This window comes from Atractosteus spatula, chromosome 13 (assembly GCF_055471065.1).
Source record: "Atractosteus spatula isolate fAtrSpa1 chromosome 13, fAtrSpa1.hap1, whole genome shotgun sequence".
Taxonomy (NCBI): domain Eukaryota; kingdom Metazoa; phylum Chordata; class Actinopteri; order Semionotiformes; family Lepisosteidae; genus Atractosteus; species Atractosteus spatula.
In genome coordinates this window covers 14,725,528-14,869,706 of record NC_142718.1, presented here as the reverse complement: position 1 = coordinate 14,869,706, position 144,179 = coordinate 14,725,528, and positions in this window count along the sequence as shown.

Here is a 144,179-nt window from a genome sequence, read left to right as displayed (position 1 = left end):
GCCTGGCTCAGAAGAGCACATTGAGTCAGCCCTTCACCCCAGTGTACAGAAATTGTCAAAACGTGTTTTTCAGCAGAAATAAACATGTTTTGGCAACTTTGGTAACCCCCATGTAACTTATAGGGCAGGAACAGCACAGTTTTCAAAACGTGTTTTTCAGCCCGAAATAAACGCTTTTTCTCAGCTCTTAGATTCGCAGTGTAACTGCTTGGCTCAGAAGAGCACACTGAGTCAGCCCTTAACCCCAGTGCTCAGAAATTGTCAAAACGTGTTTTTCAGCAGAAATAAACACGTTTTGGCAACTTTGGTAACCCCCATGTAACTTATAGGGCAGGAACAACACAGTTTTCAAAACGTGTTTTTCAGCCCGAAATAAACGCGTTTTGTCAGCCCTTAGAATCGCTGTGTAACTGCCTGGCACAGAAGAGCACATTGAGTCAGCCCTTAACCCCAGTGTACAGAAATTGTCAAAACGTGTTTTTCAGCAGAAATAAACATGTTTTGGCAACTTTGGTAACCCCCATGTAACTTATAGGGCAGGAACAGCACAGTTTTCAAAACGTGTTTTTCAGCCCGAAATATACGCTTTTTCTCAGCTCTTAGATTCGCAGTGTAACTGCCTGGCTCAGAAGAGCACACTGAGTCAGCCCTTAACCCCAGTGCTCAGAAATTGTCAAAACGTGTTTTTCAGCAGAAATAAACACGTTTTGGCAACTTTGGAAACCCCCATGTAACTTATAGGGCAGGAACAACACTGTTTTCAAAACGTGTTTTTCAGCCCGAAATAAACGCTTTTTCTCAGCTCTTAGATTCGCAGTGTAACTGCTTGGCTCAGAAGAGCACACTGAGTCAGCCCTTAACCCCAGTGCTCAGAAATTGTCAAAACGTGTTTTTCAGCAGAAATAAACACGTTTTGGCAACTTTGGTAACCCCCATGTAACTTATAGGGCAGGAACAACACAGTTTTCAAAACGTGTTTTTCAGCCCGAAATAAACGCGTTTTGTCAGCCCTTAGAATCGCTGTGTAACTGCCTGGCTCAGAAGAGCACATTGAGTCAGCCCTTAACCCCAGTGTACAGAAATTGTCAAAACGTGTTTTTCAGCAGAAATAAACATGTTTTGGCAACTTTGGTAACCCCCATGTAACTTATAGGGCAGGAACAGCACAGTTTTCAAAACGTGTTTTTCAGCCAGAAATAAACGCTTTTTCTCAGCTCTTAGATTCGCAGTGTAACTGCCTGGCTCAGAAGAGCACATTGAGTCAGCCCTTCACCCCAGTGTACAGAAATTGTCAAAACGTGTTTTTCAGCAGAAATAAACATGTTTTGGCAACTTTGGTAACCCCCATGTAACTTATAGGGCAGGAACAGCACAGTTTTCAAAACGTGTTTTTCAGCCCGAAATAAACGCTTTTTCTCAGCTCTTAGATTCGCAGTGTAACTGCTTGGCTCAGAAGAGCACACTGAGTCAGCCCTTAACCCCAGTGCTCAGAAATTGTCAAAACGTGTTTTTCAGCAGAAATAAACACGTTTTGGCAACTTTGGTAACCCCCATGTAACTTATAGGGCAGGAACAACACAGTTTTCAAAACATGTTTTTCAGCCCGAAATAAACGCGTTTTGTCAGCCCTTAGAATCGCTGTGTAACTGCCTGGCACAGAAGAGCACATTGAGTCAGCCCTTAACCCCAGTGTACAGAAATTGTCAAAACGTGTTTTTCAGCAGAAATAAACATGTTTTGGCAACTTTGGTAACCCCCATGTAACTTATAGGGCAGGAACAGCACAGTTTTCAAAACGTGTTTTTCAGCCCGAAATAAACGCTTTTTCTCAGCTCTTAGATTCGCAGTGTAAATGCCTGGCTCAGAAGAGCACACTGAGTCAGCCCTTAACCCCAGTGCTCAGAAATTGTCAAAACGTGTTTTTCAGCAGAAATAAACACGTTTTGGCAACTTTGGAAACCCCCATGTAACTTATAGGGCAGGAACAGCACAGTTTTCAAAACGTGTTTTTCAGCCCGAAATAAACGCTTTTTCTCAGCTCTTAGATTCGCAGTGTAACTGCCTGGCTCAGAAGAGCACATTGAGTCAGCCCTTCACCCCAGTGTACAGAAATTGTCAAAACGTGTTTTTCAGCAGAAATAAACATGTTTTGGCAACTTTGGTAACCCCCATGTAACTTATAGGGCAGGAACAGCACAGTTTTCAAAACGTGTTTTTCAGCCCGAAATAAACGCTTTTTCTCAGCTCTTAGATTCGCAGTGTAACTGCTTGGCTCAGAAGAGCACACTGAGTCAGCCCTTAACCCCAGTGCTCAGAAATTGTCAAAACGTGTTTTTCAGCAGAAATAAACACGTTTTGGCCACTTTGGTAACCCCCATGTAACTTATAGGGCAGGAACAACACAGTTTTCAAAACGTGTTTTTCAGCCCGAAATAAACGCGTTTTGTAAGCCCTTAGAATCGCTGTGTAACTGCCTGGCACAGAAGAGCACATTGAGTCAGCCCTTAACCCCAGTGTACAGAAATTGTCAAAACGTGTTTTTCAGCAGAAATAAACATGTTTTGGCAACTTTGGTAACCCCCATGTAACTTATAGGGCAGGAACAACACAGTTTTCAAAACGTGTTTTTCAGCCCGAAATAAACGCGTTTTGTCAGCCCTTAGAATCGCTGTGTAACTGCCTGGCTCAGAAGAGCACATTGAGTCAGCCCTTAACCCCAGTGTACAGAAATTGTCAAAACGTGTTTTTCAGCAGAAATAAACATGTTTTGGCAACTTTGGTAACCCCCATGTAACTTATAGGGCAGGAACAGCACAGTTTTCAAAACGTGTTTTTCAGCCCGAAATAAACGCTTTTTCTCAGCTCTTAGATTCGCAGTGTAACTGCCTGGCTCAGAAGAGCACATTGAGTCAGCCCTTCACCCCAGTGTACAGAAATTGTCAAAACGTGTTTTTCAGCAGAAATAAACATGTTTTGGCAACTTTGGTAACCCCCATGTAACTTATAGGGCAGGAACAGCACAGTTTTCAAAACGTGTTTTTCAGCCCGAAATAAACGCTTTTTCTCAGCTCTTAGATTCGCAGTGTAACTGCTTGGCTCAGAAGAGCACACTGAGTCAGCCCTTAACCCCAGTGCTCAGAAATTGTCAAAACGTGTTTTTCAGCAGAAATAAACACGTTTTGGCAACTTTGGTAACCCCCATGTAACTTATAGGGCAGGAACAACACAGTTTTCAAAACGTGTTTTTCAGCCCGAAATAAACGCGTTTTGTCAGCCCTTAGAATCGCTGTGTAACTGCCTGGCACAGAAGAGCACATTGAGTCAGCCCTTAACCCCAGTGTACAGAAATTGTCAAAACGTGTTTTTCAGCAGAAATAAACATGTTTTGGCAACTTTGGTAACCCCCATGTAACTTATAGGGCAGGAACAGCACAGTTTTCAAAACGTGTTTTTCAGCCCGAAATAAACGCTTTTTCTCAGCTCTTAGATTCGCAGTGTAAATGCCTGGCTCAGAAGAGCACACTGAGTCAGCCCTTAACCCCAGTGCTCAGAAATTGTCAAAACGTGTTTTTCAGCAGAAATAAACACGTTTTGGCAACTTTGGAAACCCCCATGTAACTTATAGGGCAGGAACAGCACAGTTTTCAAAACGTGTTTTTCAGCCCGAAATAAACGCTTTTTCTCAGCTCTTAGATTCGCAGTGTAACTGCCTGGCTCAGAAGAGCACATTGAGTCAGCCCTTCACCCCAGTGTACAGAAATTGTCAAAACGTGTTTTTCAGCAGAAATAAACATGTTTTGGCAACTTTGGTAACCCCCATGTAACTTATAGGGCAGGAACAGCACAGTTTTCAAAACGTGTTTTTCAGCCCGAAATAAACGCTTTTTCTCAGCTCTTAGATTCGCAGTGTAACTGCTTGGCTCAGAAGAGCACACTGAGTCAGCCCTTAACCCCAGTGCTCAGAAATTGTCAAAACGTGTTTTTCAGCAGAAATAAACACGTTTTGGCCACTTTGGTAACCCCCATGTAACTTATAGGGCAGGAACAACACAGTTTTCAAAACGTGTTTTTCAGCCCGAAATAAACGCGTTTTGTAAGCCCTTAGAATCGCTGTGTAACTGCCTGGCACAGAAGAGCACATTGAGTCAGCCCTTAACCCCAGTGTACAGAAATTGTCAAAACGTGTTTTTCAGCAGAAATAAACATGTTTTGGCAACTTTGGTAACCCCCATGTAACTTATAGGGCAGGAACAACACAGTTTTCAAAACGTGTTTTTCAGCCCGAAATAAACGCGTTTTGTCAGCCCTTAGAATCGCTGTGTAACTGCCTGGCTCAGAAGAGCACATTGAGTCAGCCCTTAACCCCAGTGTACAGAAATTGTCAAAACGTGTTTTTCAGCAGAAATAAACATGTTTTGGCAACTTTGGTAACCCCCATGTAACTTATAGGGCAGGAACAGCACAGTTTTCAAAACGTGTTTTTCAGCCCGAAATAAACGCTTTTTCTCAGCTCTTAGATTCGCAGTGTAACTGCCTGGCTCAGAAGAGCACATTGAGTCAGCCCTTCACCCCAGTGTACAGAAATTGTCAAAACGTGTTTTTCAGCAGAAATAAACATGTTTTGGCAACTTTGGTAACCCCCATGTAACTTATAGGGCAGGAACAGCACAGTTTTCAAAACGTGTTTTTCAGCCCGAAATAAACGCTTTTTCTCAGCTCTTAGATTCGCAGTGTAACTGCTTGGCTCAGAAGAGCACACTGAGTCAGCCCTTAACCCCAGTGCTCAGAAATTGTCAAAACGTGTTTTTCAGCAGAAATAAACACGTTTTGGTAACTTTGGTAACCCCCATGTAACTTATAGGGCAGGAACAAAACAGTTTTCAAAACGTGTTTTTCAGCCCGAAATAAACGCGTTTTGTCAGCCCTTAGAATCGCTGTGTAACTGCCTGGCACAGAAGAGCACATTGAGTCAGCCCTTAACCCCAGTGTACAGAAATTGTCAAAACGTGTTTTTCAGCAGAAATAAACATGTTTTGGCAACTTTGGTAACCCCCATGTAACTTATAGGGCAGGAACAGCACAGTTTTCAAAACGTGTTTTTCAGCCCGAAATATACGCTTTTTCTCAGCTCTTAGATTCGCAGTGTAACTGCCTGGCTCAGAAGAGCACACTGAGTCAGCCCTTAACCCCAGTGCTCAGAAATTGTCAAAACGTGTTTTTCAGCAGAAATAAACACGTTTTGGCAACTTTGGAAACCCCCATGTAACTTATAGGGCAGGAACAACACTGTTTTCAAAACGTGTTTTTCAGCCCGAAATAAACGCTTTTTCTCAGCTCTTAGATTCGCAGTGTAACTGCTTGGCTCAGAAGAGCACATTGAGTCAGCCCTTAACCCCAGTGTACAGAAATTGTCAAAACGTGTTTTTCAGCAGAAATAAACATGTTTTGGCAACTTTGGTAACCCCCATGTAACTTATAGGGCAGGAACAACACAGTTTTCAAAACGTGTTTTTCAGCCCGAAATAAACGCGTTTTGTCAGCCCTTAGAATCGCTGTGTAACTGCCTGGCTCAGAAGAGCACATTGAGTCAGCCCTTAACCCCAGAGTACAGAAATTGTCAAAACGTGTTTTTCAGCAGAAATAAACATGTTTTGGCAACTTTGGTAACCCCCATGTAACTTATAGGGCAGGAACAGCACAGTTTTCAAAACGTGTTTTTCAGCCCGAAATAAACGCTTTTTCTCAGCTCTTAGATTCGCAGTGTAACTGCCTGGCTCAGAAGAGCACATTGAGTCAGCCCTTCACCCCAGTGTACAGAAAGTGTCAAAACGTGTTTTTCAGCAGAAATAAACATGTTTTGGCAACTTTGGTAACCCCCATGTAACTTATAGGGCAGGAACAGCACAGTTTTCAAAACGTGTTTTTCAGCCCGAAATAAACGCTTTTTCTCAGCTCTTAGATTCGCAGTGTAACTGCTTGGCTCAGAAGAGCACACTGAGTCAGCCCTTAACCCCAGTGCTCAGAAATTGTCAAAACGTGTTTTTCAGCAGAAATAAACACGTTTTGGCAACTTTGGTAACCCCCATGTAACTTATAGGGCAGGAACAACACAGTTTTCAAAACGTGTTTTTCAGCCCGAAATAAACGCGTTTTGTCAGCCCTTAGAATCGCTGTGTAACTGCCTGGCACAGAAGAGCACATTGAGTCAGCCCTTAACCCCAGTGTACAGAAATTGTCAAAACGTGTTTTTCAGCAGAAATAAACATGTTTTGGCAACTTTGGTAACCCCCATGTAACTTATAGGGCAGGAACAGCACAGTTTTCAAAACGTGTTTTTCAGCCCGAAATAAACGCTTTTTCTCAGCTCTTAGATTCGCAGTGTAACTGCCTGGCTCAGAAGAGCACACTGAGTCAGCCCTTAACCCCAGTGCTCAGAAATTGTCAAAACGTGTTTTTCAGCAGAAATAAACACGTTTTGGCAACTTTGGTAACCCCCATGTAACTTATAAGGCAGGAACAACACTGTTTTCAAAACGTGTTTTTCAGCCCGAAATAAACGCTTTTTCTCAGCTCTTAGATTCGCAGTGTAACTGCTTGGCTCAGAAGAGCACACTGAGTCAGCCCTTAACCCCAGTGCTCAGAAATTGTCAAAACGTGTTTTTCAGCAGAAATAAACACGTTTTGGCAACTTTGGTAACCCCCATGTAACTTATAGGGCAGGAACAACACAGTTTTCAAAACGTGTTTTTCAGCCCGAAATAAACGCGTTTTGTCAGCCCTTAGAATCGCTGTGTAACTGCCTGGCTCAGAAGAGCACATTGAGTCAGCCCTTAACCCCAGTGTACAGAAATTGTCAAAACGTGTTTTTCAGCAGAAATAAACATGTTTTGGCAACTTTGGTAACCCCCATGTAACTTATAGGGCAGGAACAGCACAGTTTTCAAAACGTGTTTTTCAGCCAGAAATAAACTCTTTTTCTCAGCTCTTAGATTCGCTGTGTAACTGCCTGGCTCAGAAGAGCACATTGAGTCAGCCCTTAACCCCAGTGTACAGAAATTGTCAAAACGTGTTTTTCAGCAGAAATAAACATGTTTTGGCAACTTTGGTAACCCCCATGTAACTTATAGGGCAGGAACAGCACAGTTTTCAAAACGTGTTTTTCAGCCCGAAATAAACGCTTTTTCTCAGCTCTTAGATTCGCAGTGTAACTGCCTGGCTCAGAAGAGCACACTGAGTCAGCCCTTAACCCCAGTGCTCAGAAATTGTCAAAACGTGTTTTTCAGCAGAAATAAACACGTTTTGGCAACTTTGGAAACCCCCATGTAACTTATAGGGCAGGAACAGCACAGTTTTCAAAACGTGTTTTTCAGCCCGAAATAAACGCTTTTTCTCAGCTCTTAGATTCGCAGTGTAACTGCTTGGCTCAGAAGAGCACACTGAGTCAGCCCTTAACCCCAGTGCTCAGAAATTGTCAAAACGTGTTTTTCAGCAGAAATAAACACGTTTTGGCAACTTTGGTAACCCCCATGTAACTTATAGGGCAGGAACAACACAGTTTTCAAAACGTGTTTTTCAGCCCGAAATAAACGCGTTTTGTCAGCCCTTAGAATCGCTGTGTAACTGCCTGGCACAGAAGAGCACATTGAGTCAGCCCTTAACCCCAGTGTACAGAAATTGTCAAAACGTGTTTTTCAGCAGAAATAAACATGTTTTGGCAACTTTGGTAACCCCCATGTAACTTATAGGGCAGGAACAACACAGTTTTCAAAACGTGTTTTTCAGCCCGAAATAAACGCGTTTTGTCAGCCCTTAGAATCGCTGTGTAACTGCCTGGCTCAGAAGAGCACATTGAGTCAGCCCTTAACCCCAGTGTACAGAAATTGTCAAAACGTGTTTTTCAGCAGAAATAAACATGTTTTGGCAACTTTGGTAACCCCCATGTAACTTATAGGGCAGGAACAGCACAGTTTTCAAAACGTGTTTTTCAGCCCGAAATAAACGCTTTTTCTCAGCTCTTAGATTCGCAGTGTAACTGCTTGGCTCAGAAGAGCACACTGAGTCAGCACTTAACCCCAGTGCTCAGAAATTGTCAAAACGTGTTTTTCAGCAGAAATAAACACGTTTTGGCAACTTTGGTAACCCCCATGTAACTTATAGGGCAGGAACAACACAGTTTTCAAAACGTGTTTTTCAGCCCGAAATAAACGCGTTTTGTCAGCCCTTAGAATCGCTGTGTAACTGCCTGGCTCAGAAGAGCACATTGAGTCAGCCCTTAACCCCAGTGTACAGAAATTGTCAAAACGTGTTTTTCAGCAGAAATAAACATGTTTTGGCAACTTTGGTAACCCCCATGTAACTTATAGGGCAGGAACAGCACAGTTTTCAAAACGTGTTTTTCAGCCAGAAATAAACGCTTTTTCTCAGCTCTTAGATTCGCAGTGTAACTGCCTGGCTCAGAAGAGCACATTGAGTCAGCCCTTCACCCCAGTGTACAGAAATTGTCAAAACGTGTTTTTCAGCAGAAATAAACATGTTTTGGCAACTTTGGTAACCCCCATGTAACTTATAGGGCAGGAACAGCACAGTTTTCAAAACGTGTTTTTCAGCCCGAAATAAACGCTTTTTCTCAGCTCTTAGATTCGCAGTGTAACTGCTTGGCTCAGAAGAGCACACTGAGTCAGCCCTTAACCCCAGTGCTCAGAAATTGTCAAAACGTGTTTTTCAGCAGAAATAAACACGTTTTGGCAACTTTGGTAACCCCCATGTAACTTATAGGGCAGGAACAACACAGTTTTCAAAACGTGTTTTTCAGCCCGAAATAAACGCGTTTTGTCAGCCCTTAGAATCGCTGTGTAACTGCCTGGCACAGAAGAGCACATTGAGTCAGCCCTTAACCCCAGTGTACAGAAATTGTCAAAACGTGTTTTTCAGCAGAAATAAACATGTTTTGGCAACTTTGGTAACCCCCATGTAACTTATAGGGCAGGAACAGCACAGTTTTCAAAACGTGTTTTTCAGCCCGAAATAAACGCTTTTTCTCAGCTCTTAGATTCGCAGTGTAACTGCCTGGCTCAGAAGAGCACACTGAGTCAGCCCTTAACCCCAGTGCTCAGAAATTGTCAAAACGTGTTTTTCAGCAGAAATAAACAAGTTTTGGCAACTTTGGAAACCCCCATGTAACTTATAGGGCAGGAACAGCACAGTTTTCAAAACGTGTTTTTCAGCCCGAAATAAACGCTTTTTCTCAGCTCTTAGATTCGCAGTGTAACTGCCTGGCTCAGAAGAGCACATTGAGTCAGCCCTTCACCCCAGTGTACAGAAATTGTCAAAACGTGTTTTTCAGCAGAAATAAACATGTTTTGGCAACTTTGGTAACCCCCATGTAACTTATAGGGCAGGAACAGCACAGTTTTCAAAACGTGTTTTTCAGCCCGAAATAAACGCTTTTTCTCAGCTCTTAGATTCGCAGTGTAACTGCTTGGCTCAGAAGAGCACACTGAGTCAGCCCTTAACCCCAGTGCTCAGAAATTGTCAAAACGTGTTTTTCAGCAGAAATAAACACGTTTTGGCAACTTTGGTAACCCCCATGTAACTTATAGGGCAGGAACAACACAGTTTTCAAAACGTGTTTTTCAGCCCGAAATAAACGCGTTTTGTCAGCCCTTAGAATCGCTGTGTAACTGCCTGGCACAGAAGAGCACATTGAGTCAGCCCTTAACCCCAGTGTACAGAAATTGTCAAAACGTGTTTTTCAGCAGAAATAAACATGTTTTGGCAACTTTGGTAACCCCCATGTAACTTATAGGGCAGGAACAACACAGTTTTCAAAACGTGTTTTTCAGCCCGAAATAAACGCGTTTTGTCAGCCCTTAGAATCGCTGTGTAACTGCCTGGCTCAGAAGAGCACATTGAGTCAGCCCTTAACCCCAGTGTACAGAAATTGTCAAAACGTGTTTTTCAGCAGAAATAAACATGTTTTGGCAACTTTGGTAACCCCCATGTAACTTATAGGGCAGGAACAGCACAGTTTTCAAAACGTGTTTTTCAGCCCGAAATAAACGCTTCTTCTCAGCTCTTAGATTCGCAGTGTAACTGCCTGGCTCAGAAGAGCACATTGAGTCAGCCCTTCACCCCAGTGTACAGAAATTGTCAAAACGTGTTTTTCAGCAGAAATAAACATGTTTTGGCAACTTTGGTAACCCCCATGTAACTTATAGGGCAGGAACAGCACAGTTTTCAAAACGTGTTTTTCAGCCCGAAATAAACGCTTTTTCTCAGCTCTTAGATTCGCAGTGTAACTGCTTGGCTCAGAAGAGCACACTGAGTCAGCCCTTAACCCCAGTGCTCAGAAATTGTCAAAACGTGTTTTTCAGCAGAAATAAACACGTTTTGGCAACTTTGGTAACCCCCATGTAACTTATAGGGCAGGAACAACACAGTTTTCAAAACGTGTTTTTCAGCCCGAAATAAACGCGTTTTGTCAGCCCTTAGAATCGCTGTGTAACTGCCTGGCACAGAAGAGCACATTGAGTCAGCCCTTAACCCCAGTGTACAGAAATTGTCAAAACGTGTTTTTCAGCAGAAATAAACATGTTTTGGCAACTTTGGTAACCCCCATGTAACTTATAGGGCAGGAACAGCACAGTTTTCAAAACGTGTTTTTCAGCCCGAAATATACGCTTTTTCTCAGCTCTTAGATTCGCAGTGTAACTGCCTGGCTCAGAAGAGCACACTGAGTCAGCCCTTAACCCCAGTGCTCAGAAATTGTCAAAACGTGTTTTTCAGCAGAAATAAACACGTTTTGGCAACTTTGGAAACCCCCATGTAACTTATAGGGCAGGAACAACACTGTTTTCAAAACGTGTTTTTCAGCCCGAAATAAACGCTTTTTCTCAGCTCTTAGATTCGCAGTGTAACTGCTTGGCTCAGAAGAGCACACTGAGTCAGCCCTTAACCCCAGTGCTCAGAAATTGTCAAAACGTGTTTTTCAGCAGAAATAAACACGTTTTGGCAACTTTGGTAACCCCCATGTAACTTATAGGGCAGGAACAACACAGTTTTCAAAACGTGTTTTTCAGCCCGAAATAAACGCGTTTTGTCAGCCCTTAGAATCGCTGTGTAACTGCCTGGCTCAGAAGAGCACATTGAGTCAGCCCTTAACCCCAGTGTACAGAAATTGTCAAAACGTGTTTTTCAGCAGAAATAAACATGTTTTGGCAACTTTGGTAACCCCCATGTAACTTATAGGGCAGGAACAGCACAGTTTTCAAAACGTGTTTTTCAGCCCGAAATAAACGCTTTTTCTCAGCTCTTAGATTCGCAGTGTAACTGCCTGGCTCAGAAGAGCACATTGAGTCAGCCCTTCACCCCAGTGTACAGAAATTGTCAAAACGTGTTTTTCAGCAGAAATAAACATGTTTTGGCAACTTTGGTAACCCCCATGTAACTTATAGGGCAGGAACAGCACAGTTTTCAAAACGTGTTTTTCAGCCCGAAATAAACGCTTTTTCTCAGCTCTTAGATTCGCAGTGTAACTGCTTGGCTCAGAAGAGCACACTGAGTCAGCCCTTAACCCCAGTGCTCAGAAATTGTCAAAACGTGTTTTTCAGCAGAAATAAACACGTTTTGGCAACTTTGGTAACCCCCATGTAACTTATAGGGCAGGAACAACACAGTTTTCAAAACGTGTTTTTCAGCCCGAAATAAACGCGTTTTGTCAGCCCTTAGAATCGCTGTGTAACTGCTTGGCACAGAAGAGCACATTGAGTCAGCCCTTAACCCCAGTGTACAGAAATTGTCAAAACGTGTTTTTCAGCAGAAATAAAGATGTTTTGGCAACTTTGGTAACCCCCATGTAACTTATAGGGCAGGAACAACACAGTTTTCAAAACGTGTTTTTCAGCCCGAAATAAACGCGTTTTGTCAGCCCTTAGAATCGCTGTGTAACTGCCTGGCTCAGAAGAGCACATTGAGTCAGCCCTTAACCCCAGAGTACAGAAATTGTCAAAACGTGTTTTTCAGCAGAAATAAACATGTTTTGGCAACTTTGGTAACCCCCATGTAACTTATAGGGCAGGAACAGCACAGTTTTCAAAACGTGTTTTTCAGCCCGAAATAAACGCTTTTTCTCAGCTCTTAGATTCGCAGTGTAACTGCCTGGCTCAGAAGAGCACATTGAGTCAGCCCTTCACCCCAGTGTACAGAAAGTGTCAAAACGTGTTTTTCAGCAGAAATAAACATGTTTTGGCAACTTTGGTAACCCCCATGTAACTTATAGGGCAGGAACAGCACAGTTTTCAAAACGTGTTTTTCAGCCCGAAATAAACGCTTTTTCTCAGCTCTTAGATTCGCAGTGTAACTGCTTGGCTCAGAAGAGCACACTGAGTCAGCCCTTAACCCCAGTGCTCAGAAATTGTCAAAACGTGTTTTTCAGCAGAAATAAACACGTTTTGGCAACTTTGGTAACCCCCATGTAACTTATAGGGCAGGAACAACACAGTTTTCAAAACGTGTTTTTCAGCCCGAAATAAACGCGTTTTGTCAGCCCTTAGAATCGCTGTGTAACTGCCTGGCACAGAAGAGCACATTGAGTCAGCCCTTAACCCCAGTGTACAGAAATTGTCAAAACGTGTTTTTCAGCAGAAATAAACATGTTTTGGCAACTTTGGTAACCCCCATGTAACTTATAGGGCAGGAACAGCACAGTTTTCAAAACGTGTTTTTCAGCCCGAAATAAACGCTTTTTCTCAGCTCTTAGATTCGCAGTGTAACTGCCTGGCTCAGAAGAGCACACTGAGTCAGCCCTTAACCCCAGTGCTCAGAAATTGTCAAAACGTGTTTTTCAGCAGAAATAAACACGTTTTGGCAACTTTGGTAACCCCCATGTAACTTATAAGGCAGGAACAACACTGTTTTCAAAACGTGTTTTTCAGCCCGAAATAAACGCTTTTTCTCAGCTCTTAGATTCGCAGTGTAACTGCTTGGCTCAGAAGAGCACACTGAGTCAGCCCTTAACCCCAGTGCTCAGAAATTGTCAAAACGTGTTTTTCAGCAGAAATAAACACGTTTTGGCAACTTTGGTAACCCCCATGTAACTTATAGGGCAGGAACAACACAGTTTTCAAAACGTGTTTTTCAGCCCGAAATAAACGCGTTTTGTCAGCCCTTAGAATCGCTGTGTAACTGCCTGGCTCAGAAGAGCACATTGAGTCAGCCCTTAACCCCAGTGTACAGAAATTGTCAAAACGTGTTTTTCAGCAGAAATAAACATGTTTTGGCAACTTTGGTAACCCCCATGTAACTTATAGGGCAGGAACAGCACAGTTTTCAAAACGTGTTTTTCAGCCCGAAATAAACGCTTTTTCTCAGCTCTTAGATTCGCAGTGTAACTGCCTGGCTCAGAAGAGCACACTGAGTCAGCCCTTAACCCCAGTGCTCAGAAATTGTCAAAACGTGTTTTTCAGCAGAAATAAACACGTTTTGGCAACTTTGGAAACCCCCATGTAACTTATAGGGCAGGAACAGCACAGTTTTCAAAACGTGTTTTTCAGCCCGAAATAAACGCTTTTTCTCAGCTCTTAGATTCGCAGTGTAACTGCTTGGCTCAGAAGAGCACACTGAGTCAGCCCTTAACCCCAGTGCTCAGAAATTGTCCAAACGTGTTTTTCAGCAGAAATAAACACGTTTTGGCAACTTTGGTAACCCCCATGTAACTTATAGGGCAGGAACAACACAGTTTTCAAAACGTGTTTTTCAGCCCGAAATAAACGCGTTTTGTCAGCCCTTAGAATCGCTGTGTAACTGCCTGGCACAGAAGAGCACATTGAGTCAGCCCTTAACCCCAGTGTACAGAAATTGTCAAAACGTGTTTTTCAGCAGAAATAAACGTTTTGGCAACTTTGGTAACCCCCATGTAACTTATAGGGCAGGAACAACACAGTTTTCAAAACGTGTTTTTCAGCCCGAAATAAACGCGTTTTGTCAGCCCTTAGAATCGCTGTGTAACTGCCTGGCTCAGAAGAGCACATTGAGTCAGCCCTTAACCCCAGTGTACAGAAATTGTCAAAACGTGTTTTTCAGCAGAAATAAACATGTTTTGGCAACTTTGGTAACCCCCATGTAACTTATAGGGCAGGAACAGCACAGTTTTCAAAACGTGTTTTTCAGCCCGAAATAAACGCTTTTTCTCAGCTCTTAGATTCGCAGTGTAACTGCTTGGCTCAGAAGAGCACACTGAGTCAGCCCTTAACCCCAGTGCTCAGAAATTGTCAAAACGTGTTTTTCAGCAGAAATAAACACGTTTTGGCAACTTTGGTAACCCCCATGTAACTTATAGGGCAGGAACAACACAGTTTTCAAAACGTGTTTTTCAGCCCGAAATAAACGCGTTTTGTCAGCCCTTAGAATCGCTGTGTAACTGCCTGGCTCAGAAGAGCACATTGAGTCAGCCCTTAACCCCAGTGTACAGAAATTGTCAAAACGTGTTTTTCAGCAGAAATAAACATGTTTTGGCAACTTTGGTAACCCCCATGTAACTTATAGGGCAGGAACAGCACAGTTTTCAAAACGTGTTTTTCAGCCCGAAATAAACGCTTTTTCTCAGCTCTTAGATTCGCAGTGTAACTGCTTGGCTCAGAAGAGCACACTGAGTCAGCCCTTAACCCCAGTGCTCAGAAATTGTCAAAACGTGTTTTTCAGCAGAAATAAACACGTTTTGGCAACTTTGGTAACCCCCATGTAACTTATAGGGCAGGAACAACACAGTTTTCAAAACGTGTTTTTCAGCCCGAAATAAACGCGTTTTGTCAGCCCTTAGAATCGCTGTGTAACTGCCTGGCACAGAAGAGCACATTGAGTCAGCCCTTAACCCCAGTGTACAGAAATTGTCAAAACGTGTTTTTCAGCAGAAATAAACATGTTTTGGCAACTTTGGTAACCCCCATGTAACTTATAGGGCAGGAACAGCACAGTTTTCAAAACGTGTTTTTCAGCCCGAAATAAACGCTTTTTCTCAGCTCTTAGATTCGCAGTGTAACTGCCTGGCTCAGAAGAGCACACTGAGTCAGCCCTTAACCCCAGTGCTCAGAAATTGTCAAAACGTGTTTTTCAGCAGAAATAAACACGTTTTGGCAACTTTGGAAACCCCCATGTAACTTATAGGGCAGGAACAGCACAGTTTTCAAAACGTGTTTTTCAGCCCGAAATAAACGCTTTTTCTCAGCTCTTAGATTCGCAGTGTAACTGCCTGGCTCAGAAGAGCACATTGAGTCAGCCCTTCACCCCAGTGTACAGAAATTGTCAAAACGTGTTTTTCAGCAGAAATAAACATGTTTTGGCAACTTTGGTAACCCCCATGTAACTTATAGGGCAGGAACAGCACAGTTTTCAAAACGTGTTTTTCAGCCCGAAATAAACGCTTTTTCTCAGCTCTTAGATTCGCAGTGTAACTGCTTGGCTCAGAAGAGCACACTGAGTCAGCCCTTAACCCCAGTGCTCAGAAATTGTCAAAACGTGTTTTTCAGCAGAAATAAACACGTTTTGGCAACTTTGGTAACCCCCATGTAACTTATAGGGCAGGAACAACACAGTTTTCAAAACGTGTTTTTCAGCCCGAAATAAACGCGTTTTGTCAGCCCTTAGAATCGCTGTGTAACTGCCTGGCACAGAAGAGCACATTGAGTCAGCCCTTAACCCCAGTGTACAGAAATTGTCAAAACGTGTTTTTCAGCAGAAATAAACATGTTTTGGCAACTTTGGTAACCCCCATGTAACTTATAGGGCAGGAACAACACAGTTTTCAAAACGTGTTTTTCAGCCCGAAATAAACGCGTTTTGTCAGCCCTTAGAATCGCTGTGTAACTGCCTGGCTCAGAAGAGCACATTGAGTCAGCCCTTAACCCCAGTGTACAGAAATTGTCAAAACGTGTTTTTCAGCAGAAATAAACATGTTTTGGCAACTTTGGTAACCCCCATGTAACTTATAGGGCAGGAACAGCACAGTTTTCAAAACGTGTTTTTCAGCCCGAAATAAACGCTTTTTCTCAGCTCTTAGATTCGCAGTGTAACTGCCTGGCTCAGAAGAGCACATTGAGTCAGCCCTTCACCCCAGTGTACAGAAATTGTCAAAACGTGTTTTTCAGCAGAAATAAACATGTTTTGGCAACTTTGGTAACCCCCATGTAACTTATAGGGCAGGAACAGCACAGTTTTCAAAACGTGTTTTTCAGCCCGAAATAAACGCTTTTTCTCAGCTCTTAGATTCGCAGTGTAACTGCTTGGCTCAGAAGAGCACACTGAGTCAGCCCTTAACCCCAGTGCTCAGAAATTGTCAAAACGTGTTTTTCAGCAGAAATAAACACGTTTTGGCAACTTTGGTAACCCCCATGTAACTTATAGGGCAGGAACAACACAGTTTTCAAAACGTGTTTTTCAGCCCGAAATAAACGCGTTTTGTCAGCCCTTAGAATCGCTGTGTAACTGCCTGGCACAGAAGAGCACATTGAGTCAGCCCTTAACCCCAGTGTACAGAAATTGTCAAAACGTGTTTTTCAGCAGAAATAAACATGTTTTGGCAACTTTGGTAACCCCCATGTAACTTATAGGGCAGGAACAACACAGTTTTCAAAACGTGTTTTTCAGCCCGAAATAAACGCGTTTTGTCAGCCCTTAGAATCGCTGTGTAACTGCCTGGCTCAGAAGAGCACATTGAGTCAGCCCTTAACCCCAGTGTACAGAAATTGTCAAAACGTGTTTTTCAGCAGAAATAAACATGTTTTGGCAACTTTGGTAACCCCCATGTAACTTATAGGGCAGGAACAGCACAGTTTTCAAAACGTGTTTTTCAGCCCGAAATAAACGCTTTTTCTCAGCTCTTAGATTCGCAGTGTAACTGCCTGGCTCAGAAGAGCACATTGAGTCAGCCCTTCACCCCAGTGTACAGAAATTGTCAAAACGTGTTTTTCAGCAGAAATAAACATGTTTTGGCAACTTTGGTAACCCCCATGTAACTTATAGGGCAGGAACAGCACAGTTTTCAAAACGTGTTTTTCAGCCCGAAATAAACGCTTTTTCTCAGCTCTTAGATTCGCAGTGTAACTGCTTGGCTCAGAAGAGCACACTGAGTCAGCCCTTAACCCCAGTGCTCAGAAATTGTCAAAACGTGTTTTTCAGCAGAAATAAACACGTTTTGGCAACTTTGGTAACCCCCATGTAACTTATAGGGCAGGAACAACACAGTTTTCAAAACGTGTTTTTCAGCCCGAAATAAACGCGTTTTGTCAGCCCTTAGAATCGCTGTGTAACTGCTTGGCACAGAAGAGCACATTGAGTCAGCCCTTAACCCCAGTGTACAGAAATTGTCAAAACGTGTTTTTCAGCAGAAATAAAGATGTTTTGGCAACTTTGGTAACCCCCATGTAACTTATAGGGCAGGAACAACACAGTTTTCAAAACGTGTTTTTCAGCCCGAAATAAACGCGTTTTGTCAGCCCTTAGAATCGCAGTGTAACTGCCTGGCTCAGAAGAGCACATTGAGTCAGCCCTTCACCCCAGTGTACAGAAAGTGTCAAAACGTGTTTTTCAGCAGAAATAAACATGTTTTGGCAACTTTGGTAACCCCCATGTAACTTATAGGGCAGGAACAGCACAGTTTTCAAAACGTGTTTTTCAGCCCGAAATAAACGCTTTTTCTCAGCTCTTAGATTCGCAGTGTAACTGCTTGGCTCAGAAGAGCACACTGAGTCAGCCCTTAACCCCAGTGCTCAGAAATTGTCAAAACGTGTTTTTCAGCAGAAATAAACACGTTTTGGCAACTTTGGTAACCCCCATGTAACTTATAGGGCAGGAACAACACTGTTTTCAAAACGTGTTTTTCAGCCCGAAATAAACGCTTTTTCTCAGCTCTTAGATTCGCAGTGTAACTGCTTGGCTCAGAAGAGCACACTGAGTCAGCCCTTAACCCCAGTGCTCAGAAATTGTCAAAACGTGTTTTTCAGCAGAAATAAACACGTTTTGGCAACTTTGGTAACCCCCATGTAACTTATAGGGCAGGAACAACACAGTTTTCAAAACGTGTTTTTCAGCCCGAAATAAACGCGTTTTGTCAGCCCTTAGAATCGCTGTGTAACTGCCTGGCTCAGAAGAGCACATTGAGTCAGCCCTTAACCCCAGTGTACAGAAATTGTCAAAACGTGTTTTTCAGCAGAAATAAACATGTTTTGGCAACTTTGGTAACCCCCATGTAACTTATAGGGCAGGAACAGCACAGTTTTCAAAACGTGTTTTTCAGCCAGAAATAAACGCTTTTTCTCAACTCTTAGATTCGCTGTGTAACTGCCTGGCTCAGAAGAGCACATTGAGTCAGCCCTTAACCCCAGTGTACAGAAATTGTCAAAACGTGTTTTTCAGCAGAAATAAACATGTTTTGGCAACTTTGGTAACCCCCATGTAACTTATAGGGCAGGAACAGCACAGTTTTCAAAACGTGTTTTTCAGCCCGAAATAAACGCTTTTTCTCAGCTCTTAGATTCGCAGTGTAACTGCCTGGCTCAGAAGAGCACACTGAGTCAGCCCTTAACCCCAGTGCTCAGAAATTGTCAAAACGTGTTTTTCAGCAGAAATAAACACGTTTTGGCAACTTTGGAAACCCCCATGTAACTTATAGGGCAGGAACAGCACAGTTTTCAAAACGTGTTTTTCAGCCCGAAATAAACGCTTTTTCTCAGCTCTTAGATTCGCAGTGTAACTGCTTGGCTCAGAAGAGCACACTGAGTCAGCCCTTAACCCCAGTGCTCAGAAATTGTCAAAACGTGTTTTTCAGCAGAAATAAACACGTTTTGGCAACTTTGGTAACCCCCATGTAACTTATAGGGCAGGAACAACACAGTTTTCAAAACGTGTTTTTCAGCCCGAAATAAACGCGTTTTGTCAGCCCTTAGAATCGCTGTGTAACTGCCTGGCACAGAAGAGCACATTGAGTCAGCCCTTAACCCCAGTGTACAGAAATTGTCAAAACGTGTTTTTCAGCAGAAATAAACATGTTTTGGCAACTTTGGTAACCCCCATGTAACTTATAGGGCAGGAACAACACAGTTTTCAAAACGTGTTTTTCAGCCCGAAATAAACGCGTTTTGTCAGCCCTTAGAATCGCTGTGTAACTGCCTGGCTCAGAAGAGCACATTGAGTCAGCCCTTAACCCCAGTGTACAGAAATTGTCAAAACGTGTTTTTCAGCAGAAATAAACATGTTTTGGCAACTTTGGTAACCCCCATGTAACTTATAGGGCAGGAACAGCACAGTTTTCAAAACGTGTTTTTCAGCCCGAAATAAACGCTTTTTCTCAGCTCTTAGATTCGCAGTGTAACTGCTTGGCTCAGAAGAGCACACTGAGTCAGCCCTTAACCCCAGTGCTCAGAAATTGTCAAAACGTGTTTTTCAGCAGAAATAAACACGTTTTGGCAACTTTGGTAACCCCCATGTAACTTATAGGGCAGGAACAACACAGTTTTCAAAACGTGTTTTTCAGCCCGAAATAAACGCGTTTTGTCAGCCCTTAGAATCGCTGTGTAACTGCCTGGCTCAGAAGAGCACATTGAGTCAGCCCTTAACCCCAGTGTACAGAAATTGTCAAAACGTGTTTTTCAGCAGAAATAAACATGTTTTGGCAACTTTGGTAACCCCCATGTAACTTATAGGGCAGGAACAACACAGTTTTCAAAACGTGTTTTTCAGCCCGAAATAAACGCGTTTTGTCAGCCCTTAGAATCGCTGTGTAACTGCCTGGCACAGAAGAGCACATTGAGTCAGCCCTTAACCCCAGTGTACAGAAATTGTCAAAACGTGTTTTTCAGCAGAAATAAACATGTTTTGGCAACTTTGGTAACCCCCATGTAACTTATAGGGCAGGAACAGCACAGTTTTCAAAACGTGTTTTTCAGCCCGAAATAAACGCTTTTTCTCAGCTCTTAGATTCGCAGTGTAAATGCCTGGCTCAGAAGAGCACACTGAGTCAGCCCTTAACCCCAGTGCTCAGAAATTGTCAAAACGTGTTTTTCAGCAGAAATAAACACGTTTTGGCAACTTTGGAAACCCCCATGTAACTTATAGGGCAGGAACAGCACAGTTTTCAAAACGTGTTTTTCAGCCCGAAATAAACGCTTTTTCTCAGCTCTTAGATTCGCAGTGTAACTGCCTGGCTCAGAAGAGCACATTGAGTCAGCCCTTCACCCCAGTGTACAGAAATTGTCAAAACGTGTTTTTCAGCAGAAATAAACATGTTTTGGCAACTTTGGTAACCCCCATGTAACTTATAGGGCAGGAACAACACAGTTTTCAAAACGTGTTTTTCAGCCCGAAATAAACGCGTTTTGTCAGCCCTTAGAATCGCTGTGTAACTGCCTGGCTCAGAAGAGCACATTGAGTCAGCCCTTAACCCCAGTGTACAGAAATTGTCAAAACGTGTTTTTCAGCAGAAATAAACATGTTTTGGCAACTTTGGTAACCCCCATGTAACTTATAGGGCAGGAACAGCACAGTTTTCAAAACGTGTTTTTCAGCCCGAAATAAACGCTTTTTCTCAGCTCTTAGATTCGCAGTGTAACTGCCTGGCTCAGAAGAGCACATTGAGTCAGCCCTTCACCCCAGTGTACAGAAATTGTCAAAACGTGTTTTTCAGCAGAAATAAACATGTTTTGGCAACTTTGGTAACCCCCATGTAACTTATAGGGCAGGAACAGCACAGTTTTCAAAACGTGTTTTTCAGCCCGAAATAAACGCTTTTTCTCAGCTCTTAGATTCGCAGTGTAACTGCTTGGCTCAGAAGAGCACACTGAGTCAGCCCTTAACCCCAGTGCTCAGAAATTGTCAAAACGTGTTTTTCAGCAGAAATAAACACGTTTTGGCAACTTTGGTAACCCCCATGTAACTTATAGGGCAGGAACAACACAGTTTTCAAAACGTGTTTTTCAGCCCGAAATAAACGCGTTTTGTCAGCCCTTAGAATCGCTGTGTAACTGCTTGGCACAGAAGAGCACACTGAGTCAGCCCTTAACCCCAGTGCTCAGAAATTGTCAAAACGTGTTTTTCAGCAGAAATAAACACGTTTTGGCAACTTTGGTAACCCCCATGTAACTTATAGGGCAGGAACAACACAGTTTTCAAAACGTGTTTTTCAGCCCGAAATAAACGCGTTTTGTCAGCCCTTAGAATCGCTGTGTACCTGCCTGGCTCAGAAGAGCACATTGAGTCAGCCCTTAACCCCAGTGTACAGAAATTGTCAAAACGTGTTTTTCAGCAGAAATAAACACGTTTTGGCAACTTTGGAAACCCCCATGTAACTTATAGGGCAGGAACAACACTGTTTTCAAAACGTGTTTTTCAGCCCGAAATAAACGCTTTTTCTCAGCTCTTAGATTCGCAGTGTCACTGCTTGGCTCAGAAGAGCACACTGAGTCAGCCCTTAACCCCAGTGCTCAGAAATTGTCAAAACGTGTTTTTCAGCAGAAATAAACACGTTTTGGCAACTTTGGTAACCCCCATGTAACTTATAGGGCAGGAACAACACAGTTTTCAAAACGTGTTTTTCAGCCCGAAATAAACGCGTTTTGTCAGCCCTTAGAATCGCTGTGTAACTGCCTGGCTCAGAAGAGCACATTGAGTCAGCCCTTAACCCCAGTGTACAGAAATTGTCAAAACGTGTTTTTCAGCAGAAATAAACATGTTTTGGCAACTTTGGTAACCCCCACGTAACTTATAGGGCAGGAACAGCACAGTTTTCAAAACGTGTTTTTCAGCCCGAAATAAACGCTTTTTCTCAGCTCTTAGATTCGCAGTGTAACTGCCTGGCTCAGAAGAGCACATTGAGTCAGCCCTTCACCCCAGTGTACAGAAATTGTCAAAACGTGTTTTTCAGCAGAAATAAACATGTTTTGGCAACTTTGGTAACCCCCATGTAACTTATAGGGCAGGAACAGCACAGTTTTCAAAACGTGTTTTTCAGCCCGAAATAAACGCTTTTTCTCAGCTCTTAGATTCGCAGTGTAACTGCTTGGCTCAGAAGAGCACACTGAGTCAGCCCTTAACCCCAGTGCTCAGAAATTGTCAAAACGTGTTTTTCAGCAGAAATAAACACGTTTTGGCAACTTTGGTAACCCCCATGTAACTTATAGGGCAAGGAACAACACAGTTTTCAAAACGTGTTTTTCAGCCCGAAATAAACGCGTTTTGTCAGCCCTTAGAATCGCTGTGTAACTGCCTGGCACAGAAGAGCACATTGAGTCAGCCCTTAACCCCAGTGTACAGAAATTGTCAAAACGTGTTTTTCAGCAGAAATAAACATGTTTTGGCAACTTTGGTAACCCCCATGTAACTTATAGGGCAGGAACAACACAGTTTTCAAAACGTGTTTTTCAGCCCGAAATAAACGCGTTTTGTCAGCCCTTAGAATCGCTGTGTAACTGCCTGGCTCAGAAGAGCACATTGAGTCAGCCCTTAACCCCAGTGTACAGAAATTGTCAAAACGTGTTTTTCAGCAGAAATAAACATGTTTTGGCAACTTTGGTAACCCCCATGTAACTTATAGGGCAGGAACAGCACAGTTCTCAAAACGTGTTTTTCAGCCAGAAATAAACGCTTTTTCTCAGCTCTTAGATTCGCAGTGTAACTGCCTGGCTCAGAAGAGCACATTGAGTCAGCCCTTCACCCCAGTGTACAGAAATGGTCAAAACGTGTTTTTCAGCAGAAATAAACATGTTTTGGCAACTTTGGTAACCCCCATGTAACTTATAGGGCAGGAACAGCACAGTTTTCAAAACGTGTTTTTCAGCCCGAAATAAACGCTTTTTCTCAGCTCTTAGATTCGCAGTGTAACTGCTTGGCTCAGAAGAGCACACTGAGTCAGCCCTTAACCCCAGTGCTCAGAAATTGTCAAAACGTGTTTTTCAGCAGAAATAAACACGTTTTGGCAACTTTGGTAACCCCCATGTAACTTATAGGGCAGGAACAACACAGTTTTCAAAACGTGTTTTTCAGCCCGAAATAAACGCGTTTTGTCAGCTCTTAGATTCGCAGTGTAACTGCTTGGCTCAGAAGAGCACACTGAGTCAGCCCTTAACCCCAGTGCTCAGAAATTGTCAAAACGTGTTTTTCAGCAGAAATAAACACGTTTTGGCAACTTTGGTAACCCCCATGTAACTTATAGGGCAGGAACAACACAGTTTTCAAAACGTGTTTTTCAGCCCGAAATAAACGCGTTTTGTCAGCCCTTAGAATCGCTGTGTAACTGCCTGGCTCAGAAGAGCACATTGAGTCAGCCCTTAACCCCAGTGTACAGAAATTGTCAAAACGTGTTTTTCAGCAGAAATAAACATGTTTTGGCAACTTTGGTAACCCCCATGTAACTTATAGGGCAGGAACAGCACAGTTTTCAAAACGTGTTTTTCAGCCCGAAATAAACGCTTTTTCTCAGCTCTTAGATTCGCAGTGTAACTGCCTGGCTCAGAAGAGCACATTGAGTCAGCCCTTCACCCCAGTGTACAGAAATTGTCAAAACGTGTTTTTCAGCAGAAATAAACATGTTTTGGCAACTTTGGTAACCCCCATGTAACTTATAGGGCAGGAACAGCACAGTTTTCAAAACGTGTTTTTCAGCCCGAAATAAACGCTTTTTCTCAGCTCTTAGATTCGCAGTGTAACTGCTTGGCTCAGAAGAGCACACTGAGTCAGCCCTTAACCCCAGTGCTCAGAAATTGTCAAAACGTGTTTTTCAGCAGAAATAAACACGTTTTGGCAACTTTGGTAACCCCCATGTAACTTATAGGGCAGGAACAACACAGTTTTCAAAACGTGTTTTTCAGCCCGAAATAAACGCGTTTTGTCAGCCCTTAGAATCGCTGTGTAACTGCTTGGCACAGAAGAGCACATTGAGTCAGCCCTTAACCCCAGTGTACAGAAATTGTCAAAACGTGTTTTTCAGCAGAAATAAACATGTTTTGGCAACTTTGGTAACCCCCATGTAACTTATAGGGCAGGAACAACACAGTTTTCAAAACGTGTTTTTCAGCCCGAAATAAACGCGTTTTGTCAGCCCTTAGAATCGCTGTGTAACTGCCTGGCTCAGAAGAGCACATTGAGTCAGCCCTTAACCCCAGAGTACAGAAATTGTCAAAACGTGTTTTTCAGCAGAAATAAACATGTTTTGGCAACTTTGGTAACCCCCATGTAACTTATAGGGCAGGAACAGCACAGTTTTCAAAACGTGTTTTTCAGCCCGAAATAAACGCTTTTTCTCAGCTCTTAGATTCGCAGTGTAACTGCCTGGCTCAGAAGAGCACATTGAGTCAGCCCTTCACCCCAGTGTACAGAAATTGTCAAAACGTGTTTTTCAGCAGAAATAAACATGTTTTGGCAACTTTGGTAACCCCCATGTAACTTATAGGGCAGGAACAGCACAGTTTTCAAAACGTGTTTTTCAGCCCGAAATAAACGCTTTTTCTCAGCTCTTAGATTCGCAGTGTAACTGCTTGGCTCAGAAGAGCACACTGAGTCAGCCCTTAACCCCAGTGCTCAGAAATTGTCAAAACGTGTTTTTCAGCAGAAATAAACACGTTTTGGCAACTTTGGTAACCCCCATGTAACTTATAGGGCAGGAACAACACAGTTTTCAAAACGTGTTTTTCAGCCCGAAATAAACGCGTTTTCTCAGCCCTTAGAATCGCTGTGTAACTGCCTGGCACAGAAGAGCACATTGAGTCAGCCCTTAACCCCAGTGTACAGAAATTGTCAAAACGTGTTTTTCAGCAGAAATAAACATGTTTTGGCAACTTTGGTAACCCCCATGTAACTTATAGGGCAGGAACAGCACAGTTTTCAAAACGTGTTTTTCAGCCCGAAATAAACGCTTTTTCTCAGCTCTTAGATTCGCAGTGTAACTGCCTGGCTCAGAAGAGCACACTGAGTCAGCCCTTAACCCCAGTGCTCAGAAATTGTCAAAACGTGTTTTTCAGCAGAAATAAACACGTTTTGGCAACTTTGGTAACCCCCATGTAACTTATAAGGCAGGAACAACACTGTTTTCAAAACGTGTTTTTCAGCCCGAAATAAACGCTTTTTCTCAGCTCTTAGATTCGCAGTGTAACTGCTTGGCTCAGAAGAGCACACTGAGTCAGCCCTTAACCCCAGTGCTCAGAAATTGTCAAAACGTGTTTTTCAGCAGAAATAAACACGTTTTGGCAACTTTGGTAACCCCCATGTAACTTATAGGGCAGGAACAACACAGTTTTCAAAACGTGTTTTTCAGCCCGAAATAAACGCGTTTTGTCAGCCCTTAGAATCGCTGTGTAACTGCCTGGCACAGAAGAGCACATTGAGTCAGCCCTTAACCCCAGTGTACAGAAATTGTCAAAACGTGTTTTTCAGCAGAAATAAACATGTTTTGGCAACTTTGGTAACCCCCATGTAACTTATAGGGCAGGAACAGCACAGTTTTCAAAACGTGTTTTTCAGCCCGAAATAAACGCTTTTTCTCAGCTCTTAGATTCGCAGTGTAACTGCCTGGCTCAGAAGAGCACATTGAGTCAGCCCTTCACCCCAGTGTACAGAAATTGTCAAAACGTGTTTTTCAGCAGAAATAAACATGTTTTGGCAACTTTGGTAACCCCCATGTAACTTATAAGGCAGGAACAGCACAGTTTTCAAAACGTGTTTTTCAGCCCGAAATAAACGCGTTTTGTCAGCCCTTAGAATCGCTGTGTAACTGCCTGGCTCAGAAGAGCACATTGAGTCAGCCCTTAACCCCAGTGTACAGAAATTGTCAAAACGTGTTTTTCAGCAGAAATAAACATGTTTTGGCAACTTTGGTAACCCCCATGTAACTTATAGGGCAGGAACAGCACAGTTTTCAAAACGTGTTTTTCAGCCAGAAATAAACGCTTTTTCTCAGCTCTTAGATTCGCTGTGTAACTGCCTGGCTCAGAAGAGCACATTGAGTCAGCCCTTAACCCCAGTGTACAGAAATTGTCAAAACGTGTTTTTCAGCAGAAATAAACATGTTTTGGCAACTTTGGTAACCCCCATGTAACTTATAGGGCAGGAACAGCACAGTTTTCAAAACGTGTTTTTCAGCCCGAAATAAACGCTTTTTCTCAGCTCTTAGATTCGCAGTGTAACTGTCTGGCTCTGAAGAGCACACTGAGTCAGCCCTTAACCCCAGTGCTCAGAAATTGTCAAAACGTGTTTTTCAGCAGAAATAAACACGTTTTGGCAACTTTGGAAACCCCCATGTAACTTATAGGGCAGGAACAGCACAGTTTTCAAAACGTGTTTTTCAGCCCGAAATAAACGCTTTTTCTCAGCTCTTAGATTCGCAGTGTAACTGCCTGGCTCAGAAGAGCACATTGAGTCAGCCCTTCACCCCAGTGTACAGAAATTGTCAAAACGTGTTTTTCAGCAGAAATAAACATGTTTTGGCAACTTTGGTAACCCCCATGTAACTTATAGGGCAGGAACAGCACAGTTTTCAAAACGTGTTTTTCAGCCCGAAATAAACGCTTTTTCTCAGCTCTTAGATTCGCAGTGTAACTGCTTGGCTCAGAAGAGCACACTGAGTCAGCCCTTAACCCCAGTGCTCAGAAATTGTCAAAACGTGTTTTTCAGCAGAAATAAACACGTTTTGGCAACTTTGGTAACCCCCATGTAACTTATAGGGCAGGAACAACACAGTTTTCAAAACGTGTTTTTCAGCCCGAAATAAACGCGTTTTGTCAGCCCTTAGAATCGCTGTGTAACTGCCTGGCACAGAAGAGCACATTGAGTCAGCCCTTAACCCCAGTGTACAGAAATTGTCAAAACGTGTTTTTCAGCAGAAATAAACATGTTTTGGCAACTTTGGTAACCCCCATGTAACTTATAGGGCAGGAACAGCACAGTTTTCAAAACGTGTTTTTCAGCCCGAAATAAACGCGTTTTGTCAGCCCTTAGAATCGCTGTGTAACTGCCTGGCTCAGAAGAGCACATTGAGTCAGCCCTTAACCCCAGTGTACAGAAATTGTCAAAACGTGTTTTTCAGCAGAAATAAACATGTTTTGGCAACTTTGGTAACCCCCATGTAACTTATAGGGCAGGAACAGCACAGTTTTCAAAACGTGTTTTTCAGCCCGAAATAAACGCTTTTTCTCAGCTCTTAGATTCGCAGTGTAACTGCTTGGCTCAGAAGAGCACACTGAGTCAGCCCTTAACCCCAGTGCTCAGAAATTGTCAAAACGTGTTTTTCAGCAGAAATAAACACGTTTTGGCAACTTTGGTAAACCCCATGTAACTTATAGGGCAGGAACAACACAGTTTTCAAAACGTGTTTTTCAGCCCGAAATAAACGCGTTTTGTCAGCCCTTAGAATCGCTGTGTAACTGCCTGGCTCAGAAGAGCACATTGAGTCAGCCCTTAACCCCAGTGTACAGAAATTGTCAAAACGTGTTTTTCAGCAGAAATAAACATGTTTTGGCAACTTTGGTAACCCCCATGTAACTTATAGGGCAGGAACAGCACAGTTTTCAAAACGTGTTTTTCAGCCAGAAATAAACGCTTTTTCTCAGCTCTTAGATTCGCAGTGTAACTGCCTGGCTCAGAAGAGCACATTGAGTCAGCCCTTCACCCCAGTGTACAGAAATTGTCAAAACGTGTTTTTCAGCAGAAATAAACATGTTTTGGCAACTTTGGTAACCCCCATGTAACTTATAGGGCAGGAACAGCACAGTTTTCAAAACGTGTTTTTCAGCCCGAAATAAACGCGTTTTGTCAGCCCTTAGAATCGCTGTGTAACTGCCTGGCACAGAAGAGCACATTGAGTCAGCCCTTAACCCCAGTGTACAGAAATTGTCAAAACGTGTTTTTCAGCAGAAATAAACATGTTTTGGCAACTTTGGTAACCCCCATGTAACTTATAGGGCAGGAACAGCACAGTTTTCAAAATGTGTTTTTCAGCCCGAAATAAACGCTTTTTCTCAGCTCTTAGATTCGCAGTGTAAATGCCTGGCTCAGAAGAGCACACTGAGTCAGCCCTTAACCCCAGTGCTCAGAAATTGTCAAAACGTGTTTTTCAGCAGAAATAAACACGTTTTGGCAACTTTGGAAACCCCCATGTAACTTATAGGGCAGGAACAGCACAGTTTTCAAAACGTGTTTTTCAGCCCGAAATAAACGCTTTTTCTCAGCTCTTAGATTCGCAGTGTAACTGCCTGGCTCAGAAGAGCACATTGAGTCAGCCCTTCACCCCAGTGTACAGAAATTGTCAAAACGTGTTTTTCAGCAGAAATAAACATGTTTTGGCAACTTTGGTAACCCCCATGTAACTTATAGGGCAGGAACAGCACAGTTTTCAAAACGTGTTTTTCAGCCCGAAATAAACGCTTTTTCTCAGCTCTTAGATTCGCAGTGTAACTGCTTGGCTCAGAAGAGCACACTGAGTCAGCCCTTAACCCCAGTGCTCAGAAATTGTCAAAACGTGTTTTTCAGCAGAAATAAACACGTTTTGGCCACTTTGGTAACCCCCATGTAACTTATAGGGCAGGAACAACACAGTTTTCAAAACGTGTTTTTCAGCCCGAAATAAACGCGTTTTGTAAGCCCTTAGAATCGCTGTGTAACTGCCTGGCACAGAAGAGCACATTGAGTCAGCCCTTAACCCCAGTGTACAGAAATTGTCAAAACGTGTTTTTCAGCAGAAATAAACATGTTTTGGCAACTTTGGTAACCCCCATGTAACTTATAGGGCAGGAACAGCACAGTTTTCAAAACGTGTTTTTCAGCCCGAAATAAACGCTTTTTCTCAGCTCTTAGATTCGCAGTGTAACTGCCTGGCTCAGAAGAGCACATTGAGTCAGCCCTTCACCCCAGTGTACAGAAATTGTCAAAACGTGTTTTTCAGCAGAAATAAACATGTTTTGGCAACTTTGGTAACCCCCATGTAACTTATAGGGCAGGAACAGCACAGTTTTCAAAACGTGTTTTTCAGCCCGAAATAAACGCTTTTTCTCAGCTCTTAGATTCGCAGTGTAACTGCTTGGCTCAGAAGAGCACACTGAGTCAGCCCTTAACCCCAGTGCTCAGAAATTGTCAAAACGTGTTTTTCAGCAGAAATAAACACGTTTTGGTAACTTTTGTAACCCCCATGTAACTTATAGGGCAGGAACAAAACAGTTTTCAAAACGTGTTTTTCAGCCCGAAATAAACGCGTTTTGTCAGCCCTTAGAATCGCTGTGTAACTGCCTGGCACAGAAGAGCACATTGAGTCAGCCCTTAACCCCAGTGTACAGAAATTGTCAAAACGTGTTTTTCAGCAGAAATAAACATGTTTTGGCAACTTTGGTAACCCCCATGTAACTTATAGGGCAGGAACAGCACAGTTTTCAAAACGTGTTTTTCAGCCCGAAATATACGCTTTTTCTCAGCTCTTAGATTCGCAGTGTAACTGCCTGGCTCAGAAGAGCACACTGAGTCAGCCCTTAACCCCAGTGCTCAGAAATTGTCAAAACGTGTTTTTCAGCAGAAATAAACACGTTTTGGCAACTTTGGAAACCCCCATGTAACTTATAGGGCAGGAACAACACTGTTTTCAAAACGTGTTTTTCAGCCCGAAATAAACGCTTTTTCTCAGCTCTTAGATTCGCAGTGTAACTGCTTGGCTCAGAAGAGCACACTGAGTCAGCCCTTAACCCCAGTGCTCAGAAATTGTCAAAACGTGTTTTTCAGCAGAAATAAACACGTTTTGGCAACTTTGGTAACCCCCATGTAACTTATAGGGCAGGAACAACACAGTTTTCAAAACGTGTTTTTCAGCCCGAAATAAACGCGTTTTGTCAGCCCTTAGAATCGCTGTGTAACTGCCTGGCTCAGAAGAGCACATTGAGTCAGCCCTTAACCCCAGTGTACAGAAATTGTCAAAACGTGTTTTTCAGCAGAAATAAACATGTTTTGGCAACTTTGGTAACCCCCATGTAACTTATAGGGCAGGAACAGCACAGTTTTCAAAACGTGTTTTTCAGCCCGAAATAAACGCTTTTTCTCAGCTCTTAGATTCGCAGTGTAAATGCCTGGCTCAGAAGAGCACACTGAGTCAGCCCTTAACCCCAGTGCTCAGAAATTGTCAAAACGTGTTTTTCAGCAGAAATAAACACGTTTTGGCAACTTTGGAAACCCCCATGTAACTTATAGGGCAGGAACAGCACAGTTTTCAAAACGTGTTTTTCAGCCCGAAATAAACGCGTTTTGTCAGCCCTTAGAATCGCTGTGTAACTGCCTGGCTCAGAAGAGCACATTGAGTCAGCCCTTAACCCCAGTGTACAGAAATTGTCAAAACGTGTTTTTCAGCAGAAATAAACATGTTTTGGCAACTTTGGTAACCCCCATGTAACTTATAGGGCAGGAACAGCACAGTTTTCAAAACGTGTTTTTCAGCCCGAAATAAACGCTTTTTCTCAGCTCTTAGATTCGCAGTGTAACTGCTTGGCTCAGAAGAGCACACTGAGTCAGCCCTTAACCCCAGTGCTCAGAAATTGTCAAAACGTGTTTTTCAGCAGAAATAAACACGTTTTGGCAACTTTGGTAACCCCCATGTAACTTATAGGGCAGGAACAACACAGTTTTCAAAACGTGTTTTTCAGCCCGAAATAATCGCGTTTTGTCAGCCCTTAGAATCGCTGTGTAACTGCCTGGCACAGAAGAGCACATTGAGTCAGCCCTTAACCCCAGTGTACAGAAATTGTCAAAACGTGTTTTTCAGCAGAAATAAACATGTTTTGGCAACTTTGGTAACCCCCATGTAACTTATAGGGCAGGAACAACACAGTTTTCAAAACGTGTTTTTCAGCCCGAAATAAACGCGTTTTGTCAGCCCTTAGAATCGCTGTGTAACTGCCTGGCTCAGAAGAGCACATTGAGTCAGCCCTTAACCCCAGTGTACAGAAATTGTCAAAACGTGTTTTTCAGCAGAAATAAACATGTTTTGGCAACTTTGGTAACCCCCATGTAACTTATAGGGCAGGAACAGCACAGTTTTCAAAACGTGTTTTTCAGCCAGAAATAAACGCTTTTTCTCAGCTCTTAGATTCGCAGTGTAACTGCCTGGCTCAGAAGAGCACATTGAGTCAGCCCTTCACCCCAGTGTACAGAAATTGTCAAAACGTGTTTTTCAGCAGAAATAAACATGTTTTGGCAACTTTGGTAACCCCCATGTAACTTATAGGGCAGGAACAGCACAGTTTTCAAAACGTGTTTTTCAGCCCGAAATAAACGCTTTTTCTCAGCTCTTAGATTCGCAGTGTAACTGCTTGGCTCAGAAGAGCACACTGAGTCAGCCCTTAACCCCAGTGCTCAGAAATTGTCAAAACGTGTTTTTCAGCAGAAATAAACACGTTTTGGCAACTTTGGTAACCCCCATGTAACTTATAGGGCAGGAACAACACAGTTTTCAAAACGTGTTTTTCAGCCCGAAATAAACGCGTTTTGTCAGCCCTTAGAATCGCTGTGTAACTGCCTGGCACAGAAGAGCACATTGAGTCAGCCCTTAACCCCAGTGTACAGAAATTGTCAAAACGTGTTTTTCAGCAGAAATAAACATGTTTTGGCAACTTTGGTAACCCCCATGTAACTTATAGGGCAGGAACAGCACAGTTTTCAAAACGTGTTTTTCAGCCCGAAATATACGCTTTTTCTCAGCTCTTAGATTCGCAGTGTAACTGCCTGGCTCAGAAGAGCACACTGAGTCAGCCCTTAACCCCAGTGCTCAGAAATTGTCAAAACGTGTTTTTCAGCAGAAATAAACACGTTTTGGCAACTTTGGAAACCCCCATGTAACTTATAGGGCAGGAACAACACTGTTTTCAAAACGTGTTTTTCAGCCCGAAATAAACGCTTTTTCTCAGCTCTTAGATTCGCAGTGTAACTGCTTGGCTCAGAAGAGCACACTGAGTCAGCCCTTAACCCCAGTGCTCAGAAATTGTCAAAACGTGTTTTTCAGCAGAAATAAACACGTTTTGGCAACTTTGGTAACCCCCATGTAACTTATAGGGCAGGAACAACACAGTTTTCAAAACGTGTTTTTCAGCCCGAAATAAACGCGTTTTGTCAGCCCTTAGAATCGCTGTGTAACTGCCTGGCTCAGAAGAGCACATTGAGTCAGCCCTTAACCCCTGTGTACAGAAATTGTCAAAACGTGTTTTTCAGCAGAAATAAACATGTTTTGGCAACTTTGGTAACCCCCATGTAACTTATAGGGCAGGAACAGCACAGTTTTCAAAACGTGTTTTTCAGCCAGAAATAAACGCTTTTTCTCAGCTCTTAGATTCGCAGTGTAACTGCCTGGCTCAGAAGAGCACATTGAGTCAGCCCTTCACCCCAGTGTACAGAAATTGTCAAAACGTGTTTTTCAGCAGAAATAAACATGTTTTGGCAACTTTGGTAACCCCCATGTAACTTATAGGGCAGGAACAGCACAGTTTTCAAAACGTGTTTTTCAGCCCGAAATAAACGCTTTTTCTCAGCTCTTAGATTCGCAGTGTAAATGCCTGGCTCAGAAGAGCACACTGAGTCAGCCCTTAACCCCAGTGCTCAGAAATTGTCAAAACGTGTTTTTCAGCAGAAATAAACACGTTTTGGCAACTTTGGAAACCCCCATGTAACTTATAGGGCAGGAACAGCACAGTTTTCAAAACGTGTTTTTCAGCCCGAAATAAACGCTTTTTCTCAGCTCTTAGATTCGCAGTGTAACTGCCTGGCTCAGAAGAGCACATTGAGTCAGCCCTTCACCCCAGTGTACAGAAATTGTCAAAACGTGTTTTTCAGCAGAAATAAACATGTTTTGGCAACTTTGGTAACCCCCATGTAACTTATAGGGCAGGAACAGCACAGTTTTCAAAACGTGTTTTTCAGCCCGAAATAAACGCTTTTTCTCAGCTCTTAGATTCGCAGTGTAACTGCTTGGCTCAGAAGAGCACACTGAGTCAGCCCTTAACCCCAGTGCTCAGAAATTGTCAAAACGTGTTTTTCAGCAGAAATAAACACGTTTTGGCCACTTTGGTAACCCCCATGTAACTTATAGGGCAGGAACAACACAGTTTTCAAAACGTGTTTTTCAGCCCGAAATAAACGCGTTTTGTAAGCCCTTAGAATCGCTGTGTAACTGCCTGGCACAGAAGAGCACATTGAGTCAGCCCTTAACCCCAGTGTACAGAAATTGTCAAAACGTGTTTTTCAGCAGAAATAAACATGTTTTGGCAACTTTGGTAACCCCCATGTAACTTATAGGGCAGGAACAACACAGTTTTCAAAACGTGTTTTTCAGCCCGAAATAAACGCGTTTTGTCAGCCCTTAGAATCGCTGTGTAACTGCCTGGCTCAGAAGAGCACATTGAGTCAGCCCTTAACCCCAGTGTACAGAAATTGTCAAAACGTGTTTTTCAGCAGAAATAAACATGTTTTGGCAACTTTGGTAACCCCCATGTAACTTATAGGGCAGGAACAGCACAGTTTTCAAAACGTGTTTTTCAGCCCGAAATAAACGCTTTTTCTCAGCTCTTAGATTCGCAGTGTAACTGCCTGGCTCAGAAGAGCACATTGAGTCAGCCCTTCACCCCAGTGTACAGAAATTGTCAAAACGTGTTTTTCAGCAGAAATAAACATGTTTTGGCAACTTTGGTAACCCCCATGTAACTTATAGGGCAGGAACAGCACAGTTTTCAAAACGTGTTTTTCAGCCCGAAATAAACGCTTTTTCTCAGCTCTTAGATTCGCAGTGTAACTGCTTGGCTCAGAAGAGCACACTGAGTCAGCCCTTAACCCCAGTGCTCAGAAATTGTCAAAACGTGTTTTTCAGCAGAAATAAACACGTTTTGGCAACTTTGGTAACCCCCATGTAACTTATAGGGCAGGAACAACACAGTTTTCAAAACGTGTTTTTCAGCCCGAAATAAACGCGTTTTGTCAGCCCTTAGAATCGCTGTGTAACTGCCTGGCACAGAAGAGCACATTGAGTCAGCCCTTAACCCCAGTGTACAGAAATTGTCAAAACGTGTTTTTCAGCAGAAATAAACATGTTTTGGCAACTTTGGTAACCCCCATGTAACTTATAGGGCAGGAACAGCACAGTTTTCAAAACGTGTTTTTCAGCCCGAAATAAACGCTTTTTCTCAGCTCTTAGATTCGCAGTGTAAATGCCTGGCTCAGAAGAGCACACTGAGTCAGCCCTTAACCCCAGTGCTCAGAAATTGTCAAAACGTGTTTTTCAGCAGAAATAAACACGTTTTGGCAACTTTGGAAACCCCCATGTAACTTATAGGGCAGGAACAGCACAGTTTTCAAAACGTGTTTTTCAGCCCGAAATAAACGCTTTTTCTCAGCTCTTAGATTCGCTGTGTAACTGCCTGGCTCAGAAGAGCACATTGAGTCAGCCCTTAACCCCAGTGTACAGAAATTGTCAAAACGTGTTTTTCAGCAGAAATAAACATGTTTTGGCAACTTTGGTAACCCCCATGTAACTTATAGGGCAGGAACAGCACAGTTTTCAAAACGTGTTTTTCAGCCCGAAATAAACGCTTTTTCTCAGCTCTTAGATTCGCAGTGTAACTGCCTGGCTCAGAAGAGCACATTGAGTCAGCCCTTCACCCCAGTGTACAGAAATTGTCAAAACGTGTTTTTCAGCAGAAATAAACATGTTTTGGCAACTTTGGTAACCCCCATGTAACTTATAGGGCAGGAACAGCACAGTTTTCAAAACGTGTTTTTCAGCCCGAAATAAACGCTTTTTCTCAGCTCTTAGATTCGCAGTGTAACTGCTTGGCTCAGAAGAGCACACTGAGTCAGCCCTTAACCCCAGTGCTCAGAAATTGTCAAAACGTGTTTTTCAGCAGAAATAAACACGTTTTGGTAACTTTGGTAACCCCCATGTAACTTATAGGGCAGGAACAAAACAGTTTTCAAAACGTGTTTTTCAGCCCGAAATAAACGCGTTTTGTCAGCCCTTAGAATCGCTGTGTAACTGCCTGGCACAGAAGAGCACATTGAGTCAGCCCTTAACCCCAGTGTACAGAAATTGTCAAAACGTGTTTTTCAGCAGAAATAAACATGTTTTGGCAACTTTGGTAACCCCCATGTAACTTATAGGGCAGGAACAGCACAGTTTTCAAAACGTGTTTTTCAGCCCGAAATATACGCTTTTTCTCAGCTCTTAGATTCGCAGTGTAACTGCCTGGCTCAGAAGAGCACACTGAGTCAGCCCTTAACCCCAGTGCTCAGAAATTGTCAAAACGTGTTTTTCAGCAGAAATAAACACGTTTTGGCAACTTTGGAAACCCCCATGTAACTTATAGGGCAGGAACAACACTGTTTTCAAAACGTGTTTTTCAGCCCGAAATAAACGCTTTTTCTCAGCTCTTAGATTCGCAGTGTAACTGCTTGGCTCAGAAGAGCACACTGAGTCAGCCCTTAACCCCAGTGCTCAGAAATTGTCAAAACGTGTTTTTCAGCAGAAATAAACACGTTTTGGCAACTTTGGTAACCCCCATGTAACTTATAGTGCAGGAACAACACAGTTTTCAAAACGTGTTTTTCAGCCCGAAATAAACGCGTTTTGTCAGCCCTTAGAATCGCTGTGTAACTGCCTGGCTCAGAAGAGCACATTGAGTCAGCCCTTAACCCCAGTGTACAGAAATTGTCAAAACGTGTTTTTCAGCAGAAATAAACATGTTTTGGCAACTTTGGTAACCCCCATGTAACTTATAGGGCAGGAACAGCACAGTTTTCAAAACGTGTTTTTCAGCCCGAAATAAACGCTTTTTCTCAGCTCTTAGATTCGCAGTGTAACTGCCTGGCTCAGAAGAGCACATTGAGTCAGCCCTTCACCCCAGTGTACAGAAATGGTCAAAACGTGTTTTTCAGCAGAAATAAACATGTTTTGGCAACTTTGGTAACCCCCATGTAACTTATAGGGCAGGAACAGCACAGTTTTCAAAACGTGTTTTTCAGCCCGAAATAAACGCTTTTTCTCAGCTCTTAGATTCGCAGTGTAACTGCTTGGCTCAGAAGAGCACACTGAGTCAGCCCTTAACCCCAGTGCTCAGAAATTGTCAAAACGTGTTTTTCAGCAGAAATAAACACGTTTTGGCAACTTTGGTAACCCCCATGTAACTTATAGGGCAGGAACAACACAGTTTTCAAAACGTGTTTTTCAGCCCGAAATAAACGCGTTTTGTCAGCCCTTAGAATCGCTGTGTAACTGCTTGGCACAGAAGAGCACACTGAGTCAGCCCTTAACCCCAGTGCTCAGAAATTGTCAAAACGTGTTTTTCAGCAGAAATAAACACGTTTTGGCAACTTTGGTAACCCCCATGTAACTTATAGGGCAGGAACAACACAGTTTTCAAAACGTGTTTTTCAGCCCGAAATAAACGCGTTTTGTCAGCCCTTAGAATCGCTGTGTACCTGCCTGGCTCAGAAGAGCACATTGAGTCAGCCCTTAACCCCAGTGTACAGAAATTGTCAAAACGTGTTTTTCAGCAGAAATAAACACGTTTTGGCAACTTTGGAAACCCCCATGTAACTTATAGGGCAGGAACAACACTGTTTTCAAAACGTGTTTTTCAGCCCGAAATAAACGCTTTTTCTCAGCTCTTAGATTCGCAGTGTCACTGCTTGGCTCAGAAGAGCACACTGAGTCAGCCCTTAACCCCAGTGCTCAGAAATTGTCAAAACGTGTTTTTCAGCAGAAATAAACACGTTTTGGCAACTTTGGTAACCCCCATGTAACTTATAGGGCAGGAACAACACAGTTTTCAAAACGTGTTTTTCAGCCCGAAATAAACGCGTTTTGTCAGCCCTTAGAATCGCTGTGTAACTGCCTGGCTCAGAAGAGCACATTGAGTCAGCCCTTAACCCCAGTGTACAGAAATTGTCAAAACGTGTTTTTCAGCAGAAATAAACATGTTTTGGCAACTTTGGTAACCCCCATGTAACTTATAGGGCAGGAACAGCACAGTTTTCAAAACGTGTTTTTCAGCCCGAAATAAACGCTTTTTCTCAGCTCTTAGATTCGCAGTGTAACTGCCTGGCTCAGAAGAGCACATTGAGTCAGCCCTTCACCCCAGTGTACAGAAATTGTCAAAACGTGTTTTTCAGCAGAAATAAACATGTTTTGGCAACTTTGGTAACCCCCATGTAACTTATAGGGCAGGAACAGCACAGTTTTCAAAACGTGTTTTTCAGCCCGAAATAAACGCTTTTTCTCAGCTCTTAGATTCGCAGTGTAACTGCTTGGCTCAGAAGAGCACACTGAGTCAGCCCTTAACCCCAGTGCTCAGAAATTGTCAAAACGTGTTTTTCAGCAGAAATAAACACGTTTTGGCAACTTTGGTAACCCCCATGTAACTTATAGGGCAGGAACAACACAGTTTTCAAAACGTGTTTTTCAGCCCGAAATAATCGCGTTTTGTCAGCCCTTAGAATCGCTGTGTAACTGCCTGGCACAGAAGAGCACATTGAGTCAGCCCTTAACCCCAGTGTACAGAAATTGTCAAAACGTGTTTTTCAGCAGAAATAAACATGTTTTGGCAACTTTGGTAACCCCCATGTAACTTATAGGGCAGGAACAACACAGTTTTCAAAACGTGTTTTTCAGCCCGAAATAAACGCGTTTTGTCAGCCCTTAGAATCGCTGTGTAACTGCCTGGCTCAGAAGAGCACATTGAGTCAGCCCTTAACCCCAGTGTACAGAAATTGTCAAAACGTGTTTTTCAGCAGAAATAAACATGTTTTGGCAACTTTGGTAACCCCCATGTAACTTATAGGGCAGGAACAGCACAGTTTTCAAAACGTGTTTTTCAGCCAGAAATAAACGCTTTTTCTCAGCTCTTAGATTCGCAGTGTAACTGCCTGGCTCAGAAGAGCACATTGAGTCAGCCCTTCACCCCAGTGTACAGAAATTGTCAAAACGTGTTTTTCAGCAGAAATAAACATGTTTTGGCAACTTTGGTAACCCCCATGTAACTTATAGGGCAGGAACAGCACAGTTTTCAAAACGTGTTTTTCAGCCCGAAATAAACGCTTTTTCTCAGCTCTTAGATTCGCAGTGTAACTGCTTGGCTCAGAAGAGCACACTGAGTCAGCCCTTAACCCCAGTGCTCAGAAATTGTCAAAACGTGTTTTTCAGCAGAAATAAACACGTTTTGGCAACTTTGGTAACCCCCATGTAACTTATAGGGCAGGAACAACACAGTTTTCAAAACGTGTTTTTCAGCCCGAAATAAACGCGTTTTGTCAGCCCTTAGAATCGCTGTGTAACTGCCTGGCACAGAAGAGCACATTGAGTCAGCCCTTAACCCCAGTGTACAGAAATTGTCAAAACGTGTTTTTCAGCAGAAATAAACATGTTTTGGCAACTTTGGTAACCCCCATGTAACTTATAGGGCAGGAACAGCACAGTTTTCAAAACGTGTTTTTCAGCCCGAAATATACGCTTTTTCTCAGCTCTTAGATTCGCAGTGTAACTGCCTGGCTCAGAAGAGCACACTGAGTCAGCCCTTAACCCCAGTGCTCAGAAATTGTCAAAACGTGTTTTTCAGCAGAAATAAACACGTTTTGGCAACTTTGGAAACCCCCATGTAACTTATAGGGCAGGAACAACACTGTTTTCAAAACGTGTTTTTCAGCCCGAAATAAACGCTTTTTCTCAGCTCTTAGATTCGCAGTGTAACTGCTTGGCTCAGAAGAGCACACTGAGTCAGCCCTTAACCCCAGTGCTCAGAAATTGTCAAAACGTGTTTTTCAGCAGAAATAAACACGTTTTGGCAACTTTGGTAACCCCCATGTAACTTATAGGGCAGGAACAACACAGTTTTCAAAACGTGTTTTTCAGCCCGAAATAAACGCGTTTTGTCAGCCCTTAGAATCGCTGTGTAACTGCCTGGCTCAGAAGAGCACATTGAGTCAGCCCTTAACCCCAGTGTACAGAAATTGTCAAAACGTGTTTTTCAGCAGAAATAAACATGTTTTGGCAACTTTGGTAACCCCCATGTAACTTATAGGGCAGGAACAGCACAGTTTTCAAAACGTGTTTTTCAGCCCGAAATAAACGCTTTTTCTCAGCTCTTAGATTCGCAGTGTAACTGCCTGGCTCAGAAGAGCACATTGAGTCAGCCCTTCACCCCAGTGTACAGAAATTGTCAAAACGTGTTTTTCAGCAGAAATAAACATGTTTTGGCAACTTTGGTAACCCCCATGTAACTTATAGGGCAGGAACAGCACAGTTTTCAAAACGTGTTTTTCAGCCCGAAATAAACGCTTTTTCTCAGCTCTTAGATTCGCAGTGTAACTGCTTGGCTCAGAAGAGCACACTGAGTCAGCCCTTAACCCCAGTGCTCAGAAATTGTCAAAACGTGTTTTTCAGCAGAAATAAACACGTTTTGGCAACTTTGGTAACCCCCATGTAACATATAGGGCAGGAACAACACAGTTTTCAAAACGTGTTTTTCAGCCCGAAATAAACGCGTTTTGTCAGCCCTTAGAATCGCTGTGTAACTGCTTGGCACAGAAGAGCACATTGAGTCAGCCCTTAACCCCAGTGTACAGAAATTGTCAAAACGTGTTTTTCAGCAGAAATAAAGATGTTTTGGCAACTTTGGTAATCCCCATGTAACTTATAGGGCAGGAACAACACAGTTTTCAAAACGTGTTTTTCAGCCCGAAATAAACGCGTTTTGTCAGCCCTTAGAATCGCTGTGTAACTGCCTGGCACAGAAGAGCACATTGAGTCAGCCCTTAACCCCAGTGTACAGAAATTGTCAAAACGTGTTTTTCAGCAGAAATAAACATGTTTTGGCAACTTTGGTAACCCCCATGTAACTTATAGGGCAGGAACAGCACAGTTTTCAAAACGTGTTTTTCAGCCCGAAATATACGCTTTTTCTCAGCTCTTAGATTCGCAGTGTAACTGCCTGGCTCAGAAGAGCACACTGAGTCAGCCCTTAACCCCAGTGCTCAGAAATTGTCAAAACGTGTTTTTCAGCAGAAATAAACACGTTTTGGCAACTTTGGAAACCCCCATGTAACTTATAGGGCAGGAACAACACTGTTTTCAAAACGTGTTTTTCAGCCCGAAATAAACGCTTTTTCTCAGCTCTTAGATTCGCAGTGTAACTGCTTGGCTCAGAAGAGCACACTGAGTCAGCCCTTAACCCCAGTGCTCAGAAATTGTCAAAACGTGTTTTTCAGCAGAAATAAACACGTTTTGGCAACTTTGGTAACCCCCATGTAACTTATAGGGCAGGAACAACACAGTTTTCAAAACGTGTTTTTCAGCCCGAAATAAACGCGTTTTGTCAGCCCTTAGAATCGCTGTGTAACTGCTTGGCACAGAAGAGCACACTGAGTCAGCCCTTAACCCCAGTGCTCAGAAATTGTCAAAACGTGTTTTTCAGCAGAAATAAACACGTTTTGGCAACTTTGGTAACCCCCATGTAACTTATAGGGCAGGAACAACACAGTTTTCAAAACGTGTTTTTCAGCCCGAAATAAACGCGTTTTGTCAGCCCTTAGAATCGCTGTGTACCTGCCTGGCTCAGAAGAGCACATTGAGTCAGCCCTTAACCCCAGTGTACAGAAATTGTCAAAACGTGTTTTTCAGCAGAAATAAACACGTTTTGGCAACTTTGGAAACCCCCATGTAACTTATAGGGCAGGAACAACACTGTTTTCAAAACGTGTTTTTCAGCCCGAAATAAACGCTTTTTCTCAGCTCTTAGATTCGCAGTGTCACTGCTTGGCTCAGAAGAGCACACTGAGTCAGCCCTTAACCCCAGTGCTCAGAAATTGTCAAAACGTGTTTTTCAGCAGAAATAAACACGTTTTGGCAACTTTGGTAACCCCCATGTAACTTATAGGGCAGGAACAACACAGTTTTCAAAACGTGTTTTTCAGCCCGAAATAAACGCGTTTTGTCAGCCCTTAGAATCGCTGTGTAACTGCCTGGCTCAGAAGAGCACATTGAGTCAGCCCTTAACCCCAGTGTACAGAAATTGTCAAAACGTGTTTTTCAGCAGAAATAAACATGTTTTGGCAACTTTGGTAACCCCCATGTAACTTATAGGGCAGGAACAGCACAGTTTTCAAAACGTGTTTTTCAGCCCGAAATAAACGCTTTTTCTCAGCTCTTAGATTCGCAGTGTAACTGCCTGGCTCAGAAGAGCACATTGAGTCAGCCCTTCACCCCAGTGTACAGAAATTGTCAAAACGTGTTTTTCAGCAGAAATAAACATGTTTTGGCAACTTTGGTAACCCCCATGTAACTTATAGGGCAGGAACAGCACAGTTTTCAAAACGTGTTTTTCAGCCCGAAATAAACGCTTTTTCTCAGCTCTTAGATTCGCAGTGTAACTGCTTGGCTCAGAAGAGCACACTGAGTCAGCCCTTAACCCCAGTGCTCAGAAATTGTCAAAACGTGTTTTTCAGCAGAAATAAACACGTTTTGGCAACTTTGGTAACCCCCATGTAACTTATAGGGCAGGAACAACACAGTTTTCAAAACGTGTTTTTCAGCCCGAAATAATCGCGTTTTGTCAGCCCTTAGAATCGCTGTGTAACTGCCTGGCACAGAAGAGCACATTGAGTCAGCCCTTAACCCCAGTGTACAGAAATTGTCAAAACGTGTTTTTCAGCAGAAATAAACATGTTTTGGCAACTTTGGTAACCCCCATGTAACTTATAGGGCAGGAACAGCACAGTTTTCAAAACGTGTTTTTCAGCCCGAAATAAACGCTTTTTCTCAGCTCTTAGATTCGCAGTGTAACTGCCTGGCTCAGAAGAGCACATTGAGTCAGCCCTTCACCCCAGTGTACAGAAATTGTCAAAACGTGTTTTTCAGCAGAAATAAACATGTTTTGGCAACTTTGGTAACCCCCATGTAACTTATAGGGCAGGAACAGCACAGTTTTCAAAACGTGTTTTTCAGCCCGAAATAAACGCTTTTTCTCAGCTCTTAGATTCGCAGTGTAACTGCTTGGCTCAGAAGAGCACACTGAGTCAGCCCTTAACCCCAGTGCTCAGAAATTGTCAAAACGTGTTTTTCAGCAGAAATAAACACGTTTTGGCAACTTTGGTAACCCCCATGTAACATATAGGGCAGGAACAACACAGTTTTCAAAACGTGTTTTTCAGCCCGAAATAAACGCGTTTTGTCAGCCCTTAGAATCGCTGTGTAACTGCTTGGCACAGAAGAGCACATTGAGTCAGCCCTTAACCCCAGTGTACAGAAATTGTCAAAACGTGTTTTTCAGCAGAAATAAAGATGTTTTGGCAACTTTGGTAATCCCCATGTAACTTATAGGGCAGGAACAACACAGTTTTCAAAACGTGTTTTTCAGCCCGAAATAAACGCGTTTTGTCAGCCCTTAGAATCGCTGTGTAACTGCCTGGCACAGAAGAGCACATTGAGTCAGCCCTTAACCCCAGTGTACAGAAATTGTCAAAACGTGTTTTTCAGCAGAAATAAACATGTTTTGGCAACTTTGGTAACCCCCATGTAACTTATAGGGCAGGAACAGCACAGTTTTCAAAACGTGTTTTTCAGCCCGAAATATACGCTTTTTCTCAGCTCTTAGATTCGCAGTGTAACTGCCTGGCTCAGAAGAGCACACTGAGTCAGCCCTTAACCCCAGTGCTCAGAAATTGTCAAAACGTGTTTTTCAGCAGAAATAAACACGTTTTGGCAACTTTGGAAACCCCCATGTAACTTATAGGGCAGGAACAACACTGTTTTCAAAACGTGTTTTTCAGCCCGAAATAAACGCTTTTTCTCAGCTCTTAGATTCGCAGTGTAACTGCTTGGCTCAGAAGAGCACACTGAGTCAGCCCTTAACCCCAGTGCTCAGAAATTGTCAAAACGTGTTTTTCAGCAGAAATAAACACGTTTTGGCAACTTTGGTAACCCCCATGTAACTTATAGGGCAGGAACAACACAGTTTTCAAAACGTGTTTTTCAGCCCGAAATAAACGCGTTTTGTCAGCCCTTAGAATCGCTGTGTAACTGCTTGGCACAGAAGAGCACACTGAGTCAGCCCTTAACCCCAGTGCTCAGAAATTGTCAAAACGTGTTTTTCAGCAGAAATAAACACGTTTTGGCAACTTTGGTAACCCCCATGTAACTTATAGGGCAGGAACAACACAGTTTTCAAAACGTGTTTTTCAGCCCGAAATAAACGCGTTTTGTCAGCCCTTAGAATCGCTGTGTACCTGCCTGGCTCAGAAGAGCACATTGAGTCAGCCCTTAACCCCAGTGTACAGAAATTGTCAAAACGTGTTTTTCAGCAGAAATAAACACGTTTTGGCAACTTTGGAAACCCCCATGTAACTTATAGGGCAGGAACAACACTGTTTTCAAAACGTGTTTTTCAGCCCGAAATAAACGCTTTTTCTCAGCTCTTAGATTCGCAGTGTCACTGCTTGGCTCAGAAGAGCACACTGAGTCAGCCCTTAACCCCAGTGCTCAGAAATTGTCAAAACGTGTTTTTCAGCAGAAATAAACACGTTTTGGCAACTTTGGTAACCCCCATGTAACTTATAGGGCAGGAACAACACAGTTTTCAAAACGTGTTTTTCAGCCCGAAATAAACGCGTTTTGTCAGCCCTTAGAATCGCTGTGTAACTGCCTGGCTCAGAAGAGCACATTGAGTCAGCCCTTAACCCCAGTGTACAGAAATTGTCAAAACGTGTTTTTCAGCAGAAATAAACATGTTTTGGCAACTTTGGTAACCCCCATGTAACTTATAGGGCAGGAACAGCACAGTTTTCAAAACGTGTTTTTCAGCCCGAAATAAACGCTTTTTCTCAGCTCTTAGATTCGCAGTGTAACTGCCTGGCTCAGAAGAGCACATTGAGTCAGCCCTTCACCCCAGTGTACAGAAATTGTCAAAACGTGTTTTTCAGCAGAAATAAACATGTTTTGGCAACTTTGGTAACCCCCATGTAACTTATAGGGCAGGAACAGCACAGTTTTCAAAACGTGTTTTTCAGCCCGAAATAAACGCTTTTTCTCAGCTCTTAGATTCGCAGTGTAACTGCTTGGCTCAGAAGAGCACACTGAGTCAGCCCTTAACCCCAGTGCTCAGAAATTGTCAAAACGTGTTTTTCAGCAGAAATAAACACGTTTTGGCAACTTTGGTAACCCCCATGTAACTTATAGGGCAGGAACAACACAGTTTTCAAAACGTGTTTTTCAGCCCGAAATAATCGCGTTTTGTCAGCCCTTAGAATCGCTGTGTAACTGCCTGGCACAGAAGAGCACATTGAGTCAGCCCTTAACCCCAGTGTACAGAAATTGTCAAAACGTGTTTTTCAGCAGAAATAAACATGTTTTGGCAACTTTGGTAACCCCCATGTAACTTATAGGGCAGGAACAACACAGTTTTCAAAACGTGTTTTTCAGCCCGAAATAAACGCGTTTTGTCAGCCCTTAGAATCGCTGTGTAACTGCCTGGCTCAGAAGAGCACATTGAGTCAGCCCTTAACCCCAGTGTACAGAAATTGTCAAAACGTGTTTTTCAGCAGAAATAAACATGTTTTGGCAACTTTGGTAACCCCCATGTAACTTATAGGGCAGGAACAGCACAGTTTTCAAAACGTGTTTTTCAGCCAGAAATAAACGCTTTTTCTCAGCTCTTAGATTCGCAGTGTAACTGCCTGGCTCAGAAGAGCACATTGAGTCAGCCCTTCACCCCAGTGTACAGAAATTGTCAAAACGTGTTTTTCAGCAGAAATAAACATGTTTTGGCAACTTTGGTAACCCCCATGTAACTTATAGGGCAGGAACAGCACAGTTTTCAAAACGTGTTTTTCAGCCCGAAATAAACGCTTTTTCTCAGCTCTTAGATTCGCAGTGTAACTGCTTGGCTCAGAAGAGCACACTGAGTCAGCCCTTAACCCCAGTGCTCAGAAATTGTCAAAACGTGTTTTTCAGCAGAAATAAACACGTTTTGGCAACTTTGGTAACCCCCATGTAACTTATAGGGCAGGAACAACACAGTTTTCAAAACGTGTTTTTCAGCCCGAAATAAACGCGTTTTGTCAGCCCTTAGAATCGCTGTGTAACTGCCTGGCACAGAAGAGCACATTGAGTCAGCCCTTAACCCCAGTGTACAGAAATTGTCAAAACGTGTTTTTCAGCAGAAATAAACATGTTTTGGCAACTTTGGTAACCCCCATGTAACTTATAGGGCAGGAACAGCACAGTTTTCAAAACGTGTTTTTCAGCCCGAAATATACGCTTTTTCTCAGCTCTTAGATTCGCAGTGTAACTGCCTGGCTCAGAAGAGCACACTGAGTCAGCCCTTAACCCCAGTGCTCAGAAATTGTCAAAACGTGTTTTTCAGCAGAAATAAACACGTTTTGGCAACTTTGGAAACCCCCATGTAACTTATAGGGCAGGAACAACACTGTTTTCAAAACGTGTTTTTCAGCCCGAAATAAACGCTTTTTCTCAGCTCTTAGATTCGCAGTGTAACTGCTTGGCTCAGAAGAGCACACTGAGTCAGCCCTTAACCCCAGTGCTCAGAAATTGTCAAAACGTGTTTTTCAGCAGAAATAAACACGTTTTGGCAACTTTGGTAACCCCCATGTAACTTATAGGGCAGGAACAACACAGTTTTCAAAACGTGTTTTTCAGCCCGAAATAAACGCGTTTTGTCAGCCCTTAGAATCGCTGTGTAACTGCCTGGCTCAGAAGAGCACATTGAGTCAGCCCTTAACCCCAGTGTACAGAAATTGTCAAAACGTGTTTTTCAGCAGAAATAAACATGTTTTGGCAACTTTGGTAACCCCCATGTAACTTATAGGGCAGGAACAGCACAGTTTTCAAAACGTGTTTTTCAGCCCGAAATAAACGCTTTTTCTCAGCTCTTAGATTCGCAGTGTAACTGCCTGGCTCAGAAGAGCACATTGAGTCAGCCCTTCACCCCAGTGTACAGAAATTGTCAAAACGTGTTTTTCAGCAGAAATAAACATGTTTTGGCAACTTTGGTAACCCCCATGTAACTTATAGGGCAGGAACAGCACAGTTTTCAAAACGTGTTTTTCAGCCCGAAATAAACGCTTTTTCTCAGCTCTTAGATTCGCAGTGTAACTGCTTGGCTCAGAAGAGCACACTGAGTCAGCCCTTAACCCCAGTGCTCAGAAATTGTCAAAACGTGTTTTTCAGCAGAAATAAACACGTTTTGGCAACTTTGGTAACCCCCATGTAACATATAGGGCAGGAACAACACAGTTTTCAAAACGTGTTTTTCAGCCCGAAATAAACGCGTTTTGTCAGCCCTTAGAATCGCTGTGTAACTGCTTGGCACAGAAGAGCACATTGAGTCAGCCCTTAACCCCAGTGTACAGAAATTGTCAAAACGTGTTTTTCAGCAGAAATAAAGATGTTTTGGCAACTTTGGTAATCCCCATGTAACTTATAGGGCAGGAACAACACAGTTTTCAAAACGTGTTTTTCAGCCCGAAATAAACGCGTTTTGTCAGCCCTTAGAATCGCTGTGTAACTGCCTGGCTCAGAAGAGCACATTGAGTCAGCCCTTAACCCCAGTGTACAGAAATTGTCAAAACGTGTTTTTCAGCAGAAATAAACATGTTTTGGCAACTTTGGTAACCCCCATGTAACTTATAGGGCAGGAACAGCACAGTTTTCAAAACGTGTTTTTCAGCCCGAAATAAACGCTTTTTCTCAGCTCTTAGATTCGCAGTGTAACTGCCTGGCTCAGAAGAGCACATTGAGTCAGCCCTTCACCCCAGTGTACAGAAATTGTCAAAACGTGTTTTTCAGCAGAAATAAACATGTTTTGGCAACTTTGGTAACCCCCATGTAACTTATAGGGCAGGAACAGCACAGTTTTCAAAACGTGTTTTTCAGCCCGAAATAAACGCTTTTTCTCAGCTCTTAGATTCGCAGTGTAACTGCTTGGCTCAGAAGAGCACACTGAGTCAGCCCTTAACCCCAGTGCTCAGAAATTGTCAAAACGTGTTTTTCAGCAGAAATAAACACGTTTTGGCAACTTTGGTAACCCCCATGTAACTTATAGGGCAGGAACAACACAGTTTTCAAAACGTGTTTTTCAGCCCGAAATAAACGCGTTTTGTCAGCCCTTAGAATCGCTGTGTAACTGCTTGGCACAGAAGAGCACATTGAGTCAGCCCTTAACCCCAGTGTACAGAAATTGTCAAAACGTGTTTTTCAGCAGAAATAAACATGTTTTGGCAACTTTGGTAACCCCCATGTAACTTATAGGGCAGGAACAGCACAGTTTTCAAAACGTGTTTTTCAGCCCGAAATAAACGCTTTTTCTCAGCTCTTAGATTCGCAGTGTAACTGCTTGGCTCAGAAGAGCACACTGAGTCAGCCCTTAACCCCAGTGCTCAGAAATTGTCAAAACGTGTTTTTCAGCAGAAATAAACACGTTTTGGCAACTTTGGTAACCCCCATGTAACTTATAGGGCAGGAACAACACAGTTTTCAAAACGTGTTTTTCAGCCCGAAATAAACGCGTTTTCTCAGCCCTTAGAATCGCTGTGTAACTGCCTGGCACAGAAGAGCACATTGAGTCAGCCCTTAACCCCAGTGTACAGAAATTGTCAAAACGTGTTTTTCAGCAGAAATAAACATGTTTTGGCAACTTTGGTAACCCCCATGTAACTTATAGGGCAGGAACAGCACAGTTTTCAAAACGTGTTTTTCAGCCCGAAATAAACGCTTTTTCTCAGCTCTTAGATTCGCAGTGTAACTGCCTGGCTCAGAAGAGCACACTGAGTCAGCCCTTAACCCCAGTGCTCAGAAATTGTCAAAACGTGTTTTTCAGCAGAAATAAACACGTTTTGGCAACTTTGGTAACCCCCATGTAACTTATAAGGCAGGAACAACACTGTTTTCAAAACGTGTTTTTCAGCCCGAAATAAACGCTTTTTCTCAGCTCTTAGATTCGCAGTGTAACTGCTTGGCTCAGAAGAGCACACTGAGTCAGCCCTTAACCCCAGTGCTCAGAAATTGTCAAAACGTGTTTTTCAGCAGAAATAAACACGTTTTGGCAACTTTGGTAACCCCCATGTAACTTATAGGGCAGGAACAACACAGTTTTCAAAACGTGTTTTTCAGCCCGAAATAAACGCGTTTTGTCAGCCCTTAGAATCGCTGTGTAACTGCCTGGCACAGAAGAGCACATTGAGTCAGCCCTTAACCCCAGTGTACAGAAATTGTCAAAACGTGTTTTTCAGCAGAAATAAACATGTTTTGGCAACTTTGGTAACCCCCATGTAACTTATAGGGCAGGAACAGCACAGTTTTCAAAACGTGTTTTTCAGCCCGAAATAAACGCTTTTTCTCAGCTCTTAGATTCGCAGTGTAACTGCTTGGCTCAGAAGAGCACACTGAGTCAGCCCTTAACCCCAGTGCTCAGAAATTGTCAAAACGTGTTTTTCAGCAGAAATAAACACGTTTTGGCAACTTTGGTAACCCCCATGTAACTTATAGGGCAGGAACAGCACAGTTTTCAAAACGTGTTTTTCAGCCCGAAATAAACGCTTTTTCTCAGCTCTTAGATTCGCAGTGTAACTGCTTGGCTCAGAAGAGCACACTGAGTCAGCCCTTAACCCCAGTGCTCAGAAATTGTCAAAACGTGTTTTTCAGCAGAAATAAACACGTTTTGGCAACTTTGGTAACCCCCATGTAACTTATAGGGCAGGAACAACACAGTTTTCAAAACGTGTTTTTCAGCCCGAAATAAACGCGTTTTGTCAGCCCTTAGAATCGCTGTGTAACTGCCTGGCTCAGAAGAGCACATTGAGTCAGCCCTTAACCCCAGTGTACAGAAATTGTCAAAACGTGTTTTTCAGCAGAAATAAACATGTTTTGGCAACTTTGGTAACCCCCATGTAACTTATAGGGCAGGAACAGCACAGTTTTCAAAACGTGTTTTTCAGCCCGAAATAAACGCTTTTTCTCAGCTCTTAGATTCGCAGTGTAACTGCCTAGCTCAGAAGAGCACATTGAGTCAGCCCTTCACCCCAGTGTACAGAAATTGTCAAAACGTGTTTTTCAGCAGAAATAAACATGTTTTGGCAACTTTGGTAACCCCCATGTAACTTATAGGGCAGGAACAGCACAGTTTTCAAAACGTGTTTTTCAGCCCGAAATAAACGCTTTTTCTCAGCTCTTAGATTCGCAGTGTAACTGCTTGGCTCAGAAGAGCACACTGAGTCAGCCCTTAACCCCAGTGCTCAGAAATTGTCAAAACGTGTTTTTCAGCGGAAATAAACACGTTTTGGCAACTTTGGTAACCCCCATGTAACTTATAGGGCAGGAACAACACAGTTTTCAAAACGTGTTTTTCAGCCCGAAATAAACGCGTTTTGTCAGCCCTTAGAATCGCTGAGTAACTGCTTGGCACAGAAGAGCACACTGAGTCAGCCCTTAACCCCAGTGCTCAGAAATTGTCAAAACGTGTTTTTCAGCAGAAATAAACACGTTTTGGCAACTTTGGTAACCCCCATGTAACTTATAGGGCAGGAACAACACAGTTTTCAAAACGTGTTTTTCAGCCCGAAATAAACGCGTTTTGTCAGCCCTTAGAATCGCTGTGTACCTGCCTGGCTCAGAAGAGCACATTGAGTCAGCCCTTAACCCCAGTGTACAGAAATTGTCAAAACGTGTTTTTCAGCAGAAATAAACATGTTTTGGCAACTTTGGTAACCCCCATGTAACTTATAGGGCAGGAACAGCACAGTTTTCAAAACGTGTTTTTCAGCCCGAAATAAACGCTTTTTCTCAGCTCTTAGATTCGCAGTGTAACTGCCTGGCTCAGAAGAGCACATTGAGTCAGTCCTTCACCCCAGTGTACAGAAATTGTCAAAACGTGTTTTTCAGCAGAAATAAACATGTTTTGGCAACTTTGGTAACCCCCATGTAACTTATAGGGCAGGAACAGCACAGTTTTCAAAACGTGTTTTTCAGCCCGAAATAAACGCTTTTTCTCAGCTCTTAGATTCGCAGTGTAACTGCTTGGCTCAGAAGAGCACACTGAGTCAGCCCTTAACCCCAGTGCTCAGAAATTGTCAAAACGTGTTTTTCAGCAGAAATAAACACGTTTTGGCAACTTTGGTAACCCCCATGTAACTTATAGGGCAGGAACAACACAGTTTTCAAAACGTGTTTTTCAGCCCGAAATAAACGCGTTTTGTCAGCCCTTAGAATCGCTGTGTAACTGCCTGGCTCAGAAGAGCACATTGAGTCAGCCCTTAACCCCAGTGTACAGAAATTGTCAAAACGTGTTTTTCAGCAGAAATAAACATGTTTTGGCAACTTTGGTAACCCCCATGTAACTTATAGGGCAGGAACAGCACAGTTTTCAAAACGTGTTTTTCAGCCCGAAATAAACGCTTTTTCTCAGCTCTTAGATTCGCAGTGTAACTGCTTGGCTCAGAAGAGCACACTGAGTCAGCCCTTAACCCCAGTGCTCAGAAATTGTCAAAACGTGTTTTTCAGCAGAAATAAACACGTTTTGGCAACTTTGGAAACCCCCATGTAACTTATAGGGCAGGAACAGCACAGTTTTCAAAACGTGTTTTTCAGCCCGAAATAAACGCTTTTTCTCAGCTCTTAGATTCGCAGTGTAACTGCCTGGCTCAGAAGAGCACATTGAGTCAGCCCTTCACCCCAGTGTACAGAAATTGTCAAAACGTGTTTTTCAGCAGAAATAAACATGTTTTGGCAACTTTGGTAACCCCCATGTAACTTATAGGGCAGGAACAGCACAGTTTTCAAAACGTGTTTTTCAGCCCGAAATAAACGCTTTTTCTCAGCTCTTAGATTCGCAGTGTAACTGCTTGGCTCAGAAAAGCACACTGAGTCAGCCCTTAACCCCAGTGCTCAGAAATTGTCAAAACGTGTTTTTCAGCAGAAATAAACACGTTTTGGCCACTTTGGTAACCCCCATGTAACTTATAGGGCAGGAACAACACAGTTTTCAAAACGTGTTTTTCAGCCCGAAATAAACGCGTTTTGTAAGCCCTTAGAATCGCTGTGTAACTGCCTGGCACAGAAGAGCACATTGAGTCAGCCCTTAACCCCAGTGTACAGAAATTGTCAAAACGTGTTTTTCAGCAGAAATAAACATGTTTTGGCAACTTTGGTAACCCCCATGTAACTTATAGGGCAGGAACAGCACAGTTTTCAAAACGTGTTTTTCAGCCCGAAATATACGCTTTTTCTCAGCTCTTAGATTCGCAGTGTAACTGCCTGGCTCAGAAGAGCACACTGAGTCAGCCCTTAACCCCAGTGCTCAGAAATTGTCAAAACGTGTTTTTCAGCAGAAATAAACACGTTTTGGCAACTTTGGAAACCCCCATGTAACTTATAGGGCAGGAACAACACTGTTTTCAAAACGTGTTTTTCAGCCCGAAATAAACGCTTTTTCTCAGCTCTTAGATTCGCAGTGTAACTGCTTGGCTCAGAAGAGCACACTGAGTCAGCCCTTAACCCCAGTGCTCAGAAATTGTCAAAACGTGTTTTTCAGCAGAAATAAACACGTTTTGGCAACTTTGGTAACCCCCATGTAACTTATAGGGCAGGAACAACACAGTTTTCAAAACGTGTTTTTCAGCCCGAAATAAACGCGTTTTGTCAGCCCTTATAATCGCTGTGTAACTGCCTGGCTCAGAAGAGCACATTGAGTCAGCCCTTAACCCCAGTGTACAGAAATTGTCAAAACGTGTTTTTCAGCAGAAATAAACATGTTTTGGCAACTTTGGTAACCCCCATGTAACTTATAGGGCAGGAACAGCACAGTTTTCAAAACGTGTTTTTCAGCCCGAAATAAACGCTTTTTCTCAGCTCTTAGATTCGCAGTGTAACTGCCTGGCTCAGAAGAGCACATTGAGTCAGCCCTTCACCCCAGTGTACAGAAATTGTCAAAACGTGTTTTTCAGCAGAAATAAACATGTTTTGGCAACTTTGGTAACCCCCATGTAACTTATAGGGCAGGAACAGCACAGTTTTCAAAACGTGTTTTTCAGCCCGAAATAAACGCTTTTTCTCAGCTCTTAGATTCGCAGTGTAACTGCTTGGCTCAGAAGAGCACACTGAGTCAGCCCTTAACCCCAGTGCTCAGAAATTGTCAAAACGTGTTTTTCAGCAGAAATAAACACGTTTTGGCAACTTTGGTAACCCCCATGTAACTTATAGGGCAGGAACAACACAGTTTTCAAAACGTGTTTTTCAGCCCGAAATAAACGCGTTTTGTCAGCCCTTAGAATCGCTGTGTAACTGCTTGGCACAGAAGAGCACATTGAGTCAGCCCTTAACCCCAGTGTACAGAAATTGTCAAAACGTGTTTTTCAGCAGAAATAAACACGTTTTGGCAACTTTGGTAACCCCCATGTAACTTATACGGCAGGAACAACACAGTTTTCAAAACGTGTTTTTCAGCCCGAAATAAACGCGTTTTGTCAGCCCTTAGAATCGCTGTGTAACTGCCTGGCTCAGAAGAGCACATTGAGTCAGCCCTTAACCCCAGTGTACAGAAATTGTCAAAACGTGTTTTTCAGCAGAAATAAACATGTTTTGGCAACTTTGGTAACCCCCATGTAACTTATAGGGCAGGAACAGCACAGTTTTCAAAACGTGTTTTTCAGCCCGAAATAAACGCTTTTTCTCAGCTCTTAGATTCGCAGTGTAACTGCCTGGCTCAGAAGAGCACATTGAGTCAGCCCTTCACCCCAGTGTACAGAAATTGTCAAAACGTGTTTTTCAGCAGAAATAAACATGTTTTGGCAACTTTGGTAACCCCCATGTAACTTATAGGGCAGGAACAGCACAGTTTTCAAAACGTGTTTTTCAGCCCGAAATAAACGCTTTTTCTCTGCTCTTAGATTCGCAGTGTAACTGCTTGGCTCAGAAGAGCACACTGAGTCAGCCCTTAACCCCAGTGCTCAGAAATTGTCAAAACGTGTTTTTCAGCAGAAATAAACACGTTTTGGCAACTTTGGTAACCCCCATGTAACTTATAGGGCAGGAACAACACAGTTTTCAAAACGTGTTTTTCAGCCCGAAATAAACGCGTTTTGTCAGCCCTTAGAATCGCTGTGTAACTGCCTGGCTCAGAAGAGCACATTGAGTCAGCCCTTAACCCCAGTGTACAGAAATTGTCAAAACGTGTTTTTCAGCAGAAATAAACATGTTTTGGCAACTTTGGTAACCCCCATGTAACTTATAGGGCAGGAACAGCACAGTTTTCAAAACGTGTTTTTCAGCCCGAAATAAACGCTTTTTCTCAGCTCTTAGATTCGCAGTGTAACTGCTTGGCTCAGAAGAGCACACTGAGTCAGCCCTTAACCCCAGTGCTCAGAAATTGTCAAAACGTGTTTTTCAGCAGAAATAAACACGTTTTGGCAACTTTGGAAACCCCCATGTAACTTATAGGGCAGGAACAGCACAGTTTTCAAAACGTGTTTTTCAGCCCGAAATAAACGCTTTTTCTCAGCTCTTAGATTCGCAGTGTAACTGCCTGGCTCAGAAGAGCACATTGAGTCAGCCCTTCACCCCAGTGTACAGAAATTGTCAAAACGTGTTTTTCAGCAGAAATAAACATGTTTTGGCAACTTTGGTAACCCCCATGTAACTTATAGGGCAGGAACAGCACAGTTTTCAAAACGTGTTTTTCAGCCCGAAATAAACGCTTTTTCTCAGCTCTTAGATTCGCAGTGTAACTGCTTGGCTCAGAAGAGCACACTGAGTCAGCCCTTAACCCCAGTGCTCAGAAATTGTCAAAACGTGTTTTTCAGCAGAAATAAACACGTTTTGGCCACTTTGGTAACCCCCATGTAACTTATAGGGCAGGAACAACACAGTTTTCAAAACGTGTTTTTCAGCCCGAAATAAACGCGTTTTGTAAGCCCTTAGAATCGCTGTGTAACTGCCTGGCACAGAAGAGCACATTGAGTCAGCCCTTAACCCCAGTGTACAGAAATTGTCAAAACGTGTTTTTCAGCAGAAATAAACATGTTTTGGCAACTTTGGTAACCCCCATGTAACTTATAGGGCAGGAACAGCACAGTTTTCAAAACGTGTTTTTCAGCCCGAAATATACGCTTTTTCTCAGCTCTTAGATTCGCAGTGTAACTGCCTGGCTCAGAAGAGCACACTGAGTCAGCCCTTAACCCCAGTGCTCAGAAATTGTCAAAACGTGTTTTTCAGCAGAAATAAACACGTTTTGGCAACTTTGGAAACCCCCATGTAACTTATAGGGCAGGAACAACACTGTTTTCAAAACGTGTTTTTCAGCCCGAAATAAACGCTTTTTCTCAGCTCTTAGATTCGCAGTGTAACTGCTTGGCTCAGAAGAGCACACTGAGTCAGCCCTTAACCCCAGTGCTCAGAAATTGTCAAAACGTGTTTTTCAGCAGAAATAAACACGTTTTGGCAACTTTGGTAACCCCCATGTAACTTATAGGGCAGGAACAACACAGTTTTCAAAACGTGTTTTTCAGCCCGAAATAAACGCGTTTTGTCAGCCCTTAGAATCGCTGTGTAACTGCCTGGCTCAGAAGAGCACATTGAGTCAGCCCTTAACCCCAGTGTACAGAAATTGTCAAAACGTGTTTTTCAGCAGAAATAAACATGTTTTGGCAACTTTGGTAACCCCCATGTAACTTATAGGGCAGGAACAGCACAGTTTTCAAAACGTGTTTTTCAGCCCGAAATAAACGCTTTTTCTCAGCTCTTAGATTCGCAGTGTAACTGCCTGGCTCAGAAGAGCACATTGAGTCAGCCCTTCACCCCAGTGTACAGAAATTGTCAAAACGTGTTTTTCAGCAGAAATAAACATGTTTTGGCAACTTTGGTAACCCCCATGTAACTTATAGGGCAGGAACAGCACAGTTTTCAAAACGTGTTTTTCAGCCCGAAATAAACGCTTTTTCTCAGCTCTTAGATTCGCAGTGTAACTGCTTGGCTCAGAAGAGCACACTGAGTCAGCCCTTAACCCCAGTGCTCAGAAATTGTCAAAACGTGTTTTTCAGCAGAAATAAACACGTTTTGGCAACTTTGGTAACCCCCATGTAACTTATAGGGCAGGAACAACACAGTTTTCAAAACGTGTTTTTCAGCCCGAAATAAACGCGTTTTGTCAGCCCTTAGAATCGCTGTGTAACTGCTTGGCACAGAAGAGCACATTGAGTCAGCCCTTAACCCCAGTGTACAGAAATTGTCAAAACGTGTTTTTCAGCAGAAATAAAGATGTTTTGGCAACTTTGGTAATCCCCATGTAACTTATAGGGCAGGAACAACACAGTTTTCAAAACGTGTTTTTCAGCCCGAAATAAACGCGTTTTGTCAGCCCTTAGAATCGCTGTGTAACTGCCTGGCTCAGAAGAGCACATTGAGTCAGCCCTTAACCCCAGTGTACAGAAATTGTCAAAACGTGTTTTTCAGCAGAAATAAACATGTTTTGGCAACTTTGGTAACCCCCATGTAACTTATAGGGCAGGAACAGCACAGTTTTCAAAACGTGTTTTTCAGCCCGAAATAAACGCTTTTTCTCAGCTCTTAGATTCGCAGTGTAACTGCCTGGCTCAGAAGAGCACATTGAGTCAGCCCTTCACCCCAGTGTACAGAAATTGTCAAAACGTGTTTTTCAGCAGAAATAAACATGTTTTGGCAACTTTGGTAACCCCCATGTAACTTATAGGGCAGGAACAGCACAGTTTTCAAAACGTGTTTTTCAGCCCGAAATAAACGCTTTTTCTCAGCTCTTAGATTCGCAGTGTAACTGCTTGGCTCAGAAGAGCACACTGAGTCAGCCCTTAACCCCAGTGCTCAGAAATTGTCAAAACGTGTTTTTCAGCAGAAATAAACACGTTTTGGCAACTTTGGTAACCCCCATGTAACTTATAGGGCAGGAACAACACAGTTTTCAAAACGTGTTTTTCAGCCCGAAATAAACGCGTTTTGTCAGCCCTTAGAATCGCTGTGTAACTGCTTGGCACAGAAGAGCACATTGAGTCAGCCCTTAACCCCAGTGTACAGAAATTGTCAAAACGTGTTTTTCAGCAGAAATAAACATGTTTTGGCAACTTTGGTAACCCCCATGTAACTTATAGGGCAGGAACAACACAGTTTTCAAAACGTGTTTTTCAGCCCGAAATAAACGCGTTTTGTCAGCCCTTAGAATCGCTGTGTAACTGCCTGGCTCAGAAGAGCACATTGAGTCAGCCCTTAACCCCAGAGTACAGAAATTGTCAAAACGTGTTTTTCAGCAGAAATAAACATGTTTTGGCAACTTTGGTAACCCCCATGTAACTTATAGGGCAGGAACAGCACAGTTTTCAAAACGTGTTTTTCAGCCCGAAATAAACGCTTTTTCTCAGCTCTTAGATTCGCAGTGTAACTGCCTGGCTCAGAAGAGCACATTGAGTCAGCCCTTCACCCCAGTGTACAGAAATTGTCAAAACGTGTTTTTCAGCAGAAATAAACATGTTTTGGCAACTTTGGTAACCCCCATGTAACTTATAGGGCAGGAACAGCACAGAATTCAAAACGTGTTTTTCAGCCCGAAATAAACGCTTTTTCTCAGCTCTTAGATTCGCAGTGTAACTGCTTGGCTCAGAAGAGCACACTGAGTCAGCCCTTAACCCCAGTGCTCAGAAATTGTCAAAACGTGTTTTTCAGCAGAAATAAACACGTTTTGGCAACTTTGGTAACCCCCATGTAACTTATAGGGCAGGAACAACACAGTTTTCAAAACGTGTTTTTCAGCCCGAAATAAACGCGTTTTCTCAGCCCTTAGAATCGCTGTGTAACTGCCTGGCACAGAAGAGCACATTGAGTCAGCCCTTAACCCCAGTGTACAGAAATTGTCAAAACGTGTTTTTCAGCAGAAATAAACATGTTTTGGCAACTTTGGTAACCCCCATGTAACTTATAGGGCAGGAACAGCACAGTTTTCAAAACGTGTTTTTCAGCCCGAAATAAACGCTTTTTCTCAGCTCTTAGATTCGCAGTGTAACTGCCTGGCTCAGAAGAGCACACTGAGTCAGCCCTTAACCCCAGTGCTCAGAAATTGTCAAAACGTGTTTTTCAGCAGAAATAAACACGTTTTGGCAACTTTGGTAACCCCCATGTAACTTATAAGGCAGGAACAACACTGTTTTCAAAACGTGTTTTTCAGCCCGAAATAAACGCTTTTTCTCAGCTCTTAGATTCGCAGTGTAACTGCTTGGCTCAGAAGAGCACACTGAGTCAGCCCTTAACCCCAGTGCTCAGAAATTGTCAAAACGTGTTTTTCAGCAGAAATAAACACGTTTTGGCAACTTTGGTAACCCCCATGTAACTTATAGGGCAGGAACAACACAGTTTTCAAAACGTGTTTTTCAGCCCGAAATAAACGCGTTTTGTCAGCCCTTAGAATCGCTGTGTAACTGCCTGGCACAGAAGAGCACATTGAGTCAGCCCTTAACCCCAGTGTACAGAAATTGTCAAAACGTGTTTTTCAGCAGAAATAAACATGTTTTGGCAACTTTGGTAACCCCCATGTAACTTATAGGGCAGGAACAGCACAGTTTTCAAAACGTGTTTTTCAGCCCGAAATAAACGCTTTTTCTCAGCTCTTAGATTCGCAGTGTAACTGCCTGGCTCAGAAGAGCACATTGAGTCAGCCCTTCACCCCAGTGTACAGAAATTGTCAAAACGTGTTTTTCAGCAGAAATAAACATGTTTTGGCAACTTTGGTAACCCCCATGTAACTTATAGGGCAGGAACAGCACAGTTTTCAAAACGTGTTTTTCAGCCCGAAATAAACGCTTTTTCTCAGCTCTTAGATTCGCAGTGTAACTGCTTGGCTCAGAAGAGCACACTGAGTCAGCCCTTAACCCCAGTGCTCAGAAATTGTCAAAACGTGTTTTTCAGCAGAAATAAACACGTTTTGGCAACTTTGGTAACCCCCATGTAACTTATAGGGCAGGAACAGCACAGTTTTCAAAACGTGTTTTTCAGCCCGAAATAAACGCTTTTTCTCAGCTCTTAGATTCGCAGTGTAACTGCTTGGCTCAGAAGAGCACACTGAGTCAGCCCTTAACCCCAGTGCTCAGAAATTGTCAAAACGTGTTTTTCAGCAGAAATAAACACGTTTTGGCAACTTTGGTAACCCCCATGTAACTTATAGGGCAGGAACAACACAGTTTTCAAAACGTGTTTTTCAGCCCGAAATAAACGCGTTTTGTCAGCCCTTAGAATCGCTGTGTAACTGCCTGGCTCAGAAGAGCACATTGAGTCAGCCCTTAACCCCAGTGTACAGAAATTGTCAAAACGTGTTTTTCAGCAGAAATAAACATGTTTTGGCAACTTTGGTAACCCCCATGTAACTTATAGGGCAGGAACAGCACAGTTTTCAAAACGTGTTTTTCAGCCCGAAATAAACGCTTTTTCTCAGCTCTTAGATTCGCAGTGTAACTGCCTGGCTCAGAAGAGCACATTGAGTCAGCCCTTCACCCCAGTGTACAGAAATTGTCAAAACGTGTTTTTCAGCAGAAATAAACATGTTTTGGCAACTTTGGTAACCCCCATGTAACTTATAGGGCAGGAACAGCACAGTTTTCAAAACGTGTTTTTCAGCCCGAAATAAACGCGTTTTGTCAGCCCTTAGAATCGCTGTGTAACTGCTTGGCACAGAAGAGCACACTGAGTCAGCCCTTAACCCCAGTGCTCAGAAATTGTCAAAACGTGTTTTTCAGCAGAAATAAACACGTTTTGGCAACTTTGGTAACCCCCATGTAACTTATAGGGCAGGAACAACACAGTTTTCAAAACGTGTTTTTCAGCCCGAAATAAACGCGTTTTGTCAGCCCTTAGAATCGCTGTGTACCTGCCTGGCTCAGAAGAGCACATTGAGTCAGCCCTTAACCCCAGTGTACAGAAATTGTCAAAACGTGTTTTTCAGCAGAAATAAACACGTTTTGGCAACTTTGGAAACCCCCATGTAACTTATAGGGCAGGAACAACACTGTTTTCAAAACGTGTTTTTCAGCCCGAAATAAACGCTTTTTCTCAGCTTAGATTCGCAGTGTCACTGCTTGGCTCAGAAGAGCACACTGAGTCAGCCCTTAACCACAGTGCTCAGAAATTGTCAAAACGTGTTTTTCAGCAGAAATAAACACGTTTTGGCAACTTTGGTAACCCCCATGTAACTTATAGGGCAGGAACAACACAGTTTTCAAAACGTGTTTTTCAGCCCGAAATAAACGCGTTTTGTCAGCCCTTAGAATCGCTGTGTAACTGCCTGGCTCAGAAGAGCACATTGAGTCAGCCCTTAACCCCAGTGTACAGAAATTGTCAAAACGTGTTTTTCAGCAGAAATAAACATGTTTTGGCAACTTTGGTAACCCCCATGTAACTTATAGGGCAGGAACAGCACAGTTTTCAAAACGTGTTTTTCAGCCCGAAATAAACGCTTTTTCTCAGCTCTTAGATTCGCAGTGTAACTGCCTGGCTCAGAAGAGCACATTGAGTCAGCCCTTCACCCCAGTGTACAGAAATTGTCAAAACGTGTTTTTCAGCAGAAATAAACATGTTTTGGCAACTTTGGTAACCCCCATGTAACTTATAGGGCAGGAACAGCACAGTTTTCAAAACGTGTTTTTCAGCCCGAAATAAACGCTTTTTCTCAGCTCTTAGATTCGCAGTGTAACTGCTTGGCTCAGAAGAGCACACTGAGTCAGCCCTTAACCCCAGTGCTCAGAAATTGTCAAAACGTGTTTTTCAGCAGAAATAAACACGTTTTGGCAACTTTGGTAACCCCCATGTAACTTATAGGGCAGGAACAACACAGTTTTCAAAACGTGTTTTTCAGCCCGAAATAAACGCGTTTTGTTAGCCCTTAGAATCGCTGTGTAACTGCCTGGCTCAGAAGAGCACATTGAGTCAGCCCTTAACCCCAGTGTACAGAAATTGTCAAAACGTGTTTTTCAGCAGAAATAAACATGTTTTGGCAACTTTGGTAACCCCCATGTAACTTATAGGGCAGGAACAGCACAGTTTTCAAAACGTGTTTTTCAGCCCGAAATAAACGCTTTTTCTCAGCTCTTAGATTCGCAGTGTAACTGCTTGGCTCAGAAGAGCACACTGAGTCAGCCCTTAACCCCAGTGCTCAGAAATTGTCAAAACGTGTTTTTCAGCAGAAATAAACACGTTTTGGCAACTTTGGAAACCCCCATGTAACTTATAGGGCAGGAACAACACAGTTTTCAAAACGTGTTTTTCAGCCCGAAATAAACGCTTTTTCTCAGCTCTTAGATTCGCAGTGTAACTGCCTGGCTCAGAAGAGCACATTGAGTCAGCCCTTCACCCCAGTGTACAGAAATTGTCAAAACGTGTTTTTCAGCAGAAATAAACATGTTTTGGCAACTTTGGTAACCCCCATGTAACTTATAGGGCAGGAACAGCACAGTTTTCAAAACGTGTTTTTCAGCCCGAAATAAACGCTTTTTCTCAGCTCTTAGATTCGCAGTGTAACTGCTTGGCTCAGAAGAGCACACTGAGTCAGCCCTTAACCCCAGTGCTCAGAAATTGTCAAAACGTGTTTTTCAGCAGAAATAAACACGTTTTGGCCACTTTGGTAACCCCCATGTAACTTATAGGGCAGGAACAACACAGTTTTCAAAACGTGTTTTTCAGCCCGAAATAAACGCGTTTTGTAAGCCCTTAGAATCGCTGTGTAACTGCCTGGCACAGAAGAGCACATTGAGTCAGCCCTTAACCCCAGTGTACAGAAATTGTCAAAACGTGTTTTTCAGCAGAAATAAACATGTTTTGGCAACTTTGGTAACCCCCATGTAACTTATAGGGCAGGAACAACACAGTTTTCAAAACGTGTTTTTCAGCCCGAAATAAACGCGTTTTGTCAGCCCTTAGAATCGCTGTGTAACTGCCTGGCTCAGAAGAGCACATTGAGTCAGCCCTTAACCCCAGTGTACAGAAATTGTCAAAACGTGTTTTTCAGCAGAAATAAACATGTTTTGGCAACTTTGGTAACCCCCATGTAACTTATAGGGCAGGAACAGCACAGTTTTCAAAACGTGTTTTTCAGCCCGAAATAAACGCTTTTTCTCAGCTCTTAGATTCGCAGTGTAACTGCCTGGCTCAGAAGAGCACATTGAGTCAGCCCTTCACCCCAGTGTACAGAAATTGTCAAAACGTGTTTTTCAGCAGAAATAAACATGTTTTGGCAACTTTGGTAACCCCCATGTAACTTATAGGGCAGGAACAGCACAGTTTTCAAAACGTGTTTTTCAGCCCGAAATAAACGCTTTTTCTCAGCTCTTAGATTCGCAGTGTAACTGCTTGGCTCAGAAGAGCACACTGAGTCAGCCCTTAACCCCAGTGCTCAGAAATTGTCAAAACGTGTTTTTCAGCAGAAATAAACACGTTTTGGTAACTTTGGTAACCCCCATGTAACTTATAGGGCAGGAACAAAACAGTTTTCAAAACGTGTTTTTCAGCCCGAAATAAACGCGTTTTGTCAGCCCTTAGAATCGCTGTGTAACTGCCTGGCACAGAAGAGCACATTGAGTCAGCCCTTAACCCCAGTGTACAGAAATTGTCAAAACGTGTTTTTCAGCAGAAATAAACATGTTTTGGCAACTTTGGTAACCCCCATGTAACTTATAGGGCAGGAACAGCACAGTTTTCAAAACGTGTTTTTCAGCCCGAAATATACGCTTTTTCTCAGCTCTTAGATTCGCAGTGTAACTGCCTGGCTCAGAAGAGCACACTGAGTCAGCCCTTAACCCCAGTGCTCAGAAATTGTCAAAACGTGTTTTTCAGCAGAAATAAACACGTTTTGGCAACTTTGGAAACCCCCATGTAACTTATAGGGCAGGAACAACACTGTTTTCAAAACTTGTTTTTCAGCCCGAAATAAACGCTTTTTCTCAGCTCTTAGATTCGCAGTGTAACTGCTTGGCTCAGAAGAGCACACTGAGTCAGCCCTTAACCCCAGTGCTCAGAAATTGTCAAAACGTGTTTTTCAGCAGAAATAAACACGTTTTGGCAACTTTGGTAACCCCCATGTAACTTATAGGGCAGGAACAACACAGTTTTCAAAACGTGTTTTTCAGCCCGAAATAAACGCGTTTTGTCAGCCCTTAGAATCGCTGTGTAACTGCCTGGCTCAGAAGAGCACATTGAGTCAGCCCTTAACCCCAGTGTACAGAAATTGTCAAAACGTGTTTTTCAGCAGAAATAAACATGTTTTGGCAACTTTGGTAACCCCCATGTAACTTATAGGGCAGGAACAGCACAGTTTTCAAAACGTGTTTTTCAGCCCGAAATAAACGCTTTTTCTCAGCTCTTAGATTCGCAGTGTAACTGCCTGGCTCAGAAGAGCACATTGAGTCAGCCCTTCACCCCAGTGTACAGAAATTGTCAAAACGTGTTTTTCAGCAGAAATAAACATGTTTTGGCAACTTTGGTAACCCCCATGTAACTTATAGGGCAGGAACAGCACAGTTTTCAAAACGTGTTTTTCAGCCCGAAATAAACGCTTTTTCTCAGCTCTTAGATTCGCAGTGTAACTGCTTGGCTCAGAAGAGCACACTGAGTCAGCCCTTAACCCCAGTGCTCAGAAATTGTCAAAACGTGTTTTTCAGCAGAAATAAACACGTTTTGGCAACTTTGGTAACCCCCATGTAACTTATAGGGCAGGAACAACACAGTTTTCAAAACGTGTTTTTCAGCCCGAAATAAACGCGTTTTGTCAGCCCTTAGAATCGCTGTGTAACTGCTTGGCACAGAAGAGCACACTGAGTCAGCCCTTAACCCCAGTGCTCAGAAATTGTCAAAACGTGTTTTTCAGCAGAAATAAACACGTTTTGGCAACTTTGGTAACCCCCATGTAACTTATAGGGCAGGAACAACACAGTTTTCAAAACGTGTTTTTCAGCCCGAAATAAACGCGTTTTGTCAGCCCTTAGAATCGCTGTGTACCTGCCTGGCTCAGAAGAGCACATTGAGTCAGCCCTTAACCCCAGTGTACAGAAATTGTCAAAACGTGTTTTTCAGCAGAAATAAACACGTTTTGGCAACTTTGGAAACCCCCATGTAACTTATAGGGCAGGAACAACACTGTTTTCAAAACGTGTTTTTCAGCCCGAAATAAACGCTTTTTCTCAGCTCTTAGATTCGCAGTGTCACTGCTTGGCTCAGAAGAGCACACTGAGTCAGCCCTTAACCCCAGTGCTCAGAAATTGTCAAAACGTGTTTTTCAGCAGAAATAAACACGTTTTGGCAACTTTGGTAACCCCCATGTAACTTATAGGGCAGGAACAACACAGTTTTCAAAACGTGTTTTTCAGCCCGAAATAAACGCGTTTTGTCAGCCCTTAGAATCGCTGTGTAACTGCCTGGCTCAGAAGAGCACATTGAGTCAGCCCTTAACCCCAGTGTACAGAAATTGTCAAAACGTGTTTTTCAGCAGAAATAAACATGTTTTGGCAACTTTGGTAACCCCCATGTAACTTATAGGGCAGGAACAGCACAGTTTTCAAAACGTGTTTTTCAGCCCGAAATAAACGCTTTTTCTCAGCTCTTAGATTCGCAGTGTAACTGCCTGGCTCAGAAGAGCACATTGAGTCAGCCCTTCACCCCAGTGTACAGAAATTGTCAAAACGTGTTTTTCAGCAGAAATAAACATGTTTTGGCAACTTTGGTAACCCCCATGTAACTTATAGGGCAGGAACAGCACAGTTTTCAAAACGTGTTTTTCAGCCCGAAATAAACGCTTTTTCTCAGCTCTTAGATTCGCAGTGTAACTGCTTGGCTCAGAAGAGCACACTGAGTCAGCCCTTAACCCCAGTGCTCAGAAATTGTCAAAACGTGTTTTTCAGCAGAAATAAACACGTTTTGGCAACTTTGGTAACCCCCATGTAACTTATAGGGCAAGGAACAACACAGTTTTCAAAACGTGTTTTTCAGCCCGAAATAAACGCGTTTTGTCAGCCCTTAGAATCGCTGTGTAACTGCCTGGCACAGAAGAGCACATTGAGTCAGCCCTTAACCCCAGTGTACAGAAATTGTCAAAACGTGTTTTTCAGCAGAAATAAACATGTTTTGGCAACTTTGGTAACCCCCATGTAACTTATAGGGCAGGAACAACACAGTTTTCAAAACGTGTTTTTCAGCCCGAAATAAACGCGTTTTGTCAGCCCTTAGAATCGCTGTGTAACTGCCTGGCTCAGAAGAGCACATTGAGTCAGCCCTTAACCCCAGTGTACAGAAATTGTCAAAACGTGTTTTTCAGCAGAAATAAACATGTTTTGGCAACTTTGGTAACCCCCATGTAACTTATAGGGCAGGAACAGCACAGTTCTCAAAACGTGTTTTTCAGCCAGAAATAAACGCTTTTTCTCAGCTCTTAGATTCGCAGTGTAACTGCCTGGCTCAGAAGAGCACATTGAGTCAGCCCTTCACCCCAGTGTACAGAAATTGTCAAAACGTGTTTTTCAGCAGAAATAAACATGTTTTGGCAACTTTGGTAACCCCCATGTAACTTATAGGGCAGGAACAGCACAGTTTTCAAAACGTGTTTTTCAGCCCGAAATAAACGCTTTTTCTCAGCTCTTAGATTCGCAGTGTAACTGCTTGGCTCAGAAGAGCACACTGAGTCAGCCCTTAACCCCAGTGCTCAGAAATTGTCAAAACGTGTTTTTCAGCAGAAATAAACACGTTTTGGCAACTTTGGTAACCCCCATGTAACTTATAGGGCAGGAACAACACAGTTTTCAAAACGTGTTTTTCAGCCCGAAATAAACGCGTTTTGTCAGCCCTTAGAATCGCTGTGTAACTGCCTGGCACAGAAGAGCACATTGAGTCAGCCCTTAACCCCAGTGTACAGAAATTGTCAAAACGTGTTTTTCAGCAGAAATAAACATGTTTTGGCAACTTTGGTAACCCCCATGTAACTTATAGGGCAGGAACAGCACAGTTTTCAAAACGTGTTTTTCAGCCCGAAATATACGCTTTTTCTCAGCTCTTAGATTCGCAGTGTAACTGCCTGGCTCAGAAGAGCACACTGAGTCAGCCCTTAACCCCAGTGCTCAGAAATTGTCAAAACGTGTTTTTCAGCAGAAATAAACACGTTTTGGCAACTTTGGAAACCCCCATGTAACTTATAGGGCAGGAACAGCACTGTTTTCAAAACGTGTTTTTCAGCCCGAAATAAACGCTTTTTCTCAGCTCTTAGATTCGCAGTGTAACTGCTTGGCTCAGAAGAGCACACTGAGTCAGCCCTTAACCCCAGTGCTCAGAAATTGTCAAAACGTGTTTTTCAGCAGAAATAAACACGTTTTGGCAACTTTGGTAACCCCCATGTAACTTATAGGGCAGGAACAACACAGTTTTCAAAACGTGTTTTTCAGCCCGAAATAAACGCGTTTTGTCAGCCCTTAGAATCGCTGTGTAACTGCCTGGCTCAGAAGAGCACATTGAGTCAGCCCTTAACCCCAGTGTACAGAAATTGTCAAAACGTGTTTTTCAGCAGAAATAAACATGTTTTGGCAACTTTGGTAACCCCCATGTAACTTATAGGGCAGGAACAGCACAGTTTTCAAAACGTGTTTTTCAGCCCGAAATAAACGCGTTTTGTCAGCCCTTAGAATCGCTGTGTAACTGCTTGGCACAGAAGAGCACATTGAGTCAGCCCTTAACCCCAGTGTACAGAAATTGTCAAAACGTGTTTTTCAGCAGAAATAAAGATGTTTTGGCAACTTTGGTAATCCCCATGTAACTTATAGGGCAGGAACAACACAGTTTTCAAAACGTGTTTTTCAGCCCGAAATAAACGCGTTTTGTCAGCCCTTAGAATCGCTGTGTAACTGCCTGGCTCAGAAGAGCACATTGAGTCAGCCCTTAACCCCAGTGTACAGAAATTGTCAAAACGTGTTTTTCAGCAGAAATAAACATGTTTTGGCAACTTTGGTAACCCCCATGTAACTTATAGGGCAGGAACAGCACAGTTTTCAAAACGTGTTTTTCAGCCCGAAATAAACGCTTTTTCTCAGCTCTTAGATTCGCAGTGTAACTGCCTGGCTCAGAAGAGCACATTGAGTCAGCCCTTCACCCCAGTGTACAGAAATTGTCAAAACGTGTTTTTCAGCAGAAATAAACATGTTTTGGCAACTTTGGTAACCCCCATGTAACTTATAGGGCAGGAACAGCACAGTTTTCAAAACGTTTTTTTCAGCCCGAAATAAACGCTTTTTCTCAGCTCTTAGATTCGCAGTGTAACTGCTTGGCTCAGAAGAGCACACTGAGTCAGCCCTTAACCCCAGTGCTCAGAAATTGTCAAAACGTGTTTTTCAGCAGAAATAAACACGTTTTGGCAACTTTGGTAACCCCCATGTAACTTATAGGGCAGGAACAACACAGTTTTCAAAACGTGTTTTTCAGCCCGAAATAAACGCGTTTTGTCAGCCCTTAGAATCGCTGTGTAACTGCTTGGCACAGAAGAGCACATTGAGTCAGCCCTTAACCCCAGTGTACAGAAATTGTCAAAACGTGTTTTTCAGCAGAAATAAACATGTTTTGGCAACTTTGGTAACCCCCATGTAACTTATAGGGCAGGAACAACACAGTTTTCAAAACGTGTTTTTCAGCCCGAAATAAACGCGTTTTGTCAGCCCTTAGAATCGCTGTGTAACTGCCTGGCTCAGAAGAGCACATTGAGTCAGCCCTTAACCCCAGAGTACAGAAATTGTCAAAACGTGTTTTTCAGCAGAAATAAACATGTTTTGGCAACTTTGGTAACCCCCATGTAACTTATAGGGCAGGAACAGCACAGTTTTCAAAACGTGTTTTTCAGCCCGAAATAAACGCTTTTTCTCAGCTCTTAGATTCGCAGTGTAACTGCCTGGCTCAGAAGAGCACATTGAGTCAGCCCTTCACCCCAGTGTACAGAAATTGTCAAAACGTGTTTTTCAGCAGAAATAAACATGTTTTGGCAACTTTGGTAACCCCCATGTAACTTATAGGGCAGGAACAGCACAGTTTTCAAAACGTGTTTTTCAGCCCGAAATAAACGCTTTTTCTCAGCTCTTAGATTCGCAGTGTAACTGCTTGGCTCAGAAGAGCACACTGAGTCAGCCCTTAACCCCAGTGCTCAGAAATTGTCAAAACGTGTTTTTCAGCAGAAATAAACACGTTTTGGCAACTTTGGTAACCCCCATGTAACTTATAGGGCAGGAACAACACAGTTTTCAAAACGTGTTTTTCAGCCCGAAATAAACGCGTTTTCTCAGCCCTTAGAATCGCTGTGTAACTGCCTGGCACAGAAGAGCACATTGAGTCAGCCCTTAACCCCAGTGTACAGAAATTGTCAAAACGTGTTTTTCAGCAGAAATAAACATGTTTTGGCAACTTTGGTAACCCCCATGTAACTTATAGGGCAGGAACAGCACAGTTTTCAAAACGTGTTTTTCAGCCCGAAATAAACGCTTTTTCTCAGCTCTTAGATTCGCAGTGTAACTGCCTGGCTCAGAAGAGCACACTGAGTCAGCCCTTAACCCCAGTGCTCAGAAATTGTCAAAACGTGTTTTTCAGCAGAAATAAACACGTTTTGGCAACTTTGGTAACCCCCATGTAACTTATAAGGCAGGAACAACACTGTTTTCAAAACGTGTTTTTCAGCCCGAAATAAACGCTTTTTCTCAGCTCTTAGATTCGCAGTGTAACTGCTTGGCTCAGAAGAGCACACTGAGTCAGCCCTTAACCCCAGTGCTCAGAAATTGTCAAAACGTGTTTTTCAGCAGAAATAAACACGTTTTGGCAACTTTGGTAACCCCCATGTAACTTATAGGGCAGGAACAACACAGTTTTCAAAACGTGTTTTTCAGCCCGAAATAAACGCGTTTTGTCAGCCCTTAGAATCGCTGTGTAACTGCCTGGCTCAGAAGAGCACACTGAGTCAGCCCTTAACCCCAGTGCTCAGAAATTGTCAAAACGTGTTTTTCAGCAGAAATAAACACGTTTTGGCAACTTTGGTAACCCCCATGTAACTTATAGGGCAGGAACAACACAGTTTTCAAAACGTGTTTTTCAGCCCGAAATAAACGCGTTTTGTCAGCCCTTAGAATCGCTGTGTAACTGCCTGGCTCAGAAGAGCACATTGAGTCAGCCCTTAACCCCAGTGTACAGAAATTGTCAAAACGTGTTTTTCAGCAGAAATAAACATGTTTTGGCAACTTTGGTAACCCCCATGTAACTTATAGGGCAGGAACAGCACAGTTTTCAAAACGTGTTTTTCAGCCCGAAATAAACGCTTTTTCTCAGCTCTTAGATTCGCAGTGTAACTGCCTGGCTCAGAAGAGCACATTGAGTCAGCCCTTCACCCCAGTGTACAGAAATTGTCAAAACGTGTTTTTCAGCAGAAATAAACATGTTTTGGCAACTTTGGTAACCCCCATGTAACTTATAGGGCAGGAACAGCACAGTTTTCAAAACGTGTTTTTCAGCCCGAAATAAACGCTTTTTCTCAGCTCTTAGATTCGCAGTGTAACTGCTTGGCTCAGAAGAGCACACTGAGTCAGCCCTTAACCCCAGTGCTCAGAAATTGTCAAAACGTGTTTTTCAGCAGAAATAAACACGTTTTGGCAACTTTGGTAACCCCCATGTAACTTATAGGGCAGGAACAACACAGTTTTCAAAACGTGTTTTTCAGCCCGAAATAAACGCGTTTTGTCAGCCCTTAGAATCGCTGTGTAACTGCTTGGCACAGAAGAGCACACTGAGTCAGCCCTTAACCCCAGTGCTCAGAAATTGTCAAAACGTGTTTTTCAGCAGAAATAAACACGTTTTGGCAACTTTGGTAACCCCCATGTAACTTATAGGGCAGGAACAACACAGTTTTCAAAACGTGTTTTTCAGCCCGAAATAAACGCGTTTTGTCAGCCCTTAGAATCGCTGTGTACCTGCCTGGCTCAGAAGAGCACATTGAGTCAGCCCTTAACCCCAGTGTACAGAAATTGTCAAAACGTGTTTTTCAGCAGAAATAAACACGTTTTGGCAACTTTGGAAACCCCCATGTAACTTATAGGGCAGGAACAACACTGTTTTCAAAACGTGTTTTTCAGCCCGAAATAAACGCTTTTTCTCAGCTTAGATTCGCAGTGTCACTGCTTGGCTCAGAAGAGCACACTGAGTCAGCCCTTAACCCCAGTGCTCAGAAATTGTCAAAACGTGTTTTTCAGCAGAAATAAACACGTTTTGGCAACTTTGGTAACCCCCATGTAACTTATAGGGCAGGAACAACACAGTTTTCAAAACGTGTTTTTCAGCCCGAAATAAACGCGTTTTGTCAGCCCTTAGAATCGCTGTGTAACTGCCTGGCTCAGAAGAGCACATTGAGTCAGCCCTTAACCCCAGTGTACAGAAATTGTCAAAACGTGTTTTTCAGCAGAAATAAACATGTTTTGGCAACTTTGGTAACCCCCATGTAACTTATAGGGCAGGAACAGCACAGTTTTCAAAACGTGTTTTTCAGCCCGAAATAAACGCTTTTTCTCAGCTCTTAGATTCGCAGTGTAACTGCCTGGCTCAGAAGAGCACATTGAGTCAGCCCTTCACCCCAGTGTACAGAAATTGTCAAAACGTGTTTTTCAGCAGAAATAAACATGTTTTGGCAACTTTGGTAACCCCCATGTAACTTATAGGGCAGGAACAGCACAGTTTTCAAAACGTGTTTTTCAGCCCGAAATAAACGCTTTTTCTCAGCTCTTAGATTCGCAGTGTAACTGCTTGGCTCAGAAGAGCACACTGAGTCAGCCCTTAACCCCAGTGCTCAGAAATTGTCAAAACGTGTTTTTCAGCAGAAATAAACACGTTTTGGCAACTTTGGTAACCCCCATGTAACTTATAGGGCAGGAACAACACAGTTTTCAAAACGTGTTTTTCAGCCCGAAATAAACGCGTTTTGTCAGCCCTTAGAATCGCTGTGTAACTGCCTGGCTCAGAAGAGCACATTGAGTCAGCCCTTAACCCCAGTGTACAGAAATTGTCAAAACGTGTTTTTCAGCAGAAATAAACATGTTTTGGCAACTTTGGTAACCCCCATGTAACTTATAGGGCAGGAACAGCACAGTTTTCAAAACGTGTTTTTCAGCCCGAAATAAACGCTTTTTCTCAGCTCTTAGATTCGCAGTGTAACTGCTTGGCTCAGAAGAGCACACTGAGTCAGCCCTTAACCCCAGTGCTCAGAAATTGTCAAAACGTGTTTTTCAGCAGAAATAAACACGTTTTGGCAACTTTGGAAACCCCCATGTAACTTATAGGGCAGGAACAGCACAGTTTTCAAAACGTGTTTTTCAGCCCGAAATAAACGCTTTTTCTCAGCTCTTAGATTCGCAGTGTAACTGCCTGGCTCAGAAGAGCACATTGAGTCAGCCCTTCACCCCAGTGTACAGAAATTGTCAAAACGTGTTTTTCAGCAGAAATAAACATGTTTTGGCAACTTTGGTAACCCCCATGTAACTTATAGGGCAGGAACAGCACAGTTTTCAAAACGTGTTTTTCAGCCCGAAATAAACGCTTTTTCTCAGCTCTTAGATTCGCAGTGTAACTGCTTGGCTCAGAAGAGCACATTGAGTCAGCCCTTAACCCCAGTGTACAGAAATTGTCAAAACGTGTTTTTCAGCAGAAATAAACATGTTTTGGCAACTTTGGTAACCCCCATGTAACTTATAGGGCAGGAACAGCACAGTTTTCAAAACGTGTTTTTCAGCCCGAAATATACGCTTTTTCTCAGCTCTTAGATTCGCAGTGTAACTGCCTGGCTCAGAAGAGCACACTGAGTCAGCCCTTAACCCCAGTGCTCAGAAATTGTCAAAACGTGTTTTTCAGCAGAAATAAACACGTTTTGGCAACTTTGGAAACCCCCATGTAACTTATAGGGCAGGAACAACACTGTTTTCAAAACTTGTTTTTCAGCCCGAAATAAACGCTTTTTCTCAGCTCTTAGATTCGCAGTGTAACTGCTTGGCTCAGAAGAGCACACTGAGTCAGCCCTTAACCCCAGTGCTCAGAAATTGTCAAAACGTGTTTTTCAGCAGAAATAAACACGTTTTGGCAACTTTGGTAACCCCCATGTAACTTATAGGGCAGGAACAACACAGTTTTCAAAACGTGTTTTTCAGCCCGAAATAAACGCGTTTTGTCAGCCCTTAGAATCGCTGTGTAACTGCCTGGCTCAGAAGAGCACATTGAGTCAGCCCTTAACCCCAGTGTACAGAAATTGTCAAAACGTGTTTTTCAGCAGAAATAAACATGTTTTGGCAACTTTGGTAACCCCCATGTAACTTATAGGGCAGGAACAGCACAGTTTTCAAAACGTGTTTTTCAGCCCGAAATAAACGCTTTTTCTCAGCTCTTAGATTCGCAGTGTAACTGCCTGGCTCAGAAGAGCACATTGAGTCAGCCCTTCACCCCAGTGTACAGAAATTGTCAAAACGTGTTTTTCAGCAGAAATAAACATGTTTTGGCAACTTTGGTAACCCCCATGTAACTTATAGGGCAGGAACAGCACAGTTTTCAAAACGTGTTTTTCAGCCCGAAATAAACGCTTTTTCTCAGCTCTTAGATTCGCAGTGTAACTGCTTGGCTCAGAAGAGCACACTGAGTCAGCCCTTAACCCCAGTGCTCAGAAATTGTCAAAACGTGTTTTTCAGCAGAAATAAACACGTTTTGGCAACTTTGGTAACCCCCATGTAACTTATAGGGCAGGAACAACACAGTTTTCAAAACGTGTTTTTCAGCCCGAAATAAACGCGTTTTGTCAGCCCTTAGAATCGCTGTGTAACTGCTTGGCACAGAAGAGCACACTGAGTCAGCCCTTAACCCCAGTGCTCAGAAATTGTCAAAACGTTTTTTTCAGCAGAAATAAACACGTTTTGGCAACTTTGGTAACCCCCATGTAACTTATAGGGCAGGAACAACACAGTTTTCAAAACGTGTTTTTCAGCCCGAAATAAACGCGTTTTGTCAGCCCTTAGAATCGCTGTGTACCTGCCTGGCTCAGAAGAGCACATTGAGTCAGCCCTTAACCCCAGTGTACAGAAATTGTCAAAACGTGTTTTTCAGCAGAAATAAACACGTTTTGGCAACTTTGGAAACCCCCATGTAACTTATAGGGCAGGAACAACACTGTTTTCAAAACGTGTTTTTCAGCCCGAAATAAACGCTTTTTCTCAGCTCTTAGATTCGCAGTGTCACTGCTTGGCTCAGAAGAGCACACTGAGTCAGCCCTTAACCCCAGTGCTCAGAAATTGTCAAAACGTGTTTTTCAGCAGAAATAAACACGTTTTGGCAACTTTGGTAACCCCCATGTAACTTATAGGGCAGGAACAACACAGTTTTCAAAACGTGTTTTTCAGCCCGAAATAAACGCGTTTTGTCAGCCCTTAGAATCGCTGTGTAACTGCCTGGCTCAGAAGAGCACATTGAGTCAGCCCTTAACCCCAGTGTACAGAAATTGTCAAAACGTGTTTTTCAGCAGAAATAAACATGTTTTGGCAACTTTGGTAACCCCCATGTAACTTATAGGGCAGGAACAGCACAGTTTTCAAAACGTGTTTTTCAGCCCGAAATAAACGCTTTTTCTCAGCTCTTAGATTCGCAGTGTAACTGCCTGGCTCAGAAGAGCACATTGAGTCAGCCCTTCACCCCAGTGTACAGAAATTGTCAAAACGTGTTTTTCAGCAGAAATAAACATGTTTTGGCAACTTTGGTAACCCCCATGTAACTTATAGGGCAGGAACAGCACAGTTTTCAAAACGTGTTTTTCAGCCCGAAATAAACGCTTTTTCTCAGCTCTTAGATTCGCAGTGTAACTGCTTGGCTCAGAAGAGCACACTGAGTCAGCCCTTAACCCCAGTGCTCAGAAATTGTCAAAACGTGTTTTTCAGCAGAAATAAACACGTTTTGGCAACTTTGGTAACCGCCATGTAACTTATAGGGCAAGGAACAACACAGTTTTCAAAACGTGTTTTTCAGCCCGAAATAAACGCGTTTTGTCAGCCCTTAGAATCGCTGTGTAACTGCCTGGCACAGAAGAGCACATTGAGTCAGCCCTTAACCCCAGTGTACAGAAATTGTCAAAACGTGTTTTTCAGCAGAAATAAACATGTTTTGGCAACTTTGGTAACCCCCATGTAACTTATAGGGCAGGAACAGCACAGTTCTCAAAACGTGTTTTTCAGCCAGAAATAAACGCTTTTTCTCAGCTCTTAGATTCGCAGTGTAACTGCCTGGCTCAGAAGAGCACATTGAGTCAGCCCTTCACCCCAGTGTACAGAAATTGTCAAAACGTGTTTTTCAGCAGAAATAAACATGTTTTGGCAACTTTGGTAACCCCCATGTAACTTATAGGGCAGGAACAGCACAGTTTTCAAAACGTGTTTTTCAGCCCGAAATAAACGCTTTTTCTCAGCTCTTAGATTCGCAGTGTAACTGCTTGGCTCAGAAGAGCACACTGAGTCAGCCCTTAACCCCAGTGCTCAGAAATTGTCAAAACGTGTTTTTCAGCAGAAATAAACACGTTTTGGCAACTTTGGTAACCCCCATGTAACTTATAGGGCAGGAACAACACAGTTTTCAAAACGTGTTTTTCAGCCCGAAATAAACGCGTTTTGTCAGCCCTTAGAATCGCTGTGTAACTGCCTGGCACAGAAGAGCACATTGAGTCAGCCCTTAACCCCAGTGTACAGAAATTGTCAAAACGTGTTTTTCAGCAGAAATAAACATGTTTTGGCAACTTTGGTAACCCCCATGTAACTTATAGGGCAGGAACAGCACAGTTTTCAAAACGTGTTTTTCAGCCCGAAATATACGCTTTTTCTCAGCTCTTAGATTCGCAGTGTAACTGCCTGGCTCAGAAGAGCACACTGAGTCAGCCCTTAACCCCAGTGCTCAGAAATTGTCAAAACGTGTTTTTCAGCAGAAATAAACACGTTTTGGCAACTTTGGAAACCCCCATGTAACTTATAGGGCAGGAACAACACTGTTTTCAAAACGTGTTTTTCAGCCCGAAATAAACGCTTTTTCTCAGCTCTTAGATTCGCAGTGTAACTGCTTGGCTCAGAAGAGCACACTGAGTCAGCCCTTAACCCCAGTGCTCAGAAATTGTCAAAACGTGTTTTTCAGCAGAAATAAACACGTTTTGGCAACTTTGGTAACCCCCATGTAACTTATAGGGCAGGAACAACACAGTTTTCAAAACGTGTTTTTCAGCCCGAAATAAACGCGTTTTGTCAGCCCTTAGAATCGCTGTGTAACTGCCTGGCTCAGAAGAGCACATTGAGTCAGCCCTTAACCCCAGTGTACAGAAATTGTCAAAACGTGTTTTTCAGCAGAAATAAACATGTTTTGGCAACTTTGGTAACCCCCATGTAACTTATAGGGCAGGAACAGCACAGTTTTCAAAACGTGTTTTTCAGCCCGAAATAAACGCGTTTTGTCAGCCCTTAGAATCGCTGTGTAACTGCTTGGCACAGAAGAGCACATTGAGTCAGCCCTTAACCCCAGTGTACAGAAATTGTCAAAACGTGTTTTTCAGCAGAAATAAAGATGTTTTGGCAACTTTGGTAATCCCCATGTAACTTATAGGGCAGGAACAACACAGTTTTCAAAACGTGTTTTTCAGCCCGAAATAAACGCGTTTTGTCAGCCCTTAGAATCGCTGTGTAACTGCCTGGCTCAGAAGAGCACATTGAGTCAGCCCTTAACCCCAGTGTACAGAAATTGTCAAAACGTGTTTTTCAGCAGAAATAAACATGTTTTGGCAACTTTGGTAACCCCCATGTAACTTATAGGGCAGGAACAGCACAGTTTTCAAAACGTGTTTTTCAGCCCGAAATAAACGCTTTTTCTCAGCTCTTAGATTCGCAGTGTAACTGCCTGGCTCAGAAGAGCACATTGAGTCAGCCCTTCACCCCAGTGTACAGAAATTGTCAAAACGTGTTTTTCAGCAGAAATAAACATGTTTTGGCAACTTTGGTAACCCCCATGTAACTTATAGGGCAGGAACAGCACAGTTTTCAAAACGTGTTTTTCAGCCCGAAATAAACGCTTTTTCTCAGCTCTTAGATTCGCAGTGTAACTGCTTGGCTCAGAAGAGCACACTGAGTCAGCCCTTAACCCCAGTGCTCAGAAATTGTCAAAACGTGTTTTTCAGCAGAAATAAACACGTTTTGGCAACTTTGGTAACCCCCATGTAACTTATAGGGCAGGAACAACACAGTTTTCAAAACGTGTTTTTCAGCCCGAAATAAACGCGTTTTGTCAGCCCTTAGAATCGCTGTGTAACTGCTTGGCACAGAAGAGCACATTGAGTCAGCCCTTAACCCCAGTGTACAGAAATTGTCAAAACGTGTTTTTCAGCAGAAATAAACATGTTTTGGCAACTTTGGTAACCCCCATGTAACTTATAGGGCAGGAACAACACAGTTTTCAAAACGTGTTTTTCAGCCCGAAATAAACGCGTTTTGTCAGCCCTTAGAATCGCTGTGTAACTGCCTGGCTCAGAAGAGCACATTGAGTCAGCCCTTAACCCCAGAGTACAGAAATTGTCAAAACGTGTTTTTCAGCAGAAATAAACATGTTTTGGCAACTTTGGTAACCCCCATGTAACTTATAGGGCAGGAACAGCACAGTTTTCAAAACGTGTTTTTCAGCCCGAAATAAACGCTTTTTCTCAGCTCTTAGATTCGCAGTGTAACTGCCTGGCTCAGAAGAGCACATTGAGTCAGCCCTTCACCCCAGTGTACAGAAATTGTCAAAACGTGTTTTTCAGCAGAAATAAACATGTTTTGGCAACTTTGGTAACCCCCATGTAACTTATAGGGCAGGAACAGCACAGTTTTCAAAACGTGTTTTTCAGCCCGAAATAAACGCTTTTTCTCAGCTCTTAGATTCGCAGTGTAACTGCTTGGCTCAGAAGAGCACACTGAGTCAGCCCTTAACCCCAGTGCTCAGAAATTGTCAAAACGTGTTTTTCAGCAGAAATAAGCACGTTTTGGCAACTTTGGTAACCCCCATGTAACTTATAGGGCAGGAACAACACAGTTTTCAAAACGTGTTTTTCAGCCCGAAATAAACGCGTTTTCTCAGCCCTTAGAATCGCTGTGTAACTGCCTGGCTCAGAAGAGCACACTGAGTCAGCCCTTAACCCCAGTGCTCAGAAATTGTCAAAACGTGTTTTTCAGCAGAAATAAACATGTTTTGGCAACTTTGGTAACCCCCATGTAACTTATAAGGCAGGAACAACACTGTTTTCAAAACGTGTTTTTCAGCCCGAAATAAACGCTTTTTCTCAGCTCTTAGATTCGCAGTGTAACTGCTTGGCTCAGAAGAGCACACTGAGTCAGCCCTTAACCCCAGTGCTCAGAAATTGTCAAAACGTGTTTTTCAGCAGAAATAAACACGTTTTGGCAACTTTGGTAACCCCCATGTAACTTATAGGGCAGGAACAACACAGTTTTCAAAACGTGTTTTTCAGCCCGAAATAAACGCGTTTTGTCAGCCCTTAGAATCGCTGTGTAACTGCCTGGCACAGAAGAGCACATTGAGTCAGCCCTTAACCCCAGTGTACAGAAATTGTCAAAACGTGTTTTTCAGCAGAAATAAACATGTTTTGGCAACTTTGGTAACCCCCATGTAACTTATAGGGCAGGAACAACACAGTTTTCAAAACGTGTTTTTCAGCCCGAAATAAACGCGTTTTGTCAGCCCTTAGAATCGCTGTGTAACTGCTTGGCACAGAAGAGCACACTGAGTCAGCCCTTAACCCCAGTGCTCAGAAATTGTCAAAACGTGTTTTTCAGCAGAAATAAACACGTTTTGGCAACTTTGGTAACCCCCATGTAACTTATAGGGCAGGAACAACACAGTTTTCAAAACGTGTTTTTCAGCCCGAAATAAACGCGTTTTGTCAGCCCTTAGAATCGCTGTGTACCTGCCTGGCTCAGAAGAGCACATTGAGTCAGCCCTTAACCCCAGTGTACAGAAATTGTCAAAACGTGTTTTTCAGCAGAAATAAACACGTTTTGGCAACTTTGGAAACCCCCATGTAACTTATAGGGCAGGAACAACACTGTTTTCAAAACGTGTTTTTCAGCCCGAAATAAACGCTTTTTCTCAGCTCTTAGATTCGCAGTGTCACTGCTTGGCTCAGAAGAGCACACTGAGTCAGCCCTTAACCCCAGTGCTCAGAAATTGTCAAAACGTGTTTTTCAGCAGAAATAAACACGTTTTGGCAACTTTGGTAACCCCCATGTAACTTATAGGGCAGGAACAACACAGTTTTCAAAACGTGTTTTTCAGCCCGAAATAAACGCGTTTTGTCAGCCCTTAGAATCGCTGTGTAACTGCCTGGCTCAGAAGAGCACATTGAGTCAGCCCTTAACCCCAGTGTACAGAAATTGTCAAAACGTGTTTTTCAGCAGAAATAAACATGTTTTGGCAACTTTGGTAACCCCCATGTAACTTATAGGGCAGGAACAGCACAGTTTTCAAAACGTGTTTTTCAGCCCGAAATAAACGCTTTTTCTCAGCTCTTAGATTCGCAGTGTAACTGCCTGGCTCAGAAGAGCACATTGAGTCAGCCCTTCACCCCAGTGTACAGAAATTGTCAAAACGTGTTTTTCAGCAGAAATAAACATGTTTTGGCAACTTTGGTAACCCCCATGTAACTTATAGGGCAGGAACAACACAGTTTTCAAAACGTGTTTTTCAGCCCGAAATAAACGCGTTTTGTCAGCCCTTAGAATCGCTGTGTAACTGCCTGGCTCAGAAGAGCACATTGAGTCAGCCCTTAACCCCAGAGTACAGAAATTGTCAAAACGTGTTTTTCAGCAGAAATAAACATGTTTTGGCAACTTTGGTAACCCCCATGTAACTTATAGGGCAGGAACAGCACAGTTTTCAAAACGTGTTTTTCAGCCCGAAATAAACGCTTTTTCTCAGCTCTTAGATTCGCAGTGTAACTGCCTGGCTCAGAAGAGCACATTGAGTCAGCCCTTCACCCCAGTGTACAGAAATTGTCAAAACGTGTTTTTCAGCAGAAATAAACATGTTTTGGCAACTTTGGTAACCCCCATGTAACTTATAGGGCAGGAACAGCACAGTTTTCAAAACGTGTTTTTCAGCCCGAAATAAACGCTTTTTCTCAGCTCTTAGATTCGCAGTGTAACTGCTTGGCTCAGAAGAGCACACTGAGTCAGCCCTTAACCCCAGTGCTCAGAAATTGTCAAAACGTGTTTTTCAGCAGAAATAAACACGTTTTGGCAACTTTGGTAACCCCCATGTAACTTATAGGGCAGGAACAACACAGTTTTCAAAACGTGTTTTTCAGCCCGAAATAAACGCGTTTTGTCAGCCCTTAGAATCGCTGTGTAACTGCTTGGCACAGAAGAGCACACTGAGTCAGCCCTTAACCCCAGTGCTCAGAAATTGTCAAAACGTGTTTTTCAGCAGAAATAAACACGTTTTGGCAACTTTGGTAACCCCCATGTAACTTATAGGGCAGGAACAACACAGTTTTCAAAACGTGTTTTTCAGCCCGAAATAAACGCGTTTTGTCAGCCCTTAGAATCGCTGTGTAACTGCTTGGCACAGAAGAGCACACTGAGTCAGCCCTTAACCCCAGTGCTCAGAAATTGTCAAAACGTGTTTTTCAGCAGAAATAAACACGTTTTGGCAACTTTGGTAACCCCCATGTAACTTATAGGGCAGGAACAACACAGTTTTCAAAACGTGTTTTTCAGCCCGAAATAAACGCGTTTTGTCAGCCCTTAGAATCGCTGTGTACCTGCCTGGCTCAGAAGAGCACATTGAGTCAGCCCTTAACCCCAGTGTACAGAAATTGTCAAAACGTGTTTTTCAGCAGAAATAAACACGTTTTGGCAACTTTGGAAACCCCCATGTAACTTATAGGGCAGGAACAACACTGTTTTCAAAACGTGTTTTTCAGCCCGAAATAAACGCTTTTTCTCAGCTCTTAGATTCGCAGTGTCACTGCTTGGCTCAGAAGAGCACACTGAGTCAGCCCTTAACCCCAGTGCTCAGAAATTGTCAAAACGTGTTTTTCAGCAGAAATAAACACGTTTTGGCAACTTTGGTAACCCCCATGTAACTTATAGGGCAGGAACAACACAGTTTTCAAAACGTGTTTTTCAGCCCGAAATAAACGCGTTTTGTCAGCCCTTAGAATCGCTGTGTAACTGCCTGGCTCAGAAGAGCACATTGAGTCAGCCCTTAACCCCAGTGTACAGAAATTGTCAAAACGTGTTTTTCAGCAGAAATAAACATGTTTTGGCAACTTTGGTAACCCCCATGTAACTTATAGGGCAGGAACAGCACAGTTTTCAAAACGTGTTTTTCAGCCCGAAATAAACGCTTTTTCTCAGCTCTTAGATTCGCAGTGTAACTGCCTGGCTCAGAAGAGCACATTGAGTCAGCCCTTCACCCCAGTGTACAGAAATTGTCAAAACGTGTTTTTCAGCAGAAATAAACATGTTTTGGCAACTTTGGTAACCCCCATGTAACTTATAGGGCAGGAACAGCACAGTTTTCAAAACGTGTTTTTCAGCCCGAAATAAACGCTTTTTCTCAGCTCTTAGATTCGCAGTGTAACTGCTTGGCTCAGAAGAGCACACTGAGTCAGCCCTTAACCCCAGTGCTCAGAAATTGTCAAAACGTGTTTTTCAGCAGAAATAAACACGTTTTGGCAACTTTGGTAACCCCCATGTAACTTATAGGGCAAGGAACAACACAGTTTTCAAAACGTGTTTTTCAGCCCGAAATAAACGCGTTTTGTCAGCCCTTAGAATCGCTGTGTAACTGCCTGGCACAGAAGAGCACATTGAGTCAGCCCTTAACCCCAGTGTACAGAAATTGTCAAAACGTGTTTTTCAGCAGAAATAAACATGTTTTGGCAACTTTGGTAACCCCCATGTAACTTATAGGGCAGGAACAACACAGTTTTCAAAACGTGTTTTTCAGCCCGAAATAAACGCGTTTTGTCAGCCCTTAGAATCGCTGTGTAACTGCCTGGCTCAGAAGAGCACATTGAGTCAGCCCTTAACCCCAGTGTACAGAAATTGTCAAAACGTGTTTTTCAGCAGAAATAAACATGTTTTGGCAACTTTGGTAACCCCCATGTAACTTATAGGGCAGGAACAGCACAGTTCTCAAAACGTGTTTTTCAGCCATAAATAAACGCTTTTTCTCAGCTCTTAGATTCGCAGTGTAACTGCCTGGCTCAGAAGAGCACATTGAGTCAGCCCTTCACCCCAGTGTACAGAAATTGTCAAAACGTGTTTTTCAGCAGAAATAAACATGTTTTGGCAACTTTGGTAACCCCCATGTAACTTATAGGGCAGGAACAGCACAGTTTTCAAAACGTGTTTTTCAGCCCGAAATAAACGCTTTTTCTCAGCTCTTAGATTCGCAGTGTAACTGCTTGGCTCAGAAGAGCACACTGAGTCAGCCCTTAACCCCAGTGCTCAGAAATTGTCAAAACGTGTTTTTCAGCAGAAATAAACACGTTTTGGCAACTTTGGTAACCCCCATGTAACTTATAGGGCAGGAACAACACAGTTTTCAAAACGTGTTTTTCAGCCCGAAATAAACGCGTTTTGTCAGCCCTTAGAATCGCTGTGTAACTGCCTGGCACAGAAGAGCACATTGAGTCAGCCCTTAACCCCAGTGTACAGAAATTGTCAAAACGTGTTTTTCAGCAGAAATAAACATGTTTTGGCAACTTTGGTAACCCCCATGTAACTTATAGGGCAGGAACAGCACAGTTTTCAAAACGTGTTTTTCAGCCCGAAATATACGCTTTTTCTCAGCTCTTAGATTCGCAGTGTAACTGCCTGGCTCAGAAGAGCACACTGAGTCAGCCCTTAACCCCAGTGCTCAGAAATTGTCAAAACGTGTTTTTCAGCAGAAATAAACACGTTTTGGCAACTTTGGAAACCCCCATGTAACTTATAGGGCAGGAACAACACTGTTTTCAAAACGTGTTTTTCAGCCCGAAATAAACGCTTTTTCTCAGCTCTTAGATTCGCAGTGTAACTGCTTGGCTCAGAAGAGCACACTGAGTCAGCCCTTAACCCCAGTGCTCAGAAATTGTCAAAACGTGTTTTTCAGCAGAAATAAACACGTTTTGGCAACTTTGGTAACCCCCATGTAACTTATAGGGCAGGAACAACACAGTTTTCAAAACGTGTTTTTCAGCCCGAAATAAACGCGTTTTGTCAGCCCTTAGAATCGCTGTGTAACTGCCTGGCTCAGAAGAGCACATTGAGTCAGCCCTTAACCCCAGTGTACAGAAATTGTCAAAACGTGTTTTTCAGCAGAAATAAACATGTTTTGGCAACTTTGGTAACCCCCATGTAACTTATAGGGCAGGAACAGCACAGTTTTCAAAACGTGTTTTTCAGCCCGAAATAAACGCTTTTTCTCAGCTCTTAGATTCGCAGTGTAACTGCCTGGCTCAGAAGAGCACATTGAGTCAGCCCTTCACCCCAGTGTACAGAAATTGTCAAAACGTGTTTTTCAGCAGAAATAAACATGTTTTGGCAACTTTGGTAACCCCCATGTAACTTATAGGGCAGGAACAGCACAGTTTTCAAAACGTGTTTTTCAGCCCGAAATAAACGCTTTTTCTCAGCTCTTAGATTCGCAGTGTAACTGCTTGGCTCAGAAGAGCACACTGAGTCAGCCCTTAACCCCAGTGCTCAGAAATTGTCAAAACGTGTTTTTCAGCAGAAATAAACACGTTTTGGCAACTTTGGTAACCCCCATGTAACTTATAGGGCAGGAACAACACAGTTTTCAAAACGTGTTTTTCAGCCCGAAATAAACGCGTTTTGTCAGCCCTTAGAATCGCTGTGTAACTGCTTGGCACAGAAGAGCACATTGAGTCAGCCCTTAACCCCAGTGTACAGAAATTGTCAAAACGTGTTTTTCAGCAGAAATAAAGATGTTTTGGCAACTTTGGTAATCCCCATGTAACTTATAGGGCAGGAACAACACAGTTTTCAAAACGTGTTTTTCAGCCCGAAATAAACGCGTTTTGTCAGCCCTTAGAATCGCTGTGTAACTGCCTGGCTCAGAAGAGCACATTGAGTCAGCCCTTAACCCCAGTGTACAGAAATTGTCAAAACGTGTTTTTCAGCAGAAATAAACATGTTTTGGCAACTTTGGTAACCCCCATGTAACTTATAGGGCAGGAACAGCACAGTTTTCAAAACGTGTTTTTCAGCCCGAAATAAACGCTTTTTCTCAGCTCTTAGATTCGCAGTGTAACTGCCTGGCTCAGAAGAGCACATTGAGTCAGCCCTTCACCCCAGTGTACAGAAATTGTCAAAACGTGTTTTTCAGCAGAAATAAACATGTTTTGGCAACTTTGGTAACCCCCATGTAACTTATAGGGCAGGAACAGCACAGTTTTCAAAACGTGTTTTTCAGCCCGAAATAAACGCTTTTTCTCAGCTCTTAGATTCGCAGTGTAACTGCTTGGCTCAGAAGAGCACACTGAGTCAGCCCTTAACCCCAGTGCTCAGAAATTGTCAAAACGTGTTTTTCAGCAGAAATAAACACGTTTTGGCAACTTTGGTAACCCCCATGTAACTTATAGGGCAGGAACAACACAGTTTTCAAAACGTGTTTTTCAGCCCGAAATAAACGCGTTTTGTCAGCCCTTAGAATCGCTGTGTAACTGCTTGGCACAGAAGAGCACATTGAGTCAGCCCTTAACCCCAGTGTACAGAAATTGTCAAAACGTGTTTTTCAGCAGAAATAAACATGTTTTGGCAACTTTGGTAACCCCCATGTAACTTATAGGGCAGGAACAACACAGTTTTCAAAACGTGTTTTTCAGCCCGAAATAAACGCGTTTTGTCAGCCCTTAGAATCGCTGTGTAACTGCCTGGCTCAGAAGAGCACATTGAGTCAGCCCTTAACCCCAGAGTACAGAAATTGTCAAAACGTGTTTTTCAGCAGAAATAAACATGTTTTGGCAACTTTGGTAACCCCCATGTAACTTATAGGGCAGGAACAGCACAGTTTTCAAAACGTGTTTTTCAGCCCGAAATAAACGCTTTTTCTCAGCTCTTAGATTCGCAGTGTAACTGCCTGGCTCAGAAGAGCACATTGAGTCAGCCCTTCACCCCAGTGTACAGAAATTGTCAAAACGTGTTTTTCAGCAGAAATAAACATGTTTTGGCAACTTTGGTAACCCCCATGTAACTTATAGGGCAGGAACAGCACAGTTTTCAAAACGTGTTTTTCAGCCCGAAATAAACGCTTTTTCTCAGCTCTTAGATTCGCAGTGTAACTGCTTGGCTCAGAAGAGCACACTGAGTCAGCCCTTAACCCCAGTACTCAGAAATTGTCAAAACGTGTTTTTCAGCAGAAATAAACACGTTTTGGCAACTTTGGTAACCCCCATGTAACTTATAGGGCAGGAACAACACAGTTTTCAAAACGTGTTTTTCAGCCCGAAATAAACGCGTTTTCTCAGCCCTTAGAATCGCTGTGTAACTGCCTGGCACAGAAGAGCACATTGAGTCAGCCCTTAACCCCAGTGTACAGAAATTGTCAAAACGTGTTTTTCAGCAGAAATAAACATGTTTTGGCAACTTTGGTAACCCCCATGTAACTTATAGGGCAGGAACAGCACAGTTTTCAAAACGTGTTTTTCAGCCCGAAATAAACGCTTTTTCTCAGCTCTTAGATTCGCAGTGTAACTGCCTGGCTCAGAAGAGCACACTGAGTCAGCCCTTAACCCCAGTGCTCAGAAATTGTCAAAACGTGTTTTTCAGCAGAAATAAACACGTTTTGGCAACTTTGGTAACCCCCATGTAACTTATAAGGCAGGAACAACACTGTTTTCAAAACGTGTTTTTCAGCCCGAAATAAACGCTTTTTCTCAGCTCTTAGATTCGCAGTGTAACTGCTTGGCTCAGAAGAGCACACTGAGTCAGCCCTTAACCCCAGTGCTCAGAAATTGTCAAAACGTGTTTTTCAGCAGAAATAAACACGTTTTGGCAACTTTGGTAACCCCCATGTAACTTATAGGGCAGGAACAACACAGTTTTCAAAACGTGTTTTTCAGCCCGAAATAAACGCGTTTTGTCAGCCCTTAGAATCGCTGTGTAACTGCCTGGCACAGAAGAGCACATTGAGTCAGCCCTTAACCCAGTGTACAGAAATTGTCAAAACGTGTTTTTCAGCAGAAATAAACATGTTTTGGCAACTTTGGTAACCCCCATGTAACTTATAGGGCAGGAACAGCACAGTTTTCAAAACGTGTTTTTCAGCCCGAAATAAACGCTTTTTCTCAGCTCTTAGATTCGCAGTGTAACTGCCTGGCTCAGAAGAGCACATTGAGTCAGCCCTTCACCCCAGTGTACAGAAATTGTCAAAACGTGTTTTTCAGCAGAAATAAACATGTTTTGGCAACTTTGGTAACCCCCATGTAACTTATAGGGCAGGAACAGCACAGTTTTCAAAACGTGTTTTTCAGCCCGAAATAAACGCTTTTTCTCAGCTCTTAGATTCGCAGTGTAACTGCTTGGCTCAGAAGAGCACACTGAGTCAGCCCTTAACCCCAGTGCTCAGAAATTGTCAAAACGTGTTTTTCAGCAGAAATAAACACGTTTTGGCAACTTTGGTAACCCCCATGTAACTTATAGGGCAGGAACAGCACAGTTTTCAAAACGTGTTTTTCAGCCCGAAATAAACGCTTTTTCTCAGCTCTTAGATTCGCAGTGTAACTGCTTGGCTCAGAAGAGCACACTGAGTCAGCCCTTAACCCCAGTGCTCAGAAATTGTCAAAACGTGTTTTTCAGCAGAAATAAACACGTTTTGGCAACTTTGGTAACCCCCATGTAACTTATAGGGCAGGAACAACACAGTTTTCAAAACGTGTTTTTCAGCCCGAAATAAACGCGTTTTGTCAGCCCTTAGAATCGCTGTGTAACTGCCTGGCTCAGAAGAGCACATTGAGTCAGCCCTTAACCCCAGTGTACAGAAATTGTCAAAACGTGTTTTTCAGCAGAAATAAACATGTTTTGGCAACTTTGGTAACCCCCATGTAACTTATAGGGCAGGAACAGCACAGTTTTCAAAACGTGTTTTTCAGCCCGAAATAAACGCTTTTTCTCAGCTCTTAGATTCGCAGTGTAACTGCTTGGCTCAGAAGAGCACACTGAGTCAGCCCTTAACCCCAGTGCTCAGAAATTGTCAAAACGTGTTTTTCAGCAGAAATAAACACGTTTTGGCAACTTTGGTAACCCCCATGTAACTTATAGGGCAGGAACAACACAGTTTTCAAAACGTGTTTTTCAGCCCGAAATAAACGCGTTTTGTCAGCCCTTAGAATCGCTGTGTAACTGCTTGGCACAGAAGAGCACACTGAGTCAGCCCTTAACCCCAGTGCTCAGAAATTGTCAAAACGTGTTTTTCAGCAGAAATAAACACGTTTTGGCAACTTTGGTAACCCCCATGTAACTTATAGGGCAGGAACAACACAGTTTTCAAAACGTGTTTTTCAGCCCGAAATAAACGCGTTTTGTCAGCCCTTAGAATCGCTGTGTACCTGCCTGGCTCAGAAGAGCACATTGAGTCAGCCCTTAACCCCAGTGCTCAGAAATTGTCAAAACGTGTTTTTCAGCAGAAATAAACACGTTTTGGCAACTTTGGTAACCCCCATGTAACTTATAAGGCAGGAACAACACTGTTTTCAAAACGTGTTTTTCAGCCCGAAATAAACGCTTTTTCTCAGCTCTTAGATTCGCAGTGTAACTGCTTGGCTCAGAAGAGCACACTGAGTCAGCCCTTAACCCCAGTGCTCAGAAATTGTCAAAACGTGTTTTTCAGCAGAAATAAACACGTTTTGGCAACTTTGGTAACCCCCATGTAACTTATAGGGCAGGAACAACACAGTTTTCAAAACGTGTTTTTCATCCCGAAATAAACGCGTTTTGTCAGCCCTTAGAATCGCTGTGTAACTGCCTGGCACAGAAGAGCACATTGAGTCAGCCCTTAACCCCAGTGTACAGAAATTGTCAAAACGTGTTTTTCAGCAGAAATAAACATGTTTTGGCAACTTTGGTAACCCCCATGTAACTTATAGGGCAGGAACAGCACAGTTTTCAAAACGTGTTTTTCAGCCCGAAATAAACGCTTTTTCTCAGCTCTTAGATTCGCAGTGTAACTGCCTGGCTCAGAAGAGCACATTGAGTCAGCCCTTCACCCCAGTGTACAGAAATTGTCAAAACGTGTTTTTCAGCAGAAATAAACATGTTTTGGCAACTTTGGTAACCCCCATGTAACTTATAGGGCAGGAACAGCACAGTTTTCAAAACGTGTTTTTCAGCCCGAAATAAACGCTTTTTCTCAGCTCTTAGATTCGCAGTGTAACTGCTTGGCTCAGAAGAGCACACTGAGTCAGCCCTTAACCCCAGTGCTCAGAAATTGTCAAAACGTGTTTTTCAGCAGAAATAAACACGTTTTGGCAACTTTGGTAACCCCCATGTAACTTATAGGGCAGGAACAGCACAGTTTTCAAAACGTGTTTTTCAGCCCGAAATAAACGCTTTTTCTCAGCTCTTAGATTCGCAGTGTAACTGCTTGGCTCAGAAGAGCACACTGAGTCAGCCCTTAACCCCAGTGCTCAGAAATTGTCAAAACGTGTTTTTCAGCAGAAATAAACACGTTTTGGCAACTTTGGTAACCCCCATGTAACTTATAGGGCAGGAACAACACAGTTTTCAAAACGTGTTTTTCAGCCCGAAATAAACGCGTTTTGTCAGCCCTTAGAATCGCTGTGTAACTGCCTGGCTCAGAAGAGCACATTGAGTCAGCCCTTAACCCCAGTGTACAGAAATTGTCAAAACGTGTTTTTCAGCAGAAATAAACATGTTTTGGCAACTTTGGTAACCCCCATGTAACTTATAGGGCAGGAACAGCACAGTTTTCAAAACGTGTTTTTCAGCCCGAAATAAACGCTTTTTCTCAGCTCTTAGATTCGCAGTGTAACTGCTTGGCTCAGAAGAGCACACTGAGTCAGCCCTTAACCCCAGTGCTCAGAAATTGTCAAAACGTGTTTTTCAGCAGAAATAAACACGTTTTGGCAACTTTGGTAACCCCCATGTAACTTATAGGGCAGGAACAACACAGTTTTCAAAACGTGTTTTTCAGCCCGAAATAAACGCGTTTTGTCAGCCCTTAGAATCGCTGTGTAACTGCTTGGCACAGAAGAGCACACTGAGTCAGCCCTTAACCCCAGTGCTCAGAAATTGTCAAAACGTGTTTTTCAGCAGAAATAAACACGTTTTGGCAACTTTGGTAACCCCCATGTAACTTATAGGGCAGGAACAACACAGTTTTCAAAACGTGTTTTTCAGCCCGAAATAAACGCGTTTTGTCAGCCCTTAGAATCGCTGTGTACCTGCCTGGCTCAGAAGAGCACATTGAGTCAGCCCTTAACCCCAGTGTACAGAAATTGTCAAAACGTGTTTTTCAGCAGAAATAAACACGTTTTGGCAACTTTGGAAACCCCCATGTAACTTATAGGGCAGGAACAACACTGTTTTCAAAACGTGTTTTTCAGCCCGAAATAAACGCTTTTTCTCAGCTCTTAGATTCGCAGTGTCACTGCTTGGCTCAGAAGAGCACACTGAGTCAGCCCTTAACCCCAGTGCTCAGAAATTGTCAAAACGTGTTTTTCAGCAGAAATAAACACGTTTTGGCAACTTTGGTAACCCCCATGTAACTTATAGGGCAGGAACAACACAGTTTTCAAAACGTGTTTTTCAGCCCGAAATAAACGCGTTTTGTCAGCCCTTAGAATCGCTGTGTAACTGCCTGGCACAGAAGAGCACATTGAGTCAGCCCTTAACCCCAGTGTACAGAAATTGTCAAAACGTGTTTTTCAGCAGAAATAAACATGTTTTGGCAACTTTGGTAACCCCCATGTAACTTATAGGGCAGGAACAGCACAGTTTTCAAAACGTGTTTTTCAGCCCGAAATAAACGCTTTTTCTCAGCTCTTAGATTCGCAGTGTAACTGCCTGGCTCAGAAGAGCACACTGAGTCAGCCCTTAACCCCAGTGCTCAGAAATTGTCAAAACGTGTTTTTCAGCAGAAATAAACACGTTTTGGCAACTTTGGTAACCCCCATGTAACTTATAAGGCAGGAACAACACTGTTTTCAAAACGTGTTTTTCAGCCCGAAATAAACGCTTTTTCTCAGCTCTTAGATTCGCAGTGTAACTGCTTGGCTCAGAAGAGCACACTGAGTCAGCCCTTAACCCCAGTGCTCAGAAATTGTCAAAACGTGTTTTTCAGCAGAAATAAACACGTTTTGGCAACTTTGGTAACCCCCATGTAACTTATAGGGCAGGAACAACACAGTTTTCAAAACGTGTTTTTCAGCCCGAAATAAACGCGTTTTGTCAGCCCTTAGAATCGCTGTGTAACTGCTTGGCACAGAAGAGCACATTGAGTCAGCCCTTAACCCCAGTGTACAGAAATTGTCAAAACGTGTTTTTCAGCAGAAATAAAGATGTTTTGGCAACTTTGGTAATCCCCATGTAACTTATAGGGCAGGAACAACACAGTTTTCAAAACGTGTTTTTCAGCCCGAAATAAACGCGTTTTGTCAGCCCTTAGAATCGCTGTGTAACTGCCTGGCTCAGAAGAGCACATTGAGTCAGCCCTTAACCCCAGTGTACAGAAATTGTCAAAACGTGTTTTTCAGCAGAAATAAACATGTTTTGGCAACTTTGGTAACCCCCATGTAACTTATAGGGCAGGAACAGCACAGTTTTCAAAACGTGTTTTTCAGCCCGAAATAAACGCTTTTTCTCAGCTCTTAGATTCGCAGTGTAACTGCCTGGCTCAGAAGAGCACATTGAGTCAGCCCTTCACCCCAGTGTACAGAAATTGTCAAAACGTGTTTTTCAGCAGAAATAAACATGTTTTGGCAACTTTGGTAACCCCCATGTAACTTATAGGGCAGGAACAGCACAGTTTTCAAAACGTGTTTTTCAGCCCGAAATAAACGCTTTTTCTCAGCTCTTAGATTCGCAGTGTAACTGCTTGGCTCAGAAGAGCACACTGAGTCAGCCCTTAACCCCAGTGCTCAGAAATTGTCAAAACGTGTTTTTCAGCAGAAATAAACACGTTTTGGCAACTTTGGTAACCCCCATGTAACTTATAGGGCAGGAACAACACAGTTTTCAAAACGTGTTTTTCAGCCCGAAATAAACGCGTTTTGTCAGCCCTTAGAATCGCTGTGTAACTGCTTGGCACAGAAGAGCACATTGAGTCAGCCCTTAACCCCAGTGTACAGAAATTGTCAAAACGTGTTTTTCAGCAGAAATAAACATGTTTTGGCAACTTTGGTAACCCCCATGTAACTTATAGGGCAGGAACAACACAGTTTTCAAAACGTGTTTTTCAGCCCGAAATAAACGCGTTTTGTCAGCCCTTAGAATCGCTGTGTAACTGCCTGGCTCAGAAGAGCACATTGAGTCAGCCCTTAACCCCAGAGTACAGAAATTGTCAAAACGTGTTTTTCAGCAGAAATAAACATGTTTTGGCAACTTTGGTAACCCCCATGTAACTTATAGGGCAGGAACAGCACAGTTTTCAAAACGTGTTTTTCAGCCCGAAATAAACGCTTTTTCTCAGCTCTTAGATTCGCAGTGTAACTGCCTGGCTCAGAAGAGCACATTGAGTCAGCCCTTCACCCCAGTGTACAGAAATTGTCAAAACGTGTTTTTCAGCAGAAATAAACATGTTTTGGCAACTTTGGTAACCCCCATGTAACTTATAGGGCAGGAACAGCACAGTTTTCAAAACGTGTTTTTCAGCCCGAAATAAACGCTTTTTCTCAGCTCTTAGATTCGCAGTGTAACTGCTTGGCTCAGAAGAGCACACTGAGTCAGCCCTTAACCCCAGTGCTCAGAAATTGTCAAAACGTGTTTTTCAGCAGAAATAAACACGTTTTGGCAACTTTGGTAACCCCCATGTAACTTATAGGGCAGGAACAACACAGTTTTCAAAACGTGTTTTTCAGCCCGAAATAAACGCGTTTTCTCAGCCCTTAGAATCGCTGTGTAACTGCCTGGCACAGAAGAGCACATTGAGTCAGCCCTTAACCCCAGTGTACAGAAATTGTCAAAACGTGTTTTTCAGCAGAAATAAACATGTTTTGGCAACTTTGGTAACCCCCATGTAACTTATAGGGCAGGAACAGCACAGTTTTCAAAACGTGTTTTTCAGCCCGAAATAAACGCTTTTTCTCAGCTCTTAGATTCGCAGTGTAACTGCCTGGCTCAGAAGAGCACACTGAGTCAGCCCTTAACCCCAGTGCTCAGAAATTGTCAAAACGTGTTTTTCAGCAGAAATAAACACGTTTTGGCAACTTTGGTAACCCCCATGTAACTTATAAGGCAGGAACAACACTGTTTTCAAAACGTGTTTTTCAGCCCGAAATAAACGCTTTTTCTCAGCTCTTAGATTCGCAGTGTAACTGCTTGGCTCAGAAGAGCACACTGAGTCAGCCCTTAACCCCAGTGCTCAGAAATTGTCAAAACGTGTTTTTCAGCAGAAATAAACACGTTTTGGCAACTTTGGTAACCCCCATGTAACTTATAGGGCAGGAACAACACAGTTTTCAAAACGTGTTTTTCAGCCCGAAATAAACGCGTTTTGTCAGCCCTTAGAATCGCTGTGTAACTGCCTGGCACAGAAGAGCACATTGAGTCAGCCCTTAACCCCAGTGTACAGAAATTGTCAAAACGTGTTTTTCAGCAGAAATAAACATGTTTTGGCAACTTTGGTAACCCCCATGTAACTTATAGGGCAGGAACAGCACAGTTTTCAAAACGTGTTTTTCAGCCCGAAATAAACGCTTTTTCTCAGCTCTTAGATTCGCAGTGTAACTGCCTGGCTCAGAAGAGCACATTGAGTCAGCCCTTCACCCCAGTGTACAGAAATTGTCAAAACGTGTTTTTCAGCAGAAATAAACATGTTTTGGCAACTTTGGTAACCCCCATGTAACTTATAGGGCAGGAACAGCACAGTTTTCAAAACGTGTTTTTCAGCCCGAAATAAACGCTTTTTCTCAGCTCTTAGATTCGCAGTGTAACTGCTTGGCTCAGAAGAGCACACTGAGTCAGCCCTTAACCCCAGTGCTCAGAAATTGTCAAAACGTGTTTTTCAGCAGAAATAAACACGTTTTGGCAACTTTGGTAACCCCCATGTAACTTATAGGGCAGGAACAGCACAGTTTTCAAAACGTGTTTTTCAGCCCGAAATAAACGCTTTTTCTCAGCTCTTAGATTCGCAGTGTAACTGCTTGGCTCAGAAGAGCACACTGAGTCAGCCCTTAACCCCAGTGCTCAGAAATTGTCAAAACGTGTTTTTCAGCAGAAATAAACACGTTTTGGCAACTTTGGTAACCCCCATGTAACTTATAGGGCAGGAACAACACAGTTTTCAAAACGTGTTTTTCAGCCCGAAATAAACGCGTTTTGTCAGCCCTTAGAATCGCTGTGTAACTGCCTGGCTCAGAAGAGCACATTGAGTCAGCCCTTAACCCCAGTGTACAGAAATTGTCAAAACGTGTTTTTCAGCAGAAATAAACATGTTTTGGCAACTTTGGTAACCCCCATGTAACTTATAGGGCAGGAACAGCACAGTTTTCAAAACGTGTTTTTCAGCCCGAAATAAACGCTTTTTCTCAGCTCTTAGATTCGCAGTGTAACTGCCTGGCTCAGAAGAGCACATTGAGTCAGCCCTTCACCCCAGTGTACAGAAATTGTCAAAACGTGTTTTTCAGCAGAAATAAACATGTTTTGGCAACTTTGGTAACCCCCATGTAACTTATAGGGCAGGAACAGCACAGTTTTCAAAACGTGTTTTTCAGCCCGAAATAAACGCTTTTTCTCAGCTCTTAGATTCGCAGTGTAACTGCTTGGCTCAGAAGAGCACACTGAGTCAGCCCTTAACCCCAGTGCTCAGAAATTGTCAAAACGTGTTTTTCAGCAGAAATAAACACGTTTTGGCAACTTTGGTAACCCCCATGTAACTTATAGGGCAGGAACAACACAGTTTTCAAAACGTGTTTTTCAGCCCGAAATAAACGCGTTTTGTCAGCCCTTAGAATCGCTGTGTAACTGCTTGGCACAGAAGAGCACACTGAGTCAGCCCTTAACCCCAGTGCTCAGAAATTGTCAAAACGTGTTTTTCAGCAGAAATAAACACGTTTTGGCAACTTTGGTAACCCCCATGTAACTTATAGGGCAGGAACAACACAGTTTTCAAAACGTGTTTTTCAGCCCGAAATAAACGCGTTTTGTCAGCCCTTAGAATCGCTGTGTACCTGCCTGGCTCAGAAGAGCACATTGAGTCAGCCCTTAACCCCAGTGCTCAGAAATTGTCAAAACGTGTTTTTCAGCAGAAATAAACACGTTTTGGCAACTTTGGTAACCCCCATGTAACTTATAAGGCAGGAACAACACTGTTTTCAAAACGTGTTTTTCAGCCCGAAATAAACGCTTTTTCTCAGCTCTTAGATTCGCAGTGTAACTGCTTGGCTCAGAAGAGCACACTGAGTCAGCCCTTAACCCCAGTGCTCAGAAATTGTCAAAACGTGTTTTTCAGCAGAAATAAACACGTTTTGGCAACTTTGGTAACCCCCATGTAACTTATAGGGCAGGAACAACACAGTTTTCAAAACGTGTTTTTCAGCCCGAAATAAACGCGTTTTGTCAGCCCTTAGAATCGCTGTGTAACTGCCTGGCACAGAAGAGCACATTGAGTCAGCCCTTAACCCCAGTGTACAGAAATTGTCAAAACGTGTTTTTCAGCAGAAATAAACATGTTTTGGCAACTTTGGTAACCCCCATGTAACTTATAGGGCAGGAACAGCACAGTTTTCAAAACGTGTTTTTCAGCCCGAAATAAACGCTTTTTCTCAGCTCTTAGATTCGCAGTGTAACTGCCTGGCTCAGAAGAGCACATTGAGTCAGCCCTTCACCCCAGTGTACAGAAATTGTCAAAACGTGTTTTTCAGCAGAAATAAACATGTTTTGGCAACTTTGGTAACCCCCATGTAACTTATAGGGCAGGAACAGCACAGTTTTCAAAACGTGTTTTTCAGCCCGAAATAAACGCTTTTTCTCAGCTCTTAGATTCGCAGTGTAACTGCTTGGCTCAGAAGAGCACACTGAGTCAGCCCTTAACCCCAGTGCTCAGAAATTGTCAAAACGTGTTTTTCAGCAGAAATAAACACGTTTTGGCAACTTTGGTAACCCCCATGTAACTTATAGGGCAGGAACAGCACAGTTTTCAAAACGTGTTTTTCAGCCCGAAATAAACGCTTTTTCTCAGCTCTTAGATTCGCAGTGTAACTGCTTGGCTCAGAAGAGCACACTGAGTCAGCCCTTAACCCCAGTGCTCAGAAATTGTCAAAACGTGTTTTTCAGCAGAAATAAACACGTTTTGGCAACTTTGGTAACCCCCATGTAACTTATAGGGCAGGAACAACACAGTTTTCAAAACGTGTTTTTCAGCCCGAAATAAACGCGTTTTGTCAGCCCTTAGAATCGCTGTGTAACTGCCTGGCTCAGAAGAGCACATTGAGTCAGCCCTTAACCCCAGTGTACAGAAATTGTCAAAACGTGTTTTTCAGCAGAAATAAACATGTTTTGGCAACTTTGGTAACCCCCATGTAACTTATAGGGCAGGAACAGCACAGTTTTCAAAACGTGTTTTTCAGCCCGAAATAAACGCTTTTTCTCAGCTCTTAGATTCGCAGTGTAACTGCCTGGCTCAGAAGAGCACATTGAGTCAGCCCTTCACCCCAGTGTACAGAAATTGTCAAAACGTGTTTTTCAGCAGAAATAAACATGTTTTGGCAACTTTGGTAACCCCCATGTAACTTATAGGGCAGGAACAGCACAGTTTTCAAAACGTGTTTTTCAGCCCGAAATAAACGCTTTTTCTCAGCTCTTAGATTCGCAGTGTAACTGCTTGGCTCAGAAGAGCACACTGAGTCAGCCCTTAACCCCAGTGCTCAGAAATTGTCAAAACGTGTTTTTCAGCAGAAATAAACACGTTTTGGCAACTTTGGTAACCCCCATGTAACTTATAGGGCAGGAACAACACAGTTTTCAAAACGTGTTTTTCAGCCCGAAATAAACGCGTTTTGTCAGCCCTTAGAATCGCTGTGTAACTGCTTGGCACAGAAGAGCACACTGAGTCAGCCCTTAACCCCAGTGCTCAGAAATTGTCAAAACGTGTTTTTCAGCAGAAATAAACACGTTTTGGCAACTTTGGTAACCCCCATGTAACTTATAGGGCAGGAACAACACAGTTTTCAAAACGTGTTTTTCAGCCCGAAATAAACGCGTTTTGTCAGCCCTTAGAATCGCTGTGTACCTGCCTGGCTCAGAAGAGCACATTGAGTCAGCCCTTAACCCCAGTGTACAGAAATTGTCAAAACGTGTTTTTCAGCAGAAATAAACACGTTTTGGCAACTTTGGAAACCCCCATGTAACTTATAGGGCAGGAACAACACTGTTTTCAAAACGTGTTTTTCAGCCCGAAATAAACGCTTTTTCTCAGCTCTTAGATTCGCAGTGTAACTGCTTGGCTCAGAAGAGCACACTGAGTCAGCCCTTAACCCCAGTGCTCAGAAATTGTCAAAACGTGTTTTTCAGCAGAAATAAACACGTTTTGGCAACTTTGGTAACCCCCATGTAACTTATAGGGCAGGAACAACACAGTTTTCAAAACGTGTTTTTCATCCCGAAATAAACGCGTTTTGTCAGCCCTTAGAATCGCTGTGTAACTGCCTGGCACAGAAGAGCACATTGAGTCAGCCCTTAACCCCAGTGTACAGAAATTGTCAAAACGTGTTTTTCAGCAGAAATAAACATGTTTTGGCAACTTTGGTAACCCCCATGTAACTTATAGGGCAGGAACAGCACAGTTTTCAAAACGTGTTTTTCAGCCCGAAATAAACGCTTTTTCTCAGCTCTTAGATTCGCAGTGTAACTGCCTGGCTCAGAAGAGCACATTGAGTCAGCCCTTCACCCCAGTGTACAGAAATTGTCAAAACGTGTTTTTCAGCAGAAATAAACATGTTTTGGCAACTTTGGTAACCCCCATGTAACTTATAGGGCAGGAACAGCACAGTTTTCAAAACGTGTTTTTCAGCCCGAAATAAACGCTTTTTCTCAGCTCTTAGATTCGCAGTGTAACTGCTTGGCTCAGAAGAGCACACTGAGTCAGCCCTTAACCCCAGTGCTCAGAAATTGTCAAAACGTGTTTTTCAGCAGAAATAAACACGTTTTGGCAACTTTGGTAACCCCCATGTAACTTATAGGGCAGGAACAGCACAGTTTTCAAAACGTGTTTTTCAGCCCGAAATAAACGCTTTTTCTCAGCTCTTAGATTCGCAGTGTAACTGCTTGGCTCAGAAGAGCACACTGAGTCAGCCCTTAACCCCAGTGCTCAGAAATTGTCAAAACGTGTTTTTCAGCAGAAATAAACACGTTTTGGCAACTTTGGTAACCCCCATGTAACTTATAGGGCAGGAACAACACAGTTTTCAAAACGTGTTTTTCAGCCCGAAATAAACGCGTTTTGTCAGCCCTTAGAATCGCTGTGTAACTGCCTGGCTCAGAAGAGCACATTGAGTCAGCCCTTAACCCCAGTGTACAGAAATTGTCAAAACGTGTTTTTCAGCAGAAATAAACATGTTTTGGCAACTTTGGTAACCCCCATGTAACTTATAGGGCAGGAACAGCACAGTTTTCAAAACGTGTTTTTCAGCCCGAAATAAACGCTTTTTCTCAGCTCTTAGATTCGCAGTGTAACTGCTTGGCTCAGAAGAGCACACTGAGTCAGCCCTTAACCCCAGTGCTCAGAAATTGTCAAAACGTGTTTTTCAGCAGAAATAAACACGTTTTGGCAACTTTGGTAACCCCCATGTAACTTATAGGGCAGGAACAACACAGTTTTCAAAACGTGTTTTTCAGCCCGAAATAAACGCGTTTTGTCAGCCCTTAGAATCGCTGTGTAACTGCTTGGCACAGAAGAGCACACTGAGTCAGCCCTTAACCCCAGTGCTCAGAAATTGTCAAAACGTGTTTTTCAGCAGAAATAAACACGTTTTGGCAACTTTGGTAACCCCCATGTAACTTATAGGGCAGGAACAACACAGTTTTCAAAACGTGTTTTTCAGCCCGAAATAAACGCGTTTTGTCAGCCCTTAGAATCGCTGTGTACCTGCCTGGCTCAGAAGAGCACATTGAGTCAGCCCTTAACCCCAGTGTACAGAAATTGTCAAAACGTGTTTTTCAGCAGAAATAAACACGTTTTGGCAACTTTGGAAACCCCCATGTAACTTATAGGGCAGGAACAACACTGTTTTCAAAACGTGTTTTTCAGCCCGAAATAAACGCTTTTTCTCAGCTCTTAGATTCGCAGTGTCACTGCTTGGCTCAGAAGAGCACACTGAGTCAGCCCTTAACCCCAGTGCTCAGAAATTGTCAAAACGTGTTTTTCAGCAGAAATAAACACGTTTTGGCAACTTTGGTAACCCCCATGTAACTTATAGGGCAGGAACAACACAGTTTTCAAAACGTGTTTTTCAGCCCGAAATAAACGCGTTTTGTCAGCCCTTAGAATCGCTGTGTAACTGCCTGGCACAGAAGAGCACATTGAGTCAGCCCTTAACCCCAGTGTACAGAAATTGTCAAAACGTGTTTTTCAGCAGAAATAAACATGTTTTGGCAACTTTGGTAACCCCCATGTAACTTATAGGGCAGGAACAGCACAGTTTTCAAAACGTGTTTTTCAGCCCGAAATAAACGCTTTTTCTCAGCTCTTAGATTCGCAGTGTAACTGCCTGGCTCAGAAGAGCACACTGAGTCAGCCCTTAACCCCAGTGCTCAGAAATTGTCAAAACGTGTTTTTCAGCAGAAATAAACACGTTTTGGCAACTTTGGTAACCCCCATGTAACTTATAAGGCAGGAACAACACTGTTTTCAAAACGTGTTTTTCAGCCCGAAATAAACGCTTTTTCTCAGCTCTTAGATTCGCAGTGTAACTGCTTGGCTCAGAAGAGCACACTGAGTCAGCCCTTAACCCCAGTGCTCAGAAATTGTCAAAACGTGTTTTTCAGCAGAAATAAACACGTTTTGGCAACTTTGGTAACCCCCATGTAACTTATAGGGCAGGAACAACACAGTTTTCAAAACGTGTTTTTCAGCCCGAAATAAACGCGTTTTGTCAGCCCTTAGAATCGCTGTGTAACTGCTTGGCACAGAAGAGCACATTGAGTCAGCCCTTAACCCCAGTGTACAGAAATTGTCAAAACGTGTTTTTCAGCAGAAATAAAGATGTTTTGGCAACTTTGGTAATCCCCATGTAACTTATAGGGCAGGAACAACACAGTTTTCAAAACGTGTTTTTCAGCCCGAAATAAACGCGTTTTGTCAGCCCTTAGAATCGCTGTGTAACTGCCTGGCTCAGAAGAGCACATTGAGTCAGCCCTTAACCCCAGTGTACAGAAATTGTCAAAACGTGTTTTTCAGCAGAAATAAACATGTTTTGGCAACTTTGGTAACCCCCATGTAACTTATAGGGCAGGAACAGCACAGTTTTCAAAACGTGTTTTTCAGCCCGAAATAAACGCTTTTTCTCAGCTCTTAGATTCGCAGTGTAACTGCCTGGCTCAGAAGAGCACATTGAGTCAGCCCTTCACCCCAGTGTACAGAAATTGTCAAAACGTGTTTTTCAGCAGAAATAAACATGTTTTGGCAACTTTGGTAACCCCCATGTAACTTATAGGGCAGGAACAGCACAGTTTTCAAAACGTGTTTTTCAGCCCGAAATAAACGCTTTTTCTCAGCTCTTAGATTCGCAGTGTAACTGCTTGGCTCAGAAGAGCACACTGAGTCAGCCCTTAACCCCAGTGCTCAGAAATTGTCAAAACGTGTTTTTCAGCAGAAATAAACACGTTTTGGCAACTTTGGTAACCCCCATGTAACTTATAGGGCAGGAACAACACAGTTTTCAAAACGTGTTTTTCAGCCCGAAATAAACGCGTTTTGTCAGCCCTTAGAATCGCTGTGTAACTGCTTGGCACAGAAGAGCACATTGAGTCAGCCCTTAACCCCAGTGTACAGAAATTGTCAAAACGTGTTTTTCAGCAGAAATAAACATGTTTTGGCAACTTTGGTAACCCCCATGTAACTTATAGGGCAGGAACAACACAGTTTTCAAAACGTGTTTTTCAGCCCGAAATAAACGCGTTTTGTCAGCCCTTAGAATCGCTGTGTAACTGCCTGGCTCAGAAGAGCACATTGAGTCAGCCCTTAACCCCAGAGTACAGAAATTGTCAAAACGTGTTTTTCAGCAGAAATAAACATGTTTTGGCAACTTTGGTAACCCCCATGTAACTTATAGGGCAGGAACAGCACAGTTTTCAAAACGTGTTTTTCAGCCCGAAATAAACGCTTTTTCTCAGCTCTTAGATTCGCAGTGTAACTGCCTGGCTCAGAAGAGCACATTGAGTCAGCCCTTCACCCCAGTGTACAGAAATTGTCAAAACGTGTTTTTCAGCAGAAATAAACATGTTTTGGCAACTTTGGTAACCCCCATGTAACTTATAGGGCAGGAACAGCACAGTTTTCAAAACGTGTTTTTCAGCCCGAAATAAACGCTTTTTCTCAGCTCTTAGATTCGCAGTGTAACTGCTTGGCTCAGAAGAGCACACTGAGTCAGCCCTTAACCCCAGTGCTCAGAAATTGTCAAAACGTGTTTTTCAGCAGAAATAAACACGTTTTGGCAACTTTGGTAACCCCCATGTAACTTATAGGGCAGGAACAACACAGTTTTCAAAACGTGTTTTTCAGCCCGAAATAAACGCGTTTTCTCAGCCCTTAGAATCGCTGTGTAACTGCCTGGCACAGAAGAGCACATTGAGTCAGCCCTTAACCCCAGTGTACAGAAATTGTCAAAACGTGTTTTTCAGCAGAAATAAACATGTTTTGGCAACTTTGGTAACCCCCATGTAACTTATAGGGCAGGAACAGCACAGTTTTCAAAACGTGTTTTTCAGCCCGAAATAAACGCTTTTTCTCAGCTCTTAGATTCGCAGTGTAACTGCCTGGCTCAGAAGAGCACACTGAGTCAGCCCTTAACCCCAGTGCTCAGAAATTGTCAAAACGTGTTTTTCAGCAGAAATAAACACGTTTTGGCAACTTTGGTAACCCCCATGTAACTTATAAGGCAGGAACAACACTGTTTTCAAAACGTGTTTTTCAGCCCGAAATAAACGCTTTTTCTCAGCTCTTAGATTCGCAGTGTAACTGCTTGGCTCAGAAGAGCACACTGAGTCAGCCCTTAACCCCAGTGCTCAGAAATTGTCAAAACGTGTTTTTCAGCAGAAATAAACACGTTTTGGCAACTTTGGTAACCCCCATGTAACTTATAGGGCAGGAACAACACAGTTTTCAAAACGTGTTTTTCAGCCCGAAATAAACGCGTTTTGTCAGCCCTTAGAATCGCTGTGTAACTGCCTGGCACAGAAGAGCACATTGAGTCAGCCCTTAACCCCAGTGTACAGAAATTGTCAAAACGTGTTTTTCAGCAGAAATAAACATGTTTTGGCAACTTTGGTAACCCCCATGTAACTTATAGGGCAGGAACAGCACAGTTTTCAAAACGTGTTTTTCAGCCCGAAATAAACGCTTTTTCTCAGCTCTTAGATTCGCAGTGTAACTGCCTGGCTCAGAAGAGCACATTGAGTCAGCCCTTCACCCCAGTGTACAAAAATTGTCAAAACGTGTTTTTCAGCAGAAATAAACATGTTTTGGCAACTTTGGTAACCCCCATGTAACTTATAGGGCAGGAACAGCACAGTTTTCAAAACGTGTTTTTCAGCCCGAAATAAACGCTTTTTCTCAGCTCTTAGATTCGCAGTGTAACTGCTTGGCTCAGAAGAGCACACTGAGTCAGCCCTTAACCCCAGTGCTCAGAAATTGTCAAAACGTGTTTTTCAGCAGAAATAAACACGTTTTGGCAACTTTGGTAACCCCCATGTAACTTATAGGGCAGGAACAGCACAGTTTTCAAAACGTGTTTTTCAGCCCGAAATAAACGCTTTTTCTCAGCTCTTAGATTCGCAGTGTAACTGCTTGGCTCAGAAGAGCACACTGAGTCAGCCCTTAACCCCAGTGCTCAGAAATTGTCAAAACGTGTTTTTCAGCAGAAATAAACACGTTTTGGCAACTTTGGTAACCCCCATGTAACTTATAGGGCAGGAACAACACAGTTTTCAAAACGTGTTTTTCAGCCCGAAATAAACGCGTTTTGTCAGCCCTTAGAATCGCTGTGTAACTGCCTGGCTCAGAAGAGCACATTGAGTCAGCCCTTAACCCCAGTGTACAGAAATTGTCAAAACGTGTTTTTCAGCAGAAATAAACATGTTTTGGCAACTTTGGTAACCCCCATGTAACTTATAGGGCAGGAACAGCACAGTTTTCAAAACGTGTTTTTCAGCCCGAAATAAACGCTTTTTCTCAGCTCTTAGATTCGCAGTGTAACTGCCTGGCTCAGAAGAGCACATTGAGTCAGCCCTTCACCCCAGTGTACAGAAATTGTCAAAACGTGTTTTTCAGCAGAAATAAACATGTTTTGGCAACTTTGGTAACCCCCATGTAACTTATAGGGCAGGAACAGCACAGTTTTCAAAACGTGTTTTTCAGCCCGAAATAAACGCTTTTTCTCAGCTCTTAGATTCGCAGTGTAACTGCTTGGCTCAGAAGAGCACACTGAGTCAGCCCTTAACCCCAGTGCTCAGAAATTGTCAAAACGTGTTTTTCAGCAGAAATAAACACGTTTTGGCAACTTTGGTAACCCCCATGTAACTTATAGGGCAGGAACAACACAGTTTTCAAAACGTGTTTTTCAGCCCGAAATAAACGCGTTTTGTCAGCCCTTAGAATCGCTGTGTAACTGCTTGGCACAGAAGAGCACACTGAGTCAGCCCTTAACCCCAGTGCTCAGAAATTGTCAAAACGTGTTTTTCAGCAGAAATAAACACGTTTTGGCAACTTTGGTAACCCCCATGTAACTTATAGGGCAGGAACAACACAGTTTTCAAAACGTGTTTTTCAGCCCGAAATAAACGCGTTTTGTCAGCCCTTAGAATCGCTGTGTACCTGCCTGGCTCAGAAGAGCACATTGAGTCAGCCCTTAACCCCAGTGCTCAGAAATTGTCAAAACGTGTTTTTCAGCAGAAATAAACACGTTTTGGCAACTTTGGTAACCCCCATGTAACTTATAAGGCAGGAACAACACTGTTTTCAAAACGTGTTTTTCAGCCCGAAATAAACGCTTTTTCTCAGCTCTTAGATTCGCAGTGTAACTGCTTGGCTCAGAAGAGCACACTGAGTCAGCCCTTAACCCCAGTGCTCAGAAATTGTCAAAACGTGTTTTTCAGCAGAAATAAACACGTTTTGGCAACTTTGGTAACCCCCATGTAACTTATAGGGCAGGAACAACACAGTTTTCAAAACGTGTTTTTCAGCCCGAAATAAACGCGTTTTGTCAGCCCTTAGAATCGCTGTGTAACTGCCTGGCACAGAAGAGCACATTGAGTCAGCCCTTAACCCCAGTGTACAGAAATTGTCAAAACGTGTTTTTCAGCAGAAATAAACATGTTTTGGCAACTTTGGTAACCCCCATGTAACTTATAGGGCAGGAACAGCACAGTTTTCAAAACGTGTTTTTCAGCCCGAAATAAACGCTTTTTCTCAGCTCTTAGATTCGCAGTGTAACTGCCTGGCTCAGAAGAGCACATTGAGTCAGCCCTTCACCCCAGTGTACAGAAATTGTCAAAACGTGTTTTTCAGCAGAAATAAACATGTTTTGGCAACTTTGGTAACCCCCATGTAACTTATAGGGCAGGAACAGCACAGTTTTCAAAACGTGTTTTTCAGCCCGAAATAAACGCTTTTTCTCAGCTCTTAGATTCGCAGTGTAACTGCTTGGCTCAGAAGAGCACACTGAGTCAGCCCTTAACCCCAGTGCTCAGAAATTGTCAAAACGTGTTTTTCAGCAGAAATAAACACGTTTTGGCAACTTTGGTAACCCCCATGTAACTTATAGGGCAGGAACAGCACAGTTTTCAAAACGTGTTTTTCAGCCCGAAATAAACGCTTTTTCTCAGCTCTTAGATTCGCAGTGTAACTGCTTGGCTCAGAAGAGCACACTGAGTCAGCCCTTAACCCCAGTGCTCAGAAATTGTCAAAACGTGTTTTTCAGCAGAAATAAACACGTTTTGGCAACTTTGGTAACCCCCATGTAACTTATAGGGCAGGAACAACACAGTTTTCAAAACGTGTTTTTCAGCCCGAAATAAACGCGTTTTGTCAGCCCTTAGAATCGCTGTGTAACTGCCTGGCTCAGAAGAGCACATTGAGTCAGCCCTTAACCCCAGTGTACAGAAATTGTCAAAACGTGTTTTTCAGCAGAAATAAACATGTTTTGGCAACTTTGGTAACCCCCATGTAACTTATAGGGCAGGAACAGCACAGTTTTCAAAACGTGTTTTTCAGCCCGAAATAAACGCTTTTTCTCAGCTCTTAGATTCGCAGTGTAACTGCCTGGCTCAGAAGAGCACATTGAGTCAGCCCTTCACCCCAGTGTACAGAAATTGTCAAAACGTGTTTTTCAGCAGAAATAAACATGTTTTGGCAACTTTGGTAACCCCCATGTAACTTATAGGGCAGGAACAGCACAGTTTTCAAAACGTGTTTTTCAGCCCGAAATAAACGCTTTTTCTCAGCTCTTAGATTCGCAGTGTAACTGCTTGGCTCAGAAGAGCACACTGAGTCAGCCCTTAACCCCAGTGCTCAGAAATTGTCAAAACGTGTTTTTCAGCAGAAATAAACACGTTTTGGCAACTTTGGTAACCCCCATGTAACTTATAGGGCAGGAACAACACAGTTTTCAAAACGTGTTTTTCAGCCCGAAATAAACGCGTTTTGTCAGCCCTTAGAATCGCTGTGTAACTGCTTGGCACAGAAGAGCACACTGAGTCAGCCCTTAACCCCAGTGCTCAGAAATTGTCAAAACGTGTTTTTCAGCAGAAATAAACACGTTTTGGCAACTTTGGTAACCCCCATGTAACTTATAGGGCAGGAACAACACAGTTTTCAAAACGTGTTTTTCAGCCCGAAATAAACGCGTTTTGTCAGCCCTTAGAATCGCTGTGTACCTGCCTGGCTCAGAAGAGCACATTGAGTCAGCCCTTAACCCCAGTGTACAGAAATTGTCAAAACGTGTTTTTCAGCAGAAATAAACACGTTTTGGCAACTTTGGAAACCCCCATGTAACTTATAGGGCAGGAACAACACTGTTTTCAAAACGTGTTTTTCAGCCCGAAATAAACGCTTTTTCTCAGCTCTTAGATTCGCAGTGTCACTGCTTGGCTCAGAAGAGCACACTGAGTCAGCCCTTAACCCCAGTGCTCAGAAATTGTCAAAACGTGTTTTTCAGCAGAAATAAACACGTTTTGGCAACTTTGGTAACCCCCATGTAACTTATAGGGCAGGAACAACACAGTTTTCAAAACGTGTTTTTCAGCCCGAAATAAACGCGTTTTGTCAGCCCTTAGAATCGCTGTGTAACTGCCTGGCACAGAAGAGCACATTGAGTCAGCCCTTAACCCCAGTGTACAGAAATTGTCAAAACGTGTTTTTCAGCAGAAATAAACATGTTTTGGCAACTTTGGTAACCCCCATGTAACTTATAGGGCAGGAACAGCACAGTTTTCAAAACGTGTTTTTCAGCCCGAAATAAACGCTTTTTCTCAGCTCTTAGATTCGCAGTGTAACTGCCTGGCTCAGAAGAGCACACTGAGTCAGCCCTTAACCCCAGTGCTCAGAAATTGTCAAAACGTGTTTTTCAGCAGAAATAAACACGTTTTGGCAACTTTGGTAACCCCCATGTAACTTATAAGGCAGGAACAACACTGTTTTCAAAACGTGTTTTTCAGCCCGAAATAAACGCTTTTTCTCAGCTCTTAGATTCGCAGTGTAACTGCTTGGCTCAGAAGAGCACACTGAGTCAGCCCTTAACCCCAGTGCTCAGAAATTGTCAAAACGTGTTTTTCAGCAGAAATAAACACGTTTTGGCAACTTTGGTAACCCCCATGTAACTTATAGGGCAGGAACAACACAGTTTTCAAAACGTGTTTTTCAGCCCGAAATAAACGCGTTTTGTCAGCCCTTAGAATCGCTGTGTAACTGCCTGGCTCAGAAGAGCACATTGAGTCAGCCCTTAACCCCAGTGTACAGAAATTGTCAAAACGTGTTTTTCAGCAGAAATAAACATGTTTTGGCAACTTTGGTAACCCCCATGTAACTTATAGGGCAGGAACAGCACAGTTTTCAAAACGTGTTTTTCAGCCAGAAATAAACGCTTTTTCTCAGCTCTTAGATTCGCTGTGTAACTGCCTGGCTCAGAAGAGCACATTGAGTCAGCCCTTAACCCCAGTGTACAGAAATTGTCAAAACGTGTTTTTCAGCAGAAATAAACATGTTTTGGCAACTTTGGTAACCCCCATGTAACTTATAGGGCAGGAACAGCACAGTTTTCAAAACGTGTTTTTCAGCCCGAAATAAACGCTTTTTCTCAGCTCTTAGATTCGCAGTGTAACTGCCTGGCTCTGAAGAGCACACTGAGTCAGCCCTTAACCCCAGTGCTCAGAAATTGTCAAAACGTGTTTTTCAGCAGAAATAAACACGTTTTGGCAACTTTGGAAACCCCCATGTAACTTATAGGGCAGGAACAGCACAGTTTTCAAAACGTGTTTTTCAGCCCGAAATAAACGCTTTTTCTCAGCTCTTAGATTCGCAGTGTAACTGCCTGGCTCAGAAGAGCACATTGAGTCAGCCCTTCACCCCAGTGTACAGAAATTGTCAAAACGTGTTTTTCAGCAGAAATAAACATGTTTTGGCAACTTTGGTAACCCCCATGTAACTTATAGGGCAGGAACAGCACAGTTTTCAAAACGTGTTTTTCAGCCCGAAATAAACGCTTTTTCTCAGCTCTTAGATTCGCAGTGTAACTGCTTGGCTCAGAAGAGCACACTGAGTCAGCCCTTAACCCCAGTGCTCAGAAATTGTCAAAACGTGTTTTTCAGCAGAAATAAACACGTTTTGGCAACTTTGGTAACCCCCATGTAACTTATAGGGCAGGAACAGCACAGTTTTCAAAACGTGTTTTTCAGCCCGAAATAAACGCTTTTTCTCAGCTCTTAGATTCGCAGTGTAACTGCTTGGCTCAGAAGAGCACACTGAGTCAGCCCTTAACCCCAGTGCTCAGAAATTGTCAAAACGTGTTTTTCAGCAGAAATAAACACGTTTTGGCAACTTTGGTAACCCCCATGTAACTTATAGGGCAGGAACAACACAGTTTTCAAAACGTGTTTTTCAGCCCGAAATAAACGCGTTTTGTCAGCCCTTAGAATCGCTGTGTAACTGCCTGGCTCAGAAGAGCACATTGAGTCAGCCCTTAACCCCAGTGTACAGAAATTGTCAAAACGTGTTTTTCAGCAGAAATAAACATGTTTTGGCAACTTTGGTAACCCCCATGTAACTTATAGGGCAGGAACAGCACAGTTTTCAAAACGTGTTTTTCAGCCCGAAATAAACGCTTTTTCTCAGCTCTTAGATTCGCAGTGTAACTGCCTGGCTCAGAAGAGCACATTGAGTCAGCCCTTCACCCCAGTGTACAGAAATTGTCAAAACGTGTTTTTCAGCAGAAATAAACATGTTTTGGCAACTTTGGTAACCCCCATGTAACTTATAGGGCAGGAACAGCACAGTTTTCAAAACGTGTTTTTCAGCCCGAAATAAACGCTTTTTCTCAGCTCTTAGATTCGCAGTGTAACTGCTTGGCTCAGAAGAGCACACTGAGTCAGCCCTTAACCCCAGTGCTCAGAAATTGTCAAAACGTGTTTTTCAGCAGAAATAAACATGTTTTGGCAACTTTGGTAACCCCCATGTAACTTATAGGGCAGGAACAGCACAGTTTTCAAAACGTGTTTTTCAGCCAGAAATAAACGCGTTTTGTCAGCCCTTAGAATCGCTGTGTAACTGCCTGGCACAGAAGAGCACATTGAGTCAGCCCTTAACCCCAGTGTACAGAAATTGTCAAAACGTGTTTTTCAGCAGAAATAAACATGTTTTGGCAACTTTGGTAACCCCCATGTAACTTATAGGGCAGGAACAACACAGTTTTCAAAACGTGTTTTTCAGCCCGAAATAAACGCGTTTTGTCAGCCCTTAGAATCGCAGTGTCACTGCTTGGCTCAGAAGAGCACACTGAGTCAGCCCTTAACCCCAGTGCTCAGAAATTGTCAAAACGTGTTTTTCAGCAGAAATAAACACGTTTTGGCAACTTTGGTAACCCCCATGTAACTTATAGGGCAGGAACAACACAGTTTTCAAAACGTGTTTTTCAGCCCGAAATAAACGCGTTTTGTCAGCCCTTAGAATCGCTGTGTAACTGCCTGGCTCAGAAGAGCACATTGAGTCAGCCCTTAACCCCAGTGTACAGAAATTGTCAAAACGTGTTTTTCAGCAGAAATAAACATGTTTTGGCAACTTTGGTAACCCCCATGTAACTTATAGGGCAGGAACAGCACAGTTTTCAAAACGTGTTTTTCAGCCCGAAATAAACGCTTTTTCTCAGCTCTTAGATTCGCAGTGTAACTGCCTGGCTCAGAAGAGCACATTGAGTCAGCCCTTCACCCCAGTGTACAGAAATTGTCAAAACGTGTTTTTCAGCAGAAATAAACATGTTTTGGCAACTTTGGTAACCCCCATGTAACTTATAGGGCAGGAACAGCACAGTTTTCAAAACGTGTTTTTCAGCCCGAAATAAACGCTTTTTCTCAGCTCTTAGATTCGCAGTGTAACTGCTTGGCTCAGAAGAGCACACTGAGTCAGCCCTTAACCCCAGTGCTCAGAAATTGTCAAAACGTGTTTTTCAGCAGAAATAAACACGTTTTGGCAACTTTGGTAACCCCCATGTAACTTATAGGGCAAGGAACAACACAGTTTTCAAAACGTGTTTTTCAGCCCGAAATAAACGCGTTTTGTCAGCCCTTAGAATCGCTGTGTAACTGCCTGGCACAGAAGAGCACATTGAGTCAGCCCTTAACCCCAGTGTACAGAAATTGTCAAAACGTGTTTTTCAGCAGAAATAAACATGTTTTGGCAACTTTGGTAACCCCCATGTAACTTATAGGGCAGGAACAACACAGTTTTCAAAACGTGTTTTTCAGCCCGAAATAAACGCGTTTTGTCAGCCCTTAGAATCGCTGTGTAACTGCCTGGCTCAGAAGAGCACATTGAGTCAGCCCTTAACCCCAGTGTACAGAAATTGTCAAAACGTGTTTTTCAGCAGAAATAAACATGTTTTGGCAACTTTGGTAACCCCCATGTAACTTATAGGGCAGGAACAGCACAGTTCTCAAAACGTGTTTTTCAGCCAGAAATAAACGCTTTTTCTCAGCTCTTAGATTCGCAGTGTAACTGCCTGGCTCAGAAGAGCACATTGAGTCAGCCCTTCACCCCAGTGTACAGAAATTGTCAAAACGTGTTTTTCAGCAGAAATAAACATGTTTTGGCAACTTTGGTAACCCCCATGTAACTTATAGGGCAGGAACAGCACAGTTTTCAAAACGTGTTTTTCAGCCCGAAATAAACGCTTTTTCTCAGCTCTTAGATTCGCAGTGTAACTGCTTGGCTCAGAAGAGCACACTGAGTCAGCCCTTAACCCCAGTGCTCAGAAATTGTCAAAACGTGTTTTTCAGCAGAAATAAACACGTTTTGGCAACTTTGGTAACCCCCATGTAACTTATAGGGCAGGAACAACACAGTTTTCAAAACGTGTTTTTCAGCCCGAAATAAACGCGTTTTGTCAGCCCTTAGAATCGCTGTGTAACTGCCTGGCACAGAAGAGCACATTGAGTCAGCCCTTAACCCCAGTGTACAGAAATTGTCAAAACGTGTTTTTCAGCAGAAATAAACATGTTTTGGCAACTTTGGTAACCCCCATGTAACTTATAGGGCAGGAACAGCACAGTTTTCAAAACGTGTTTTTCAGCCCGAAATATACGCTTTTTCTCAGCTCTTAGATTCGCAGTGTAACTGCCTGGCTCAGAAGAGCACACTGAGTCAGCCCTTAACCCCAGTGCTCAGAAATTGTCAAAACGTGTTTTTCAGCAGAAATAAACACGTTTTGGCAACTTTGGAAACCCCCATGTAACTTATAGGGCAGGAACAACACTGTTTTCAAAACGTGTTTTTCAGCCCGAAATAAACGCTTTTTCTCAGCTCTTAGATTCGCAGTGTAACTGCTTGGCTCAGAAGAGCACACTGAGTCAGCCCTTAACCCCAGTGCTCAGAAATTGTCAAAACGTGTTTTTCAGCAGAAATAAACACGTTTTGGCAACTTTGGTAACCCCCATGTAACTTATAGGGCAGGAACAACACAGTTTTCAAAACGTGTTTTTCAGCCCGAAATAAACGCGTTTTGTCAGCCCTTAGAATCGCTGTGTAACTGCCTGGCTCAGAAGAGCACATTGAGTCAGCCCTTAACCCCAGTGTACAGAAATTGTCAAAACGTGTTTTTCAGCAGAAATAAACATGTTTTGGCAACTTTGGTAACCCCCATGTAACTTATAGGGCAGGAACAGCACAGTTTTCAAAACGTGTTTTTCAGCCCGAAATAAACGCTTTTTCTCAGCTCTTAGATTCGCAGTGTAACTGCCTGGCTCAGAAGAGCACATTGAGTCAGCCCTTCACCCCAGTGTACAGAAATTGTCAAAACGTGTTTTTCAGCAGAAATAAACATGTTTTGGCAACTTTGGTAACCCCCATGTAACTTATAGGGCAGGAACAGCACAGTTTTCAAAACGTGTTTTTCAGCCCGAAATAAACGCTTTTTCTCAGCTCTTAGATTCGCAGTGTAACTGCTTGGCTCAGAAGAGCACACTGAGTCAGCCCTTAACCCCAGTGCTCAGAAATTGTCAAAACGTGTTTTTCAGCAGAAATAAACACGTTTTGGCAACTTTGGTAACCCCCATGTAACTTATAGGGCAGGAACAACACAGTTTTCAAAACGTGTTTTTCAGCCCGAAATAAACGCGTTTTGTCAGCCCTTAGAATCGCTGTGTAACTGCTTGGCACAGAAGAGCACATTGAGTCAGCCCTTAACCCCAGTGTACAGAAATTGTCAAAACGTGTTTTTCAGCAGAAATAAAGATGTTTTGGCAACTTTGGTAATCCCCATGTAACTTATAGGGCAGGAACAACACAGTTTTCAAAACGTGTTTTTCAGCCCGAAATAAACGCGTTTTGTCAGCCCTTAGAATCGCTGTGTAACTGCCTGGCTCAGAAGAGCACATTGAGTCAGCCCTTAACCCCAGTGTACAGAAATTGTCAAAACGTGTTTTTCAGCAGAAATAAACATGTTTTGGCAACTTTGGTAACCCCCATGTAACTTATAGGGCAGGAACAGCACAGTTTTCAAAACGTGTTTTTCAGCCCGAAATAAACGCTTTTTCTCAGCTCTTAGATTCGCAGTGTAACTGCCTGGCTCAGAAGAGCACATTGAGTCAGCCCTTCACCCCAGTGTACAGAAATTGTCAAAACGTGTTTTTCAGCAGAAATAAACATGTTTTGGCAACTTTGGTAACCCCCATGTAACTTATAGGGCAGGAACAGCACACTTTTCAAAACGTGTTTTTCAGCCCGAAATAAACGCTTTTTCTCAGCTCTTAGATTCGCAGTGTAACTGCTTGGCTCAGAAGAGCACACTGAGTCAGCCCTTAACCCCAGTGCTCAGAAATTGTCAAAACGTGTTTTTCAGCAGAAATAAACACGTTTTGGCAACTTTGGTAACCCCCATGTAACTTATAGGGCAGGAACAACACAGTTTTCAAAACGTGTTTTTCAGCCCGAAATAAACGCGTTTTGTCAGCCCTTAGAATCGCTGTGTAACTGCTTGGCACAGAAGAGCACATTGAGTCAGCCCTTAACCCCAGTGTACAGAAATTGTCAAAACGTGTTTTTCAGCAGAAATAAACATGTTTTGGCAACTTTGGTAACCCCCATGTAACTTATAGGGCAGGAACAACACAGTTTTCAAAACGTGTTTTTCAGCCCGAAATAAACGCGTTTTGTCAGCCCTTAGAATCGCTGTGTAACTGCCTGGCTCAGAAGAGCACATTGAGTCAGCCCTTAACCCCAGAGTACAGAAATTGTCAAAACGTGTTTTTCAGCAGAAATAAACATGTTTTGGCAACTTTGGTAACCCCCATGTAACTTATAGGGCAGGAACAGCACAGTTTTCAAAACGTGTTTTTCAGCCCGAAATAAACGCTTTTTCTCAGCTCTTAGATTCGCAGTGTAACTGCCTGGCTCAGAAGAGCACATTGAGTCAGCCCTTCACCCCAGTGTACAGAAATTGTCAAAACGTGTTTTTCAGCAGAAATAAACATGTTTTGGCAACTTTGGTAACCCCCATGTAACTTATAGGGCAGGAACAGCACAGTTTTCAAAACGTGTTTTTCAGCCCGAAATAAACGCTTTTTCTCAGCTCTTAGATTCGCAGTGTAACTGCTTGGCTCAGAAGAGCACACTGAGTCAGCCCTTAACCCCAGTGCTCAGAAATTGTCAAAACGTGTTTTTCAGCAGAAATAAACACGTTTTGGCAACTTTGGTAACCCCCATGTAACTTATAGGGCAGGAACAACACAGTTTTCAAAACGTGTTTTTCAGCCCGAAATAAACGCGTTTTGTCAGCCCTTAGAATCGCTGTGTAACTGCCTGGCACAGAAGAGCACATTGAGTCAGCCCTTAACCCCAGTGTACAGAAATTGTCAAAACGTGTTTTTCAGCAGAAATAAACATGTTTTGGCAACTTTGGTAACCCCCATGTAACTTATAGGGCAGGAACAGCACAGTTTTCAAAACGTGTTTTTCAGCCCGAAATATACGCTTTTTCTCAGCTCTTAGATTCGCAGTGTAACTGCCTGGCTCAGAAGAGCACACTGAGTCAGCCCTTAACCCCAGTGCTCAGAAATTGTCAAAACGTGTTTTTCAGCAGAAATAAACACGTTTTGGCAACTTTGGAAACCCCCATGTAACTTATAGGGCAGGAACAACACTGTTTTCAAAACGTGTTTTTCAGCCCGAAATAAACGCTTTTTCTCAGCTCTTAGATTCGCAGTGTAACTGCTTGGCTCAGAAGAGCACACTGAGTCAGCCCTTAACCCCAGTGCTCAGAAATTGTCAAAACGTGTTTTTCAGCAGAAATAAACACGTTTTGGCAACTTTGGTAACCCCCATGTAACTTATAGGGCAGGAACAACACAGTTTTCAAAACGTGTTTTTCAGCCCGAAATAAACGCGTTTTGTCAGCCCTTAGAATCGCTGTGTAACTGCCTGGCTCAGAAGAGCACATTGAGTCAGCCCTTAACCCCAGTGTACAGAAATTGTCAAAACGTGTTTTTCAGCAGAAATAAACATGTTTTGGCAACTTTGGTAACCCCCATGTAACTTATAGGGCAGGAACAGCACAGTTTTCAAAACGTGTTTTTCAGCCCGAAATAAACGCTTTTTCTCAGCTCTTAGATTCGCAGTGTAACTGCCTGGCTCAGAAGAGCACATTGAGTCAGCCCTTCACCCCAGTGTACAGAAATTGTCAAAACGTGTTTTTCAGCAGAAATAAACATGTTTTGGCAACTTTGGTAACCCCCATGTAACTTATAGGGCAGGAACAGCACAGTTTTCAAAACGTGTTTTTCAGCCCGAAATAAACGCTTTTTCTCAGCTCTTAGATTCGCAGTGTAACTGCTTGGCTCAGAAGAGCACACTGAGTCAGCCCTTAACCCCAGTGCTCAGAAATTGTCAAAACGTGTTTTTCAGCAGAAATAAACACGTTTTGGCAACTTTGGTAACCCCCATGTAACTTATAGGGCAGGAACAACACAGTTTTCAAAACGTGTTTTTCAGCCCGAAATAAACGCGTTTTGTCAGCCCTTAGAATCGCTGTGTAACTGCTTGGCACAGAAGAGCACACTGAGTCAGCCCTTAACCCCAGTGCTCAGAAATTGTCAAAACGTGTTTTTCAGCAGAAATAAACACGTTTTGGCAACTTTGGTAACCCCCATGTAACTTATAGGGCAGGAACAACACAGTTTTCAAAACGTGTTTTTCAGCCCGAAATAAACGCGTTTTGTCAGCCCTTAGAATCGCTGTGTACCTGCCTGGCTCAGAAGAGCACATTGAGTCAGCCCTTAACCCCAGTGTACAGAAATTGTCAAAACGTGTTTTTCAGCAGAAATAAACACGTTTTGGCAACTTTGGAAACCCCCATGTAACTTATAGGGCAGGAACAACACTGTTTTCAAAACGTGTTTTTCAGCCCGAAATAAACGCTTTTTCTCAGCTCTTAGATTCGCAGTGTCACTGCTTGGCTCAGAAGAGCACACTGAGTCAGCCCTTAACCCCAGTGCTCAGAAATTGTCAAAACGTGTTTTTCAGCAGAAATAAACACGTTTTGGCAACTTTGGTAACCCCCATGTAACTTATAGGGCAGGAACAACACAGTTTTCAAAACGTGTTTTTCAGCCCGAAATAAACGCGTTTTGTCAGCCCTTAGAATCGCTGTGTAACTGCCTGGCTCAGAAGAGCACATTGAGTCAGCCCTTAACCCCAGTGTACAGAAATTGTCAAAACGTGTTTTTCAGCAGAAATAAACATGTTTTGGCAACTTTGGTAACCCCCATGTAACTTATAGGGCAGGAACAGCACAGTTTTCAAAACGTGTTTTTCAGCCCGAAATAAACGCTTTTTCTCAGCTCTTAGATTCGCAGTGTAACTGCCTGGCTCAGAAGAGCACATTGAGTCAGCCCTTCACCCCAGTGTACAGAAATTGTCAAAACGTGTTTTTCAGCAGAAATAAACATGTTTTGGCAACTTTGGTAACCCCCATGTAACTTATAGGGCAGGAACAACACAGTTTTCAAAACGTGTTTTTCAGCCCGAAATAAACGCGTTTTGTCAGCCCTTAGAATCGCTGTGTAACTGCCTGGCTCAGAAGAGCACATTGAGTCAGCCCTTAACCCCAGAGTACAGAAATTGTCAAAACGTGTTTTTCAGCAGAAATAAACATGTTTTGGCAACTTTGGTAACCCCCATGTAACATAGGGCAGGAACAGCACAGTTTTCAAAACGTGTTTTTCTGCCCGAAATAAACGCTTTTTCTCAGCTCTTAGATTCGCAGTGTAACTGCTTGGCTCAGAAGAGCACACTGAGTCAGCCCTTAACCCCAGTGCTCAGAAATTGTCAAAACGTGTTTTTCAGCAGAAATAAACACGTTTTGGCAACTTTGGTAACCCCCATGTAACTTATAGGGCAGGAACAACACAGTTTTCAAAACGTGTTTTTCAGCCCGAAATAAACGCGTTTTGTCAGCCCTTAGAATCGCTGTGTAACTGCTTGGCACAGAAGAGCACACTGAGTCAGCCCTTAACCCCAGTGCTCAGAAATTGTCAAAACGTGTTTTTCAGCAGAAATAAACACGTTTTGGCAACTTTGGTAACCCCCATGTAACTTATAGGGCAGGAACAACACAGTTTTCAAAACGTGTTTTTCAGCCCGAAATAAACGCGTTTTGTCAGCCCTTAGAATCGCTGTGTACCTGCCTGGCTCAGAAGAGCACATTGAGTCAGCCCTTAACCCCAGTGTACAGAAATTGTCAAAACGTGTTTTTCAGCAGAAATAAACACGTTTTGGCAACTTTGGAAACCCCCATGTAACTTATAGGGCAGGAACAACACTGTTTTCAAAACGTGTTTTTCAGCCCGAAATAAACGCTTTTTCTCAGCTCTTAGATTCGCAGTGTCACTGCTTGGCTCAGAAGAGCACACTGAGTCAGCCCTTAACCCCAGTGCTCAGAAATTGTCAAAACGTGTTTTTCAGCAGAAATAAACACGTTTTGGCAACTTTGGTAACCCCCATGTAACTTATAGGGCAGGAACAACACAGTTTTCAAAACGTGTTTTTCAGCCCGAAATAAACGCGTTTTGTCAGCCCTTAGAATCGCTGTGTAACTGCCTGGCTCAGAAGAGCACATTGAGTCAGCCCTTAACCCCAGTGTACAGAAATTGTCAAAACGTGTTTTTCAGCAGAAATAAACATGTTTTGGCAACTTTGGTAACCCCCATGTAACTTATAGGGCAGGAACAGCACAGTTTTCAAAACGTGTTTTTCAGCCCGAAATAAACGCTTTTTCTCAGCTCTTAGATTCGCAGTGTAACTGCCTGGCTCAGAAGAGCACATTGAGTCAGCCCTTCACCCCAGTGTACAGAAATTGTCAAAACGTGTTTTTCAGCAGAAATAAACATGTTTTGGCAACTTTGGTAACCCCCATGTAACTTATAGGGCAGGAACAGCACAGTTTTCAAAACGTGTTTTTCAGCCCGAAATAAACGCTTTTTCTCAGCTCTTAGATTCGCAGTGTAACTGCTTGGCTCAGAAGAGCACACTGAGTCAGCCCTTAACCCCAGTGCTCAGAAATTGTCAAAACGTGTTTTTCAGCAGAAATAAACACGTTTTGGCAACTTTGGTAACCCCCATGTAACTTATAGGGCAAGGAACAACACAGTTTTCAAAACGTGTTTTTCAGCCCGAAATAAACGCGTTTTGTCAGCCCTTAGAATCGCTGTGTAACTGCCTGGCACAGAAGAGCACATTGAGTCAGCCCTTAACCCCAGTGTACAGAAATTGTCAAAACGTGTTTTTCAGCAGAAATAAACATGTTTTGGCAACTTTGGTAACCCCCATGTAACTTATAGGGCAGGAACAACACAGTTTTCAAAACGTGTTTTTCAGCCCGAAATAAACGCGTTTTGTCAGCCCTTAGAATCGCTGTGTAACTGCCTGGCTCAGAAGAGCACATTGAGTCAGCCCTTAACCCCAGTGTACAGAAATTGTCAAAACGTGTTTTTCAGCAGAAATAAACATGTTTTGGCAACTTTGGTAACCCCCATGTAACTTATAGGGCAGGAACAGCACAGTTCTCAAAACGTGTTTTTCAGCCAGAAATAAACGCTTTTTCTCAGCTCTTAGATTCGCAGTGTAACTGCCTGGCTCAGAAGAGCACATTGAGTCAGCCCTTCACCCCAGTGTACAGAAATTGTCAAAACGTGTTTTTCAGCAGAAATAAACATGTTTTGGCAACTTTGGTAACCCCCATGTAACTTATAGGGCAGGAACAGCACAGTTTTCAAAACGTGTTTTTCAGCCCGAAATAAACGCTTTTTCTCAGCTCTTAGATTCGCAGTGTAACTGCTTGGCTCAGAAGAGCACACTGAGTCAGCCCTTAACCCCAGTGCTCAGAAATTGTCAAAACGTGTTTTTCAGCAGAAATAAACACGTTTTGGCAACTTTGGTAACCCCCATGTAACTTATAGGGCAGGAACAACACAGTTTTCAAAACGTGTTTTTCAGCCCGAAATAAACGCGTTTTGTCAGCCCTTAGAATCGCTGTGTAACTGCCTGGCACAGAAGAGCACATTGAGTCAGCCCTTAACCCCAGTGTACAGAAATTGTCAAAACGTGTTTTTCAGCAGAAATAAACATGTTTTGGCAACTTTGGTAACCCCCATGTAACTTATAGGGCAGGAACAGCACAGTTTTCAAAACGTGTTTTTCAGCCCGAAATATACGCTTTTTCTCAGCTCTTAGATTCGCAGTGTAACTGCCTGGCTCAGAAGAGCACACTGAGTCAGCCCTTAACCCCAGTGCTCAGAAATTGTCAAAACGTGTTTTTCAGCAGAAATAAACACGTTTTGGCAACTTTGGAAACCCCCATGTAACTTATAGGGCAGGAACAACACTGTTTTCAAAACGTGTTTTTCAGCCCGAAATAAACGCTTTTTCTCAGCTCTTAGATTCGCAGTGTAACTGCTTGGCTCAGAAGAGCACACTGAGTCAGCCCTTAACCCCAGTGCTCAGAAATTGTCAAAACGTGTTTTTCAGCAGAAATAAACACGTTTTGGCAACTTTGGTAACCCCCATGTAACTTATAGGGCAGGAACAACACAGTTTTCAAAACGTGTTTTTCAACCCGAAATAAACGCGTTTTGTCAGCCCTTAGAATCGCTGTGTAACTGCCTGGCTCAGAAGAGCACATTGAGTCAGCCCTTAACCCCAGTGTACAGAAATTGTCAAAACGTGTTTTTCAGCAGAAATAAACATGTTTTGGCAACTTTGGTAACCCCCATGTAACTTATAGGGCAGGAACAGCACAGTTTTCAAAACGTGTTTTTCAGCCCGAAATAAACGCTTTTTCTCAGCTCTTAGATTCGCAGTGTAACTGCCTGGCTCAGAAGAGCACATTGAGTCAGCCCTTCACCCCAGTGTACAGAAATTGTCAAAACGTGTTTTTCAGCAGAAATAAACATGTTTTGGCAACTTTGGTAACCCCCATGTAACTTATAGGGCAGGAACAGCACAGTTTTCAAAACGTGTTTTTCAGCCCGAAATAAACGCTTTTTCTCAGCTCTTAGATTCGCAGTGTAACTGCTTGGCTCAGAAGAGCACACTGAGTCAGCCCTTAACCCCAGTGCTCAGAAATTGTCAAAACGTGTTTTTCAGCAGAAATAAACACGTTTTGGCAACTTTGGTAACCCCCATGTAACTTATAGGGCAGGAACAACACAGTTTTCAAAACGTGTTTTTCAGCCCGAAATAAACGCGTTTTGTCAGCCCTTAGAATCGCTGTGTAACTGCTTGGCACAGAAGAGCACATTGAGTCAGCCCTTAACCCCAGTGTACAGAAATTGTCAAAACGTGTTTTTCAGCAGAAATAAAGATGTTTTGGCAACTTTGGTAATCCCCATGTAACTTATAGGGCAGGAACAACACAGTTTTCAAAACGTGTTTTTCAGCCCGAAATAAACGCGTTTTGTCAGCCCTTAGAATCGCTGTGTAACTGCCTGGCTCAGAAGAGCACATTGAGTCAGCCCTTAACCCCAGTGTACAGAAATTGTCAAAACGTGTTTTTCAGCAGAAATAAACATGTTTTGGCAACTTTGGTAACCCCCATGTAACTTATAGGGCAGGAACAGCACAGTTTTCAAAACGTGTTTTTCAGCCCGAAATAAACGCTTTTTCTCAGCTCTTAGATTCGCAGTGTAACTGCCTGGCTCAGAAGAGCACATTGAGTCAGCCCTTCACCCCAGTGTACAGAAATTGTCAAAACGTGTTTTTCAGCAGAAATAAACATGTTTTGGCAACTTTGGTAACCCCCATGTAACTTATAGGGCAGGAACAGCACAGTTTTCAAAACGTGTTTTTCAGCCCGAAATAAACGCTTTTTCTCAGCTCTTAGATTCGCAGTGTAACTGCTTGGCTCAGAAGAGCACACTGAGTCAGCCCTTAACCCCAGTGCTCAGAAATTGTCAAAACGTGTTTTTCAGCAGAAATAAACACGTTTTGGCAACTTTGGTAACCCCCATGTAACTTATAGGGCAGGAACAACACAGTTTTCAAAACGTGTTTTTCAGCCCGAAATAAACGCGTTTTGTCAGCCCTTAGAATCGCTGTGTAACTGCTTGGCACAGAAGAGCACATTGAGTCAGCCCTTAACCCCAGTGTACAGAAATTGTCAAAACGTGTTTTTCAGCAGAAATAAACATGTTTTGGCAACTTTGGTAACCCCCATGTAACTTATAGGGCAGGAACAACACAGTTTTCAAAACGTGTTTTTCAGCCCGAAATAAACGCGTTTTGTCAGCCCTTAGAATCGCTGTGTAACTGCCTGGCTCAGAAGAGCACATTGAGTCAGCCCTTAACCCCAGAGTACAGAAATTGTCAAAACGTGTTTTTCAGCAGAAATAAACATGTTTTGGCAACTTTGGTAACCCCCATGTAACTTATAGGGCAGGAACAGCACAGTTTTCAAAACGTGTTTTTCAGCCCGAAATAAACGCTTTTTCTCAGCTCTTAGATTCGCAGTGTAACTGCCTGGCTCAGAAGAGCACATTGAGTCAGCCCTTCACCCCAGTGTACAGAAATTGTCAAAACGTGTTTTTCAGCAGAAATAAACATGTTTTGGCAACTTTGGTAACCCCCATGTAACTTATAGGGCAGGAACAGCACAGTTTTCAAAACGTGTTTTTCAGCCCGAAATAAACGCTTTTTCTCAGCTCTTAGATTCGCAGTGTAACTGCTTGGCTCAGAAGAGCACACTGAGTCAGCCCTTAACCCCAGTGCTCAGAAATTGTCAAAACGTGTTTTTCAGCAGAAATAAACACGTTTTGGCAACTTTGGTAACCCCCATGTAACTTATAGGGCAGGAACAACACAGTTTTCAAAACGTGTTTTTCAGCCCGAAATAAACGCGTTTTCTCAGCCCTTAGAATCGCTGTGTAACTGCCTGGCACAGAAGAGCACATTGAGTCAGCCCTTAACCCCAGTGTACAGAAATTGTCAAAACGTGTTTTTCAGCAGAAATAAACATGTTTTGGCAACTTTGGTAACCCCCATGTAACTTATAGGGCAGGAACAGCACAGTTTTCAAAACGTGTTTTTCAGCCCGAAATAAACGCTTTTTCTCAGCTCTTAGATTCGCAGTGTAACTGCCTGGCTCAGAAGAGCACACTGAGTCAGCCCTTAACCCCAGTGCTCAGAAATTGTCAAAACGTGTTTTTCAGCAGAAATAAACACGTTTTGGCAACTTTGGTAACCCCCATGTAACTTATAAGGCAGGAACAACACTGTTTTCAAAACGTGTTTTTCAGCCCGAAATAAACGCTTTTTCTCAGCTCTTAGATTCGCAGTGTAACTGCTTGGCTCAGAAGAGCACACTGAGTCAGCCCTTAACCCCAGTGCTCAGAAATTGTCAAAACGTGTTTTTCAGCAGAAATAAACACGTTTTGGCAACTTTGGTAACCCCCATGTAACTTATAGGGCAGGAACAACACAGTTTTCAAAACGTGTTTTTCAGCCCGAAATAAACGCGTTTTGTCAGCCCTTAGAATCGCTGTGTAACTGCCTGGCACAGAAGAGCACATTGAGTCAGCCCTTAACCCCAGTGTACAGAAATTGTCAAAACGTGTTTTTCAGCAGAAATAAACATGTTTTGGCAACTTTGGTAACCCCCATGTAACTTATAGGGCAGGAACAGCACAGTTTTCAAAACGTGTTTTTCAGCCCGAAATAAACGCTTTTTCTCAGCTCTTAGATTCGCAGTGTAACTGCCTGGCTCAGAAGAGCACATTGAGTCAGCCCTTCACCCCAGTGTACAGAAATTGTCAAAACGTGTTTTTCAGCAGAAATAAACATGTTTTGGCAACTTTGGTAACCCCCATGTAACTTATAGGGCAGGAACAGCACAGTTTTCAAAACGTGTTTTTCAGCCCGAAATAAACGCTTTTTCTCAGCTCTTAGATTCGCAGTGTAACTGCTTGGCTCAGAAGAGCACACTGAGTCAGCCCTTAACCCCAGTGCTCAGAAATTGTCAAAACGTGTTTTTCAGCAGAAATAAACACGTTTTGGCAACTTTGGTAACCCCCATGTAACTTATAGGGCAGGAACAGCACAGTTTTCAAAACGTGTTTTTCAGCCCGAAATAAACGCTTTTTCTCAGCTCTTAGATTCGCAGTGTAACTGCTTGGCTCAGAAGAGCACACTGAGTCAGCCCTTAACCCCAGTGCTCAGAAATTGTCAAAACGTGTTTTTCAGCAGAAATAAACACGTTTTGGCAACTTTGGTAACCCCCATGTAACTTATAGGGCAGGAACAACACAGTTTTCAAAACGTGTTTTTCAGCCCGAAATAAACGCGTTTTGTCAGCCCTTAGAATCGCTGTGTAACTGCCTGGCTCAGAAGAGCACATTGAGTCAGCCCTTAACCCCAGTGTACAGAAATTGTCAAAACGTGTTTTTCAGCAGAAATAAACATGTTTTGGCAACTTTGGTAACCCCCATGTAACTTATAGGGCAGGAACAGCACAGTTTTCAAAACGTGTTTTTCAGCCCGAAATAAACGCTTTTTCTCAGCTCTTAGATTCGCAGTGTAACTGCTTGGCTCAGAAGAGCACACTGAGTCAGCCCTTAACCCCAGTGCTCAGAAATTGTCAAAACGTGTTTTTCAGCAGAAATAAACACGTTTTGGCAACTTTGGTAACCCCCATGTAACTTATAGGGCAGGAACAACACAGTTTTCAAAACGTGTTTTTCAGCCCGAAATAAACGCGTTTTGTCAGCCCTTAGAATCGCTGTGTAACTGCTTGGCACAGAAGAGCACACTGAGTCAGCCCTTAACCCCAGTGCTCAGAAATTGTCAAAACGTGTTTTTCAGCAGAAATAAACACGTTTTGGCAACTTTGGTAACCCCCATGTAACTTATAGGGCAGGAACAACACAGTTTTCAAAACGTGTTTTTCAGCCCGAAATAAACGCGTTTTGTCAGCCCTTAGAATCGCTGTGTACCTGCCTGGCTCAGAAGAGCACATTGAGTCAGCCCTTAACCCCAGTGCTCAGAAATTGTCAAAACGTGTTTTTCAGCAGAAATAAACACGTTTTGGCAACTTTGGTAACCCCCATGTAACTTATAAGGCAGGAACAACACTGTTTTCAAAACGTGTTTTTCAGCCCGAAATAAACGCTTTTTCTCAGCTCTTAGATTCGCAGTGTAACTGCTTGGCTCAGAAGAGCACACTGAGTCAGCCCTTAACCCCAGTGCTCAGAAATTGTCAAAACGTGTTTTTCAGCAGAAATAAACACGTTTTGGCAACTTTGGTAACCCCCATGTAACTTATAGGGCAGGAACAACACAGTTTTCAAAACGTGTTTTTCATCCCGAAATAAACGCGTTTTGTCAGCCCTTAGAATCGCTGTGTAACTGCCTGGCACAGAAGAGCACATTGAGTCAGCCCTTAACCCCAGTGTACAGAAATTGTCAAAACGTGTTTTTCAGCAGAAATAAACATGTTTTGGCAACTTTGGTAACCCCCATGTAACTTATAGGGCAGGAACAGCACAGTTTTCAAAACGTGTTTTTCAGCCCGAAATAAACGCTTTTTCTCAGCTCTTAGATTCGCAGTGTAACTGCCTGGCTCAGAAGAGCACATTGAGTCAGCCCTTCACCCCAGTGTACAGAAATTGTCAAAACGTGTTTTTCAGCAGAAATAAACATGTTTTGGCAACTTTGGTAACCCCCATTTAACTTATAGGGCAGGAACAGCACAGTTTTCAAAACGTGTTTTTCAGCCCGAAATAAACGCTTTTTCTCAGCTCTTAGATTCGCAGTGTAACTGCTTGGCTCAGAAGAGCACACTGAGTCAGCCCTTAACCCCAGTGCTCAGAAATTGTCAAAACGTGTTTTTCAGCAGAAATAAACACGTTTTGGCAACTTTGGTAACCCCCATGTAACTTATAGGGCAGGAACAGCACAGTTTTCAAAACGTGTTTTTCAGCCCGAAATAAACGCTTTTTCTCAGCTCTTAGATTCGCAGTGTAAATGCTTGGCTCAGAAGAGCACACTGAGTCAGCCCTTAACCCCAGTGCTCAGAAATTGTCAAAACGTGTTTTTCAGCAGAAATAAACACGTTTTGGCAACTTTGGTAACCCCCATGTAACTTATAGGGCAGGAACAACACAGTTTTCAAAACGTGTTTTTCAGCCCGAAATAAACGCGTTTTGTCAGCCCTTAGAATCGCTGTGTAACTGCCTGGCTCAGAAGAGCACATTGAGTCAGCCCTTAACCCCAGTGTACAGAAATTGTCAAAACGTGTTTTTCAGCAGAAATAAACATGTTTTGGCAACTTTGGTAACCCCCATGTAACTTATAGGGCAGGAACAGCACAGTTTTCAAAACGTGTTTTTCAGCCCGAAATAAACGCTTTTTCTCAGCTCTTAGATTCGCAGTGTAACTGCCTGGCTCAGAAGAGCACATTGAGTCAGCCCTTCACCCCAGTGTACAGAAATTGTCAAAACGTGTTTTTCAGCAGAAATAAACATGTTTTGGCAACTTTGGTAACCCCCATGTAACTTATAGGGCAGGAACAGCACAGTTTTCAAAACGTGTTTTTCAGCCCGAAATAAACGCTTTTTCTCAGCTCTTAGATTCGCAGTGTAACTGCTTGGCTCAGAAGAGCACACTGAGTCAGCCCTTAACCCCAGTGCTCAGAAATTGTCAAAACGTGTTTTTCAGCAGAAATAAACACGTTTTGGCAACTTTGGTAACCCCCATGTAACTTATAGGGCAGGAACAACACAGTTTTCAAAACGTGTTTTTCAGCCCGAAATAAACGCGTTTTGTCAGCCCTTAGAATCGCTGTGTAACTGCTTGGCACAGAAGAGCACACTGAGTCAGCCCTTAACCCCAGTGCTCAGAAATTGTCAAAACGTGTTTTTCAGCAGAAATAAACACGTTTTGGCAACTTTGGTAACCCCCATGTAACTTATAGGGCAGGAACAACACAGTTTTCAAAACGTGTTTTTCAGCCCGAAATAAACGCGTTTTGTCAGCCCTTAGAATCGCTGTGTACCTGCCTGGCTCAGAAGAGCACATTGAGTCAGCCCTTAACCCCAGTGTACAGAAATTGTCAAAACGTGTTTTTCAGCAGAAATAAACACGTTTTGGCAACTTTGGAAACCCCCATGTAACTTATAGGGCAGGAACAACACTGTTTTCAAAACGTGTTTTTCAGCCCGAAATAAACGCTTTTTCTCAGCTCTTAGATTCGCAGTGTCACTGCTTGGCTCAGAAGAGCACACTGAGTCAGCCCTTAACCCCAGTGCTCAGAAATTGTCAAAACGTGTTTTTCAGCAGAAATAAACACGTTTTGGCAACTTTGGTAACCCCCATGTAACTTATAGGGCAGGAACAACACAGTTTTCAAAACGTGTTTTTCAGCCCGAAATAAACGCGTTTTGTCAGCCCTTAGAATCGCTGTGTAACTGCCTGGCACAGAAGAGCACATTGAGTCAGCCCTTAACCCCAGTGTACAGAAATTGTCAAAACGTGTTTTTCAGCAGAAATAAACATGTTTTGGCAACTTTGGTAACCCCCATGTAACTTATAGGGCAGGAACAAAACAGTTTTCAAAACGTGTTTTTCAGCCCGAAATAAACGCGTTTTGTCAGCCCTTAGAATCGCTGTGTAACTGCCTGGCACAGAAGAGCACATTGAGTCAGCCCTTAACCCCAGTGTACAGAAATTGTCAAAACGTGTTTTTCAGCAGAAATAAACATGTTTTGGCAACTTTGGTAACCCCCATGTAACTTATAGGGCAGGAACAGCACAGTTTTCAAAACGTGTTTTTCAGCCCGAAATAAACGCTTTTTCTCAGCTCTTAGATTCGCAGTGTAACTGCCTGGCTCAGAAGAGCACATTGAGTCAGCCCTTCACCCCAGTGTACAGAAATTGTCAAAACGTGTTTTTCAGCAGAAATAAACATGTTTTGGCAACTTTGGTAACCCCCATGTAACTTATAGGGCAGGAACAGCACAGTTTTCAAAACGTGTTTTTCAGCCCGAAATAAACGCTTTTTCTCAGCTCTTAGATTCGCAGTGTAACTGCTTGGCTCAGAAGAGCACACTGAGTCAGCCCTTAACCCCAGTGCTCAGAAATTGTCAAAACGTGTTTTTCAGCAGAAATAAACACGTTTTGGCAACTTTGGTAACCCCCATGTAACTTATAGGGCAGGAACAGCACAGTTTTCAAAACGTGTTTTTCAGCCCGAAATAAACGCTTTTTCTCAGCTCTTAGATTCGCAGTGTAACTGCTTGGCTCAGAAGAGCACACTGAGTCAGCCCTTAACCACAGTGCTCAGAAATTGTCAAAACGTGTTTTTCAGCAGAAATAAACACGTTTTGGCAACTTTGGTAACCCCCATGTAACTTATAGGGCAGGAACAACACAGTTTTCAAAACGTGTTTTTCAGCCCGAAATAAACGCGTTTTGTCAGCCCTTAGAATCGCTGTGTAACTGCCTGGCTCAGAAGAGCACATTGAGTCAGCCCTTAACCCCAGTGTACAGAAATTGTCAAAACGTGTTTTTCAGCAGAAATAAACATGTTTTGGCAACTTTGGTAACCCCCATGTAACTTATAGGGCAGGAACAGCACAGTTTTCAAAACGTGTTTTTCAGCCCGAAATAAACGCTTTTTCTCAGCTCTTAGATTCGCAGTGTAACTGCTTGGCTCAGAAGAGCACACTGAGTCAGCCCTTAACCCCAGTGCTCAGAAATTGTCAAAACGTGTTTTTCAGCAGAAATAAACACGTTTTGGCAACTTTGGTAACCCCCATGTAACTTATAGGGCAGGAACAACACAGTTTTCAAAACGTGTTTTTCAGCCCGAAATAAACGCGTTTTGTCAGCCCTTAGAATCGCTGTGTAACTGCTTGGCACAGAAGAGCACACTGAGTCAGCCCTTAACCCCAGTGCTCAGAAATTGTCAAAACGTGTTTTTCAGCAGAAATAAACACGTTTTGGCAACTTTGGTAACCCCCATGTAACTTATAGGGCAGGAACAACACAGTTTTCAAAACGTGTTTTTCAGCCCGAAATAAACGCGTTTTGTCAGCCCTTAGAATCGCTGTGTACCTGCCTGGCTCAGAAGAGCACATTGAGTCAGCCCTTAACCCCAGTGCTCAGAAATTGTCAAAACGTGTTTTTCAGCAGAAATAAACACGTTTTGGCAACTTTGGTAACCCCCATGTAACTTATAAGGCAGGAACAACACTGTTTTCAAAACGTGTTTTTCAGCCCGAAATAAACGCTTTTTCTCAGCTCTTAGATTCGCAGTGTAACTGCTTGGCTCAGAAGAGCACACTGAGTCAGCCCTTAACCCCAGTGCTCAGAAATTGTCAAAACGTGTTTTTCAGCAGAAATAAACACGTTTTGGCAACTTTGGTAACCCCCATGTAACTTATAGGGCAGGAACAACACAGTTTTCAAAACGTGTTTTTCATCCCGAAATAAACGCGTTTTGTCAGCCCTTAGAATCGCTGTGTAACTGCCTGGCACAGAAGAGCACATTGAGTCAGCCCTTAACCCCAGTGTACAGAAATTGTCAAAACGTGTTTTTCAGCAGAAATAAACATGTTTTGGCAACTTTGGTAACCCCCATGTAACTTATAGGGCAGGAACAGCACAGTTTTCAAAACGTGTTTTTCAGCCCGAAATAAACGCTTTTTCTCAGCTCTTAGATTCGCAGTGTAACTGCCTGGCTCAGAAGAGCACATTGAGTCAGCCCTTCACCCCAGTGTACAGAAATTGTCAAAACGTGTTTTTCAGCAGAAATAAACATGTTTTGGCAACTTTGGTAACCCCCATGTAACTTATAGGGCAGGAACAGCACAGTTTTCAAAACGTGTTTTTCAGCCCGAAATAAACGCTTTTTCTCAGCTCTTAGATTCGCAGTGTAACTGCTTGGCTCAGAAGAGCACACTGAGTCAGCCCTTAACCCCAGTGCTCAGAAATTGTCAAAACGTGTTTTTCAGCAGAAATAAACACGTTTTGGCAACTTTGGTAACCCCCATGTAACTTATAGGGCAGGAACAGCACAGTTTTCAAAACGTGTTTTTCAGCCCGAAATAAACGCTTTTTCTCAGCTCTTAGATTCGCAGTGTAAATGCTTGGCTCAGAAGAGCACACTGAGTCAGCCCTTAACCCCAGTGCTCAGAAATTGTCAAAACGTGTTTTTCAGCAGAAATAAACACGTTTTGGCAACTTTGGTAACCCCCATGTAACTTATAGGGCAGGAACAACACAGTTTTCAAAACGTGTTTTTCAGCCCGAAATAAACGCGTTTTGTCAGCCCTTAGAATCGCTGTGTAACTGCCTGGCTCAGAAGAGCACATTGAGTCAGCCCTTAACCCCAGTGTACAGAAATTGTCAAAACGTGTTTTTCAGCAGAAATAAACATGTTTTGGCAACTTTGGTAACCCCCATGTAACTTATAGGGCAGGAACAGCACAGTTTTCAAAACGTGTTTTTCAGCCCGAAATAAACGCTTTTTCTCAGCTCTTAGATTCGCAGTGTAACTGCCTGGCTCAGAAGAGCACATTGAGTCAGCCCTTCACCCCAGTGTACAGAAATTGTCAAAACGTGTTTTTCAGCAGAAATAAACATGTTTTGGCAACTTTGGTAACCCCCATGTAACTTATAGGGCAGGAACAGCACAGTTTTCAAAACGTGTTTTTCAGCCCGAAATAAACGCTTTTTCTCAGCTCTTAGATTCGCAGTGTAACTGCTTGGCTCAGAAGAGCACACTGAGTCAGCCCTTAACCCCAGTGCTCAGAAATTGTCAAAACGTGTTTTTCAGCAGAAATAAACACGTTTTGGCAACTTTGGTAACCCCCATGTAACTTATAGGGCAGGAACAACACAGTTTTCAAAACGTGTTTTTCAGCCCGAAATAAACGCGTTTTGTCAGCCCTTAGAATCGCTGTGTAACTGCTTGGCACAGAAGAGCACACTGAGTCAGCCCTTAACCCCAGTGCTCAGAAATTGTCAAAACGTGTTTTTCAGCAGAAATAAACACGTTTTGGCAACTTTGGTAACCCCCATGTAACTTATAGGGCAGGAACAACACAGTTTTCAAAACGTGTTTTTCAGCCCGAAATAAACGCGTTTTGTCAGCCCTTAGAATCGCTGTGTACCTGCCTGGCTCAGAAGAGCACATTGAGTCAGCCCTTAACCCCAGTGTACAGAAATTGTCAAAACGTGTTTTTCAGCAGAAATAAACACGTTTTGGCAACTTTGGAAACCCCCATGTAACTTATAGGGCAGGAACAACACTGTTTTCAAAACGTGTTTTTCAGCCCGAAATAAACGCTTTTTCTCAGCTCTTAGATTCGCAGTGTCACTGCTTGGCTCAGAAGAGCACACTGAGTCAGCCCTTAACCCCAGTGCTCAGAAATTGTCAAAACGTGTTTTTCAGCAGAAATAAACACGTTTTGGCAACTTTGGTAACCCCCATGTAACTTATAGGGCAGGAACAACACAGTTTTCAAAACGTGTTTTTCAGCCCGAAATAAACGCGTTTTGTCAGCCCTTAGAATCGCTGTGTAACTGCCTGGCACAGAAGAGCACATTGAGTCAGCCCTTAACCCCAGTGTACAGAAATTGTCAAAACGTGTTTTTCAGCAGAAATAAACATGTTTTGGCAACTTTGGTAACCCCCATGTAACTTATAGGGCAGGAACAGCACAGTTTTCAAAACGTGTTTTTCAGCCCGAAATAAACGCTTTTTCTCAGCTCTTAGATTCGCAGTGTAACTGCCTGGCTCAGAAGAGCACACTGAGTCAGCCCTTAACCCCAGTGCTCAGAAATTGTCAAAACGTGTTTTTCAGCAGAAATAAACACGTTTTGGCAACTTTGGTAACCCCCATGTAACTTATAAGGCAGGAACAACACTGTTTTCAAAACGTGTTTTTCAGCCCGAAATAAACGCTTTTTCTCAGCTCTTAGATTCGCAGTGTAACTGCTTGGCTCAGAAGAGCACACTGAGTCAGCCCTTAACCCCAGTGCTCAGAAATTGTCAAAACGTGTTTTTCAGCAGAAATAAACACGTTTTGGCAACTTTGGTAACCCCCATGTAACTTATAGGGCAGGAACAACACAGTTTTCAAAACGTGTTTTTCAGCCCGAAATAAACGCGTTTTGTCAGCCCTTAGAATCGCTGTGTAACTGCTTGGCACAGAAGAGCACATTGAGTCAGCCCTTAACCCCAGTGTACAGAAATTGTCAAAACGTGTTTTTCAGCAGAAATAAAGATGTTTTGGCAACTTTGGTAATCCCCATGTAACTTATAGGGCAGGAACAACACAGTTTTCAAAACGTGTTTTTCAGCCCGAAATAAACGCGTTTTGTCAGCCCTTAGAATCGCTGTGTAACTGCCTGGCTCAGAAGAGCACATTGAGTCAGCCCTTAACCCCAGTGTACAGAAATTGTCAAAACGTGTTTTTCAGCAGAAATAAACATGTTTTGGCAACTTTGGTAACCCCCATGTAACTTATAGGGCAGGAACAGCACAGTTTTCAAAACGTGTTTTTCAGCCCGAAATAAACGCTTTTTCTCAGCTCTTAGATTCGCAGTGTAACTGCCTGGCTCAGAAGAGCACATTGAGTCAGCCCTTCACCCCAGTGTACAGAAATTGTCAAAACGTGTTTTTCAGCAGAAATAAACATGTTTTGGCAACTTTGGTAACCCCCATGTAACTTATAGGGCAGGAACAGCACAGTTTTCAAAACGTGTTTTTCAGCCCGAAATAAACGCTTTTTCTCAGCTCTTAGATTCGCAGTGTAACTGCTTGGCTCAGAAGAGCACACTGAGTCAGCCCTTAACCCCAGTGCTCAGAAATTGTCAAAACGTGTTTTTCAGCAGAAATAAACACGTTTTGGCAACTTTGGTAACCCCCATGTAACTTATAGGGCAGGAACAACACAGTTTTCAAAACGTGTTTTTCAGCCCGAAATAAACGCGTTTTGTCAGCCCTTAGAATCGCTGTGTAACTGCTTGGCACAGAAGAGCACATTGAGTCAGCCCTTAACCCCAGTGTACAGAAATTGTCAAAACGTGTTTTTCAGCAGAAATAAACATGTTTTGGCAACTTTGGTAACCCCCATGTAACTTATAGGGCAGGAACAACACAGTTTTCAAAACGTGTTTTTCAGCCCGAAATAAACGCGTTTTGTCAGCCCTTAGAATCGCTGTGTAACTGCCTGGCTCAGAAGAGCACATTGAGTCAGCCCTTAACCCCAGAGTACAGAAATTGTCAAAACGTGTTTTTCAGCAGAAATAAACATGTTTTGGCAACTTTGGTAACCCCCATGTAACTTATAGGGCAGGAACAGCACAGTTTTCAAAACGTGTTTTTCAGCCCGAAATAAACGCTTTTTCTCAGCTCTTAGATTCGCAGTGTAACTGCCTGGCTCAGAAGAGCACATTGAGTCAGCCCTTCACCCCAGTGTACAGAAATTGTCAAAACGTGTTTTTCAGCAGAAATAAACATGTTTTGGCAACTTTGGTAACCCCCATGTAACTTATAGGGCAGGAACAGCACAGTTTTCAAAACGTGTTTTTCAGCCCGAAATAAACGCTTTTTCTCAGCTCTTAGATTCGCAGTGTAACTGCTTGGCTCAGAAGAGCACACTGAGTCAGCCCTTAACCCCAGTGCTCAGAAATTGTCAAAACGTGTTTTTCAGCAGAAATAAACACGTTTTGGCAACTTTGGTAACCCCCATGTAACTTATAGGGCAGGAACAACACAGTTTTCAAAACGTGTTTTTCAGCCCGAAATAAACGCGTTTTCTCAGCCCTTAGAATCGCTGTGTAACTGCCTGGCACAGAAGAGCACATTGAGTCAGCCCTTAACCCCAGTGTACAGAAATTGTCAAAACGTGTTTTTCAGCAGAAATAAACATGTTTTGGCAACTTTGGTAACCCCCATGTAACTTATAGGGCAGGAACAGCACAGTTTTCAAAACGTGTTTTTCAGCCCGAAATAAACGCTTTTTCTCAGCTCTTAGATTCGCAGTGTAACTGCCTGGCTCAGAAGAGCACACTGAGTCAGCCCTTAACCCCAGTGCTCAGAAATTGTCAAAACGTGTTTTTCAGCAGAAATAAACACGTTTTGGCAACTTTGGTAACCCCCATGTAACTTATAAGGCAGGAACAACACTGTTTTCAAAACGTGTTTTTCAGCCCGAAATAAACGCTTTTTCTCAGCTCTTAGATTCGCAGTGTAACTGCTTGGCTCAGAAGAGCACACTGAGTCAGCCCTTAACCCCAGTGCTCAGAAATTGTCAAAACGTGTTTTTCAGCAGAAATAAACACGTTTTGGCAACTTTGGTAACCCCCATGTAACTTATAGGGCAGGAACAACACAGTTTTCAAAACGTGTTTTTCAGCCCGAAATAAACGCGTTTTGTCAGCCCTTAGAATCGCTGTGTAACTGCCTGGCACAGAAGAGCACATTGAGTCAGCCCTTAACCCCAGTGTACAGAAATTGTCAAAACGTGTTTTTCAGCAGAAATAAACATGTTTTGGCAACTTTGGTAACCCCCATGTAACTTATAGGGCAGGAACAGCACAGTTTTCAAAACGTGTTTTTCAGCCCGAAATAAACGCTTTTTCTCAGCTCTTAGATTCGCAGTGTAACTGCCTGGCTCAGAAGAGCACATTGAGTCAGCCCTTCACCCCAGTGTACAGAAATTGTCAAAACGTGTTTTTCAGCAGAAATAAACATGTTTTGGCAACTTTGGTAACCCCCATGTAACTTATAGGGCAGGAACAGCACAGTTTTCAAAACGTGTTTTTCAGCCCGAAATAAACGCTTTTTCTCAGCTCTTAGATTCGCAGTGTAACTGCTTGGCTCAGAAGAGCACACTGAGTCAGCCCTTAACCCCAGTGCTCAGAAATTGTCAAAACGTGTTTTTCAGCAGAAATAAACACGTTTTGGCAACTTTGGTAACCCCCATGTAACTTATAGGGCAGGAACAGCACAGTTTTCAAAACGTGTTTTTCAGCCCGAAATAAACGCTTTTTCTCAGCTCTTAGATTCGCAGTGTAACTGCTTGGCTCAGAAGAGCACACTGAGTCAGCCCTTAACCCCAGTGCTCAGAAATTGTCAAAACGTGTTTTTCAGCAGAAATAAACACGTTTTGGCAACTTTGGTAACCCCCATGTAACTTATAGGGCAGGAACAACACAGTTTTCAAAACGTGTTTTTCAGCCCGAAATAAACGCGTTTTGTCAGCCCTTAGAATCGCTGTGTAACTGCCTGGCTCAGAAGAGCACATTGAGTCAGCCCTTAACCCCAGTGTACAGAAATTGTCAAAACGTGTTTTTCAGCAGAAATAAACATGTTTTGGCAACTTTGGTAACCCCCATGTAACTTATAGGGCAGGAACAGCACAGTTTTCAAAACGTGTTTTTCAGCCCGAAATAAACGCTTTTTCTCAGCTCTTAGATTCGCAGTGTAACTGCCTGGCTCAGAAGAGCACATTGAGTCAGCCCTTCACCCCAGTGTACAGAAATTGTCAAAACGTGTTTTTCAGCAGAAATAAACATGTTTTGGCAACTTTGGTAACCCCCATGTAACTTATAGGGCAGGAACAGCACAGTTTTCAAAACGTGTTTTTCAGCCCGAAATAAACGCTTTTTCTCAGCTCTTAGATTCGCAGTGTAACTGCTTGGCTCAGAAGAGCACACTGAGTCAGCCCTTAACCCCAGTGCTCAGAAATTGTCAAAACGTGTTTTTCAGCAGAAATAAACACGTTTTGGCAACTTTGGTAACCCCCATGTAACTTATAGGGCAGGAACAACACAGTTTTCAAAACGTGTTTTTCAGCCCGAAATAAACGCGTTTTGTCAGCCCTTAGAATCGCTGTGTAACTGCTTGGCACAGAAGAGCACACTGAGTCAGCCCTTAACCCCAGTGCTCAGAAATTGTCAAAACGTGTTTTTCAGCAGAAATAAACACGTTTTGGCAACTTTGGTAACCCCCATGTAACTTATAGGGCAGGAACAACACAGTTTTCAAAACGTGTTTTTCAGCCCGAAATAAACGCGTTTTGTCAGCCCTTAGAATCGCTGTGTACCTGCCTGGCTCAGAAGAGCACATTGAGTCAGCCCTTCACCCCAGTGCTCAGAAATTGTCAAAACGTGTTTTTCAGCAGAAATAAACACGTTTTGGCAACTTTGGTAACCCCCATGTAACTTATAAGGCAGGAACAACACTGTTTTCAAAACGTGTTTTTCAGCCCGAAATAAACGCTTTTTCTCAGCTCTTAGATTCGCAGTGTAACTGCTTGGCTCAGAAGAGCACACTGAGTCAGCCCTTAACCCCAGTGCTCAGAAATTGTCAAAACGTGTTTTTCAGCAGAAATAAACACGTTTTGGCAACTTTGGTAACCCCCATGTAACTTATAGGGCAGGAACAACACAGTTTTCAAAACGTGTTTTTCAGCCCGAAATAAACGCGTTTTGTCAGCCCTTAGAATCGCTGTGTAACTGCCTGGCACAGAAGAGCACATTGAGTCAGCCCTTAACCCCAGTGTACAGAAATTGTCAAAACGTGTTTTTCAGCAGAAATAAACATGTTTTGGCAACTTTGGTAACCCCCATGTAACTTATAGGGCAGGAACAGCACAGTTTTCAAAACGTGTTTTTCAGCCCGAAATAAACGCTTTTTCTCAGCTCTTAGATTCGCAGTGTAACTGCCTGGCTCAGAAGAGCACATTGAGTCAGCCCTTCACCCCAGTGTACAGAAATTGTCAAAACGTGTTTTTCAGCAGAAATAAACATGTTTTGGCAACTTTGGTAACCCCCATGTAACTTATAGGGCAGGAACAGCACAGTTTTCAAAACGTGTTTTTCAGCCCGAAATAAACGCTTTTTCTCAGCTCTTAGATTCGCAGTGTAACTGCTTGGCTCAGAAGAGCACACTGAGTCAGCCCTTAACCCCAGTGCTCAGAAATTGTCAAAACGTGTTTTTCAGCAGAAATAAACACGTTTTGGCAACTTTGGTAACCCCCATGTAACTTATAGGGCAGGAACAGCACAGTTTTCAAAACGTGTTTTTCAGCCCGAAATAAACGCTTTTTCTCAGCTCTTAGATTCGCAGTGTAACTGCTTGGCTCAGAAGAGCACACTGAGTCAGCCCTTAACCCCAGTGCTCAGAAATTGTCAAAACGTGTTTTTCAGCAGAAATAAACACGTTTTGGCAACTTTGGTAACCCCCATGTAACTTATAGGGCAGGAACAACACAGTTTTCAAAACGTGTTTTTCAGCCCGAAATAAACGCGTTTTGTCAGCCCTTAGAATCGCTGTGTAACTGCCTGGCTCAGAAGAGCACATTGAGTCAGCCCTTAACCCCAGTGTACAGAAATTGTCAAAACGTGTTTTTCAGCAGAAATAAACATGTTTTGGCAACTTTGGTAACCCCCATGTAACTTATAGGGCAGGAACAGCACAGTTTTCAAAACGTGTTTTTCAGCCCGAAATAAACGCTTTTTCTCAGCTCTTAGATTCGCAGTGTAACTGCCTGGCTCAGAAGAGCACATTGAGTCAGCCCTTCACCCCAGTGTACAGAAATTGTCAAAACGTGTTTTTCAGCAGAAATAAACATGTTTTGGCAACTTTGGTAACCCCCATGTAACTTATAGGGCAGGAACAGCACAGTTTTCAAAACGTGTTTTTCAGCCCGAAATAAACGCTTTTTCTCAGCTCTTAGATTCGCAGTGTAACTGCTTGGCTCAGAAGAGCACACTGAGTCAGCCCTTAACCCCAGTGCTCAGAAATTGTCAAAACGTGTTTTTCAGCAGAAATAAACACGTTTTGGCAACTTTGGTAACCCCCATGTAACTTATAGGGCAGGAACAACACAGTTTTCAAAACGTGTTTTTCAGCCCGAAATAAACGCGTTTTGTCAGCCCTTAGAATCGCTGTGTAACTGCTTGGCACAGAAGAGCACACTGAGTCAGCCCTTAACCCCAGTGCTCAGAAATTGTCAAAACGTGTTTTTCAGCAGAAATAAACACGTTTTGGCAACTTTGGTAACCCCCATGTAACTTATAGGGCAGGAACAACACAGTTTTCAAAACGTGTTTTTCAGCCCGAAATAAACGCGTTTTCTCAGCCCTTAGAATCGCTGTGTAACTGCCTGGCACAGAAGAGCACATTGAGTCAGCCCTTAACCCCAGTGTACAGAAATTGTCAAAACGTGTTTTTCAGCAGAAATAAACATGTTTTGGCAACTTTGGTAACCCCCATGTAACTTATAGGGCAGGAACAGCACAGTTTTCAAAACGTGTTTTTCAGCCCGAAATAAACGCTTTTTCTCAGCTCTTAGATTCGCAGTGTAACTGCCTGGCTCAGAAGAGCACACTGAGTCAGCCCTTAACCCCAGTGCTCAGAAATTGTCAAAACGTGTTTTTCAGCAGAAATAAACACGTTTTGGCAACTTTGGTAACCCCCATGTAACTTATAAGGCAGGAACAACACTGTTTTCAAAACGTGTTTTTCAGCCCGAAATAAACGCTTTTTCTCAGCTCTTAGATTCGCAGTGTAACTGCTTGGCTCAGAAGAGCACACTGAGTCAGCCCTTAACCCCAGTGCTCAGAAATTGTCAAAACGTGTTTTTCAGCAGAAATAAACACGTTTTGGCAACTTTGGTAACCCCCATGTAACTTATAGGGCAGGAACAACACAGTTTTCAAAACGTGTTTTTCAGCCCGAAATAAACGCGTTTTGTCAGCCCTTAGAATCGCTGTGTAACTGCCTGGCACAGAAGAGCACATTGAGTCAGCCCTTAACCCCAGTGTACAGAAATTGTCAAAACGTGTTTTTCAGCAGAAATAAACATGTTTTGGCAACTTTGGTAACCCCCATGTAACTTATAGGGCAGGAACAGCACAGTTTTCAAAACGTGTTTTTCAGCCCGAAATAAACGCTTTTTCTCAGCTCTTAGATTCGCAGTGTAACTGCCTGGCTCAGAAGAGCACATTGAGTCAGCCCTTCACCCCAGTGTACAGAAATTGTCAAAACGTGTTTTTCAGCAGAAATAAACATGTTTTGGCAACTTTGGTAACCCCCATGTAACTTATAGGGCAGGAACAGCACAGTTTTCAAAACGTGTTTTTCAGCCCGAAATAAACGCTTTTTCTCAGCTCTTAGATTCGCAGTGTAACTGCTTGGCTCAGAAGAGCACACTGAGTCAGCCCTTAACCCCAGTGCTCAGAAATTGTCAAAACGTGTTTTTCAGCAGAAATAAACACGTTTTGGCAACTTTGGTAACCCCCATGTAACTTATAGGGCAGGAACAGCACAGTTTTCAAAACGTGTTTTTCAGCCCGAAATAAACGCTTTTTCTCAGCTCTTAGATTCGCAGTGTAACTGCTTGGCTCAGAAGAGCACACTGAGTCAGCCCTTAACCCCAGTGCTCAGAAATTGTCAAAACGTGTTTTTCAGCAGAAATAAACACGTTTTGGCAACTTTGGTAACCCCCATGTAACTTATAGGGCAGGAACAACACAGTTTTCAAAACGTGTTTTTCAGCCCGAAATAAACGCGTTTTGTCAGCCCTTAGAATCGCTGTGTAACTGCCTGGCTCAGAAGAGCACATTGAGTCAGCCCTTAACCCCAGTGTACAGAAATTGTCAAAACGTGTTTTTCAGCAGAAATAAACATGTTTTGGCAACTTTGGTAACCCCCATGTAACTTATAGGGCAGGAACAGCACAGTTTTCAAAACGTGTTTTTCAGCCCGAAATAAACGCTTTTTCTCAGCTCTTAGATTCGCAGTGTAACTGCCTGGCTCAGAAGAGCACATTGAGTCAGCCCTTCACCCCAGTGTACAGAAATTGTCAAAACGTGTTTTTCAGCAGAAATAAACATGTTTTGGCAACTTTGGTAACCCCCATGTAACTTATAGGGCAGGAACAGCACAGTTTTCAAAACGTGTTTTTCAGCCCGAAATAAACGCTTTTTCTCAGCTCTTAGATTCGCAGTGTAACTGCTTGGCTCAGAAGAGCACACTGAGTCAGCCCTTAACCCCAGTGCTCAGAAATTGTCAAAACGTGTTTTTCAGCAGAAATAAACACGTTTTGGCAACTTTGGTAACCCCCATGTAACTTATAGGGCAGGAACAACACAGTTTTCAAAACGTGTTTTTCAGCCCGAAATAAACGCGTTTTGTCAGCCCTTAGAATCGCTGTGTAACTGCTTGGCACAGAAGAGCACACTGAGTCAGCCCTTAACCCCAGTGCTCAGAAATTGTCAAAACGTGTTTTTCAGCAGAAATAAACACGTTTTGGCAACTTTGGTAACCCCCATGTAACTTATAGGGCAGGAACAACACAGTTTTCAAAACGTGTTTTTCAGCCCGAAATAAACGCGTTTTGTCAGCCCTTAGAATCGCTGTGTACCTGCCTGGCTCAGAAGAGCACATTGAGTCAGCCCTTCACCCCAGTGCTCAGAAATTGTCAAAACGTGTTTTTCAGCAGAAATAAACACGTTTTGGCAACTTTGGTAACCCCCATGTAACTTATAAGGCAGGAACAACACTGTTTTCAAAACGTGTTTTTCAGCCCGAAATAAACGCTTTTTCTCAGCTCTTAGATTCGCAGTGTAACTGCTTGGCTCAGAAGAGCACACTGAGTCAGCCCTTAACCCCAGTGCTCAGAAATTGTCAAAACGTGTTTTTCAGCAGAAATAAACACGTTTTGGCAACTTTGGTAACCCCCATGTAACTTATAGGGCAGGAACAACACAGTTTTCAAAACGTGTTTTTCAGCCCGAAATAAACGCGTTTTGTCAGCCCTTAGAATCGCTGTGTAACTGCCTGGCACAGAAGAGCACATTGAGTCAGCCCTTAACCCCAGTGTACAGAAATTGTCAAAACGTGTTTTTCAGCAGAAATAAACATGTTTTGGCAACTTTGGTAACCCCCATGTAACTTATAGGGCAGGAACAGCACAGTTTTCAAAACGTGTTTTTCAGCCCGAAATAAACGCTTTTTCTCAGCTCTTAGATTCGCAGTGTAACTGCCTGGCTCAGAAGAGCACATTGAGTCAGCCCTTCACCCCAGTGTACAGAAATTGTCAAAACGTGTTTTTCAGCAGAAATAAACATGTTTTGGCAACTTTGGTAACCCCCATGTAACTTATAGGGCAGGAACAGCACAGTTTTCAAAACGTGTTTTTCAGCCCGAAATAAACGCTTTTTCTCAGCTCTTAGATTCGCAGTGTAACTGCTTGGCTCAGAAGAGCACACTGAGTCAGCCCTTAACCCCAGTGCTCAGAAATTGTCAAAACGTGTTTTTCAGCAGAAATAAACACGTTTTGGCAACTTTGGTAACCCCCATGTAACTTATAGGGCAGGAACAGCACAGTTTTCAAAACGTGTTTTTCAGCCCGAAATAAACGCTTTTTCTCAGCTCTTAGATTCGCAGTGTAACTGCTTGGCTCAGAAGAGCACACTGAGTCAGCCCTTAACCCCAGTGCTCAGAAATTGTCAAAACGTGTTTTTCAGCAGAAATAAACACGTTTTGGCAACTTTGGTAACCCCCATGTAACTTATAGGGCAGGAACAACACAGTTTTCAAAACGTGTTTTTCAGCCCGAAATAAACGCGTTTTGTCAGCCCTTAGAATCGCTGTGTAACTGCCTGGCTCAGAAGAGCACATTGAGTCAGCCCTTAACCCCAGTGTACAGAAATTGTCAAAACGTGTTTTTCAGCAGAAATAAACATGTTTTGGCAACTTTGGTAACCCCCATGTAACTTATAGGGCAGGAACAGCACAGTTTTCAAAACGTGTTTTTCAGCCCGAAATAAACGCTTTTTCTCAGCTCTTAGATTCGCAGTGTAACTGCCTGGCTCAGAAGAGCACATTGAGTCAGCCCTTCACCCCAGTGTACAGAAATTGTCAAAACGTGTTTTTCAGCAGAAATAAACATGTTTTGGCAACTTTGGTAACCCCCATGTAACTTATAGGGCAGGAACAGCACAGTTTTCAAAACGTGTTTTTCAGCCCGAAATAAACGCTTTTTCTCAGCTCTTAGATTCGCAGTGTAACTGCTTGGCTCAGAAGAGCACACTGAGTCAGCCCTTAACCCCAGTGCTCAGAAATTGTCAAAACGTGTTTTTCAGCAGAAATAAACACGTTTTGGCAACTTTGGTAACCCCCATGTAACTTATAGGGCAGGAACAACACAGTTTTCAAAACGTGTTTTTCAGCCCGAAATAAACGCGTTTTGTCAGCCCTTAGAATCGCTGTGTAACTGCTTGGCACAGAAGAGCACACTGAGTCAGCCCTTAACCCCAGTGCTCAGAAATTGTCAAAACGTGTTTTTCAGCAGAAATAAACACGTTTTGGCAACTTTGGTAACCCCCATGTAACTTATAGGGCAGGAACAACACAGTTTTCAAAACGTGTTTTTCAGCCCGAAATAAACGCGTTTTGTCAGCCCTTAGAATCGCTGTGTACCTGCCTGGCTCAGAAGAGCACATTGAGTCAGCCCTTAACCCCAGTGTACAGAAATTGTCAAAACGTGTTTTTCAGCAGAAATAAACACGTTTTGGCAACTTTGGAAACCCCCATGTAACTTATAGGGCAGGAACAACACTGTTTTCAAAACGTGTTTTTCAGCCCGAAATAAACGCTTTTTCTCAGCTCTTAGATTCGCAGTGTCACTGCTTGGCTCAGAAGAGCACACTGAGTCAGCCCTTAACCCCAGTGCTCAGAAATTGTCAAAACGTGTTTTTCAGCAGAAATAAACACGTTTTGGCAACTTTGGTAACCCCCATGTAACTTATAGGGCAGGAACAACACAGTTTTCAAAACGTGTTTTTCAGCCCGAAATAAACGCGTTTTGTCAGCCCTTAGAATCGCTGTGTAACTGCCTGGCACAGAAGAGCACATTGAGTCAGCCCTTAACCCCAGTGTACAGAAATTGTCAAAACGTGTTTTTCAGCAGAAATAAACATGTTTTGGCAACTTTGGTAACCCCCATGTAACTTATAGGGCAGGAACAGCACAGTTTTCAAAACGTGTTTTTCAGCCCGAAATAAACGCTTTTTCTCAGCTCTTAGATTCGCAGTGTAACTGCCTGGCTCAGAAGAGCACACTGAGTCAGCCCTTAACCCCAGTGCTCAGAAATTGTCAAAACGTGTTTTTCAGCAGAAATAAACACGTTTTGGCAACTTTGGTAACCCCCATGTAACTTATAAGGCAGGAACAACACTGTTTTCAAAACGTGTTTTTCAGCCCGAAATAAACGCTTTTTCTCAGCTCTTAGATTCGCAGTGTAACTGCTTGGCTCAGAAGAGCACACTGAGTCAGCCCTTAACCCCAGTGCTCAGAAATTGTCAAAACGTGTTTTTCAGCAGAAATAAACACGTTTTGGCAACTTTGGTAACCCCCATGTAACTTATAGGGCAGGAACAACACAGTTTTCAAAACGTGTTTTTCAGCCCGAAATAAACGCGTTTTGTCAGCCCTTAGAATCGCTGTGTAACTGCCTGGCTCAGAAGAGCACATTGAGTCAGCCCTTAACCCCAGTGTACAGAAATTGTCAAAACGTGTTTTTCAGCAGAAATAAACATGTTTTGGCAACTTTGGTAACCCCCATGTAACTTATAGGGCAGGAACAGCACAGTTTTCAAAACGTGTTTTTCAGCCAGAAATAAACGCTTTTTCTCAGCTCTTAGATTCGCTGTGTAACTGCCTGGCTCAGAAGAGCACATTGAGTCAGCCCTTAACCCCAGTGTACAGAAATTGTCAAAACGTGTTTTTCAGCAGAAATAAACATGTTTTGGCAACTTTGGTAACCCCCATGTAACTTATAGGGCAGGAACAGCACAGTTTTCAAAACGTGTTTTTCAGCCCGAAATAAACGCTTTTTCTCAGCTCTTAGATTCGCAGTGTAACTGCCTGGCTCTGAAGAGCACACTGAGTCAGCCCTTAACCCCAGTGCTCAGAAATTGTCAAAACGTGTTTTTCAGCAGAAATAAACACGTTTTGGCAACTTTGGAAACCCCCATGTAACTTATAGGGCAGGAACAGCACAGTTTTCAAAACGTGTTTTTCAGCCCGAAATAAACGCTTTTTCTCAGCTCTTAGATTCGCAGTGTAACTGCCTGGCTCAGAAGAGCACATTGAGTCAGCCCTTCACCCCAGTGTACAGAAATTGTCAAAACGTGTTTTTCAGCAGCAATAAACATGTTTTGGCAACTTTGGTAACCCCCATGTAACTTATAGGGCAGGAACAGCACAGTTTTCAAAACGTGTTTTTCAGCCCGAAATAAACGCTTTTTCTCAGCTCTTAGATTCGCAGTGTAACTGCTTGGCTCAGAAGAGCACACTGAGTCAGCCCTTAACCCCAGTGCTCAGAAATTGTCAAAACGTGTTTTTCAGCAGAAATAAACACGTTTTGGCAACTTTGGTAACCCCCATGTAACTTATAGGGCAGGAACAACACAGTTTTCAAAACGTATTTTTCAGCCCGAAATAAACGCGTTTTGTCAGCCCTTAGAATCGCTGTGTAACTGCCTGGCACAGAAGAGCACATTGAGTCAGCCCTTAACCCCAGTGTACAGAAATTGTCAAAACGTGTTTTTCAGCAGAAATAAACATGTTTTGGCAACTTTGGTAACCCCCATGTAACTTATAGGGCAGGAACAACACAGTTTTCAAAACGTGTTTTTCAGCCCGAAATAAACGCGTTTTGTCAGCCCTTAGAATCGCTGTGTAACTGCCTGGCTCAGAAGAGCACATTGAGTCAGCCCTTAACCCCAGTGTACAGAAATTGTCAAAACGTGTTTTTCAGCAGAAATAAACATGTTTTGGCAACTTTGGTAACCCCCATGTAACTTATAGGGCAGGAACAGCACAGTTTTCAAAACGTGTTTTTCAGCCCGAAATAAACGCTTTTTCTCAGCTCTTAGATTCGCAGTGTAACTGCTTGGCTCAGAAGAGCACACTGAGTCAGCCCTTAACCCCAGTGCTCAGAAATTGTCAAAACGTGTTTTTCAGCAGAAATAAACACGTTTTGGCAACTTTGGTAACCCCCATGTAACTTATAGGGCAGGAACAACACAGTTTTCAAAACGTGTTTTTCAGCCCGAAATAAACGCGTTTTGTCAGCCCTTAGAATCGCTGTGTAACTGCCTGGCTCAGAAGAGCACATTGAGTCAGCCCTTAACCCCAGTGTACAGAAATTGTCAAAACGTGTTTTTCAGCAGAAATAAACATGTTTTGGCAACTTTGGTAACCCCCATGTAACTTATAGGGCAGGAACAGCACAGTTTTCAAAACGTGTTTTTCAGCCAGAAATAAACGCTTTTTCTCAGCTCTTAGATTCGCAGTGTAACTGCCTGGCTCAGAAGAGCACATTGAGTCAGCCCTTCACCCCAGTGTACAGAAATTGTCAAAACGTGTTTTTCAGCAGAAATAAACATGTTTTGGCAACTTTGGTAACCCCCATGTAACTTATAGGGCAGGAACAGCACAGTTTTCAAAACGTGTTTTTCAGCCCGAAATAAACGCTTTTTCTCAGCTCTTAGATTCGCAGTGTAACTGCTTGGCTCAGAAGAGCACACTGAGTCAGCCCTTAACCCCAGTGCTCAGAAATTGTCAAAACGTGTTTTTCAGCAGAAATAAACACGTTTTGGCAACTTTGGTAACCCCCATGTAACTTATAGGGCAGGAACAACACAGTTTTCAAAACGTGTTTTTCAGCCCGAAATAAACGCGTTTTGTCAGCCCTTAGAATCGCTGTGTAACTGCCTGGCACAGAAGAGCACATTGAGTCAGCCCTTAACCCCAGTGTACAGAAATTGTCAAAACGTGTTTTTCAGCAGAAATAAACATGTTTTGGCAACTTTGGTAACCCCCATGTAACTTATAGGGCAGGAACAGCACAGTTTTCAAAACGTGTTTTTCAGCCCGAAATAAACGCTTTTTCTCAGCTCTTAGATTCGCAGTGTAAATGCCTGGCTCAGAAGAGCACACTGAGTCAGCCCTTAACCCCAGTGCTCAGAAATTGTCAAAACGTGTTTTTCAGCAGAAATAAACACGTTTTGGCAACTTTGGAAACCCCCATGTAACTTATAGGGCAGGAACAGCACAGTTTTCAAAACGTGTTTTTCAGCCCGAAATAAACGCTTTTTCTCAGCTCTTAGATTCGCAGTGTAACTGCCTGGCTCAGAAGAGCACATTGAGTCAGCCCTTCACCCCAGTGTACAGAAATTGTCAAAACGTGTTTTTCAGCAGAAATAAACATGTTTTGGCAACTTTGGTAACCCCCATGTAACTTATAGGGCAGGAACAGCACAGTTTTCAAAACGTGTTTTTCAGCCCGAAATAAACGCTTTTTCTCAGCTCTTAGATTCGCAGTGTAACTGCTTGGCTCAGAAGAGCACACTGAGTCAGCCCTTAACCCCAGTGCTCAGAAATTGTCAAAACGTGTTTTTCAGCAGAAATAAACACGTTTTGGCCACTTTGGTAACCCCCATGTAACTTATAGGGCAGGAACAACACAGTTTTCAAAACGTGTTTTTCAGCCCGAAATAAACGCGTTTTGTAAGCCCTTAGAATCGCTGTGTAACTGCCTGGCACAGAAGAGCACATTGAGTCAGCCCTTAACCCCAGTGTACAGAAATTGTCAAAACGTGTTTTTCAGCAGAAATAAACATGTTTTGGCAACTTTGGTAACCCCCATGTAACTTATAGGGCAGGAACAACACAGTTTTCAAAACGTGTTTTTCAGCCCGAAATAAACGCGTTTTGTCAGCCCTTAGAATCGCTGTGTAACTGCCTGGCTCAGAAGAGCACATTGGGTCAGCCCTTAACCCCAGTGTACAGAAATTGTCAAAACGTGTTTTTCAGCAGAAATAAACATGTTTTGGCAACTTTGGTAACCCCCATGTAACTTATAGGGCAGGAACAGCACAGTTTTCAAAACGTGTTTTTCAGCCCGAAATAAACGCGTTTTGTCAGCCCTTAGAATCGCTGTGTAACTGCCTGGCTCAGAAGAGCACATTGAGTCAGCCCTTAACCCCAGTGTACAGAAATTGTCAAAACGTGTTTTTCAGCAGAAATAAACATGTTTTGGCAACTTTGGTAACCCCCATGTAACTTATAGGGCAGGAACAGCACAGTTTTCAAAACGTGTTTTTCAGCCCGAAATAAACGCTTTTTCTCAGCTCTTAGATTCGCAGTGTAACTGCTTGGCTCAGAAGAGCACACTGAGTCAGCCCTTAACCCCAGTGCTCAGAAATTGTCAAAACGTGTTTTTCAGCAGAAATAAACACGTTTTGGTAACTTTGGTAACCCCCATGTAACTTATAGGGCAGGAACAAAACAGTTTTCAAAACGTGTTTTTCAGCCCGAAATAAACGCGTTTTGTCAGCCCTTAGAATCGCTGTGTAACTGCCTGGCACAGAAGAGCACATTGAGTCAGCCCTTAACCCCAGTGTACAGAAATTGTCAAAACGTGTTTTTCAGCAGAAATAAACATGTTTTGGCAACTTTGGTAACCCCCATGTAACTTATAGGGCAGGAACAGCACAGTTTTCAAAACGTGTTTTTCAGCCCGAAATATACGCTTTTTCTCAGCTCTTAGATTCGCAGTGTAACTGCCTGGCTCAGAAGAGCACACTGAGTCAGCCCTTAACCCCAGTGCTCAGAAATTGTCAAAACGTGTTTTTCAGCAGAAATAAACACGTTTTGGCAACTTTGGAAACCCCCATGTAACTTATAGGGCAGGAACAACACTGTTTTCAAAACGTGTTTTTCAGCCCGAAATAAACGCTTTTTCTCAGCTCTTAGATTCGCAGTGTAACTGCTTGGCTCAGAAGAGCACACTGAGTCAGCCCTTAACCCCAGTGCTCAGAAATTGTCAAAACGTGTTTTTCAGCAGAAATAAACACGTTTTGGCAACTTTGGTAACCCCCATGTAACTTATAGGGCAGGAACAACACAGTTTTCAAAACGTGTTTTTCAGCCCGAAATAAACGCGTTTTGTCAGCCCTTAGAATCGCTGTGTAACTGCCTGGCTCAGAAGAGCACATTGAGTCAGCCCTTAACCCCAGTGTACAGAAATTGTCAAAACGTGTTTTTCAGCAGAAATAAACATGTTTTGGCAACTTTGGTAACCCCCATGTAACTTATAGGGCAGGAACAGCACAGTTTTCAAAACGTGTTTTTCAGCCCGAAATAAACGCTTTTTCTCAGCTCTTAGATTCGCAGTGTAACTGCCTGGCTCAGAATAGCACATTGAGTCAGCCCTTCACCCCAGTGTACAGAAATTGTCAAAACGTGTTTTTCAGCAGAAATAAACATGTTTTGGCAACTTTGGTAACCCCCATGTAACTTATAGGGCAGGAACAGCACAGTTTTCAAAACGTGTTTTTCAGCACGAAATAAACGCTTTTTCTCAGCTCT